Source organism: Abramis brama (genome assembly GCF_963993115.1).
Source record: "Abramis brama genome assembly, chromosome: 23".
NCBI classification, from domain to species: Eukaryota; Metazoa; Chordata; class Actinopteri; order Cypriniformes; family Leuciscidae; genus Abramis; species Abramis brama.
In genome coordinates this window covers 2,344,162-2,488,340 of record NC_139985.1, presented here as the reverse complement: position 1 = coordinate 2,488,340, position 144,179 = coordinate 2,344,162, and the positions used below count along the sequence as shown (strand labels likewise).

General features: G+C 39.1%; 8 protein-coding genes and 1 long non-coding RNA gene across 12 annotated transcripts in view; 5 read left to right on the top strand and 4 right to left on the bottom strand.

The window, feature by feature from the left end:
- il17rd (interleukin 17 receptor D) overlaps nucleotides 1-36,000 on the top strand; it is a 41,362-nt gene extending 5,362 nt beyond the window's left edge. The window contains exons 2-13 of the mRNA XM_084100962.1: nucleotides 17,293-17,356; nucleotides 19,679-19,804; nucleotides 24,522-24,640; nucleotides 24,769-24,889; nucleotides 25,126-25,170; nucleotides 25,305-25,456; nucleotides 29,257-29,322; nucleotides 29,713-29,767; nucleotides 29,845-29,955; nucleotides 31,202-31,386; nucleotides 33,073-33,991; nucleotides 35,159-36,000. Coding sequence (XP_083957088.1) covers nucleotides 17,293-17,356; nucleotides 19,679-19,804; nucleotides 24,522-24,640; nucleotides 24,769-24,889; nucleotides 25,126-25,170; nucleotides 25,305-25,456; nucleotides 29,257-29,322; nucleotides 29,713-29,767; nucleotides 29,845-29,955; nucleotides 31,202-31,386; nucleotides 33,073-33,991; nucleotides 35,159-35,280 — 2,085 coding nt within the window. The 3' untranslated portion in view covers nucleotides 35,281-36,000. The remainder of the gene's footprint in view (nucleotides 1-17,292; nucleotides 17,357-19,678; nucleotides 19,805-24,521; nucleotides 24,641-24,768; nucleotides 24,890-25,125; nucleotides 25,171-25,304; nucleotides 25,457-29,256; nucleotides 29,323-29,712; nucleotides 29,768-29,844; nucleotides 29,956-31,201; nucleotides 31,387-33,072; nucleotides 33,992-35,158) is intronic.
- A 412-nt stretch (nucleotides 36,001-36,412) lies between these two features.
- LOC311074398 (glycine N-acyltransferase-like protein 3) lies at nucleotides 36,413-38,925 on the bottom strand. Its single transcript, XM_084100963.1, has 5 exons — nucleotides 38,798-38,925; nucleotides 38,582-38,689; nucleotides 38,375-38,498; nucleotides 38,162-38,285; nucleotides 36,413-37,274 (listed from the first exon to the last, which is right to left on the bottom strand). The coding sequence occupies exons 1-5, from the start codon at nucleotides 38,870-38,872 to the stop codon at nucleotides 36,848-36,850; spliced, it is 858 nt and encodes a 285-aa protein (XP_083957089.1). The 5' UTR covers nucleotides 38,873-38,925; the 3' UTR covers nucleotides 36,413-36,847.
- Nucleotides 38,926-38,979: 54 nt separating this feature from the next.
- LOC311074399 (cystatin-2) lies at nucleotides 38,980-40,865 on the top strand. 2 transcript variants are annotated; one of them, XM_084100965.1, is made up of 4 exons: nucleotides 38,980-39,456; nucleotides 39,550-39,752; nucleotides 39,831-39,944; nucleotides 40,460-40,726. In XM_084100965.1, the coding sequence occupies exons 2-4, from the start codon at nucleotides 39,567-39,569 to the stop codon at nucleotides 40,535-40,537; spliced, it is 378 nt and encodes a 125-aa protein (XP_083957091.1). In that variant the 5' UTR covers nucleotides 38,980-39,456; nucleotides 39,550-39,566; the 3' UTR covers nucleotides 40,538-40,726. The 2 variants fall into 2 exon arrangements, with proteins under 2 accessions (XP_083957091.1, XP_083957090.1); XM_084100964.1 differs by having other exon boundaries at nucleotides 39,019-39,456; nucleotides 40,429-40,865.
- A 20,369-nt stretch (nucleotides 40,866-61,234) lies between these two features.
- On the bottom strand, nucleotides 61,235-66,003 carry LOC311074867 (uncharacterized protein). 2 transcript variants are annotated; one of them, XM_084101793.1, is made up of 4 exons: nucleotides 65,936-66,003; nucleotides 65,080-65,288; nucleotides 62,117-62,146; nucleotides 61,235-62,023 (listed from the first exon to the last, which is right to left on the bottom strand). In XM_084101793.1, the coding sequence occupies exons 2-4, from the start codon at nucleotides 65,132-65,134 to the stop codon at nucleotides 61,605-61,607; spliced, it is 504 nt and encodes a 167-aa protein (XP_083957919.1). In that variant the 5' UTR covers nucleotides 65,135-65,288; nucleotides 65,936-66,003; the 3' UTR covers nucleotides 61,235-61,604. The 2 variants fall into 2 exon arrangements, with proteins under 2 accessions (XP_083957919.1, XP_083957918.1); XM_084101792.1 differs by lacking the exons at nucleotides 65,080-65,288; nucleotides 65,936-66,003 and adding an exon at nucleotides 63,334-63,795.
- Nucleotides 66,004-66,888: 885 nt separating this feature from the next.
- Nucleotides 66,889-76,472, top strand: LOC311074581 (GTPase IMAP family member 8-like; the record flags this gene model as incomplete). Its single annotated transcript, XM_084101287.1, has 6 exons — nucleotides 66,889-67,052; nucleotides 67,578-68,246; nucleotides 75,020-75,817; nucleotides 75,940-76,056; nucleotides 76,169-76,276; nucleotides 76,393-76,472. Exons 1-6 carry the CDS (start codon nucleotides 67,043-67,045, stop codon nucleotides 76,470-76,472), a joined length of 1,782 nt encoding a protein of 593 aa, XP_083957413.1. The 5' UTR covers nucleotides 66,889-67,042.
- A 10,787-nt stretch (nucleotides 76,473-87,259) lies between these two features.
- LOC311074864 (uncharacterized protein) lies at nucleotides 87,260-99,905 on the bottom strand. 2 transcript variants are annotated; one of them, XR_014604376.1, is made up of 4 exons: nucleotides 99,812-99,905; nucleotides 98,888-98,917; nucleotides 98,127-98,794; nucleotides 87,260-87,378 (listed from the first exon to the last, which is right to left on the bottom strand). XR_014604376.1 is itself a non-coding variant. In XM_084101791.1 (3 exons), exons 1-3 carry the CDS (start codon nucleotides 99,864-99,866, stop codon nucleotides 98,367-98,369), a joined length of 513 nt encoding a protein of 170 aa, XP_083957917.1. In that variant the 5' UTR covers nucleotides 99,867-99,905; the 3' UTR covers nucleotides 98,081-98,366. The 2 variants fall into 2 exon arrangements, 1 of the variants encoding a protein (XP_083957917.1); XM_084101791.1 differs by lacking the exon at nucleotides 87,260-87,378 and having other exon boundaries at nucleotides 98,081-98,794.
- Nucleotides 87,402-88,697, bottom strand: LOC311074861 (uncharacterized protein). The gene is made up of 2 exons (XM_084101788.1): nucleotides 88,584-88,697; nucleotides 87,402-87,958 (listed from the first exon to the last, which is right to left on the bottom strand). The coding sequence occupies exons 1-2, from the start codon at nucleotides 88,687-88,689 to the stop codon at nucleotides 87,420-87,422; spliced, it is 645 nt and encodes a 214-aa protein (XP_083957914.1). The 5' UTR covers nucleotides 88,690-88,697; the 3' UTR covers nucleotides 87,402-87,419.
- Nucleotides 99,906-104,609: 4,704 nt separating the features above from the next.
- On the top strand, nucleotides 104,610-107,186 carry LOC311074865. The gene is made up of 3 exons (XR_014604377.1): nucleotides 104,610-104,694; nucleotides 104,811-105,330; nucleotides 106,304-107,186. It is a non-coding gene; the product is annotated as an uncharacterized lncRNA (long non-coding RNA).
- Nucleotides 107,187-120,716: 13,530 nt separating this feature from the next.
- On the top strand, nucleotides 120,717-138,966 carry LOC311074860 (GTPase IMAP family member 8-like). Its single transcript, XM_084101787.1, has 5 exons — nucleotides 120,717-120,811; nucleotides 132,991-133,659; nucleotides 136,999-137,802; nucleotides 137,925-138,032; nucleotides 138,152-138,966. The coding sequence occupies exons 1-5, from the start codon at nucleotides 120,757-120,759 to the stop codon at nucleotides 138,391-138,393; spliced, it is 1,878 nt and encodes a 625-aa protein (XP_083957913.1). The 5' UTR covers nucleotides 120,717-120,756; the 3' UTR covers nucleotides 138,394-138,966.
- The last annotated feature ends 5,213 nt before the right edge of the window (nucleotides 138,967-144,179 follow it).

Genomic DNA, 144,179 nt, shown 5'->3' with positions numbered 1-144,179 from the left:
CACTAAACATCATTTTAATAATAATACATACAGGGTTGGGAGTAATTTGTGAACTTTTTCTTTAATCGAAAGAAAGTCAAACTGACTCTCTAAAAAATGCTGGGTTGTTTCAACCCAACTTTGGGTCAAATATGGACAAACCCAAACGTTGGGTTAAAAATTGTATTTAAAAATGTTACCCAGCCATTGGGTTTGTCCATATTTGACCCAAAGTTGGGTTGAAACAACCCAGCATTTTTTAGAGTGGACCTTCAGCAATACAATCAACAAGACATGTGATTTAAAACGTGCTTATATGGAAATAATACATTTCTTTTTACATTCCAGTGTTTTCAATAAAAACAAATCTTCTTAACAGTATCAGCGATAGCTGGCTTCGTTGGTTCTCAGTCTTGCAGGTGCTTCATGTACATGTTACTTTTACCCTCAAACGGAAGCAGTCGGATGAGAAATGTTTATAAACCAGATCGACCCTCATTGGTGGTCTTGACAACTGATCTATATCTGGCGTTTAGTTACGGCTCAGAAAAAGGAACGAGGATTTGCCTGAAATCACCCAGATACAGTCTAATATACTCGATCAAACAAAACAAAAGCGTAATGTCTTTGTTTTACTTTACACAAGCCGAATCCCGGCCAAGACCTTGCTTTATTACCGTGGTCCGGGGATCTAATAAGTGCATGAGTGCATATATGGGCCGGCTTTTTCCATTTCTGTGTGTGTTTTTCAAAAGAGCCCTCACACTTTGGGTCCTTGTTCTCGTAACATCTGTTTGAGGATGAATGATGGGGAAGGGGGGGGTGTTTGAGAGAGAATGAAAAGGGGGGGGGGTTCTGAGTTATTTCTGTGCCATCTTAAGGGTGCATTGAAAACCATCCAAGCAGCTCGTCACCTTGGAGGCTGTGTCTTGTGGTGCGCTGGGAAAATCCCTGGTTGGCTAGCTCTGAATCGGCCCGGTTCGCTGAACCGCTTTGAATTCTGGGATGGAGGTCTTTGAGTAGCGACACTTCTTTTGACCGGACGAGTGCTCCTGCCGCTCGGTCTGAATGGCAGGATGTCGCTGGTAAACTAAGGTATGTTAAAAGTGAATTAAGAGTCGGGACACTCTGTTCAGCTCGGTTGGGGGCCTGTGATTGGTCAGTGATTTTTCTGCTCTCAGTGTAAAGAAGTTGGTCAGGCCTGCATGTGTTTTCAGAATTAGTAGTGAAGGGTTTGACTAACTTCTTATATCTGAATAATTTTATGATAAATATCATTATATAGTTACTTAAAAAAATATATATATATATATATATATATATATATGGCTTATTGTTATATATATGGCTTTTTAAATTATTTAAATTATAAAATGTTATTTAATAATAATAATAATTAATATATATATATATATATATATATATATATATATATATATATATATATATATATATATATATATAATGATATATGTATATATAATTTATTTAATGTTATTAATGATATACATATATATATATAATGATATATGTATATATAATTTATTTATTTAATGTTATTAATGATATACTGATATATAGATTAAGAATTATACAATTATTTTGGTCAAACTTTAGATTAGGGTCCAATTCTCTAATAACTACTACTTTTGTCTCAATAAACTCTTAATTACTGCTTATTAATAGTTGGTAAGGTAGTTGTTAAGTTTAAAAATTTAGGATTAAGGGATATAGAATATTGTCATGCAGAAAAAGGCATTAATATGTGCTTTATAAGTAGGCTACTAACAAGCAACTAGTTAATAGTGAGAATTAGACCCTAAACTTATCTTATATAATATTATCTTATTATATATATTAGTCTTCATATATGTGTGTGTGTATATATAATTTTTATTTTTTTATTTTTTATATACTATATAAATGAAAGGTTTGTGTTTTTATATATATATATATACTGTGGTAAACGCTACGATTTCTGCCATTGAGTGTTCTGTCTTACCGCCCACTTCTAGTCATAACTAACCATGAAACAAATAAAATGCTGAAATAAACCATGCAAAATATAATTATTTGTAATATGGCTATAAAATGTCTCCTAAACTTAATACAGAACAAATTTGACCATTTATGTCTGCTATTGGAGCTTGCAGTTTGAGCTGGTACGGTTGTGGATGCTCAGGCGACCCGAGGGCAGTAACTCGAGTCCGTTCGCATTGCAGAGAGACTCGATCTGCGGTCACAGCCAGTTCCTCCTCCTCCGTCTCCCTGCCGCCCCACAGACTGAAGTCATTACAATCAATTAACTGCTCTTTGCTCCGGCCTAATCAAGGATCTGGTCCAGAGAAACTTCCTGCCTGTAGGTTTCAGGCAATGATTTGAGATTATACAGTGTCTGTCCTTTACAGGGTGAAGCATGTGGCGAACTCTGGATGCATCTTTAAGTCCTCTGTTTCAAAACCACAGTTTATATGTGTTATCGCTGATCTTTTTTAAGCTATAATGAAGTCCAGAGTGCCCTGAAGTTTTCAAGTTACAGTAAATCACATTAGACTGACGTAACTATTAGATTCAAAGTCAAAAATGACCCTATTTACTTATTTAATGCACATTTTAGGCCATCATACACTTTTAAAAAAATATAGGCGCTGTTTTCACGGTAGCCATTTTAGGTTTCCCCAAGGAACTTTCTGTGAACAGTTTTTTAAGTAAGTTTTCTAGAACTTTTTAATAATCTAAAGAACCTTTTACTACTAAAAATAACTTTTTGTTCAATGGAAAGGCTTTCACACCGGAGGAACATTTTCATAGTTCCTATAGTAGCGAAAGTATCCGCTTTTTGACGTTTTCACACCGCAGGAACTGGGAACGATTTTAGTTATATGAACGTCTTTTGGGGGACTAAATGAGCTCCTTCTTCAGAGTAGGATCTAACCCAGCACAATAGAAGTTAGCAGTGACGTAAGTGTGCGCTGATTGGCTGAACATACGCGAAATACCGACACCCGCCATTTTTAAAAAGCCATCCAAAACACACAGTTTATATTTACTCCATGAACATGGAAAACGTTATAGATGGACCGATGCCGAAGTCACTTGTCAGTCGTTACGCTAAGTATGAAATCCAAAGTGACTTTAAAGGGACCAAGCGAAACATGATTATGTATTTCTGCTCAGCTGTGCATCAACCACACGGCAAGCGATGTAATAGTTTTTCGTATACAGTTTACTTTGTTTGTTTAACCGTTCTATATAATAACATATTAGATAGGACTTTTAAACAGAATGTAAACTAATGAAGATGGAGAACGTGAGCGCTGTGTGCTCAGGCCTCAGCGCTGTCAAAATAAAACTCAGCCGCGCTGTCAAAATAAAAGTCCCACACAACAAAATAATAAATAAATACATTTATAAATTAAAATAATTATAATTATTATAATAATAGTAAATATTAATTTAGGGCTGTGAAACGATTAATCGCGATTAATCGTGTCCAAAATAAAAGTTTGTGTTTACATAATATGTGTGTGTACTGTGCATAATTATTTTGTATATATAAATACACACACATGCATGTATATATTTTAAGATTTTTGTTATTTATATATATAAAATATTTATTTATAATACAAATTATATATATATACAGTATATATAAGCAACTATTTCTTAAATATATGCATGTGTGTATATTTATATATACAAAATAATTATGCACAGTACACACACATATATTATGTAAACACAAACTTTTATTTTGGATGCGATTTAATCGTTTCACAGCCAAAATAAATATATCTCCTAACTAAAAATACACAATTATAGAGTATAAAATGGAATACATTCTAAGGCGACTTTCTTTTCGGCAGACATAAAAAGGCTTGTGAACTCTGTTTCATGTTGAATTCAAGAGTCACTGTACCTAAGTACAATAAGTCAGATTAAACACATAGGTGTTTTCCAAAACGCGAAAGAAGTAAAACTAAGCCTGTGTAATTGAGCTTGTGCGGCTAAAAGCTCCTGCGTTCACTGCGTTTGGGGCTCTGGTTGATTATGAGGGGCTCTGTGCCTCGGGCTGAGAGGTTATTCAGCATGTGATCTCCTCTCTTGTGTCTCATCCCTCGTTCTTGGCACAGTCTCTGTGTTTTCCATTAGAGCCGCGAGATGATCTTCCCTTCTCTTCCTCTTCTTCATGGTCATGCAGTTCTGGAAGCCTCTGGGCAGCGGTGCATTCTTAACGCATGAAACCCAAAACTTCAAATCCCACAAGCCCTCTGTCCTCCCTGTGAAGACATTCATTGTTTGTTAATGTCATCCGGCAGGTCATTCATGGCCGTGTCTTTTCTCGGTGTGCGTTGTATCGCTGCTTGTTCTCGCAGGGCAGACACACAATGTCTGTTTTATCAGCGCAAACTATTAATCCAGGCCTATAGAAGTGTAAATGAAAGCACTTTTTGAGGATGGGTTTCTCTCATGTTGTTCGGCACGTCTGGGCTTGTGTTTACATCCTTCTTAAGTAATGTGAATTTCAAATGATTATAAAAACAAGATGTGATAACAAAGGAGCAAGAATCCAAACAACAAAGATCTCGAAACTAAAGTGGATGTCTTGCTGACATGAAAATACGTGTTTATTCATTTCTATAATAGAGATTCCCAAACGGATTTGTACAGGCAAAACCTGTTATTTCAATAGTTTAACAACATTCATGGTTCTCTGATGATGGTTAATGGTCACATGATATGCATGTAAACATATAATATTGAATAATTTTTTAGTATGTGTTTTATGTTGATTATTTTAAATTATTTGTTTTAACCTAATATTTGTATGATTTTTTTTTATTTTATTGTTTAAATTTTACATTATGGTTTTGTAAATATTTAGTGGGTGTTTTATTTTATTTTTTCTTTATTTTTTTGTTACATTGTTATGATTTTATTTTTAAGATTTTTATTTTAAAATTGTTATTTTTACATTTATGATTTTATAAATATTTAGTGAGTGTTTTATTTTAATTATTTTTATTTTTGATTATTTATTTTTATTTTACATTGATTTTATAGTGTTTTATAATTATTATTTTTTATTTTGCTTTAAATTTTTTATGATTTAATGAACTATAAGCTTTTCATCATGAACCCAGTTTGAAAAACCCTGATCTATACAGCAAAAAATAAACTCAAAATTGACTTTTATTTTATTTGGATACTTTAAACTATCTTAAGAACATGATATTTTATTACCCCATAAAATGTAAAGCAATAGTTCATTCATAAATTAATATTCTGTCATAAATAATTCACTTGTAGAAGATGTTTAGCAGGATGTTCACGCTGCTTTTTTAACATAAAAGCATACGATGAGCTCCAAAAACAAAAAATAAAAGCATTATAAAAGTCTTGTTATATCCCAAGCCATATATTTCTGTGCAAGAAACAGACCGATAAAACTGAAGACATGATTCTCTCTGAAACTTAATCACAATATGTTGTTTCTCATTATCACGAAGCACGTTTTGTTCATTATGATTGTGAAATCCATGTTTCATTTTTAAGTTTGCTGTATCCCAGCGGATATGAATCCTGCAGATGTTCGGGACCTTTGCCACGTGTTGAACGGCAGTTCAGGTCAACTGTGCACAAGTTCACAAATCAGTTTATGATGGTCCAGAGGCCAGATCTTTCCTGGGAATTGTGTGGTTTTGACCTCTGATCTCAGACATTTATCATGACTTCTTCCTCCAGATTTCGGGTGTTTTTTGATAGAAAAGGCTGGTCCTGGATCAGTGGGTTGAGTTAAGCGCTACCTGTTTTGGGACTGGAAAATCCATTAGCAGTATGGAAGTGCACTGTCTGTTAAACACATGAGCGTGATCTACATGTGCTCATCACACTTTACACACAAGAGCCTGACGCATGAAATAAGTCACAAACAGAACAGAACAACTTATTGAACCTTCACATATGTGTGTTTGTTGAGTATCATAATTGATACATCAGGCTTTTATGGCTCATATAGTATGATATAGTGAGAATATGGAGGGGAAAAAAACTCAATATCATTCAGAGGCCCAAACTGAGCAAAAATATGCATTTTGGTCGAGATGCTGATATTTGTATGGCCAGCAAGTGAGATGAAATTCTGATGCTTGTAATGTAAATCAATGATCTTTATAAAAGTATAACAGACTACTAACATAAAATGCATATATATATATATATATATATGTATCAGTCGTCATTCTATATGTCCCAATCATATGCCTTAGTAAGATGATATTTAAATGCTTATGTAGTTGTAAAACATATTATGCAATGCAATAATAAATGAGAGATGAACAAATAAATGATCCTCAGAATCCTAAAGATCATAATTGAGACTCACATCTGATCATGATATTTCCTAAAATGATATAATGAAGTAAACCTAAGTTGCTTCAGTCCAGTTGGTGTTTACATTGTGTGTATGTGAAGGGAAGTGCACCTCAACTGTGCTCTGTTTACGAAAATGAGCTGCTTAAGTTCCTCAGAGCGAATGTAATGGCATATGGGAGCGTTTTCGGGACCGATTGGGCTGGGAAGACAGGAAAGACATTAAGGGGAGCAGACTGAATATTGCCCTCCAGCTTTTGACCCTTCATCAGATGTTCCCTCTCTGACCTGCCCATCCGGTTCCTCTTTAGCCTGAGAGTGGAAAGTTTTAGGTACTTGATCAGTACCAATTCAGTGCTTCATGTAGTTGTGTTGAATGTATTTGCTATGTCTTTTGTGTTGACTGCAGCACTGAAGCTGATATGATGAAAGCAGTCTGTGCAAAGAGTTACATGACCAGTGTCACTACTCACTTACAAATGTTGGGTAAAAAATAACCCAACTATGGGGTGGGATAGCACCTTCCCAACTGTGGGTTATTTTTACCCAATGCATTGGGTTAAACTCCAGTTGGGTTAAAATAACCCAACAGTTGAGTTAAATATTTATTTTTATTTATGACCTTATTTTAATAAATAAAATACACATTGTTTTCAAATACAGATTGTTTATTTGTATAAAACAATACATATGTTTCAACAAATATATTTTTTAAATTACAAACTATATATTGGGAAACCGTGGGCTATTTAACCCAACAGTCGGGTTATTTCTAGAAATTGCACAACGATTTTAAAAATGACCAAACATATTGACCCAATACGTGTAACCCAACGGTTGGGTTAAACAAATAACCCAACGTTTTTTACTGTGTATATGTCTACATTAATCCGGATACATTTGAAAACAGCATTTTCGTTTAAAAACCCTTTCTGTCCACTAGCGTTTTAAACTTGACTATCTATGGGTTCAATATGCGTCACATGACTAAACTTACATCATCGTTTTTAAATACCGCTTTCAAATTTATCCACTTTGGAAAGCGTTTTCAGAAAGCTTCGTTTTCATGAATAAAAACGCCGTCTCATTGAACGGAAGGCCAAAACAGAGAGAAAAAGATGCATTTTCATACGAAAACGTATTAGTGTGGACAAGGCCTCATTTACTTCGAGTGCAGGATGTTTGCCGTCGTTGAGTTGCAGACGTGCTCCGAGATGACCATAATTACACAGATGAAGAAAGCTGATACCTGCTCATTAATGCCACATGATCACCTGCAGCTTTAGGAAACGCGCCACACAGATGCATGAAACTCAATCTGGATCTGTGTTTGTTTTTGATGTCAAGAAGACAAAAACATGTAGTTTGTATGCAAGTTAGCAATGCAAGATTATACGTCGTGTTACACTATCACTTTACCATGGTACCGGCACAGTAAACACAGACTCCTCAAGACAAACAAAAGTCTTCGCTGAGTCACAAATCCCCAGGTTTCGTGAGACACAAACCCTTTAGAAAGTTGCACATAAAGGTAATTAATAACAACAGGACCTGATAGCAAACACAACGTTCATTGTCCAAGAAAATGACACTTTTTGGAATATGAAACTGGAGACACATGTTGAGGAAATGAGAAACGTGTGTTCGAGCTCTGCTGATCTAGGCTGTGGTCAGATTTGTCAACTCCAATGTAAAAAGGTGCTTGTTTTATTTGTTTGGACATTGGGGAAAGTTTTCCCCAATGACTTTCTTTGTATGTCTACTGAAAAGAAAGTCACCTTAGAAGGTATTCCATTTTATACTCTATGATTGTGTATTTTTAGTTAGGAGATATATTTATTTAATTAATATTTACTATTATTATTATAATTATTTTAATTTATAATTTAATTTATTTATTATTTTGTTGTGCGGGACTTTTATTTTGACAGCATGGCTGAGTTTTTATTCCCCAAGAATCGGATTTCGCTGATTCGAGTGGTTTTGTCAAGGAAGAGATGTGAATTTGTTGTAAATTGAGTTTTATTATTAATGACATTTTAAAGAAATATATATAAATGTACAATAATTAAATGTATAAAATATATTATTAGTTCATATATAATAAAATTTTTTATAATTTTTATAATAATAATAGAATTTAGAACTTCTGTCTCTTTTGAAGAACAAGACTTGAGTTGGATTAGTTGCATTGTTCACAGATGGCAAACTTAAATGTCAGTTTGCTATAAGCGCGCTGCACGATCAATCGTTAAAAGATCGCGATCTCGATTCAAACACCCACGCAATCTTATTCCTAAATGACAACAATTCGTCTGTCTATTAAACCTTTGACAAAATCACACCGGATATTCAGATCTGCGTTTGCGCTGCTGATGATCCAGAGAGAGCCGTTGTCACAGCTTCTCAAACTGTTTTTTTTAACCACACGGTATTGTTAATTCTGTGTTAAACCTACATTAAAATGATCTCATAAGTACTGGGATAAAGTTTATAGTTTGGATATAAACACTGATGTCTACGTTAGAGATCAAAATAGAGCAAATCACCTTTTGAAAGTAACTTGCTGCTTCAAAAAACGATTGTATCAATTACATCGTTACACCAGTAGGTGGCGACAAGTGACACTTAAACAAATGTATTTGTCGTTGAATCATTCACTTAAGAAATTTGTTCAAAAACGCTGATTCATTCAGTAATGAAACAAGTGAAGAATTTACGAGTCAATTAATCATTCATTCAAACCGATTTAAAAAATAATTAAACATTTTTAAATAGATCGCAGCAATTAACATTTTGTCAGAACCTCTAGTAAATTACATGGTATTTTGTTTAAGTTGTCTATTCAAAATCGTGATCTCAATATGATTCTCAGTTTATCCATAATCATGCTCTAATAAAGAGCTATTCGGTTTTTGGTTAATATTGCATAACTCTCTTTCACAGTAAGACCAGTAGCATGTATTAAAGCAAATAAGGTGTATTTTGTAAAATAAAGTCAATTTTGACTTTCTGTTCCCCGTCACAACATTGCAAATCAAGCCAGCGCGGATCTTGCTTTGTTCTTTCTTTTATATCCCAAGTAATTTGTTGGACAAACAGTGAGAAGTGGTCTGTTTGTTTTCACAGCGCTGAGGAACAAGCCCCCCGAGAGCAGCTCTGCGTTCTCAGATCAGCGAGATCTGAAGCTCAATATCATAAGAGCATGTAAGACAAACACAGTGATGGAGAGCGGCTGCTGCAGACTCTGACCCCTTTTAGCTTTACAGCGTTCGACAGCCGCTCTCCTGCGCTGGATTTATCACACCGGACGAGACGTCTTCCTTGAGCCCACGAGGTCTCTCGACCATGCAATTGTTTATGCATGCAAAATAAATGTGCAAAAATATGTCTGGAGTTTTAGTAGGACTGAACGATTAATCAGTACAAAATCAAAATTGCGCAATTTCATTTACACGCTCAACTTTGCAAACGCTGTGAGGTTACGTCGCTTGTAATGAGCATTTGATAACCACTCGTACACATGCATTTTTAATGAGGAAAAGTTTGCAAATCTGTTGCCAACAAAGTATAAGCTTTAACCCTGCAGTTTTCCACTAAGGGGTCGTTTACATGACACCATTTTCAACTAAAAACGTCAAACTAAATGCGTTTTGGCCGTTCATTTACATGACAACGTTTGGGGGTCTGAAAATGTTTTCGAAAATGATAATAAACTACAAAAAAAACGGAATTTGTGAAAACAGTGACATGCATATTACATATTCAGTCTATAGGTGTGTAGTGTTTCTTTACAAAGTGGCATCGCCAACTACTGGCCTGGCTTGAATAATACAGCATTTTTAGTCGTTTTCACAGATATGTGTGAACGGGGATTGCTTTGTCAACGTTGTCGTCCCAAATCATGCAGCAAGTTTTACTCTCAGGTTACACTGAAGCGCTATTTACTTCTGATATTTATTCATGAAGTTTATTCATTCGGGATCCATACGAGGCAGATCGTGGCTTGTAAATGGGTACCAGTCTATTCTGATAAACGGGGGGGAATTTGTAAAGCAAGCACAGAGATGCAGGTCACGCGTAATCCTAACAAATGCCACTGGGTAATTCAGTAAGTTCTCAGAATAGGGAGATTAGTTACCCCCCCCCCCCTTCCTGGTCCCAGACCAAAGAATAGCAGCAGTGTCCCTCTGATTGATCATCGCTGGTCAGATATCCCATCATGCACTATCTACCCTTCAGCAAATAGGAACTGATAGCATGCATGTTAATTTTCCATGCAAGGGGCAAAATCCCAGAGGGATGCGTTTCCTCGAGTCGGGTGGGAGAAGATTCAAGCAGTGAAGGATCAAACAAATAGCTGGCCTTTGAAAAAAGTGTGGTCTGCTGGCTTGTTTGCTGTTGTCTCCATATGGGTTACAGCTAATTGGCTTCTTAAAAAGAACCATCTACACTACACAGTGTTCTCATTAAATCAGCTTCATGTGTGAGGTTAGATGCCAAAGCACAAGTCAAACCAGGTACTTTTTAGGCAAGGAACACTCTGCTTTGATTATGTGTGTGGGGATTGCATTAGATTGTGAAATGGGACAGTGTGCTAACTAGCTGACGATTTATCACGGAATTAATATTAAAAAAAATATAAAAAAATTGGTGTAGAAACGATTTTCACAGCAACACTTTATAATATGGTCTCATTTTTAACATAATGCAGTAACTAACACATATCTTAGCATTTATTAACCTTAGTGTTAGTCAATAAAAACTAATTTGCTCATTACTAACTAATTTGCACGCATTAACTAATGTTAACAGATACAAAGTAAAAAAAAATAAAAAAAAATAAACTTTGAGATACAGCTTTTTATTTTAAAAATGCATTAGTAAAAAAACAAGATTAGATGCTGTAGAAGTATTGTTCATTATGTAACTGTATGTAATGAAATAGTAAAACATACTCCAATAATATTTGTTTTTTATTTACTTCAAAAATTATTTTTGTGTCTTTTTACTTTATGTACAATGCATTTTAAAAATTTAAAAGGCATTATAATATTTGCAGATTCCTTGTCACATCTGAAATTGGTTGTGTGTCATGTTTTAATGCATTGTACTTTCTAAAGGTGTAACATGAATAGTTAAGCGAGTATGTTGTTATTATTCACGAGACCATACAGTGCATTATAAGCTGCATAATTAATGCGTTAAAATACTTTTATAATGCATTATATATAAAGGCTTTAAGTAAATCATAATTTGTTTTACAGTGTACAGTAGATTTAACTAACTTGCTCTGGTGTCGTGACGAGAACTCAGTCTTTTGTGAAAACATAAAAGGTAATGAATGCATAAAAGACGAAGCCCAGCTCCCATGCTGTGAAGTCTTTTCCTCGTTTCGGATGATATAATTACTGTTATTATTCATATGGAAGCTGGAACACCTGGTTGGATCAGCCTTTGGTGTTCAACAGGAAACACGTCCCCCTTCACCTGCCGTCACTGTTCAGACACGCTCGTATCCCTGATCCCGCACAATAGCAGCTAAAGCTCATCTCCATAATGGCTTCTTCTATTGCCCCCGCCAGGTGTGTGTGTGTGTGTGTGTGTGTGTGTGTTTGACCAGAGGACTGATCTTCATTCCTCTTGTTCATCAAACTCTTACTATGGCACTTTTGATATGCATCATGATGTATTAATACTGTTCAAACATTTGGGTTTTTAGTAAGAAATGGATTCAGCAAGGATACATCAAAAGTGCCAGTAAAGACATTTATGACGTTACAAAATATTTTATTTCAAATCAACTTTGTTCTTTAGTACTTTCTATTCAACAAAGAATACTGGAAAATAAAAATGTATCACAGTTTCCACAAAAATATGAAGCAGCACAACTGTTTTCAACACTGATAATAATCATAAATGTTTCTTGAGCATCAAATCATCATATCAGAATGATTTCTGAAGGATCATGTGACACTGAAGACTGGAGTAATGATGCTGAACATTCAGTGAATTACATTTTGACGTATATTCACATAGAAAACAGTTATGTTAAACAACTTTTTACTGTATTTTTAATCAAATTAATTGCTTTTTACTTACCCCAAACTTTTGAACAGTATTATATATACATATACCATGGTATTTGCATTGTACATCAAGATATCATGATATTATCATGATAATACTGACTAAAAACATGTTACTGATGATGTTTTTGGTACTTTATTTTGTTAGTGTTGGGCTGCAAATTCACCTTTAAAAGGATAGCAATGGTGAACAATAATTGTAGAACATGATTAGAAAAACATTGCATTATGGTACATGTCCAGAAAACCACAGTAACACATGCAAAATCGTGCTTTAAGTTTTACCATGGTATTTTTTTGTAATTGTAGATTGGTTTTGACTTGGGTCTTTGTGTGTTCTCTTAATTTCCACGGTGCGTTTAATGACCCCGGTCATTAAACAAAAGGCACACAGTCTTCCCTCTTTTACAATCACTTAATAAGGCCTAATAAAGCGTGGGGACCCGTGTTTGACCGGGGTCTGACCTCCTTGTTTTACCTCACGGGCAACATTTCTGCTCATTTGCCACATGCGATGCAGCAAGTTTACGAGCCCCATCGCAGCACCCCCGGCCCAAACTGTCCATTTGAAGTTTTAGGATGCCAAATGACTGCTAGGGCTATTAGCAGGACGAGGGCCGAGACGTCAGAGCAAACGCTGAAGGTCCTCAAGCCCCGGCTCCTCTCAGCGGGACCAGCGGCCCACGGGGACACAGGGAACGAGAGGAGGAGGAGGAGGTGCTTGTTGAGGAAGGTCGTAAAAGGGTGTCGGGGAGAGTGTGACAGACTTGTTAGGAGGAATGTGTCACATCTTAGACCCCCTTCCTTCATCACAAACACTCATTCGCACATAGAGAGAACTAGACCTGGAAGATGTGCCGTTAAACTTTTGCATGACATTAAATACTTGATTTTGCACTTTCCACTCCTTTCAAAGGAGTGGAAATATCTTGTTCACCTTCTAGTGGACGCTCAAATCACTTGCACACGCGTTGTTGTTAGTGATGCACCGATATGAAAATTTTGACCGATAACCGATAATTCTTTATATTTGAAAGCCGATAACCGATAAATTGGCTGATAAATCTAAATCCAAATTTTTATATAATTTTTGAGAGCCTGTTTTCAAAAACAAAAGTCTCACCATTAAAAGCCATGTCCCAAACACACATTTAATATGATGTTCTCATTATAATTGTATGTAGCCGATATGACAGACTTGTGTTGCACGTTTACTGTATTTTGCTTTTTGAAGTGATTCCAATCAAATTTTAAGCAATTCAAAACCATCATGTTGAACAGTGCGCATCTGAAGTGTCTCAGCTGAAGGAAATAATACATTATTTATCAGCTTTAATATATCGATAACATTAAAAATGAAAATATATCGGCCGATACCGATATGGTGGCTGATAAGTCATGCATCCCTAGCAGTTGACACAAAAATCGGGACGTCCACGGACCCTCCTGATGATGAAAATAATGTCAAGTTGACAGTGCGCTGACCAAAGTATACTTTGGGCTTTAAGTTGGTCCTTTAAAGTAGTCTTTGGGATTTTCCCCTCTCATTTCATCATCTGACGGGCAAAAATTGTACGTCTGACCATTTTTCTGTAACACTGGATCATGGTATGCATGAACTAATAAATTGTATACCTTAAATGCAATATAATATGCTTTGGTAAAAGCATCTGCCAAATGCATAACAATGATTTCATGCATGTCTTGGTTCACATGCGAAAGTTTAAATGGTTTGTTCAAACCACCATCACCCTAACTATGAACATTACTTATGCATGCATTGACTTTTTTTATTTCGATTGTTACAACAGATTGTTACAGTGGTATTTTTTTTAATAAGGATGCACATTAATGGCGTGGCTCTGAGAGCTGCGAGTCTGTGGTCAGAACGGCTCCTCTGATTATCTGCAGGTGTGTAACAGTCCCGCAGCAGATGTGTGTGTGTCTGCCGTGACCCTCGGGACCCCGCTGGGCCCTCGGTGTTAAAACAACCCCAGGACAGCATGGCAGGAGCCATTAGTGCGGCTCGAAAGCTGCTGGCTTTCTCACTTTACTCTGGTGCTAAATGAGGAATCAGCCAGTCTCCCCCTTCTTCTGCACGCAGTAAATGCTTTCTTGCTACCTAAAATCTCGGGCTTTAAAAGCGAGGCCGAGGGCTATGAGCCAAATTAGTTTGTGCTTTCATTCCCCTCAGTTCATTAACTGCAGCATTAAACCTTCAGGAAAGTTTTCCCAGTGTTGTTTTTTTCCACAAATGCTCCTGGACATGATGATCAGGAACTAGGGTTTTTATAGCGTGAAGGAAAACGCTAATACTTAGTGTTAGGGGTTTGTTTAAATCACTAAAATATAATCCATAGAAATCTAGAAAAAGTTTTTGATTGTTTATGCTCTATATATTCGTGGTGTCCTCCATGTGGTCTGTCTGTTTCAGTGTCATTTTACTATTATTTATCCACTATTATTTTTTATTGTTTATTATATTTTCTATCATTTTTGTTTAATTTTAGTAATTTTGGTATGTGCTTTTGTCATTTTTATTATTTTTATTACTATTACTATTTAGGTCTATTTTTTTTAATTTTTTTTCAGTTTTAGTTTTATATTGATTTACAGTTAGTGATTTTAGTGCTTCAACTTAAACTAAACAAAATTAGACGTGTCTTTGACAACTAAATTAAGTAAGTTTAAGATTTATAATATTTATATTTGATTTGATTAATATAATAATAAATAGTATTATTTTTTATATTTATAAGTTTTCCTTTTATTTGTATTTTTTGTTTAATTTTAAGTATTATTTTTGACGTGTTAGTCATTTTGATAAATTATTTGCAATATTACTCTTTAGGCTCCATTTATTTTTATTTTAGCTTTTCTTTTCTTTTTTAATTCAGTTTAAGTTTTTATTTATGTCCAGTTTGTAATTTTAGTCCTTCAACTTCTAATTTTCTTCAGTAAGTTTGATATTTTTTTATTTTTATTTATATTTATTTCATCTTTATTTCAAGTAAAAAACATGTAGTTTTAGTTTTTACTCTAATAACCTTGTTCTGTTTGTCTGGAGTTGTACATCTGGTCCAGGTATGGTGTGAGCGAGACTCCGGGGTCAAGAGGTCACGCCCTCATCAGTGTACATCCTGTGGAAATGGGGCAGAGGATGTCATTAAGACAGATTAGTCAAAGTCTTGAGCATGTGGAGTAGTTTACTCACACCGTTTTAGTTGCAGCTCACAGTTTGCATTAATTGTGAATTAGGTTGTTTTGCTGCATTATTTTTAGTCCATAAATCTGCTCACTTAACATTTCAAACTGCAATTTGGAAGCAGTTTCCCACATATAATTCATGCAAAGCATCCAGTCAACAGTCTACATGCTTAATATCTGCACAGTTTATTCTAATGTAAGCAAAACATCATTGACATTTACTGGATTGGCAGCAGAGAAGTCTTTACATGCATACACAAATCTTCTGTCATGTTTATCTTTGGTAATGTGATTGTTGAGGTTTCCAGTTGAGCGTTTCGGAAATCGATGGATGATTTATGTGTTTGGAGAAAGAAATTAATTGTACGGGGAGTAGAGATGCTCCAACTCGGGATAAAAACAGATCCGCATCGAAAATTGAATTTCCAGAGTGAACTAAACAGGTGCATGGTGTGTCAATCCAATTTATGATCCAACTTTTGAGGTTGTTTTGGCAGTGCTTTCTTTTTACAGGGTAAAAATAAGTAGAAAATCACTGGCCAGCATTATTATTTTCCCATAAAGGTACTCTAAAAAAATGTTGCAATCAGAATTTGCTGTAAATTTCATAATTAATTATAAAGGAACGGCAAGTTACACATTGAATTAAACAAGACATTTGAAGTAAAAAAGACTGAAAGAGTATAACAATCTTTGTTTTATTTACAACTTCGACTCATGGAAAATGTCCCATAAAATTGCAATAGTAAAATGTAAAAAGTCTTATTTTGGGATCCTGTATTGCATCCAAATATAAACTATGTAAAGTACAAATTTTGTGCCCCATGTCAAAATGAAGTATGAAGATCCTTGTTGAAGATCTTAATGTTAAAATTTTAACATTAATGATGATCGATGTGCTTTGTTAAACAGTAAAGAACAACAGACCTTTTAAAGTATTTTAAAGTATGTATGTTAACTCTCATCTCTTGGGTGGGAGTGAATTGTCCCTCGTCCTGCCATGTCAAACAACTTCCTTAATCCCAGATAACGCCAGGAATATGATAAGATCTGTGAAGATACACAGAAGAGCGCCGTGGCCTCGAGAACAAGGCCTCTTTAGTGTCGCTCCACGACTGCGAACACCCTTCATCCCGTGTCTTTATTTGATAATCCATATTTTATGTATCTTCCTTTCTGTTTTTCCACATCCGCCCTGATCTGGCGTGCTGATTACAGAGCTCTCGAGTCTGTCTGGTTCTGTCACGCAAGCGTATTTGTTTTGACTTCTTTTCTTACACACCTTAAAGCGCTGCTCTGGAGTCAGCCGTAACCCCTCATTATCTCACCTGAGTTCAGTGTGTGAGTTTAAACGGCTGATTCTGGGTCAGCCAGTGCTGTATTGTGTTTAAAAGGTTATATTTGTCTTTTGGCAGCGAGCGCTGTGTTGTTGAGTGCCAGGACTCTGATAATTGTGGGATTGTGTGTTGCGGCTGTCACCACATGAAGTGCTGCTGGTTTTGAAGGCTTGAGCGCACATTCCTGTTACACAAGTTACTGTTTGTCTCTCAGACATCTCTAATGCTGCCATTACTGTGAACTTCAGATGGTTGTGTAATAAAACATTTTCTGCTTCTTTTTCCTGTTCTCTCTTTCTCTGCAGGGAACGCAGTCGTCCAGCGCTGATGAGAGCGGTCGCAAACTCGCAGTCACGTTTCGAAATGACAGTAAGACCTCTCTTTAACCGTACTGTTAATGTGTGGATCTAATGAAAACATGTCACATTTTAACCCCTAAATCAACAGATTTAAGAAACTTTAAAGGAACACGCCAACTTTTTGGGACTTTATCTTATTCACCGTATCCCCCAGAGTTAGATAAGTCCACACACACCCTTCTCATCTCCGTGCGTGCCGTAACTCTGTCTGACGCACCCACCGCTAGCCTAGCTTAGCACAAAGACTGGAGGGAAACGGCTCCAGCTAGCATACTGCTCCCAATAAGTGACACAATAATGCCAACATTTTCCTATTTACATGTTGTGATTTGTATAGTCACAGCGTGTACAAATAACAAGGTCACATGAGACACAGCCATCTTCTAACCGTATACACACTGGGAACTATATTCTCAGAAGGCGAAGCACTGCTACTTCTGCGGAGTGATTTACTCCAACTCTGAGCGAACTCTCTGCTCCTCAACACGGGGCTTCTCAGGCGCTGCGAGCAAATCACTCCGCCCAAGTAGCAGTGCTTCGCCTTCTGAGAATATAGTTCCAGTGTGTATACGGTTAGAAGATGGGTGTGTCTCATGTGACCTTGTTATTTGTACACGCTGTGACTATACAAATCACAACATGTAAATAGGAAAATGTTGGCATTATTGTGTCACTTATTGGGAGCAGTATGCTAGCTGGAGCCATTTACCTCCAGTCTTTGTGCTAAGCTAGGCTAGCGGTGGGTGCGTCAGACAGAGTTACGGCACGCACGGAGGTGAGAAGAGTATGTGTGGACTTATCTAACTCTGGGGGATACGGTGAATAAGCTAAAGTCCCAAAAAGTCAGTGTGTTCCTTTAAACACTGTGACATTAATATTAAATTTTCATTACTGTAATAATGCACCTGGACATTTTCCTTTTGTTTTTTTGTTGAATTACAAACCAAACTCTTGCATATATTATAAAAAATAAGAAGAGGAAAAAAAGGTATATACATAAATAAAATGATTTTTTATTTAAATCGGCATAAATAACAAAAAAGGCAGTGCGCATACTACATTATCGCATCAATACTTTGCAATTAAAAAATATATCATTCATTATTTTGCATTGTGAGAATGACAGCTGTTTGGGAAAATTATGCAAATTATGTTTATTTTGATTAAAATTTAAATCAGTGTACACTTAAATAAACAAAACATATGAATGCATTTAAATAATATAACATGATTTATTTTGCATTATGATAATAAGAATAGTTTAAGAATATTACAATTATTTTTATTTAAATCAGTGCAAATTTAAATAAATATAATAAACCAAAAAAGGATGCATTATGATAATGAGAATTGGGTTGGAAATGTGCTTAATTGTCATTAAAATAATGTCACAATTTTTTTATTTTTTTAAATAAGTACTAAATATAAGCATAAGCTTGTGTAATATTTTGCGATGTTACAATACTTCCTCTCAAAACTCGTTGACTCAACCAGTGGCGTGAGTTGGGACAGGATGATCTGTTTGCCAACCAATAGAAGAAGGGAACCTGTTTGAAAACAGTCATTTTTTGATGCTAGTGCCATAAAAATGTCTTTCAAGCAAAATATAATAACATTATATAAAATATAATGTGATTTCTGTGGGGAAATATGACATGTTCTGTGTGAGATTAACTTTAATTGATTCTCTTTGCTTGGCTTAATATAGTATTTATTCTCTTGTTAATGCCTAACGTTGTTTCAGTCAAGCGTCCTGAGCTCTTGTCCGCCCCTTAAGCGATGAAAAGTCAAGTTTCTCATAGCTAATCCTGATTTTTCCTCCGCATTCAATCCCCATTATGTGTGACTACGAACGGGAACGGGCCTCGGCTCAAAGCCAGTCTCATTAGCATCACAACAAGGCTTGCGTAAAGAAGAGCGACGGGGTATGAGGGACACAAGCGACTGCTCCTCTTCCTTTACCTGCTGATCTGTAGTCGCTGAGGAGAAAGAAAGTAGTGAAAGAAAGAAAGAAAGAAAGAAGGAAGGAAGGAAGGGGGTGGGGAAATAGTGTCTCCTCGCATGGCTGCATATTTTCTCTCAGAGCTTGCCAAAGAATCTCACCGATGTTCTCACTGGGAAACACTGTCTGTCTTTCTATTTAACTCTCTCTCTCTCTCTCTCTCTCTCTCTCTCTCTCTCTCTCTCTCGCTCTCTCTCTCTCTCTCTCTCTCTCTCTCTCTCTCTCTCTCTCTCTCTCTCTCTCTCTCTCTCTCTCTCTCTCTCTCTCTCTCTCTCTCTCTCTCTCTCTCTCTCTCTCTCTTTGTGTTCCTGCTCTTTTTATCCCAATTAGATTGCTCTCTCAACTGGAATCTGCTGGGGAAACACGCCATCCATGAAGTGAACAACATCACCTACAGTCACTTGTCATGTGACAGCCAGGCGGCTGTGGTGGTCCACTGGATGGCCAGTCCTCTCGGTAGGTTTCTTCTCAGTAGGGTTGGAGAAACTACTTTGAAATGCCCGACATGTCAACTTCTGTCCCAATTAGGGTGACCAGACATCCCGAAATCTAAGCTGTTGTCCCGAGTCCAGAATCCGGCTCTAATTGTCCCGAAAATTATACTAAAGCAAAATCTTGAGTAGTTATTGTCTGATAAAACATAAAAAAGTGTTCGAGTCGTCATGCGGCCCCCGCCGGCACTGTGTGCAAGAAAATACTTCGGCCTAATGTCTGATGTCGGGTTTCACAAAGCAAATCATCTACACAATTATTTAGTTTTCTTATTTAATGACCGACAATTTAGTCGTAATAATAATTTTGGCATAAGGCTTATTAGCGTTAGACTATAGCCTGAAAGGTCTGATTTACGCACTGTTACAACAGTCATTGTTTTAGTTTTTTTCACAATGACATTTGAGTTCATGATTTTAATGTTGTTTTTTTGTGGCGGACTAAAGACTAATGACAGACTGTTGGTCTTTGAATCAAAATGTTTGGTTCTGGTTTGAAATTCATTATCTTTTATTATAGGCTATGTAGTGTAATATCATAGTAGGCCTAACCCCACCAAAGCAACCTACTTGCAAAAGTTAACAACATTAGTTAACATTAAAGTACAGATTAAATAATTTGTCTCAAAAAGGCATAGCTGTGTTTATCTGATGCGAAACAATCACAAAGAGGTTCTCGATTAGGGTGATGCAAGACGGCAGACTTTATTATCAGACAAATTTACATAAAATGCAACCTTTTTTTATATCAGTTGCATTTGGTGTAAATGGTAATGTGTATAAAAAAGACAAATGCACACATAGTATGTAGTGTTTGTATATACTGTGTGTGTGTATATATATATATATATATATATGCCTTTATTATCACACATATATTTATATATACTCCTCTATATTTATGTTTGCAATATAAAAAACAAGCATCTTTGTCACGAAAAATAGCTTGTTAATAGAAATGCTGAGAAACTGTCAACGTGCTGAAAAATAAAGTTAGTTATGTTGCTGCTTTTACTCCCTCCTCTAAAATCAATAACCAGTATTTGGAAAAATGTGTCCCTGAACAGTCCTACAACAGAGATTTCAGACTGCGTGTCTGCGCTTTCCATTAGCGTGCACGAACCAATAACAAAGTGCATTTTAAAGTGCATGTGTTTTGCATGGGTGGATGCACATGAGGGTGATTTATCTCAGTCTATCTCCAGCCTGGAGAGAATGGAAGAGGAGAAGGAAAGAAAGAAAGAAAGCTCTTCAAAGAGAGTTCCTGCTCGTCCTGATCAAAGCTGCAGGTTCCCTCCTCCCGGCCGTATTATTCTTCGGCCCTGACAGTCCCACGGATCCGTCTAAGAGACGGGAATAGATCGGCACATAGCAGCAGTGCTGTGATTTTTGTCCTCAGAGGAATGTGTGTGTGTGTGTGTGTGTGTGTGTGTGTGTGTGTGTGGTTGAGAGAAAGACGGGGATGTCCCTTGCTTCCGTCTGCCAGGGCGCTATTGAACTTGGTAATGCGAGCTTTCGCCTGCAATGTGGCCTGTTGTTTGCTCCAGGTTAATCCTTTTGACTGGGGCAGGACTTGACACAGCTCAGGTGTATATTAAAGAAACTCAAAGAAGAAAGCCTTGGGTGTGGGGCCTTCTCCTAATGCACTAAGCTTAAAGGGATAGTTCACCCCCCCCAAAAAATGAAAATTCATCATTAGATGCGTTCCCACTGTCAGAGCGGGTGTGTGCCAGATGCGTTTCTACTGTCACTTCCGGGTCTTTTCGGGGGTTCTTTCGGGGCAATCCAGCATCAAATATTGATGTTAAGTAGGGCTGCACAATATATTGAAATTATCGAAATATCTCAAATGTATATATCGCAGTATGCATATTGCAACGGCTTGCAATAACTGGGGTCATGAACAAAAGACAGAGAAAATCTCTCACTGCTCTTGACTGAATAACTTTTGTATCTTTAATAAGAATCAGCATATATTTAATTTATAAGGTGAAAACTAAGCAGTTTTTTTTTTTAACATTTGATTATTCAGTTTCTGTTGTTAAATAACCCTAATGTAGGCCTACCTGAACCCCTGAACCCCACTGATGTTAAAATAACACTTCTTATGCTACAGTAAAACACTGCTGTTCACTTTCAGAAGTTGTAGGGATGCTTTCTCGTCACAAAAAGAATATGAAACACATATGTTGGTTATATCATTTTAAATATATTTTAAAGATAATTGAAGTTTATTTTATACACTTTAAGCACTATCGTATCACATATCGAATATCGCATTATTTAATGAGTTATCGCATATCGCCTTTTTTTTTTTTCAATATCGTGCAGCCCTAAGTCTGTCATGTTCATTTTGCGATCTTGCTAGTTTTCAGTCACCTAGCTTCCCAATGCTAGTGAAATGGTGAGGTTGTGTGACGTTTATTCCAGAGAGGCATGTTTTAGGATAGCGCTCCGGGGCTAATGGCCCGACTGTGGAAACGTAGCTTGATTTTGGCCTTTGCGGCTCCAGGTCCGAGGCTATTGGCCCCGCCCGGCACGCTGTTAGCCCTGCCTCACCCTGGCTCACACTGGCCAGATAGTGGAAAAGCAGCTATTCACTCGCCCTCGTGTTGTCCCAATCTCAGATATGTTTTTTTTTTTTGCATGCAATTAAAGCATATTTTGTCCAGTACACAAAAAACACAAAGTGCCAAAATTTAAGTAATTTTTCACTGTCTATCTTCAGCTTTGCTGTACCTCTCAAATCTCATTTGCACTACAGCATATTCAGAGTTATCGTACAAATATTTCTCTTCGCCATAGTCCTCAAATCTCAAACATGCATGAGTTACGAGAAACAATGGCGTTTGCTTTTTCACTGACGACAGACTTAGAATGATGGAAATGAGATTTGAGATCTGTAGCTGAGGGGAATAATGACTTAATTTTCAGTCATTTTCCCTCACAAAATTGTCATTTGGCTTCAGAAGATTTGGAATATAGCACACAAGGCAAATGCTTCACATTTACAGTACATTTATGATGTTTTTATGTCATTTTTGGAGTTCATGGGTTTGAGTACGACATTTAGGATGAATAAATGATGACAGAATTTTTATTTTTGGTTGACCTATTCCATATTTTATCATGCTGGTATGTCGCACGACCATTAATCAACATTGGAGAACCGTGAACATGCAAATGTGTTAAAATCACAGTGAATAATTAGGTCAAAAAGTTTTCGTTTTCATAAATATAATATTTCACGTTGTTTAAATGTGTTTGCTCATGAAATGTTAAAAATGCATATGTAGAAATTAACATCAACCTAGATTAATAAATGCCGGAAAAAAGTTTTTCATTATTAGGTCATAATGCCCGCCTAATGCATTAGCTAATGTTAACGAATTGAACCGTTACCTTACGACTATTAATATTAAAGGAACCCATTGAGGGAATGATAAAAAGCGAGGAAAATGAGAGCGCACAACCAGTTCCGCAGCTTTTTTTTCACCTTCAGTCGTGTTTTTGAAGGTTGTGTGATGGGACGGCTCTCTCTTGATGCTATCTGTAGGCTGGCGGAGGTGTGGAGTTACACCCCGGCACAAAGACGGATTTCTCTCAGGCTGGTAATCGAAACCACACGGAATGTGTGCGGGAGCCTTTTCTTCTGCCCTCTTCCCTCTGCAACTGATAAGACAGAAATCTAATTAAAAGCGAGGCAGGCTGGCACACTTTGAAGGGCACGGGAACGCTCCGCTGGCACGCATGCTCCCGTCCTCTCGCTGTGCTAAATGCCTCCTCTCTTTCTTCAGGGGTGCTTATAAAAATACAAATAAAAACGGGGAAGAAAAGGAAGAAAAATGATGCATGCCTTTTCCAGTCCTGGAAGTTTATGGCGGGACTAGTTCGAGTTTGCACATCGGATTAATGCTGTAAAGTCAGGACTAGACAGCTGTCTATGGTGTTATGAACTCACATTTTCATTAGAAATTGATTTAATTTTCAAATTTGATTTTCATCAAATTGTAAATTGATAAAAATAAGATGCAAAGGGATATGTTTTGAAATAGTAATTTGTGATGTCACAACCGTGAGCTCATTATCATATGACCGCCCACATTTATATATTCAGTGTTTCACCCTGATGATGAACAACATGATTGCACCAGTTAACTGAGAATCTTAAAGGTACAATAGCAAAAAACAGCCTGTTTATGTCTATCAGAAAAAACGGAAAATGGGCAAAAAAGTTCAATTTACATTTTTGCGGCAATAAACCTTGACTATTAGAAATCAGTTCTAAGAAAAAAAAAAAAAAGCAAAAATATGTCCCTTTTAAATCTTTTTATAAACTCACACCAATTCACACCATTTACCTGAGAATCTTAAAGGTTCAGTAGAAAAAAGCCAATATACAGATAAGAAAGGGTGAAAAATGGCTATAAAAAGCTACATTTGGGGCAATAAACCTTGACTAACATTATAAATCAACAATAAAGTCCCTTTTAATGCTTTTTAGGATGTGATCTGTATTATAAACTTTATTGGCACAATGCAACTATGAATTTCTTAATAATTTATGCATTTTCAAAACTAAACCTGTCAGTTGCACATGTTTGCTGCAGTCATCTGGATTTATACTGTGCTTTTCTATTGTTTAAATCCCTGTATTTCACACAACCTGTTTGATCTGCTAGGTATTGAACATGTGAAAGGATTCAGAGTGTATCTGGAGGACAAGAATCCCGAGGGAAAACAGTGCCAGCACATGATCCTAAAGGATCCACGGCAGCTTAACTTCTCATACAAATCCATTGTAAGTGTTGTGTTCAACGAAACCGAATACATAGTAATATGGTTTATATCATACAAATTATTCACTGGAAAATGAAATTTTATGCTCATATTCATCTGTTTGGCACCATTTTGCATTTTTCCCAACAGAGGATGAGCTCACAGCCCTTCGCCGGTCTGGCTTTCGAGGCCGACTACATGGTCAGAATCGTGCCGTTTCCCACGTTCCTGAACGACAGCTTCTTTCCACCGTCGTTTCTGCGCACTAACAGTGAGTGTTAGCCCTGAAACACACCATGCATACTGGCCTTATTCTGTCCTACTTTTGAAACAATATTTAGTTTGATAAATTTTAAATATTCTGGTACACAAAATGACATTTACTTATTTTTACTGTAGGTTATAGTGTCATATTCTTACTTAATGGTTGTTTAAAATGACTTGACTGGTATGGAAAAGTTCAAAACATGAAGTAATTTCTCTTCCTGGTTCCTTGCGTTCTCACAGCTTGTGAAGTGCTTCTTGGCCCGGATAACCTCGTCTGCAAACCATGTGAGTTCTTTAGACAGAGAGAGAGGAAAAAAGATATCAAATCCAGTTCATCTGTTTTTGTTAACCAAGCTGTGAAACGGCCTGAACAGGGATCTTAAATAAAGCCGAAACTCTTCTTTCTCTTTCCCTGACAGTTTGGAAGCCCAAGATGCTGAATGTTTCTCAACTGGGATCTAATTTGCATGTTGTGTTTGACCACGCCCCTTCCACATTCGGCTTCTCCATCTACTACCTGTATTACAAGCTGCGACAGGAGGGGCCCTTCAGACTGAAGCGCTGCAAACCGGTGAGCGTTTTCACTTTGCATTTTTGCCTAATAGTTGCATTGGAGAATTCTGGCACAAATTCATAAGCATTTGCCTTCGGGTGAATTTTGAGATGCAAATGTTGTTGAAGGAATCGTTCACCCTAAAATGCGCGCTCTCGTGTTTATTACAGGAGTTAAGCAGTTACATCTGTTAGGCTTGCTTTAAAACGGGACTTTACAGCCGTCTGTGGTGTTTCACGATGCTGTATCGCACTTTTAAAACTCACATTTTCATTGGAAAATGTAATCAATCTATGCAAAGGAGTATGTTTTGAAATAGCCATAATTTTATTTTCACAACCATGAGGTCATTATCAAATGACCGCCCACATTTACATATTCAACGCTTCACCCTGATGAGGAACAACTTGAATTGCACCAGTGAACTGAGAGTCTTAAAGGTACAGTAGCAAAAAAAAAGCCAGTTTATTCAGATCAGAAAAGTTGGAAAATGGCCATAAAAACTGCATTTACATTTTTAGGGCAATAAACATTGACTAAAATTCTAAATCAAATCCTAGATTTGTCCCTTTTAATGCCTTTTAGGATGTCATCTATTTTGTAAACTTGAATTGCACCAGTTAACTGACTATCTTAAAGGTACAGTAGCAAAAACAGCCTGTTTATTCAGATCTGAAAGGGTAGAAAATGACCATAAAAAGCTACTTTTTACATTACTGTGGCAATAAACCTTGATGAACATTATAGATAAAATCCAAGATAAAACAATATTCAGCAATTTGTTCCTTTTAATGCTTTTTAAAACGTGATATAAACTTGAATTGCACCTGTGAACTGAGAGTCTTAAAGGTACAGTAGCACAAAAGAAAAGCCTGTTTATTCAGATCAGAAAAGGTGGAAAAATGGCCATTAAAACTACATTTATATTTTTAGGGCAATAAACATTGACAAAAATTCTAAATAAAATCCTAGATTTGTCCCTTTTAGGATGCAATCTATTTTGTAAACTTGAATTGCACCAGTTAACTGACAATCTTAAAGGTACAGTAGTAAAAACAGCCAGTTTATTCAGATCTGAAAGGGTAGAAAATGACCATAAAAAGCTACTTTTTACATTATTGTGTCAATAAACCTTGACGAACACTATAGATAAAATCCAATATTAAACAATATTCAGCAATTTGTTCCTTTTAATGCTTTTTAAAACGTGATATAAACTTGAATTGCACCTGTGAACTGAGAGTCTTAAAGGTACAGTAGCAAAAAAAGCCTGTTTATTCGGATCAGAAAGAATGGAAAATGTCTGTAATTGTGGATAAGAATGGATAACTGTAATTGTCTGCATACTCTGTTAGCGCTGAAGCTTTGCACACACACACACACATGGAGTTCCTCTGGCTGGAAGTGAGATGTTCAGGGTTAACGCTCCCAGCAGCGTGTAATGTTCTTCCCAGACTGCTGGAGTAATATATAGTCGTGTCTGTTGAATGGTCCTGCAGACTTGAACCTCGCAGAGCCGCTCTGAACGCTCGCGCCACACGGGAGACGTACAACTGCTGCTTTCCACGCTTTGGTTGTGATTGAAACGGAAATGCTTTCACAGCCGCACTTCGTCACATAGGAACTGTGCTGGGAGTTAGAGGACGCTATCTGTCTTTCTTTTTGGCTGAAGACGCGTGTTTTTTTGGGTTCAGGAATAACTCTCTTAAAGGGAGAGTTCAGCCAGAAATGGCTCACCATCATGTAATTTCAAACGCATTTGACTTTCCTCTGTGAAACACAACAGGAGAAGTGTGTTCATGCTTTTCCATACGGAGAAATTTAAGCGAATGGGAAATGATGCTGTTAGACTCCAAAAACAAAACAAACAAAAAATTTAAAGAATATCCGTTTATCTATGACAGGAATTTAAAACAGTGATAATAATAATAATAATTATTATTATAAAATAATAAATAAATAAATAATATGTAATAAGTACTACTACTACTAATAGAATATAATAATGATAATTAATAATAATTATTAATATTATTAAATAATAAGAAATAAATGTCACTACTAAAATTAATGATAATAATAATAATAATTATTATTTATTACTTATTTAGTACAACAACAACAACAATAATTGTTATTATTATTAGTTAGATATATTAGTAGTATTAGTAATAGGGGTTGTGGTAGTAGTAGTATTTATTACTGACTATTTAATAATAATAATAATGATAATAATAATAATAATAATAATAATAATACGTAATAAATACTACTACTAAAATTATTATTTATAATACTAATAATAATTGTCATTATTATGAATTATTATTGTTATTATTATATTTATTATTAGTAGTAGAAGTATTTATTATTATTTATTGATTATTTAGTATTTTATTATTAATAACAATAGCAATAAATGTTATTATTAATGATTATATTTATTATTAGTTGTAATAGTGGTAGTAGTAGTAATAGTAGTATTTATTACTTATTATTTAATAATAATGATTATTATTATTTTTAGTAATAAATACTAAGTAATAAATATGACTACTAAAATGATTATTATTAATAATAATTGTTATTATCATATTATATTATTTATTATTATTCATTATTATTTATAAATTTAGTATTTTATTATTAATAATATTTGTTATAATGATCAAATTATAGTATTTATTATTCATTATTATTTATTAATTATTTAGTATTTTATTATTAATAATAACAATAATTGTTATTATTCATTATTATATCTATTATTAGTAGTAGTTGTAGTGGTATTTATTATTTTATTATTATTATGCATTTTACTAACTCAAAGTGATATAAGCACATTAAACACAATGAAGTTCACTTATACACCAAATAATACGATAACAAGAAATGCAAGTTAATTAAGGACAGAAAGAGAAACGATGCGATCGAGTGTGAGGACATGCTGTGCCTCCTGTACACTGTGACTGAAATCACAATGCTGGGCTTTATTATTTCGAGGTGTTTCATGTCCGTGTCACTTTGGAACATGACCTGGTTCTTTTGAAACATATTTCTCACATATTAAAGGGTGTCAAAGCATTGTCCTGGCTCTTTTCAGAAGAGCACAGCGCTCGTATCTGTGGCCGGGCCGTCCGGCATTGTTAGTTCGATAATAGATGGAGGTGAAATCTGAGGTGTGCGACGTCACCGACGGGGGATTCCAGGGTCACACTCTCAGATCACGCTTCCCACCGTCGCTGTCTGAGGAACAATCCCTCTTTATGAATGCATCTGACATTAGAGGTATATTGAGGTGTAAGGTTATATGCATTTGAGTGCATTAGAAGCCTTACGTTAGCGGATAGCATCAGTAAACGTGCAAAAGTTTGCATTCTTGCTTATGCAAGTAATCATGAAGTTTAATGTTAACCTTAGTGAAGTGACTGGGTCAGCGGTTTATCTAGCGTTTTCTGGCTTTGTTCTCAAAGTAATGCATGTTTATTAGAAAGAGAAATCAGTGCCGATGTGTCCGTTTTTCAAAAATACTGTATATAAATCATGATAATTGGATTGATTTTTTTTTTTAAAGATTGCATCTTTTTGCAAAGCTGAATATCAAGTGATGGAAAAATAGTAGGCAAGAGTTTAGAAATGCATTTAAGATATATTTAAAAAAGTTGGTGCCAGTTATTAACTTACACATTTGTTAATGAAGGGCACAAAAGATACTGTATAAATGTGATTCAATACATCATATTTTCATTGCACTGAACATTGCATGTAGTTTTACATAAAATGCATTAGATATTGATGTTAAAAATGTGTTTTTGCAGGAGCAAAATGGCTTCAAAACAACATGTGTTTTACAAGACGTCACTCCAGGAACATATGCAATAGAGGTGAGAGCGTTTATTATATCATATAAAAATAGTTTCATTTAAACACTTTTTTTAAAAGTCGAACTCAGTAGAACAAATTCACTTTCTGGTAACACTTTACAATAAGGTTTATTAGTTAACTACATTAGTTAGCATGAACTAATAATGAACCGCACTTATACAGCATTTATTAATCTTTACTAATGCTTTATTAAAATCTTGTTAGCATTAGTTAATGCACTGTGAACCAACATGAACAATGAACAGCTGAATTTGTATTAACTAACGTTAACAAAGAATAACAAATATAGTAACAAATGTATTGCTCATTGTAAATTAATGTTAGTTAATACATTAACTAATGAACCTCATTGCATATTTAATTAATTACCCACTTTCTTATTCCTGCAGCTTCGTGATGACAACAACACGACCAGAAGACAGACGCAGTATCACGTGAGCCAAGGTAACGGACTCTTGTGAAGAGAAAGGAAGGTCCTGGACTTGTTGGACTCGATCTGATGTTGTGTGTGTTTGTTGCAGTGCATTCCCCGTGGGCCGGCCCGATCCGAGCCATGGCCATCACCGTCCCACTGGTCATCATGTCGGCCTTCGCCACCCTCTTCACCGTCATGTGTCGCAAGAAACAGCAAGGTGTGTGTCCGTCATTAGCCAGTTCTCCGGTTCCTCGCAGACTTGCTTTTGTCCAGTATCTGTAAAGCGATCTCTGTAATCTCACGGCATTCACAAGGATTAATGGATGATGGAATCTAAGCGCTTTCTGTTGCAGCTCAGGTTGATCCAGACAAAAGAAACTCCTGTTAGTAACGCATGTTTGTTTGTAATTACACGTGTGTGTCCTTCAGAATCGCTGAAATAACTCTTCTGATTCTTATGCTTTTAGTTATAGGATGTTTTCTAATAACTATGGCATTTTAACCCTCATCCTTCCCTTTAATTTTATTTATTTATTTTTAAATTGAGTGTTCATCAGAGGGATCCAAGACCTTAGGACTTTTGTTGCACTTGAACCACGAATACACACACAGACATTTTTTTAAATGGTTTCGAGGAGTTTTGTGGTTGAAATGTAAAAAAAGTAACAAATCCTTCGCTCACGGGTCAATTTGACCCCCATAGGAATGAATGTAATGCGAGGAATGCTTCAGTACACAGAAAAAACTACAAATGCTCAAAATTCAAACTAAAAATGCTAAAACTTCTTTTTATAAAGAAAATATTTATAATGTCTACTTTATCTGAATGCATACTGAATAGAAATGACTTTAGGACCCAGCGGAAACAGCTCATTTGCTCCATCTAGTGGCAAGAGTCAAGTTTGTTTTCCACAAGAGCGAGTCGGCAAAGACACTTAATGTAAGATATTTTGAGCTGAATTAAAATGGTTATGCATGAAATTGTGAGTTATTTTGAATTCAAGTTGAAAGAATGTGCTTAAATTACTATTTATTTATTTATTATTTATTGATTAAATCTAGTCATTTAAAGGTAAATAAAATAAAAAGTAACAAAAAAATCTCCCAAAAAAATTGCATTAAAAAAATATTATCAAAATGAAATAAAATAAGCTTTCTGGACAAAAAAACAAATGCAGTGTAATTTTAGGGCTTCGGGTCATTTTGACCCACGAGGGGAAAGATGTGTTACAAAGCGCGAGGGAAGGATGAGGGTACGCTGAAAATTGAGTTGCAAAGGTGGATGAGGACGGATGCAAGACAAAAACACATGTTTCTCTGACATGGACAAATTAGGCTTTACTTTCAGTGCTCTAAGAGGAGTACTCATATGGAAACAATGAATGCACTTTTTTTTCCCACTCGCTTCAAATCTCATTTGATCCCGGTTAGATTCACGTCTCTGATCTGGAATTCCTCTGCAGAAAACATCTACTCCCACCTGGACGAGGAGAGTTCGGAGTCTTCGTCTCTGACCACAGCGCTGAACGCCGACAGGCCCTGGCCGAGACCCAAGATCTTCATCTGTTACTCCAGCAAAGACTGTCCCAAACATCTCGCTGTCATCCAGAGCTTTGCCTTCTTCCTGCAGGACTTCTGCGGGTGTGAGGTGAGGCTTTGCCTTGATGTGTGTTCAAATTCATGTACTGGGAATACTGGGGTCAGTAAAACCACGTCATATAGAGTTGGAGAACAGGTTTGTAATGTGTATGTGTGTGGATGGCGCCACCTAGTGGCAGTTAGTTTGGTTATTCCACAAATAATAATAAATGTATCCTATTTAACTTTATTAATGCATGTTCCTGGTTATGTGCATGATTCATTAGTGTTTGTTTTTTACAATATTAGCTGGTAACACTTTACAGTTAGGTCTACATTAGTGAACATGAGCAATGAAGGTGAAATAAAACTGACAACCATCTTCCCATATTTGTAATGAGAAGTGTTATCGGATAACAAAAGAGGAGCTTTATGGTTATTTTCTGCCAAAATAAAAGCTCTATAGTTTAATGTTTGACAGCAAAGAAATTAAGACCGACATAAATGTGTTGTAATTTTACTGTTTATTATTTATTATAATGATTATTATTATTATTAAATGCGCATTACAATTTACAAAGGTATTATTACAATAATTCTTTATTGATTAGTTTAATTTCTCATTTAAATAATGATAAAATAGTTTGAATATATATATATATATATATATATATATATATATATATATATAAATATTATAGTAAATCTTTTTATTTGACAGTAAAATAGTTATACATTTCTTTATTGATTAGTTTATTATTATTATTAAAAGCTTGTTACAATATTACTTTATTGAATAGTGTTTTTCTTATAATCAAAAATTATGCTAAAATATTATTTTGAATAATAACTAGTAGTAGTATTTATTTTATTTTACAGTTGATTTCTACACTTGATTTTACACATTTCTTTATTGATAAATGTTTTATAAATTAATAATCATTTAAATAATAATAAAAAAAATATTTTTTTACCAGTAGCAGTAGTAGTATTGATGTTATTACTGTTATTAATATATAGTCATATTGAATGGGGAAAACTTTTCTTTTTTTGTCCAGCTGATCACAAAAACGCCTCTCTGTGTGCATTTGTGGGAAACTTGAATGCTTTTAAAGGGATATTTCACAGCTGGAAAGATGAATGTGTATTTAAATTGGGTCATTTATGTAGTAGAAATGTGAAATTATTTTAGAAGTTGGTGCCTTCTAGTCTGAGAAAAGCCAGAAAATGTATTTTTGGCTCATGTTGATGAAAGACAACAACTCCCAGAATGCACTTGCTTCGCTGCCCTACGAGGACACTCCCAAGCCACGCCTACCGGTTACAGAGGGCAGTGTCGGGAGAAATGATACAACTAGGCTACTAGTGACTCGAAACTGAAGAGACGGCGCGTTATCGTGAGATCCCCCTATGGGCGGGTTGAACACATGCGGGACGAGCTCCTCCTACTGGCTGGAGTCTCTCGCCTCTGGACACAAAAGCCTCTGATGATGAAGATAAATGACGATTTTTGCGTCATCTGAGGTTTTTTTCCAGACACACAATACAGAAATCTCTCGTCTCAGGGGGACATGAGGGAGGGAAGCACGGTCACTCGAAAATACTACCGGGTTTCTACTGATACAAAGCTTAATGCTAATCGGTGAAGTATCCCTTTAAGTGAAATTAAAACTTGACACTTAACCTCAAGTCATGGTCTAAAAGTGTGTAAGAGTGCATGATGTACTTCAGATGTGTTGTTGTGTGTGATGTGCAGGTGTCTCTGGATCTGTGGGAGCATCTGGAGATCTGTAAGGAGGGTCAGATGGCCTGGCTGAGCCGGCGCATCGACGAGGCTCACTTCATCATCACCGTCTGCTCCAAAGGTCTGAAGTATTTCGTGGAGAAAAGACACCGCAAGGGCAAGGCCACATCGAAGGAGAACAACCGAGAACCGAGCGCTAGCGGAGACGCCGGGAACAGCAGGGATCTGTTCATCGTAGCCACAGCCATCATCTCAGAGAAGCTCAAAGATGTGCATCAGAAGTCCTCCGATCTCTCGCGCTTCATGGCGGTTTACTTCGACTACTCTCACGAGAGCGACGTGCCGACTTCCCTCAGCCTGGCGCCGAAGTTAAAACTAATGGATCAGCTTCCTCAACTCTTCGCCCGACTTCACTCGCGCCAGCTTAGCCTGACCGACCGCGAGCCACAGCCACCGAACATCAGCAAACGCAACTACTTCCGGAGCAAGTCGGGCCGCTCGCTGTACGTGGCCATCTGTAACATGCACCAGCACATCGATCAGGAGCCCGACTGGTTCGAGAAGCAGCTCATGCCGGCGCCCGCGCCCAATAAACGCGCCGTTCCACTTCCTGAATCCGGGCTGGTCCTGAACGAGGTGAGACTGAAACATCCCTCGGAGAGCGACGTCCCGGTGAGGATCCTCTCGCTGAGTCTGTCTCGGGATGATCTCGGGGAAGGATCGTCGGGTCAGGACGTGGGTTTGTCCGGGCCGGTTCCGGTTCTTCACATGGATGGATCCGCCAGTCCACCGGAGATGCCCAGAGACTCCGGGATCTATGATTCATCCGTGCCCTCGTCCGAACTCTCCATCCCGCTGATGGAGGGACTCTCCCCGGATCACGCCGACACCTCGTCTCTGGCCGACAGCGTGTCCTCCTCCTCGGGACTGGGTAGGAATTTAACATTTATTTGTAGAATAATATTCCCTTTTTTTTTAAATGACACATTTATACAGAATTCTGTATTTTCAAATGCAACATCATTCCAAACTTCTTCCCAGTTTGTTTATAAAGAGGAGCTTTACGGTTTCTCGGAGGTTTCCACCAAAATAAAAGAAATTATTTCAGCCAGAAATATTATCATCATCATTTTACTGCTGTTTTGTAAAATAAAATGACTATTATTTTTTACATTGCAATAGTAATATATTTCTTTATTAATTACTTTGATTTTTCTCATTTAAATAATGAAAAAGTTTTTAATAATAATACTAATATTTATTATTATGATTTAATAAATTTTCTTTTACTTTACAGTAGTATTTTTGCTATAGTATAATTTCTTTGATTCATTTTGTAATTGAAATGCTAAAATAAAATATTTTGAATATTATTGTTTTTAATAATAATAGTTATAATAGTGATTAATAAATGCTAATTTTTATTTTTAAACTGCAATAGTAATATATTTCTTTATTGAATAGTTAAATGATTTAAATAATGATCCAATTAAAATACTATTTTTAATAATAATAATGATATTTATTATAATGACTTTTATTTTTACATTACATTAGTATTATTGCAATGGTAATATTTCTTATATTAATATATTATTAATATTATTACAATGGTAATATTTCTTATAGTAATATTATTTTAATATTATTGATTAGTTACATTTTTAGAATTTTAATAATAAAATTATTTGATATGATATAATGATATTTTGAATATTTTTATTGATATTATTGTTATTATTAAATAGTAAATAGTGAATCTGATAATATTCCTATTCACAGATTCGTCCTGAATTCAAGCGTATGCATTCTGGATATTTAATATTAATATTTGGTAGCGGTTTCAGCAATTAGTTAGATTGTAGTATGCACTGTTTACTACATATTACCACATATATAAGATTCAGACAGTTTTGCTTCAGCATCGAGAGAATGGGGACATATTATGTGACATTTTACAGCACTTTTAAATCCATTCTGCAGATTTTTATCTTGATAAGTAGATATAGATGCACTTTCAGATCGAGGTCTGCTGCACTTTCAGCCTGTTGACGATCGTGTGTGTGTGTGTGTGTGTGTGTGTGTGTGTGTGTGACAGGAGACGAGGAGCCCCCTGCTGTCAGCTCTCTGCACTGCTCAGGACACACCATCTGTAAGGCAGAGCTCCATCACAACATCCATCATCACAGTGAAGGACTCGTGACCACAGCCTCCACCTAGTGGCCGTTCACTGAACTTGCATCGCCACTTTAATTTCTAAACATGCCAAGCTGCCAACATTAAACCCCCTTCATCAGGGAATACCTTTGACGGACTAGATCTTAAGGGATTGGACATTGCAGTGTCTGAAATCTGCAGGTTGTTTGTCGAGGCGCTTTTTAACCAAAGTGGTTGTGTACTAGGTATGCAACTGAGTTTGTGTTTGCATTACAGCTGTGTGTGTTACTACAAAAGAACAGATGTCATTCAGACCTTCTTGCCTTAACTGGGTTTCCGTGAACCTGTGACCGTTTAACATGTCATTTCACTTTAATTTATTGCATTAACAGGCTCCAGTTGTGTGGTGTTCACTGCAGACGTGTGTAGATCAGCACTTTGTGTTCGTCACATTAGCCCTGGTATCGTTTCACTGAAGCTGTTTTGAGGTAACGAGCATATCAAGAGCTTTTTAATGATTTTAGGCCTTTTTTTTTTAAATGGACCTTAAAAAAAAGTTTCAGAAATGCATAAACAGATTAGCGTAGGTTATGGCAAAGGGAAGTACAAGCTAAAAAAAAAAATTGAGATGTGCCATTTCTATTTGTGTACTCTGTTTTATCCAGGTTTTGTACAGTTTTTATTAGAATATTAGAAGTGATTTCTACATTATATAAACTTTGTACTGTTTTATAGTACTCTAATGTAGGAGATACGACTTAATAAAACTAAGATTTATATGCATTGTGACTGTGAGTTATTACTGAAGTGTTTTAGGAAAAATGCTTGAATAATCTCAGGATGCTAAAAGAATATGTAAAAGGTTTTGTTCAAAATAACACACTACCATACTATTCTTACTACGTACACAGTATATACTGCTTTAAACAGTTTGCAGATGTTTGAATGCTAGAAATATGCATAAAAAATTAAATTACATATAATGAAGAGGTGTTTGAAACCTCCAGTAACATTTTAAGTGATTTATATTTGTATATATGCAGATTTTATTTTAAGCTAAGTAAATAAATAATAAAGAGACAATTAAAACCTCCATAGTGACATTTTGAAGTTTGCATTCTCACTTGCATATGTGCATATTTTTATATATTAGAAATATGCATATAAAAATAAAAAAGAATATATATTTTTATTTGCATAAATGCATATTTATTTTCTATGCTACAAATATGCATTAAAAATTAAAGTAATATAATACAAATAATGAAGAGGTGATTTAAACTCCTAAGTGACATTAAATGATTTATATTTATGCTAGAAGTCATGAAATAAATAGAAATATGGATATAAATGATAAAATATAACAAATATTTAAGTGATTAAAAACTTTGAGTGACATTTCAAGTGAATTTGTATTTGCAGATTTGTTGAATTCTATAAATATGCATTTAATGTATTATCTTTTTCGTGTGCGTGCGTGTGTGTGTGTGTGTGTGTGTGTGTGTGTATAAGTGATTAAAAACTCCAGTGATATTTTAAGTGATTTAAATTTGCATATATACAGATTTTTTTTTAACATATAATGAAGGGGATATTAAAAACTTCAGAATGACATTTGAAGTGATGATTTTTATTTCTTGACCTGTCGATTATTGAGCTCAAACCACACAGCCCTGTAATTCAGTGAGCGCTGGAACCCCAGCGATGTGAAAAGCTTGAAGGAAGTGTCGTTCTCCTCTTCCACGAAGCAATACACAGGGTGTCCTCGCTCCAGGAGCGTTCTGGCCATCTTACACACCAGTGACTTGCCGTAGCCTTTACCTCTGTGTTGTGGTAATGTATAAAGTAAACCAAGAGCAGCGTGTTGGTACACGAGGAGCCAAGACACGGGCTCAGTGCCGCCCTCCTCCATCACACAGAGTGAAGGATTATGGGAGATGTAGTTCAGCACTGAGTTATAGCTGTTACGGTCTCCGCCATACTTCCATGTGTTGTTCACCAGATGAGCGTGAGCTGCGCTGAGCGGAAGAAACCTGACTCCAGCCGAACTCAAATCACTGAAGAGAAATGAGAAAATGCCAAATATTAAATCAAGGGAAATTTAAGACAACTCTGTGCAAGAACAAGGTTTTGAAAATGTTCCCATCATCTCCAATTTCCAAAGTTCCCACTTCTAACGTTTAATGTTCCCTTTCCCATTTCTAATGTTCCCATTTCTAACATCCCCAGTTCCCATTTCTAATGTTCCCATTTCTAACGTTCCCACTTGCAATTTGCAAATGTTCCCATTTCCATTTATTGTTCCCATTTTATTGGAAACAATAAAATGTGCTAACTTCATTTAGAGAAACCCTGCAAAAATCGCAAAACTATGAAATTAAGTGATATATGTGAGATAAAAAGTAATTTATGATTTAAAAAGTCATAATTATGACATAAAAAGTCAAAATTATGACATAAAAAGTCAATGACATTAATGATGACAGTCATGATTATATGAAAAGTCGAAATGATGACAGAAATGATGACATGAAGTCGTATTTATGAGAAGAAAATTGAAATTAACATATCAAGTCATATTAATTAATAATGTTTTCATAATTAACATTTTCATTTCATGAAGTTATGAGATGAAAAGTTGAAATTGACATAAAAAGTGAAAATATGACACCATAAATTGATACTTAAGTCATAATTATGACCATCATAATCTCACTTTTAATCTCATAATTTTTACTTTGTATGTCATAATTATGATTCAGTATTTCGACTGTTCACATTTCTTATGTGGCAGAAATGGGCTTCCATAAGAAACAAGCTTCCATACAAAATATAAAATAAATGGAAATTATAACAGCTGATATATAATATTTCTTCAGTGGGTGTATGAACATGTTTTGTGTCAGCCTGTGTTGATAAAGAGGATGATTTGATGGTGATGTACCTGTCTTTACACTGCAGCTGCTCTGCGTCCTGCAACATTAACACATTCATCACTTGAACTTTCCAAGGAAGTCCATGTTGATCCGCAAACTCCTGAGCCGCTTCTGAATGCCGGATGTCTAGCTCTTTATCAGACAACAGGTTAGTGCATGTTTCGTTTAACCACAGTCAACTACAGGAGTTTACTCAGCGAATAGAGTGTGTGTGTGTGTACCTGCCAGTAATGTGAATGAGTCTTTATTGATCACACCAGGTGTGTCTAGAAAGTTCCTCAGGCTGGCTTTGCTCTTTGAGTAGATGCTGTATATGTTGAAATCTCCTTCCCGGTCATTTGTGCCCTGCAACAGTAATGTTTTTACATTTGCTTTGGTTTCATTAAAGTGGAAAATCATAAATGTCTGGATTTGTAAAATGACATTACCTGAACTTTCGGTTTGCAAATAATGACAGTGAAATCTGGCCACTGGTCTGCAATAACCTGCAGATTGTGAGGTTTCCCTCTGTTTATGTTGAATATACAGCCATAAACCTGGAAAACAAGGCATTATCAGCCGCTGCTCTTGAAGAAGTGAAACTAAAAGCATTGTGGGAATATGATTTCAGTATAAAGCAAAATAACTTTCTAGAATCTCCACACCTTGATGGACTCGGGGAAAAACTGCTTTAAAACGCTCTCAGCCTGTGTGAGTTCCTCAGTCCTGAGAACGATCATCCTGTGGCGTTCCGACGATCACGGAAATCACAAGATCCAAAGATGAATCTGCCAAATAATAATAAGGAAGTGTTTTAAAAGTCTCAGCAGCTGCGCGTTTCAGACTCACACATTACAGCAGTTAAATGGTGGATTATACTGTAGAAGTTATCATTTGCATTTCTATCAAATATTAACTTTCATGCTGTTAAACTAAAGTGGTTTGCATGTGTTTATTTGTGCTAAATACGAGCAGCTGGCCGGATTATACTGGTCAGGCTGGTTTGGTTTGATAGTTTTGGGCACTCTGAAACCAGTTTACACCATGAAAACCAGCATAAAGCTGTTTTCCCCAGCAAGAATCGCTCCTTGAGGGTTTTTCAGCAGGAGATCTGCTAGACCGCTGCTAGTCTGATCGGGTCCTGGGCTGGTCACGTGACCTCAGATGACGCGCATCATCAGCTGCAGTGAAGAACAGATTTCTGCGATGGAAAAGCTTTGCATCTCTTCTAGTGTTTGAGTCAGCGAGATGAACTCAAGCATGGGCGTCTCTCATCAGCAGAATGCAGAAACACGAGAAGCTTTTCACTGACGAATAAACAGAGGTGTGTTAAACCGTCTGTGTTTTATGGCCATTAATGTTTCCACCCTCATGCTGACACACACCTAGATGATTTTGACTGCTTTTGTTCCCACAGATTCGGATCCTGCCAGGATGGTTTGCATTCTGATCCTCTTTGCATCCATTTTCTCAGCTCTTATTGTTTCAGGGGAAGGCATGTTAGAAAATTACAACAGTAATGTCATCAGCGTGGCGAACTTTGCCATGAACTTCCACAATCGCAGGAGTAGCTACCCGTACGCGTTTAAAGTGGTGGACATCATATCAGACACGACTCAGGTAAGTGTCGTGTTCATCACGTGACGCACATCTGCTGTACTCTGGTGGATTTGCTAATAGTGTGTGTGTTTGTTGCAGCTGTTTCCTCCTGCACGGGTTAAACACATGTTACAGATCCAGGCTGAAGAGACTGTGTGTGAGAATCAGGCGAGTGTGAATCTGACACACTGTGCTTTACAGGCTAACGCTGAGGTGAGACATTACATCTCATCAGAGTTCAGAGTTTGTATTTTCTGGTGTTTTGTGATGCATTTTAATAAATATAGAATCTTTTTTTGGGACAAGTGAAGAGCACTACTACAGAAATTTAACATTTTCTGGTTATGTACATATATTTGAGGCATATGCAGTTTGAACCCCAGTGTAAATGTTAAACTGTACTATTTGCATTTTGGGCAATGCAATAATGTAAGGTAATGCAAAGCAGTAATGCAAAGCAATAATGCAAATCAATAATTCAATGCAATGCAATAATGAAAATCAATAATTCATTGCAATGCAATAATTTTGCATGTAATTGAATGTGTAATTGAAATTATGTGAACAAATGTATAATAATTTTTGCATGCATTTTGATTGAAATGTGAATATATAAATATACTATATATATATATATATATATATATATATATATATATATATATATATATATATATATATTTCTTGTTTTCCTCAGAACATGACGTGCTCCTTCACTGTCCTTGCAGTGCCAGGAAACGACTACATCCCCAAACGAATGCTGTCAGATCACTGTGCCTGAGGATTATGATGGAGGTGTTTCCTAATGCTGGAGTGTTGTCAGCGGTGCATGCTTTATTAATGTGTGCCTCATATACTTTGTGGTATGTTAACAATACGCATCACTATCAGAATTTTAAAATATGTTTGAAGCATTTCATAAGCTGTCATTTTCAACTTTACTTAAAAGCCTGTATTTCTCTAAAAAAAATAAAATAAAATGCTAATAGTCTCATAGCCTTGAATCTTTTTGTCTGTATTTTAGTGATTTAACATATTTGTAATTTATCAAACTAATAATAGAAATAGTTGAGATTTCAGAAAGACAGTTGTCTATGTTTAATATTTATATAAACTATGAGCATATGGCTTGGGGCGACATGAGGTTGTGGATGTTTTTGAGGCACTTGTCAGCCATTAGTGGAACATTTAAATGTAAATATAAATCTAAACATTGTAAATGTAACATTTAAAACTATCTATTGTAAATATCTGGTGTGATATAAATTCTAAATATAAAATATATCTTCAAATAATAAACCTAAAAAAATAAGTAAGCAATTGTGACCCTTACTTGGTCATAAGCAATACTCTTTTGAGCAACTAGACTAGAGTTACAGTCTCCATCTTCAATTTTCTATAGCAAATTAGCTCTATGAATTATTAATAATCAATAATAACTTGTTATAATTGATTATGAATATTTGGATCAGTTAATATAATTAACTTAATGTCGTAAATTAATATTACAATCAATTAACCTGTTTGTCCCGTGAACACTCAGGGTTAATTGTTTATTAACTCTAAGAAATGTACATTTCCGGGGCATGGGAAATGTCTTTGTTACTGTACAGTACTACTAAGACAAGTAGTCAAAATCAATATGATTAGTGACTCCAGATACGAGCTTGAGACACGGACAACTTTACGTGTGACATGAACAAGACTTTATTAACTAGTCTAAACACTTAAACTACTCTAACATACACACTCATACATGCATACAGTTTACCAAGGGAAAGAGAGCCGAAGCAGAATACAGGAAAGCAAGAAGTTATAGCATTGTTGGAAACTCAGTAGATCAACAGCAAACCATCAGTTTAGTTCTAACACACCCTTCTTTAAAAGGGGTAAGGATACTTAACGTATCAAATAATGAGACTAAGTCTCGCCCATTTGAATTAAACTGTCCTGATGCAATTTGTTGAGGCTCCAGTTGATCTTTGCTGATGTGGTCTTGATGAGAGAGAACCAGTGGGAGTCAGAGGATCTTTGGTGAATGGAAAGACAAGGCCGCAGCCTGGCTCAAGCTTGGTGGTCCTTAGAAACTTCTAGTTCAGCATCATCTTCACATCAGCATTTCAGAAAGGGACTAAGAGAGCTGATCTTGTGATCAATGATTTTTAAAGCGTGAAGATGTCACACCCTCTGGAGGTGTGTGAGCCGATAAGAAGTGTTTTCCTTTGGAGGGAAATTTCTTTACGACCCATTGCTAAAGCAGTCCTTTGAACATGTCATTTGATTGGATGTTTAACACAAGAATCTTCAAGATTCTTATAATAATAATGCGTCACAAAGTTAGCAAAATGTAATGTAAATAAACAAATGAGGGACGAAGATTGCAGTTTATAGAGACCAAACATGGTATAGCTGAGGTTACATTGACCATTGGTTCTATAATAAAATACATAGTATCAAAGAAATAATATATCAAAAGATAATAGTATTAAAAAACACAACACAAGACAGTAAATCATTCACAAAATGTTCTGGGATGCATGTTAATTTCATGTTAATCAGTTCATCGATAATGGGATGTTACATTCCTAAGAATGGGCTTTGAAGCTTATTTGTTAAATGTAACAAAGAGTTATGTGTCTGATTGTCTCAGTTGTTACATTTCTATATTCATCTATTTGTATTAAATTTTTTCTATAAGAACCCCAAAACATTTCCTTGAGACAGACTTATTCTTATATAATTGTTGTGTTAGTTTATTTGTGCATTTTTTTTACTACTAATGTCTGCCCCATTTAGGCTATTAGTTCATGGCTTTTACCACAGAAGAATCACTTATCAAGGGTTATTGAACTATTTTACCTCTTTATATCTTTTGCCATAATGATGAAATAATTAATTGAAACAAAATCAGTTCACCAACTTATGCAATATCATGGACAAAATGAAGACAAAAACAGCTGCTAGAATATTTACACAAAAGAACGCTGCAAAAGTTTTTATTTTTCAGTTTTGCATAAATGGAAACATTGATGTCTCTAGAAAGTTCTGTGGACGTTATAACAGTTCTACACATGGCAATGACAGTACAGAGAAAAGCAATATCATACCTGCATAACCACATACAAACATTTATTCTGAAATGAAAACAAAAGTCTCAACAGTATAAAATGTAAAAGAAAAAAAAAAAAGTTTTATGTTTCCATATTGTTAAAGTTTAATAATGTGGATTTATAGCTCATCAACAACACTAATTCTTTTTTTTTAAAGGTTTAATTTTTTCAGGTTTCTGTTTTTGTGGTTCCGTATAAAATTGTACATGAAAATGCTCACATATAATCAAGATCTGTGTGACTACATGACTGTACAAGACGCTTCTGAACCCAGAAAAGATACACTGGTTTTTGGACCAATTGAGAATCCAGTTCCGAGGAATTTGGCCTCCACCCCACTCAGACCAATGGATACTCCCGTATCGACTCCAAGTCCCAGTTTTCCAACAACTGTATCGGCTAAAGCCGGTCCAGCCTTGGGAATCCTCTTTCCTCCAAATGTTCCAGCTCCAGCGTAGGTGTTTTCTGCATAGGCTTTTCCTGGTCTGTCAAATGTGTCGATCATGTCTATGGGGTTGCCTAATAGATACGGACATTTAGAAAAAAGAAACAGGTTTATATGAATTTATGCTATTTCACACTGAATATTAGAACATTGTGAATGTGACAAGTTGGTTTTACTCCTGCAAGCTGTAAGTTCTGTATTTGGTGTGATTTAGTCTGATATTTGGTTTACCTTCAATCCTTCACACAACAGCACTAAATGTTCAAAAGAACTCTTAAAAGAAAGGAAGTGATCTTCATAATATGTTAATAATGCTATATTTTACATAATATATTTTATTTTAACTCAATATATTTTTTGTTTAATTAAAAATAATATATGACAACAATGAACTATTCCATACAGAGATTGCATTGTCAGAGTGTTTGGGAATTTCTCAGACACAGAAAATATTTACACATATACCACAGTTAGAAAATGAAACATTTTAGAAGTAAATATATACACAAATAAAATAAATTAATTAACAAATGACACTTAAATGTGTGTTTTTTTTTTTTTAGTAGATAGACCAACTATTAAAAAGCACTTACTCTCTTCATCATCTCCATCGTCGAAACTTTCGTCTTCGGACATTTCTGAGTGTCAGAAGTTCTCAGGGCTTTGATGGTCTCGGGTGGAGCGATGTCTCGATCAGATCCGCTGCTCCGTCCTAATATAGGCTCCAACTGAAAGTGAAAGTGTGATGGGTTTTGCCCTGGATGTTTTTGAACTCACTATATGGAGTTATCTATATGTCCTGATCTATATGTCCTGTTATTCATTAAAACAATTCCTTGAGCTTGACATGATGTTCCCTTTGTTGGAGTGTCCAAAAGTACAAGTCTAGTTTGACCATCCCTAAAATGGATATAGCCTCTCTCTATATATATATTAATGATGACTATAAAATCAATCAGGATCTTAGTTTTCAAAAGAGCTGTGTTATGTTCTAACAGGCTATTAATTACTTTTGTATATTTATTAGGTGAAACCATCAAGACAAAAACCTGAAATTAAAACTTTAACCAGTTTACTTATACTTTAACAATATAGTAACATGTTTATTTTATAATTCTACAACTGCTGAGACCCTTTGTTTTAGTTCTCTTATTGTCATTCCTAGTGTATATGGATCCCTGAATATGTGTCTAATTGTGTAATAATGAGCTTAAAAACCATGTATAATATATTTGTTTGCATGCAGTGCAGAGTTGAATTTCAGCAATGAGAGCGAATTAAAACTGCCTGGATCTGAATCTGTTTGTAACGGGGCGAACAAGACGAGACGTGTGGATCCATATATGCAAGGCTTTAATCCAAAAAATGGTCATACTACAGCGGGGTCAATAAACAGCAAACAGCTATGGCAGAGGCATGACACAGAGTAATCCTTAGGGCAAGCGTGGGTAGACGATCGGCCAACAATATCCAACAGGGACAAGGCAAAGAGAGATATAATCCAGATAACCAGCAATAATCCAAACGAGGTGCAAACAGAGTCTAAAGGGCTATAGGCTAAGGGTGAATCCAGGAAACACGAGCAAGAATCAGAACACAGGAAAACACAAAGGACAAGGCAAGACTAAGATCACTGGATGGGCTCTGTACGTTTCCATTACCCTTCATTTGCACAAATTGAAATTGCGAATTGAAAATACACCCAATGGAAACGTCAATTTCGCAAAAACTCCCATTTATCGCAAAAAAGTTCACGCTCGCATGAGGTGTTTTTTCAGGCAATTCAAAAAAGAAATATTTCGCAAAACTGCAATGGAAACAGTGTTTGCGCATTTACGGGTCACCTGACGTAGATGACGCTGTGTGTTTGGACAGAATACGAGACAGAGTTCTTTATTAAATTCATAAAAGACAACAGAATTACAGGAATAATGGATTCCAAACCTCAAATAAATGCCACATTCAAGACCTCGAAGCAGAAATGAGGGAGAAACACCCAGAAACACCTCATATGTGCCGCTCACAAGTATAATAAGGGTCGTTCTTTACCATTAATGCTTGGAAAACACTCATACATCTCCTTCCATTAATAATTATGGCCAGTGCAGTGGCTGGGATATAGTACATAATCCCATAGATATCATATAAAGGGTAGATTTCTCGTGCGCGCTGCTGGCCAATGGAGGTCGATGTCCGCACACGGCGGCCATCTTACCACAGGGTGCTCGCTCACTCGTAACATGGTGCATGTACTTTTAAATAACCATAACTTGCTCAATTTTCTACCGATTTTCAAACTGTTTGGTTTGTTATAAACGTCAGAGATGTAGTTATGAATGCGCCTGTTTCGAATGCGCATGCGTCGCGTCTGAACGCGTTGTTGTCTTTGGAGCTCCATCGATTGATTTATAATTCTTGATTTCTCTTTAAACTCACTTACAACGAACATTTTCTATTTTTCCTCACCTCATAGTTACAACGCGGACTGTTGAGCAGACGCGTCTCAAGCCTATTAGTGATCCAACGTCGGATACTCTTATAGGTTACTCCTGTGGATCACGGCTGAACGCGTCTTCTCCACACTCACTTACAAACAAACATTTTTTTTCGCCTATCGTGCGTCTACTCTACACCTGTACCACTAAAAAGACGGATTATATCCAAGACTTCAGTCATAAATTAGTATTAATATTGATAGCATCACTGGTAGCGTCGTTGCTAACTTAACTTAGGCCTACTGTCCATCTGTTAAAATGGCGAATATATCAGATGCAAGTAGTCTACCTTTTGGTGCAGGTGAGGACACATTTGAGCTACACGCGTTGCAGTCTGAGCTGGAAGCTGTTGAGAAACAGATCCACGACCTTTTAGTGAGAAAAACCGAGCTGATAGACCGGCGGTTAGCTCTTGAAACATCACGCGCCGATGCACACAAATCAGTGATCAACGTTACTAACCCGCTGACTCCGACCTCGTCTACTCCGTGCGTTACTCAGCATCGGTCACGAGCGTCGAGGCCGCGATCAGCTATGGTCTCGTTTACGCCGGCTCCAACATGCCACCACGAAGCCTGGATATTTCCGCAGCGGAAGACGCGAGTCAGGTCTAGACCAAGAAAACTCTCTCCGACCCTCCCGGTTTTCGAGATATCCACACAAAACCGCTTCTCCCCTCTTCGCGAAACAGAACGCGATGCTGTGATCATCGGTGATTCCATCGTTCGACACGTACAAGCTACGTTAAATAAAAGTAAGGTGCATAGTCACTGCTTTCCTGGTGCTCGTGTTTCTGAAATCGCTGCTCACGTTCCCGAGATTCTGAACGAGCGCGTCGTAACTGTGGTCCTGCACGCGGGAGGGGCCGACATCAGGCTGCGACAGACAGAGGTTCTGAAGAAAGACTTCAGGAATCTGGGCCCGTATTCATAAAGAATCTTAATGCAAAGAGTAGCTCCTAGTGACAAAATTCTAAGAAAATTCTTAGAAATGTGGCCGTTTACTCTTAAAATTAAAGAAAAAATCCAAGTAAAGAAAAAAGTAATTCAGAAAGCATCTTAACCCTTAAAAGAGGTCTTAAGGCAAGCCCGTAGGCAGGGGGGGTTCGGGTGGTTCGAACGAACTGCCAAAGGTCCAGAATTTAAGTCGTTTTTTTTTTTTTTTTTTTCATGTGATTATTGTCATCATTGTTTTAATCAATGCTTGTGACAAATATTCTGGGTTGCTATTTCAAATTAATATGATTATTGTAGCTGGACGTGTGTGTGTGCGCGCCGCGCGTGCAGTTCAGAGAGAGTTTTCAAAGCAACGGTGAAGAAGCATCGCCTCTGAATGAGGGGGGGGGTAATTCTCGCTAATTGGGCTTAAGCCCCGAATGTTTTGTCAAAAGCCCCGAATCTTTTAGGTTTTTTAAAATAACTTCAACTTTGTTTCATTTCCTCTCAGTCTTTCTGACTGGAGCGGCAAAAAATGAAACACAAGCTCCATTACCGTGCGTGGTGGCGGACGGTAATGCATCGCGCATCACTCAGCTTGTTATACTGCCATAAAAACTAACGAACGTCGTTGTCATCAGGGGCTGGCGGGCTGTTGTATGTTTCACCGGCGTCGTAGCGAGCTTACTGGCTAACCGGCTGAAGTTAATATGGACATATCAAAGTTTTTTATACGGAACACTAACAGTAAACCTCACCGGCCGGAGAGAGATTCAGAAGCAGCGTCAGACGAACCGCGGACAATGTAATGATATGATGTAATGATGTTTACATTAAATTCCAATTTTACCTATGTAGGCTAACTTAAAAATAGTCAGATAATGGTTGCCTCTTTTTAGTTTCCAGGGGTGAAAATGAGTCATCCTTAACATGTTTGGTGTTTTGGATTCACTACAGCTGGAGAACAAGTAAATACAAAATAGGTTGTAGGCTCTACTGGGTGAAATTATTATTATTATTTTTTTTCACTGAGTAACTATCATCATTTTCCCAGATAGTGTATAGATTTTTAGGCACTCTATTATCTAAAACAGCCTGAAAAATAGTGCATTTAGCTGACGTAAATGGGAAAAAAATCTCCTGGGAATGTCTGTGAATGTTTACATCGTCTGGCTGGCTCCGCCCCTGGGGTTATATATATATAACATATATATATTTTAATTAAAAGGATTTCTATATTTTATCCACTCAATAGTCTACAATATAATAGCCATATAAACGTAGCGTAATTATAATAATAAAACATAGTGGGATATTCAGTGATATTGGCTGTGCAATATGATTGGAACTGACCAGTGTACTAAATCCATAAGTGTCAAGACAAATACAGCAACAAGCAAAGAGGCATTGACAGAGAGTCAAGAAATGATGATGAGAAGAATTATTATTAATATTTCAGTAAAGTTCATTAAATCTATTCTGTTGTTAGTGTGGTCTTTAAACTTATGAACTGTATGGACTGACAAAGGTGTTACATGAGGAAGCAATTTGACAACAATGCAGTAAATATTTTAGGTGCATCAAAAAGCGTGCTCGTTAAAGGAACACTCCACCGTTTTTTGAAATAGGGCTTATTCACCTTCTTTCTCACATTTAGATAGGTGGGCAAATGCATTTTTGTCTCAGTGCATGCATTGTTTTAGTTTGACAGGGTCGGCGATAGCTTAGCTTAGCTTAATGAATGGAATCCTTTGTTGCCAGCTAGCATGTCCTGAGTAAAAGTCATAAAAAAAAAAAAAAATCCACCTAATTACTTCTTGTGGCTTGCGTATTCACAACAGTATTGCAGATTAACACTAGGCAATTTCCTAGGCAGATATTGACTTGGGACTATATTAGGGGGAAGCACAGGCGAAGCACTGCTACTTGGGCGCAGAGATATCACACAACACATGAAATCCCACGACTTCCGTCAACATACCGGCGTGAATAGTAGCTGGCTATTTTTCCTACAGTACATGAATGGCAATGAACATGGCTAACTTTGTGAGAGATGAAGAGGGTGACTTCTCAGACAGTCAAGAGCCAGAGCCAGAACCATACCTGAGTTTTCAGAAGAGGAGCTGCGTGCTTTGGAAATATAATGACAGGAGGAGGAGGAGGTTGCGATCGCTCAACAGCCTGAGGACGTGAGGATGAGAGCCAACACGAACTGGTGGTGTGAATGTGGGGGAATATGCCAATCTATGCTGAAATAGTGTCTGTGCTGTAGAGAGTGGGACAAGTTACTGCCATCGATGACCAGGCTCAGCGCGTCAGATCAAGATGAGCGTGCCCGCAGTTGTGTCACAGCTACCGAGGATTTCACGGCGTTGATCCATCCTGCTGTAACTTTTACTCTTATTTTTTTTCCCGGTGTGATAAAGTGAACTGCAAAAAAAGCCCCATGCCGAATGGACAGCTGTCCACAGAGTAAGTGATTATTTTAAACATGACGTATGTATAGATCGACCCATATTATACCTGTATTCACATTCACATATTATACCACATATTCACATTTCATGTGTTGCGTGATATCTCTGCACCCAAGTAGCAGTGCTTCACCTAAGTAGCTGTGCTTCGCCTGTGCTTCCCCCTAATATAGTCCCAAGTCAATGTCTGCCTAGGAAATCACTGAGTGTTAATCTGCATCGCTATTTGTACTCGTTGTGAATACGCAGGCCACAAGAAGTAATTAGGTGGTTTTTTTTATTTATTTTTTATCACTTTTACTCAGGCCATGCTAGCTGGCAACAAAGGATTCCATTCATTGTGCTAAGCTAAGCTAGCGCCGACCCTGTCAAACTAAAACAACGCATGCACTGAGACAAAAATGCATTTGCCCACCTATCTAAATGTGGGAAAGAAGGTGAATAAGCCCTATTTCAAAAAACGGTGGAGTGTTCCTTTAAAATACCAGCAGACAAGCTAATCCAGCACAAATTAGTGCATAAAAGGTCACCAAAATGAAGTATTTGAACCTCATAATTAAATACAAAAGGAGGAGAAAAACTGCAAAAAGGTCCACTTTTTGAAAAAAAGAACCCCCCCTTTCAATAGGCTGGCTACGGACCTGGTGTGTGTGTGTGTGTGTGTGTGTGTGAGCGCGCGCGCGCGCACGATAGAGAGAAAGCGCTTCTCACGGCATTGTTTTCTTTCGGTTTGATTCATGCGTAATTTACGCACAGACATGAACCTTTGACACGGCTTCGTTTTTTAGCAGTCTATGTTTCAAAGGTAACTAATAATTTCTCACATAGGACAACGTAGGCACAAGCACAACCATGCAGTCAGTCCTTAGACATAACAACTTTCATCTTGCGGCAACACAAAGATCTATCTGCGAGGGATCCAAAACAAAGTCTACCTTTGTTTTGCAATAGTCTAAGTGAGAAATCGGTGTTTATACAAGTGCGGTTGATGCAAAAGTTATAAAGCTGTGCCTTTGGTGCGGCCATTTCACACTCGACAAGATGATAAAAATAAAAGTTCATGTTCATGGTGATCTTGTAGTTTTGCTTTCTTTCTAGAGATTTTGATGTGTAGGGAGACAGACACAGGTTATAGTCACCTAGTAGAAATCAGGAGAATGTTTGCAATACTGCATGATGTTTGTGATATGTCAGCTGTATGAAAATTGGTACCAACTGGTTGAATACAGTAAAAAGTAAATATTTTACCCCAAGGCTTGGTGATGACAGGGTATTTGAATAAAAATTATGATTTTAGAATATTATGACAGTGGGTTCAAAAATGGATATTTTAATGGGTTTCAATGGGGACAATTTTGTCTTTAATGCACTGAATGGGTTTTTTATTTTAATCTGACGTAGCACAAAAAATAAAAATGCACCAACATTTTTTTTGCTGCTAATCTTTTACATATTCAAGACTGTGATAATCCAAAGCCAAGATTTTCAATTTGCATTTACTATATGGAAAATAATTAGATTTTTGTGTTTTTTCCTCTTATAAAATTGAGGGTACCGTCACCAAAACTGGAATTTAAAGGGTTAAAATCCTGAAATTAAATAAATATGTGGTATGTATGATGAGGACTGATGCTGGTTAAAATATTGAACTCAGTCAAAGTGGAAAAAAATAATAATATATAATAGTTTTATGGCAGTGTTTAGAGTGGATATTTTTGTCCCTTAACGCACTCAACGGTGTCAAATATATAATGCAGCCCAAGGGTTAATACTGTGGATTTATAGCTCATCATCAACACTAATTATTTTTTTAAAGGTTTTTATTTTTTCAGGTTTCTGTTTTTGTGGGTCCGTATAAAATTGTACATGAAAATGCTCACATTTAATTAAGATCTGTGTGACTACATGACTACACAAGACACTTCTGAACCTAGAAAAGATACACTGGTTTTTGGACCAATTGAGAATCCAGTTCCCAGGATTTTGGCCTCAAACCCACTCACACCAACAGATGCTCCCGTATCGACTCCAAGTCCCAGTTTTCCAACAACTGGACCGGCTTTAGCTAGTACGCTGCCTATTTCTGCCCGAGCCATTGCTCCGGCTTCAACCACACTGATTTTAGCTCCAACCAAGGCGTTGGGACCTTTGGCTTCGGCCTTGAATACACTGTATTCAGCTCCAGCTCGTCCAAATCCTGCTTTTGCATAGAATCCAGCCTTGGGAATCCTCTTTCCTCCAAATGTTCCAGTTCGAGCGTAGGTGTTTTCTGCATAGGCTTTTCCTGGTCTGTCAAATGTGTCGATCATGTCTATGGGGTTGCCTAATAGATACGGACATTTAGAAAAAAGAAACAGGTTTATATGAATTTATGCTATTTCACACTGAATATTAGAACATTGTGAATGTGACAAGTTGGTTTTACTCCTGCAAGCTGTAAGTTCTGTATTTGGTTCTGAGATTTGGTTTGCCTTCAATCATTCACATAACAGCACTAAATGTTCAAAAGAACTCTTAAATGAAAGGAAGTGATCTTCTGCATCTTCATAATGTTAGTAATGCTATATTTTACATTTTATATATTACATTCTATATTTCATTTTAACTCAATATATTTTTTGTTTAATTAAAAATAATATATAACAACAATGAACTATTCCATACAGAGATTGCATTGTCAGAGTGTTTGGGAATTTCTCAGACACAGAAAATATTTACACATATACCACAGTTAGAAAATGAAACATTTTAGAAGTAAATATATACACAAATAAAATAAATAAACAACACTTAATTTTTTTTTTTTTTTCAATTTTAGTAGATAAAGACCAACTATTAAAAAGCACTTGCTCTCTTCTTCATCTCCATCATCGAAACTTTCATTTTCGGACATTTTGTGAGTGTCAGAAGTTCTCAGGGCTTTGATGGTGTCGGGTGGAGCGATGTCTCGATCAGATCCGCTGCTCCGTCCTAATATAGGCTCCAACTGAAAGTGAAAGTGTGATGGGTTTTGCCCTGGATATCTTTGAACTCACTATATGGAGTTATCTATATGTCCTGATCTATATGTCCTGTTATTCATTAAAACAATTCCTTGAGCTTGACATGATGTTCCCTTTGTTGGAGTGTCCAAAAGTACAAGTCTAGTTTGACCATCCCTAAAAGGGATATAGCCTCTCTCTCTATATATTAACGATGACTATAAAATCAATCAGGATCTTAGTTTTCAAAAGAGCTGTGTTATGTTCTAACAGGCTATTAATTACTTTTGTATATTTATTATATGTGAAATCATCAAGACAAAAACCTGAAATTAAAGCTTTAACCAGTTTACTTATACTTTAACAATATAGTAATGTTATTTTATAATTCTACAACTGCTGAGACCCTTTGTTTTATTTCTCTTATTGTCATTCCTAGTGTATATGGATCCCTGAATGTGTCTATTTGTGTAATAATGAGCTTAAAAACCATGTATAATATATTTGTTTGCATGCAGTGCAGAGTTGAATTTCAGCATGCAATGAGAGCGAATTAAAACTGCCTGGATCTGAATCTGTTTGTAACGGGGCGAACAAGACGAGACGTGTGGATCCATATATGCAAGGCTTTATTCCAAAAAATGGTCATACTACAGCGGGGTCAATAAACAGCAAACAGCTATGGCAGAGGCATGACACAGAGTAATCCTTAAGGCAAGCGTGGGTAGACGATCGGCCAACAATATCCAACAGGGACAAGGCAAAGAGAGATATAATCCAGATAACCAGCAATAATCCAAACGAGGTGCAAACAGAGTCTAAAGGGCTATAGGCTAAGGGTGAATCCAGGAAACACGAGCAAGAATCAGAACACAGGAAAACACAAAGGACAAGGCAAGACTAAGATCACTGGATGGGCTCTGTTGCGTTTCCATTACCCTTCAAATTGTGAGAATTGAAATTGAGAATTGAAAATACGCCCAATGGAAACACGTCTATCAACATGGCCGCCACGCCAAGTATGACGTCACGACGCCCAAGCCCTATTACAGAGGTAAGTGTTGAATACATACAACCGGCGTAGCGTCATAGAACGTCTCTGAAAAGGTTCACGCCCACTTTTAGGGGAAAACAATCCGGCGAGCGCCATACACAGTAACGGATTGAGGACGTGTACTAACCCTTACAAACATGTAATTTGTATTTAAACATTTTTTTTTCACACAGTAGGCTACCCCTATTATGTATTTGTATTTATTTTGTATTTTGTATTTTATTTTAAATACATTTCCATGTATTTATGCCCATCTCTGCCTGCCATCATCATCAATATCTTGCTGTTATGGAAATATCATGAATTACGGGGATGATGCTATCGAAAGCTAAATCAGGCTAGTTGTATGGCTGGACAGAAAAGTGCACTCATAGCTACTCTAAATATAAAGACATAATATTATACATTTAAAGATGTTTACTTCTTAAAACCGTAGTAAAATCATTCACTGGCTACCTGGTGACTCGATGAGGTACGAGTAAATGTCCGGGTAAGACTTCTGGCCACTGGGTGGGGGTTGTTAGACCAATTTGACGCTGGTAGAATGAAACGGGACATGTTTTTAAGTTGCCCAAATTAAGTTTATAAATGTATCGTTCACGCTCTATGGAAGGCAGGGTGGACATATAATTACTCGACATATTTCATCTAAGTGATTTCTTAAGTTATACACGTCTGCCGGCTGTGTACGGACGTTGTTTTGTGCCGCTATTTTGTATTGAAGTCTATGGGAAGTCTGGATAAAACATGTTTTTCTTAAAACAAGGTTGATTTCATACAAACTTATAGCTTCTACAGGAGCAAAAACCTTTGTTTCACAACCTCATAGCTCGTGGTCAGTCTACCTCGGATGGTTTAGACATTATGGCAGATAATCCAAATCCTTATAGAGAAATACTGTTGACCGGAAGTTCTGAATCCCTACTCCGCGTTCCGGAAGCGGGAAGTGTGACATAGGCCTATTAGGCAAAAACTCCCATTTATCGCAAAAAAAAGTTTTTACTCTTGCATGAGGTGGTTTTTCAGGTGGATTTTCACAGCATTTGGCAAAACTGCAATGGAAACAGTCACCTGACGTAGATGACGCGGTGTGTTTGGACAGAATACGAGACAGAGTTCTAGATTCTTAACCTCAAATAAATGCCACAATCAAGACGTCGGAGCAGAAATGAGGGAGAAACACCTCATATGTCACAAGTATAATAAGGGTCGTTCCTTCCATTAATGCTCGGAAAACACTCATACATCTCCTTCGATTAATAATAATGGCTAGTGCAGGCTGGGATATAATACATAAACCTACCAACGTCCGTTGCCATGGTTGGTTTTTGGAATGATTTTACTTAACACGAGAGGAAAAAATGAAGTTTTAGTCGCATAAGATCGGTCAATGGAAACGCTGTCATTTCGCAATAGTTTTTCCATAGTAGGAAAAAAAATACTATGAAAGTCAATGGGGACCAGCAACTGTTTAATTACCAACCTTCTTTAAAATATCTTCTTTTGTGTTCAGGAGAAGAAAGAAAATCATACAGGTTTGGAACAACTTGAGGGTGAGTAAATGATGACAGAATTTTCATTTTTGGGTTAACTATCCCTTTAACATGGTATAGCATTTGCTGTATAATACTACAATTTAAAGCTTTTAACTTACGTGCTCTCAAACCAAACCACATGTACCACTTGTCACCATGATGGTAACTTTATTAAAAATATGCATAAATTAGCATAACAAAACATTAATCACTACTAAATCTCCCACTCAACATTAATCTTGCATAAAAAAGTTAATTTCACTGAACTAGTTTAATTTAAGTTGGTCCTACTCAAACCAATTAATTATTTTGAGCGTTAGGGTTTACAGTGTTCGATTGGAAAGCGATATGCAACTGCAGTCGCTCATGTCTTGGACTGGGCAAATGTCTACTGTCCATTTATGATGTATGAACTGACTGTTTGTTCTTTACTGTTATTGTGAAGTGTCCTTGAGCTTGGCAAAGGCGCTATATAAATTAAACATATTATTAGGGGTTCAAGCGCGTAGCATTGAAACCCTATTGTTATTGTTAGTTTTCCCATGATGCAGGGAAAATTTTCAGGTATTTGGGGTATTTCCAAAAAACTACTTTTGCGAATTAGCCCTAGGTTTTTGGCCCGACCGGATGCAAACCAGTGCTGCAACATTCTCTGGAGTCTGATTGTCAATAGTTATCCAAAAAAAGTGGAAATTTCGGTTCACAGTCCCTAAGGGCTGCCAAAACGTTCCAAGTGGGAGGAGCCCCTTTTACTAAATTGGCTATACTGTAACTCATGAACGGAATGAGATATTTTCACCAAATTCAGCACACTTATGTAAGAGCTCATTCTGTGGTCGCGTGAAAAAGGACACGGCGACTGGCCACTTGGTGGTAGTATAATAAGGGTCGTTCCTTCCATTAATGCTCGGAAAACACTCATACATCTCCTTCGATTAATAATAATGGCTAGTGCAGGCTGGGATATAATACATAAACCTACCAACGTCCGTTGCCATGGTTGGTTTTTGGAATGATTTTACTTAACACGAGAGGAAAAAATGAAGTTTTAGTCGCATAAGATCGGTCAATGGAAACGCTGTCATTTCGCAATAGTTTTTCCATAGTAGGAAAAAAAATACTATGAAAGTCAATGGGGACCAGCAACTGTTTAATTACCAACCTTCTTTAAAATATCTTCTTTTGTGTTCAGGAGAAGAAAGAAAATCATACAGGTTTGGAACAACTTGAGGGTGAGTAAATGATGACAGAATTTTCATTTTTGGGTTAACTATCCCTTTAACATGGTATAGCATTTGCTGTATAATACTACAATTTAAAGCTTTTAACTTACGTGCTCTCAAACCAAACCACATGTACCACTTGTCACCATGATGGTAACTTTATTAAAAATATGCATAAATTAGCATAACAAAACATTAATCACTACTAAATCTCCCACTCAACATTAATCTTGCATAAAAAAGTTAATTTCACTGAACTAGTTTAATTTAAGTTGGTCCTACTCAAACCAATTAATTATTTTGAGCGTTAGGGTTTACAGTGTTCGATTGGAAAGCGATATGCAACTGCAGTCGCTCATGTCTTGGACTGGGCAAATGTCTACTGTCCATTTATGATGTATGAACTGACTGTTTGTTCTTTACTGTTATTGTGAAGTGTCCTTGAGCTTGGCAAAGGCGCTATATAAATTAAACATATTATTAGGGGTTCAAGCGCGTAGCATTGAAACCCTATTGTTATTGTTAGTTTTCCCATGATGCAGGGAAAATTTTCAGGTATTTGGGGTATTTCCAAAAAACTACTTTTGCGAATTAGCCCTAGGTTTTTGGCCCGACCGGATGCAAACCAGTGCTGCAACATTCTCTGGAGTCTGATTGTCAATAGTTATCCAAAAAAAGTGGAAATTTCGGTTCACAGTCCCTAAGGGCTGCCAAAACGTTCCAAGTGGGAGGAGCCCCTTTTACTAAATTGGCTATACTGTAACTCATGAACGGAATGAGATATTTTCACCAAATTCAGCACACTTATGTAAGAGCTCATTCTGTGGTCGCGTGAAAAAGGACACGGCGACTGGCCACTTGGTGGCGCTATAATTGTTAAAAAGGTGTCAAAATTATGTATGGCAAATCCCATAAAATGTCTGAAAGCGGCCCTCTTCCTGCCTGATTTGCATACAACCTCACAAAATCGGGCATGCGCATGCGTCACATGATCCTAAAGAAGCTTGGAAACTTTTATGGACGTCGGGCCATTGGTGGTGCTTTAACTGTTATAAAGGTGAAAAATAGTTTTTTTTTATAGGCCTTTTTTAGGCCCTTTTTATTAGGGGTTCAAGAGCCTAGCACTGAAACCCTGTTGTAATTGTTAATTTTCCCATGATGCAGCATTCTCCATTTCAAACTGATTGGGCAGACCGAACTGTAAGTCGTAGAGACCAGTGTTGGGAACGTTACTTTAAAAAAGTAATTAGTTATAGTTACTCACTACTTGTTCCAAAAAGTAACTGAGTTAGTAACTGAATTACTCTATAATAAAAGTAACTCGTTACCAGGGAAAGTAACTATTTGCGTTACTGTAAAAAAAAAAAAAAAAAAAAAAAGTTGCTATATGTCAAAGAATTTGGATTTTTTTTAACAGTTTTCACAAGTCAGTTGAAATGAGTAGAACAGACAGGTGTTTGTACATAACTTTCGATATTTATTGCACGTTGACAGACAGCAAGAGGTTTATCCTGCACTTCAAGCATTATCTTTGTAAGAAAAGTAAACAGTTACACCGTATAAAGTGCATTTAACTCTGCAAATTAAATCAACCTCTCTCAATTTTTTATTAAAAGTTTTATTAATAAAGTAAAGGCATTGAACCAGTTTATTTGTAGTGCACTGACTGTACACATTATATAACATTATATATGTTTTATATAATTAGTTTATTTATTAAATTAATAAACCTTTGTTTTCCTTAATTTTAATTAGCAGTAACTTAAACACTTTGCAGTTTGAATGTCCTGTATAAACAAAATTACGGATTATGTTTTTATGTTTCCACTGTTCGATCGCGTCCGCGCCACACACACACACACACACACACACACACACACACATGCACGCACACAAATGTAAACACTTTGCGACTTTTCGATCGCGCCCGCGTCTCTCTTTCTCTCTCTCTCTCTCACACACACAAATGTAAACACTTTGCAACTTTTCGATCGCGCCCGCGCCTCTCTCTCTCTCTCTCTCTCTCTCTCTCTCTCTTTCGGTTCAATACGAATACATGTACCGTTCCACCCCTAGTTCTTGCCTTTGACCTCAATGAATTTGAAGTAGTGCTTATATCTCCACCTTAATGCCAACTTTTCATCGGATTGCTCCCGACTCGCCATCTCTGCTGCTGCTTCATCGAATCTCTGTTTAGCTGGTGTGTGTGTGTGTGTGTGTGGCGCGTGTGCTGGCATGTGTGTAAAAACACTGGCTCTGATTGGCTACCATGAAACACATGACTCTGCCTTAGCCAATCATAATCGCTTACCTTGTTATTAACCCACCTCCTCACTCGCTGTGTGAGCCAGGGGTGCGTTCGGATTACACAGTTTATTCAATCAATGCATAGTAACGCACCGCATTTAACGTCCAGTAATGTTAACGGCGTTGTAACGGCGGGAAAAGTAATTAGTTAGATTACCCCGTTACTGAAAAAATAACGTCGTTACCTAACGCCGTTCTTTTAAACGCCGTTATTCCAAACACTGGTAGAGACTGAAACTTTGAGGGCTGGTAGTACTCACACCGCCTACAATGCCACCAAGGCCCGCCCCGATCGGCCTGACGGGGGCGCTACAGCGGTCAAAAGTATGAAATGGCTCATAACATGCCTTGGATTTGCTTGCCCTTTGACGTCATTTTCGAAGTAAATTGAGGTTTTTTGAAAAACCTACTTTTGCAAACTACTGCTAGGTTTTTGGCCTGATCGGAACCAAACCACTGCAGAAATTTTCTCTGGAGAGGGACTATCAATAATCATCAAAAAAAATATCAAAATTTCAATTCACGGTCGCTAAGGGGAAACAAAATGTTCGATGTGACCGGGCCACTTTTACTAAAATGGCTATAACTTGTGAACGGAAAGAGATATTTTCGCTAAACTCAGGACACATGTTTATGAGCTTAATCTGAGGTCACATGAAAAAAATCGCGACGATTGGCCACTTGGTGGCGCTATAACAGAGAAAAAAATCATGAAAATGGCTATAACCGCACACAACCATTAGTTCGATGAAAATTGGCATGCAGTGTCTTTGTCCAGGATGCCATCCCTTACGAAAATCAACCATGGTTTTAATATAGTAAAAGTGTAGTAACCATAGTTTTTTTGGCAGATTGAGTACCATTCGTATAACCACAGTTTTACAACAAATACCATGTTTAAACTATGGTTAGTGTAGCAAAACCGTGGTTAATTTGTAGTTACCATGGTTTAACTATAATAACCATGTTTTTTTGGTTTTATTTGTAGTAAAAACCATGGTTAATTTTCATAAGGGATGATAGTCAATGAGAACATTGGCGTATCTCAAAAAACTCAGTATGTCATCGGCACAATGACCTGAAGGAGCCTCAAAAGTTTCAAACTAGCGTTTTTCACGGAAGTGACCTCCTCAGACTTCTGAATCCTTGCCGAGTCCAACGATACCAAACATGTCAGGTTTTGCCTTATGGTTTGGGTAACGGTGTCATTAAGCACTTAAAAAATTGCGATCGAGACAAAAACCACCACAGGAAATTTGAAAACATAGGTCAATAGCTAAACAATAAGCCCAAATGTCAAAATTATGATAGGAAACGACAAAAAAATCCAATCAATGTCGCCCATGGATCATTTTTATGCGCTCATAAATATAAGTGTCTAAACTTCAAAACGAAATGAGATATTTACAACAAATTTGACACACGTATATGTGGGCACACTTTGAGGACACCTAAAATAAAAGTGGTGGAGATCAGGCAAGACATGGTGCTATAACTGTCAAAAAAAAAAAAAAAAACTTTAAAAAACATATTTTTCCTTAGTAAATTGCCTGTATTGGCTGTAAATGGTCTTTTCTATCTATGATCTAAGTGTAGGCCTATTTGTTTATTTGGATCCCCATTAGCCACTACCTAGGCAGTGGCTACTCTTCCTGGGGTCCCAACAAGAAAACTACATTTAATCAACAACAATAAAAAGTCAAGTCAATGAAACATACTAACCCAACATTCATTCCAAATATCAAAATCAACAATATTGTGCCATTAAATGTTCCCTTAAATATTTTTTTTAAACTAATTTTTCTTGTTAAAAAATATGCAATATCAATGGTAAATAATTATATATTTTAATCCCTCTATACATTACAGTCCGTTGTTTTGCAGTGGTTTTCGAAACAGGAAATAAAAAAACATCCTTTTTTTGCATGCCTGGTGTTAAAATTATGACTAGTACTACTATACAAAAGTTGAGAGTACAGGACATTAGGAACTCAGAAATATTTCTTATTAAACAAAGCAGAGAGACAATGTGTGCCAAGACATTTTAGAAATCTCAAGGTGATATTAAATTACTTAAACAGTGATATAAGATTTTGACCATACAGGTACCACTCTCTTGAGTCATTAATTCCCTGCGTGACTTGCATAGACTTGCGTTTGGTCTGTCACACCACAAGGTGTCACTGTGGGTTTAAATCTTCAGCTCTGCCACTCTGAGCTCGATTGCTGATGTATGAGGTAAAACCCATGGTAAAACCATAGACTGTAAAAAAACACGCACTCATTAACATACAGAGGAAGAAATGTAGAAATATAAATAAATATGGATATTTTTATTTTATTTTTATTTCACATTTTTTTACAGTCTATGTTGCTGATGTATGAGGTAAACACGCACGCACTCATTAACATACAGAGGAAGTAATGTAGAAATATAAATAAATATGGAAATAAATATTTTTTCCACATTTTGTTTTTATTTATTTGTATAGCCTAAATTTATTTATATATTTTTTATTTATTTATTTATAAACCTAAAAAAATAAGCAATTGTGACCCTTACTTGGTCATAAGCAATACACTTTTGAGCAACTAGACTAGACTACAGTCTCCATCTTCAATTTTCTATATTCATCTATTTGTATTAAATTTAAGAACCCCAAAACATTTCATTGAGTCAGACTTATTCTTATATAACTGATGTGTTAGTTTATTTGTGCATTTTTTTTACTACTAATGTCTGCCCCATTTAGGCTATTAGTTCATGGTTCATGGATTTTACCACAGAAGAATCACTTATCAAGGGTTATTGAACTTTTTTACCTCTTTATATCTTTTGCCATTATAATGAAATAATGAATTGATTGAAACAAAATCACAGTTCACCATCTTGAGCAATATCATGGAAAGACAAAAACATTTGCTAGAATATTTACACAAAAAGAGCGCTTCAAAAGTTTTTATTTTTCAGTTTTGCACAAATGGAACCATTGATGTCTCTAGAAAGTTCTGTGGACGTTATAACAGTTCTACACATGGCAATGACAGTACAGAGAAAAACAATATCATACCTGCATAACCACATACAAACATTTATTGTGAAATGAAAACAAAAGCAAAAACAGTTGTAGGATTATAAAAATAAAAAAAACATTTTATGTTTCCATATTGTTAAAGTTTAATACTGTGGATTTACAGCTCATCATCAACACTATTCTGCTTTTTTTAAGTCTTATTTTTTCAGGTTTCTGTTTTTGTGGTTCTGTATATAATTGTGCATGCAAATGTTCAAAATATGAAAAGTTAATTCATATCTACATGACTACACAATTCACAGACGCTTCTGAACCCAGAACAGATACACTGGTTTTTTCACCAATTGTGAATCCAGTTCCCAGGACTTTGACCTCCAACCCATTATCACCAACAGATAATCCCGTATCGACTCCAAGTCCCAGTTTCACACCAACTGGACCGGCTTTAGCCGATGCGCTGGCTAATTCTGCCCGAGCCATTGCTCCGGCTCCAACCTCACTGACTTCAGCTCCAGCCGCGACATTGGGACCTTTGGCTTCGGCCTCAAATATACTGTATTCAGCTCGAGCTCGTCCAACTCCTGCTTTTGCATAGGCTCCATGACCGTTTCCTCCATATTTTCCAGCTCCAGCGTAGGTGCCTTCTGCAAGGGCATCTCCTGGTCTGTCAACTATGTCACTGAGGTGTTTGATGTCGCCTAAATCAGAAAGAAATGCGAGTTTTACATTTGGCTTTTTTGTTTCCGGTTTGTATAATTTCTTATTTATGTCACTTGAAATAGTCAAATTACCTTTTCTATAAAGAATACCACTTTGTTCATCTGCAAATAAAACAAATGAGTGTTAGTGCAGTGCAAATAGATACAGACATTTTTAAAGAAAAAACAACAACAGGTTTATATGAATTTATGCTATTTCACACTGAATATTAGAACATTGTGAATGTGACAAGTTGGTTTTACTCCTGCAAGCTGTAAGTTCTGTATTTGGTTCTGAGATTTGGTTTGCCTTCAATCCTTCACACAACAGCACTAATTGTTCAAAAGAAAGGAAGTGATCTTCTGCATCTTCATAATATGTTAGTAATACTATATTTTACATAATCTATTTTATATTTATTTATTTATTTAAAATGTGACAACAATGAACTTCCATAATTGTCAGAGTGTTTGGGAATATTCAGACACATAATATGTACACATAGACCATCGTTAGAAAATGAAACATTTTAGTAGTGGGAGAGCGGGACACAACCTAACACTTTTTGACTTTCTCAGTTTGGGTAAATTCACTGTATTCATTTTCCCCACATTAATTTCACACATGTCTAGTACAATTATGTAGGTTTTGTTTCATTAATACAGTGTATAATTCTTTCTTGATTTCCCCCGAAAGAATGAAAGTGAAATGTGACAACATGGGTGCGGCACCTGACTACGTCAGACTTCCTACTTCCGCTCAATTTCATTTCGCTTCTGTAGTCAGTCTGAGATAGCAGGGCTGCGTTCAGCACCGACAAAACGTTGCACAACGTTTTTTAAACAGAAACGGTGATGCGTTGAACACACTGTTCTGATGACGCAAGAGTTGCAACTATGGCAGCTGAGAAGGCCATTCTTTGTGTTCTTTGTGAAGAATTTTCGGAGCCTGATGAAGTCGGTATAAATATGTGTTTAATACTACAAAATATGCCCGATGTTACAGTTACTGCACTTGCCACCCAGAACAAAAGAGAACATCCCAATCGAGTGAAGGGATTGCTGAAACTGAAATGGAAGCACACATCTTACCTAATTCAGACTAAAACACATCTATTTAGCCTCACATACTGACTTTATTTGTAGTTCATACTGTTTTAATACCCTGCATTTTCTTTCTCATTTTTAGGAAAAGCACTTAATTACCATTGTTTATTTCTATACCAAATGTCATACACTTGCAATGAAGCTAAAAATATAAACAATTACATCATTATGTTGATATCCTATATTTTTACAATAAAACTTACGACAAACATGTCTTCTAATATACTCAGTTGTTGCGTATACCGAGCTGCATCGAAGACATTTGTAAATTACTTTCCTTGAACCCATTGTGCGAGTTCACTTTAATACTGCGTGCTTTATATACATGTTGCTGCTGATTGGACTGCAGTTCTGACACACCCACCAAACAAGAGAAAACGTATCTCAAACCCCGTTGCACACCGGTGCACGCCGTTTCCAGGAAACATGACGTTCAACCCGGAAACCGTAGCAAAACGTTGCGCACCGTTTTGAACTTGAACGTGCCCCAGCTTATCTTTCAGTTTTCCATCGGCCTTCGGACAGCCGGGCCAATCAGCGAACAGGGCGGGCTGAGAGCCGTGACGTAGACGCTGATTGTACCGTGGATGCGTATATTTTTACTTCACATAATCTGCAAAAGTCGTTCAAAGCCATGTTCACTCCGGTATTTCGCTCGATGGTTTTGTTTTCGCATCATCAGTGTTGCCAACTATTTTCAAAGGAAAGTAGCTAACGCCTCCCCTTAAAGTCGCTAAATGTCGCTAGATTACGTCATACGTCAATTAGCATATTCATGACGTCATCGCGGCGTACTTGCGTTCTGCCTGCCTAATGTTTTTTCTCATTAAAATCATGCTCACATACTGTATTTTAGTATAACATAATAATATAATATAGCCGAATATCCAATAAAGCTGTTCTAATTTACTATATTTTTTTGTCAGACGAGTAGCTGTTGAATGACTATTTTTTATATGTGTAAAATTATCTGAATTGAGAGAGTTCGGGAACTGGGTGAAGTTGTGAACTAAAGCACTGTTAAAGTGAGTATGCAAGTGATAAGCACAAGAAAAGAAAGGAAAATAAAATGGTCAAACTAAATTCTTTAAATATAAAACAAAGTAATAAGTCCGTGAAACAACACTGCTCATTCACGTCTGTAAGCTGCCGTGCTGCTGCTCCTCTCTCAGCCATTCACTGAACAGGGTAGACGCAGAGAGAGGTGTGTGACGGCAGGGAGAAAGCAAAACTCGCGCTCGCAGGACTGTGCTGGCAACATTTAGAGGTTACTGAGGTTTGTCCAAAAAGTAGCTAGATTTGTCGCTAGTCGCTTTTTTGAAAAAATGTCGCTAAGGGGGTCTGAAAAGTCGCTAAAAATAGCGACAAAGGCGCTAAGTTGGCAACACTGCGCATCATACATGTGTTTACAGTGGAAGTTAGATGCGGCTGAGCATGCGCATAACACACGCTATAACCAAACGTTATGTGATTGGCTTACGGGTAACCAATGATTTTAAACTTCAGACAAGCGCCCCCCGCGCGAGAGAAAACACTTCTCTATTATGCCATTCCAGACTCTGTCTACGAAGCAAAGTGAAGTAGCAGAGTTTGGTATTACCAGGCTAGCGGCACACTGTAACAGGACCGATTATAATGTTATCTGATATAATAAAGAAATACAAGACAAACTAAAATATTTTGGCAATTAAATACAATTATTAACTTTTTCATATAAAATAATGGCATTTTTTATAATTAAAAAGAAAGAATTTTTTATTTTGACAACAAACACCACAAAACACAGCTGTCTGAACATTGACTCTCAGTCTTTATCCACATTTTTACATACATTAACAAATAACAATTAGGCTAAATGAGTTTAATTTAAAAAGTTAAGTTTAATTTAAAAAATATATATATTATTATTTATTTTAGGAAATAAAGACCAACTATTAAAAAGCACTTACCACATTTTTCTTCTTCTTCATCTCCATGGTAGGTTAAACTTCGTTTTCCAGACATTTTTAGTGTCAGAAGTTTCTTTCAGGTCTCGGGTGGAGCGGTGTCTCGATCAGATCCGCTGCTCCGTCCTAATATAGGCTCCAACTGAAAGTGAAAGTGCGATGGGTTTTGCCCTGGATTTCTTTGAAATCACTGGAGTTACTGGCACTTAGAACTTAAAAAAAAACATTGAACAGACAATAAGCAAACTACATCCAATAATTGTTTATTAAAACTGAATTTTCTAGAGCATGATATCATATTCCGTTTTTTGCAGTGTCCAAAAATACATGTCTAGTTTGACCATCCTTAAATGCATAGTTCACCCAAAAAAGAAAATGAAATGAAAAGCTTTATGACCCATATAGTCTGCAACATTATTCCAACTTTCAAGGCCCAGAAAGGTAGTAACAGTGTTAATTTTGGCAGCAATTTTTGATTTAGTCTTAGTTTTCATCTTGAGACGAAAATACTTATTGGTCTTATAGTCACATTTTAGTCATTTTGTCTTTCATAGTTTTAGTCTAGTTTTAGTTGACGAAAAGTCATTGCGTTTTTTGTCAACTTTTAGTCAAACTGCAGTTACCGACATTAATTTTGGTAGCTATTTATATGTAGTCTTTAGACAAAAAATGTCCTAATTTTTTATCAATAGGCCAATTCAATTAAGCTTATGAGAAATGTAAAGTAAGGTAACAGGCTGTATTGACATTGCACTCTTTAGCAGAAGAGTAAACGGCTCGTGGCAGAACACAGACCGACTGAAAGACACTTTAATTTAAGTAGAAAATCTCAAATGAAGATCGCTAAACTCCAGTTTACTTGTCTGTGTTGTTTTCAGATCATCCGCGCTTCTTCAGCAGTGTAGAGAGCGCGCGCGCATGGTTGCCATATACTATTGAAAAGACCGGGTAGAAAACATGTTCTTTTAACAGAAAAGCTCTGTCTGGGGATTTTATTAAAATCTGGCAACCGTAAGCATGAACGCTCGTAAAAAACAGTCAATGTGTTGTCGTCTCCTTTATTTGACACAAACAAGTGGTTTTGGTTAAGTTTAAAAATGTTTAAACACATTTCAGTCTCGTCTTTTTTCGTCAACGATATTGCATGTGTTGATATAGTCACAGTTATCGTTTAATGACGTGGGTGTCGTCTCTCATCGTCTTGTCTTAGTCAGGGGAAAAAAGGTCGTCAACGAACATTTTTCGTCATAGTTTTCGTTAACGAAATTAGTGCGAAATTAAGTGCGAAATTAAGGCTCAGTTGTCCACACAGAAGTTACAAAGTACAGTCTGTGAAACAAGTGCGACCAGGAGGGAGGGGCAGAGTAGCTTTTATATAATTTCTCAAGGTTTCTGCTTACAGGCTTCCTTATCCAAAGATGGGAAGGTTCCTGAGCTAGTTATCTCAGTTTGTGCTGAGCTTATGCCTACAAGCTCATGCCTACAAGCTCACAAGTCTTAAATCGGACCACCTCTGACCTTAGGGGTCAGAGGTTCCCTGTCAAGCTGTCTCCCCTGATGTCTCAATTACTCCACTCAGCGTAAAAACACACATCAGTCAGATAAAGTTCCCTGCAGACCATAGACAGTTCAGCATTTCAATGTCTTACTGCAAATAAATGAAAATCAATACTGTAAATCAATGAAAATCAAAATTTTCCATTACAATAACCATAACCATAACCATAACCATCCCTCTTTTATCACCACATGACTGGTCAGACCTGACCGGTTTATGGCGCACTTACTCTTTTGCCTCTATTCTGAGCACCTGAATGTCACGCGCATGTTCTTGTACATTTTATTTGATTTTTCTAGTTCGTAGTTTGAATTTTTGCTCTAGTTTTTTACTTGTATGATTTCCACCGATAGTTTAATGCTAGTTTTATGCAGATTTTTGTTTGGATAAAAAAAGGAGGCAGAGCAGATGGAAGAAGGTAAGAAGTTTAAGATGTCAAACTGTCATTTGCTTTTCCCATATAAATACATTCTGTACTCTAAACAAAACTGTTTAGTTCTTTATCTGTAAACTTACCTAAATGTGTCACGTATAGAATTAACTACATGCCTCCGGAGCATTTATTTTCTAGTTTAACAGTTTTTTTTTGTTTTTTTTTAATGAAAACTTTGTTTGGCATGTTTTAATAAAACCACATGAGCTTAAACTGAAATCAGACATGTTTAGACACGACTGGCAGTTAAAATAAGAAAGAAAAACAACTGGAAATTTGATTTTACTGTTTAGATGCATTTCCAAAATATATTTTTGTGTGTACTATTAATTTACAACAAGAATCAAAACTCAAAATCAAAAAGTTAAGTTGTTTATTTTACTACTAAAAATTTACTTTTTGAATTTTGAGTGTGAATCATCATTTTGATACTCTTTTTCGAGACCTTGTTTTATTAAAATAAACACAATAAAATGTAAAAAAAATTATGTCATGTTTTTTTTCTGACAGAAGTAAGAGCCGTTGTTCTGGGATGGCAGAAATCTGACAAAGCCTCGGTGATAAACAGCGTTTTAGGTGGTGAAGTTGCGTCTGACAAACACTTTGTGAAGTCTGTGAGGAATGACGGAGAAGCGGATGGAAGGAAGATAACTCTGATTAACACTCCATGCTGGTGGGAGAACTTTGGTTTGCAAGATTCCCCAGATGTCGTCAAACAGGAACTGGTTTGCAGTGTCTTCAAGTGTCCACCGGGACCTCATGTGTTTCTGCTGGTCATTAATCTCAGTTTGCCTTTCATTGAAGAAAACAGACTGAGCATTGAGAAGCACTTTAGTCTGTTTGGTGAGAGAATCTGGAGACACACTATAGTGCTCTTCACACGAGCCGATTCACTGAAGGACAAACACAGTGATCAGTGCATGAAGAATCCAGATCTGCAGAAGATCATACAGAGATGTGGAGAAAAATATCACATCTTTGATTTCAAAAACAGAAGTGCTGCCGTTCATGAACTGCTTATCAAGATTAACGATGTTGTGGCAGAAAACAATGGCAAGCATTTTGAAACACATGATGACATGCTTCTAGAAATGAAGAGAAAGAGAAATGAAAATGAAGAAAGAGCAGAAGCCAGACAAAAAACGTTGCAGGATAAAAGAGATCGGCTGAAAAAAATGGGTAAGTATAAAGCACATATATGCACACAAGTCAAAAGTTTGGCTATCTTAAGGGATTTTAACACTGCTTAACCCTGTGTTACCGTCGTTCTAAACCCTCTTTTTTGGACCACATTCGGAGAATTTTGCCCTGCTCGTGCTCGGTCATATAATAAAAAACATGGCGTGAATACACTTTTTCTCCCATTCATAAGCTGCGTCCAAAAAACTTAAAAATGCTGCTTTCGGAGGATGCAATCCAAGGTCGGAAAGCATCACGTCCCAATCCAGTGCCAGCTTCACTTCACGTCTCCTGAGATTCCTTCATCTGAACAGTTTTTGAAGGCAGAATAGACATTTCCCATCGCTGCCTTTCATGTCCCAGAATCCTGTGCTTTCCATTCTGGGACAGCTGAGCTAAAAAAATGGCGTCTGAAAGATGCGGTTGGTAGTTAGTTTGTGTGCAAATATACGTTTTCCACTTCTGTCATTTCTAGTGAGAAGTATGAATTAACTTGAATAAGTAATTACTTCACGGCCACTAAAAAAGTACATTCTATCTAGTATGAGTGTGTGTAGTATGAATGAAATTTGGATGTACTGCATCCGCAATGTTGTCATTATCATGTGATCTACCAGCGCCAGTTGCGTCGCTTCATTGCAATTCCACAACAAATCCTCTCCCGTGGCCTCATGGGATAGTAAAGTGTCCATATGCTCACTTCAGAAGGTTATCCGAGGACTTTTTTTCCAACTCTTTTATGAGTACTGAGAATTCAGACATACTTCTTTTGTCACATACTGTTTTTTGCTTACTATGTAGTATTACTATGATTTCAGCTGTAGCCATGGTAATATGAGTGTGTAGCATATAAACAATGGTCAAAGCCAAAGACAGTGTCAATCCTTTACAGTCCAAAGTCTGTTCAGTATAACTTTATAGTAGGCCTACAGACAGCAATAATATGAGGATGTGCAATGCTACAGCCGTTCATCCAGTCAATGACATTGACACTGTAAATATGCAAATAAGCAGAGGCGGACAGAGTACACAGCTACATTACTTGAGTAAAAGTACAGATACCCCTTGCTAAATTTTACTCAAGTACAAGTAAAAGTACTACAGTCAGATGTCTACTTAAGTAAAAGTACTAAAGTACATGTTTTTAAAAGTACTTGAGTATCAAGAGTACATTTTCTAAATATTGCATTACTACTGCCACAGTGCTTACATTGGTAAACACAGCAAACACAGCAAAGCGAAAACTATCATTAACTTGTTCAGAAAATTGAAATAGTCTGGCGAGGTGGGGGCACGGGCACATTCCCGGGATGTGATATTTTTTTTCCCAGGATGGTAGGGGAAGACTCATGAATATTCATTAGGGAAGTCATCCCTGATTGGTCTGATGACCTACCCCTAACCCCACCCCTAAACCTACCCGTCACTGGGGGTATTATGACCTCCCTAACCCCGCTCCTAAACCTACCCGTCACTGGGGTTAAGACCAATCAGGGATGACTTCCCTAATGAATATTCATCAGTCTTCCCCTACCATCCTGGAAAAAAAATATCGCTCCCGGGATGGACCTGCTGTGTCTTCATCCATTGTTTAGTCCATGGTTTCGTATCTAAATCTGACCATGGAGTTGTCTTTGGCGGAAAGCTGAAGGTGATTGCTGATAGGCTGTCCCAATCAGTGGCGCCTGCACAATCCAAGCACATTTGAGAGGGAAACAACAAATTGAGGGTTTCCGAGATGTTTCTTTTTTCCTTTTTTTTTTTTTTTTTTTTTTTTTTTTTTTTTAGAAGTAGTAACGGGTACTCACAGTTATGGATAGAAATGTAGTGGAGTAAAGAGTACAATATTTGCCTCTCAAATGTACTTGAGTAAAGTCATGAGTACTCCCCAAAAATGATACTCGAGTAAAGTACAGATCCCTCAAAATTGTACTTAAGTACTGTACTCAAGTAAATGTACTCCGTTACTGTCCGGCTCTGCAAATAAGGATGTTTACCCAGGGTTTAGGAATGTAGCGTGAAACAGAATACCTGGGATTAATTGTTAACCCTGGGTAAATTATGAGCAAACATGAAGCAAGATAATCCAGGATTCCGTTTACTGGAGTCTTCAAATGACCCGGGGTTAATTATTTCAAGCGTGAAAAGCCCTAAATATGTTTAACATAAATATTTTGAAATAAAAGCTTCTGCTAATGTGATTCAAATTAGTTCCCCCTCAGTCGAGAATGTCAGACGTAGTCGACGTCGACTGAATGGGATCACGCTAGGGAGCCTATCTTCTTCGAGCATGCTTGAACGAGCCAATGACGACGTGAATTTGCATCACACGCTCCACCCCGCGAGACGGGTATAAATACAGAAGCGGATGCTTCACCAGATGCTACACCATCTGTCTTTCGCTTCGAGTGTTGTTTTCTACAATGAGCGAGTGTGTCGGGGCTTCTTCAGGAAGTCTCTCCCTGGCTGGTGTTTCTACAGCGCGAGCAGCGGTGGTCGCAAGCTCTTTGAGCACTCAACTGCTGTTCTAACAGCATCACATTTCTGTTTTTGTTTGTTTGTCTGACGGCCGGTTGAGGGCGAGAAGAGTGATTGCTTCACTGGTACAGGCTGCACCATCCCTGTCAGTGTTGCAGCGATCATTCCCCTGGGTGCTCCGGCACTGGTGAGAGGTTTCTCACTTCCTGAAAGAGCAACAAGATGTCTTTTTCAAGATGTCATTCCGCTTGTGCGTTTCTGGATGTGGTCGTTCCCCTTCTGACGGTCACGATTGCTGCGTCACGTGTTTGGGTGTTCAAAAGCTGAGGCAGCTTTTGTGGACAGTTCATGTTCCCATTGCGGGAATATGACAGTCTCGGTGTTGAGATCGAGACTCGCCTTCGTCCGCGAAGGTGCAGTCCCCATTACCACGCCCCACCCTAGGGTGCCGTGTGGGATGGGCGATCGGAGATCAGTGATGGAGTTTCCGCCCGGTAACCAATCCCTGTGGGCTCCTCACTCCTCCATCACACCAATGCCGGTGGAGCCCCCTGCTGAGAGTACTAGTCTCTCTGTAATGGACCGACTAGATGTCTCACTCGCGGCTCCCTCAGAGGACAGGATGCCGATCGCAGCATTGGAGGATGAGCTGACCTTTGGAGATGATGACTCGGCTGCGTTATCCCCTTTGGGGAGTGTAACGTTGCCCGAGCCAGATCCTCAGTTGTCAGTTATACTGAAATGGGCCGCCGAGGCTGTCGGGCTCGAGTGGAACCCTCCACCGTGTCCCGTCTCGGTTGGATGATTGGTATCTCGGGGCGGGCCGTGCTGGTTCTCAGCCCGCCGCCCCAGTGACCTTCTATCCCAAAGTGCATGGAGAGCTTACTAGATCGTGGATGGCACCTTTTACTGCCGGAAGCGACCTGGAGAGTTCTTCCACCTCACTACCCTTGACGGAGGAGCGGTGAAGGGTTACGAGGCTATTCCCCCAGTCGAGCGGTCAGTCGCGGCGCACCTGTGCCCGGCGGCCGCTGCGGACTGGGCGGGAGATCCTCGTTTCCCCCCTCAGGCCTGTGGTTGCTCGTCTGTTCTTACGGATAGAGTGTACAGAGCCTGTGGGCAAGCCACTTCCTCTTTGCATGCCCTGGCGTTGCTTCAGGTCTACCAGGCCAAGGCACTCATGGACATGCACAAGGGTAGTCTAGGCCGTGCGCTCACCAGTGAGCTCCACACTGCAACTGACTTGGCTCTTCGGAGCACAAGCATTGTAACCCTAACCCTAACCTGCGCAGTCGGCCTAGGGATGTCCACCCTGGTGGTCCAGGAGCGCCATAGTTGGCTCAACCTGGTTGATTTATCGGATGCGGACAAGGTTCGGTTCCTGGACTCCCCAATTTCCCAGATTGGGCTGTTCAGCGACGCGGTGGAGAGCTGCACCCCTCGGTCCCTTCTTGTGTCGCCAGCTGGTAGCCGGGTACGGTTCAAGGACCCGATTACGCCTGCTTTCTTTCCTGCAAGAGGGGTTGGAGCGTGGGCTGTCTCCCTCCACCCTCAAAGTATATGTTGCCTCTATTGCCGCACATCACGATGCAGTAGATGGGAGATCCGTTGGAAAGCATGACCTGATTGTCAGGTTCCTGAGGGGTGCGAGGAGATTAAATCCCCCTCGTCCCCCCTCTATACCCTCTTGGGACTTGTCTCTGGTGTTAACTGCACTGCAGAGACCTCCCTTTGAGCCACTGCGGGCAGTTGAGTTAAAAGTTCTGTCTTTGAAAACAGTTCTCCTGCTCGCTTTGGCCTCCATCAAGAGGGTAGGGGACCTGCATGCATTTTCGGTTGACGAATCGTGCCTGGAGTTCGGGCCGGCTAACTCTCATGTTGTGTTGAGACCCCGGCCTGGATATGTGCCCAAGGTTCCTACCACTCCCTTTCGGGACCAAGTGGTGAACCTGCAAGCGCTGCCCCCGGAGGAGGCAGACCCAGCCCTAGCTTTTCTCTGTCCAGTCCGTTACCTATGGGTATATGTTGACAGAACGCAAAGCCTCAGGACCTCAGATCAGCTCTTCATCTGTTATGGAGGCCAGCAGAAGGGAAAGGCTGTATCAAAGCAGAGGTTGGCCCACTGGATAGTGGATGCCATCATCTTGGCGTATGAGTCCCAAGGTGTACCTTGTCCCCCGGGTTTGCGAGCTCATTCCCCTCGGAATGTAGCTGCCTCCTGGGCGTTGGCGCAAGGTGCCTCGCTTACAGATGTTTGTAGAGCTGCGGGCTGGGCGACACCTAACACGTTTGCTAGATTCTATAGCCTACGTGTCGAGCCGGTTGCTTCCCGTGTGCTCTCTTCACATAGAAGCCAGCTAACACCGTAGCCCCGCTCGATGTGTCGGCTTGCTGCGCCATTCCCCTCCTATGGACTGGATATGTGCGCCATTTTGCTCCAGTTGAGTTCCCTTTCGGCAGAACCTGTTGAGCTCCTCCATACCCCCTGCGGCCTCGGACGTGACGGAGCGTCTGATGCTAGGCCTACCACTTGTATGCATTTGTGGAACTTGTGTTAGGCTGGGTCCATATGTTGTGATCCCTACGGCGATCCCATATTTGTATTTTCCACAGTACGACTCCCTCCGGTGAGCCCGTGTCTTTCCCTTGGCATTTTTCTGCCGTCACTGTTTTGGTTGATCCTCCCCCCTGTTAGGCTGGAGTCATCCCAGTGACATTCCATATGTTGTGCTGCCCGACATTTCGCCCAGCCCATATGTGTATCTCCCACATTTCCACCCTTCGGGCTGGATGTGGTTTCCGTAGCGTCCCTTCCTTCCATCGACAGGGCATGCTTTCCCAGTGTTATTCAAGTCTACTGAGCGGGTCTTGCAGAACAGCAGTGACTTCCCTGGCCTAAGCCAGACTACGTCTGACGTTCTCGACTGAGGGGGAACATCCTGGTTGTGTATGCAACCCAACGTTCCCTGAGGGAGGGAACGGAGGACGTAGTCCCTTTGCCACTATAGTTGGACCACCGCTGACTTCGAGTTACGCTCTGCTCCTCAACGAAAAACAGATGGTGTATGCATCCGCTTCCGTATTTATACCCGTCTTGCGGGGCGAAGCGTGTGATGCAAATTCACGTCGCCATTGCGTGCATTGGCTCGTTCAAGCATGCTCGAAAAAGATAGGCTCCCTAGCGTGATCTCATTCAGTCGACGTCGACTACGTCCTCCGTTACCTCCTTCAGGGAACGGTGGGTTGCATATGCAACCAGGACGTTTTGTATACAAATATACAGTGAATTGTGTTTTTTTTCTTTTTCTTTTTTTTTTTTACAAAATATATTTCTTTGCATAATTTTTAACTTAAAAGGTTTACTTTTAATTAATAAATAAAAAATGTAAATGGATGAGTTGAAGCATCACAAAGTGCTCATCATATATTCAAAATGAATACCAACATTTTTCTTAAACATCTAATAAAATTAAAGCTTTTTTCTTAAACATCTTAAAAGGTTCTAAAAAAATTAAACATCTAATAAAATTAAAACTTTCTTTAAAGTATTAAAATAAAACTTAAAGGGGTGGTTGATTATGATTTCACTTTTCTAACATTAGTGTGTAATGTTGCTGTCTGAGCATAAACAACATCTGCAAAGTTACAACGTTCAAAGCAAGGGAGATATTTGCTTTTAAAGAAATCGCTTTTTAAGGACAACAACAAACGGCTGGTAGAGACTACATGACATTCCTCCCGGGTTAGTGACATCACCAACCCTAGAATTTACATAAACCCCACCCCCCCGAAACACTATTTATAGATTATCAAGACAGAATATGCTAATCAATGACTAGAACATATAACTACACATAAGCAACATAAATTCATCAACTAACCATTCAGAAATGTCCTGTTGCTTCTACATGTTGTCACTTCTTCTTGAGTCTCTCCATCATTGTCTGACTCCGGTTTGAACATAAAAGGCTAAAAGTTTTTGAAATTTTCAGTCCATGTGTGTGTGAGGTAAAGGGACACAAGTTGTTGAAGCTCCGCCCCTTGTGCCGGGAGCAGCAGCTCATTTGCATTTAAAGGGACAGACACAAAAACAGTACGTTTTTGCTCACCCTCAAAAAGTGACAATGTTAACATGCTATATAAAAATATCTGTGGGGTATTTTGAGCTAAAACTTCGCATACACACTCTGGGGACATCAAATACATTTTTTACATCTTGTGAAAAGGGCCTTTAAACATCTAATAAGATTCTAAAATTCTAATTCTATTTTTTGTTTGTTTGTTTTTTGGAGAAGAAGCTGTGGCTCCGCTCTCTAAACTGAGAATCGTGCTGCTGGGTTGGATTCTGTCTGGGAAGAGTGCAACCGCAAACACCATCTTCAATAACGAAATATCTCAGATAGAAAAATCACAAACGGGCACAAATTATACAGGTGATGTAAATGGCAGAAAAATAACTGTGTTGGACACCCCAAGCTGGTGGAAGTTTTTCCCCTCTAAATTCAACCCGAAGTTTTCTCAGGCTACAATTCTGGATAGCATGGGCCAATCACAACACATGCAATTCCCTCACGCCTTGATCTTGGCGATTCCTATTGATACTTCATTCAAGAATGAACAGAAAAGAATCATTGCAGAGCGCATGGCCATTCTTGGAGAAGACGTCTGGAGACACACTATAGTTCTGTTCACGTGGGGCGACAGGTTTCCAGACATATCGATCGAGCAGCACATCGAGAGTGAAGGTGAAGCACTTCAGTGGCTGATTGAGAAATGCAGGAACAGATATCATGTGTTTGACAACACAGACAAGAATCGAGCTCAAGTCACAGAGCTGCTCCAGAAGATCGATGAGATGGTGGCAGAAAACAGTCTGTTCAGTCTCAAAACTCAACGTGCTGCGGAAGAAAGTGTTCATGTGTCAGAGACACAACACGACGAGGAAATAAGTCTGAACAGTGACCAGTTACTGAAACTGATGTACCAGGAGATGAAAAACTGGCGTGAAGAGATGAAAATGAAGCTAGAAGAATTTGGGTTGGATTTCAGTGGATGTATGTCAGACGATGGGAGCATAGAACATCCTCCATATAGTAAATTGGCAATTCTGTCTAATTTCCATAGACATATTAAGGCAGCAAACAGCAAAGGACTTCTATAAATGTTGTCTTAATGTTGCAATTGAGCACTTTTCTGTGTCATCTTCCTCTTCTAGTGTCGGATAATGATAAACCCAATGAGGAGAGAAGGAGAGAAATGAAGCTAGAGGAATTAGGGATGGATTTCAGTGGATGTATGTCAGAGGACGGGAGCATAGAACATCCTCCAGACGGTAAATTGGCAATTCTGTCTAATTTCCATAGACATATTATAGCTGCAAACAGCAAAGGACTTCTATGTTGTCTTAATGTTGCATTTGAGCACTTTTCTGTTTCATCTTCTAGAGTTGGATAATGATAAACTCAAGAAGAAGATAAGGAGAGAAATAAGAAGGTGGGATGCAATTATAATGGATGTGATGTTGAACGACCTGAATCCTGAAGCATCATATGGTGAGTTATTATAGATTTACATGATGAATCACTATGCTTAAATATTTTTCTTTAAGTTTAACAACATGCCAAAATTCATTCTCTGCCACTTATTTTTTCATATTCATGACATACAGATGAAATGATGGTGACGAGCTGGCTTCAGAAATGTGAGGAATACAGCATATCTAAAACATCAGGATTTGAAACAGAGTAGAAGATCCACAAGATCCATCTAGTAGAAGATCCACAGAATCCAGAGATGTCAGATAATGCATCCAAACTTCAAACAATGCATGCCTAAAAACGTACTAGGTTACTTACGTAACCTCGGTTCCCTTAGAGATAAGGGAACGAGTACTGCGTTGCAAACGCTGTGGGAAAACTCCTTTTCTCGAGAATATTGAAGCCTTTATTTTAAAACGCATTGCAGCTGCACAGCGAGAGCATCATAGCCCGCGAAGCGAGGTGATTGGCTGTGCTGCGGCAACTGCATAAACCTATGGCAAGTGAGCAGGAGCGCACAATCTAATAGGAGCGCTTGGCGCCCTGCCAGACTCGAGCGCGCCAAATTGGATGCGTCAGGAGAGTATAAATATGGAGAAAACTCGCCATATGACAGGTCTATTCGACTGAAGCGAAGCACCTGATATGGGTGAATAGCACGGCAAGGCAACGCAGTACTCGTTCCCTTATCTCTAAGGGAACCGAGGTTACGTAAGTAACCTAGTACGTTCCCTTACGAGAACGTTCTCTCATACTGCGTTGCAAACGCTGTGGGAACCCAATTTAAAACGCTGTGCTATTTGCCTGTGAACATTCTGAGAATCCAGGGAGCCCCGGGACTATAACAGAGCAGTCTGAATATCACAGACCAGAATGTCGGGTCTAAGATGATATGTAAACATGTAGTGAAGCTAGAAGGCCACTAAGTGTGTATAGGCCTGGGTCGAAGAGCCAGGGACCTAGAATATATTCCCACATAAATAGTGAAGTCACAACAAGAGTCTGAGTTATACACTGGCCTGGTTCCATAGAGCCAGGGCCTAGATGGAGAGAACTCGTGCCTGCAGAGCAGGGACCTCAAGATTATAAAACCTTACAAATGTGGACGGAGTGGACCAGCTGGCCGCCGCACAAATGTCTTCGATAGGGACTCCACTGGACCATGCCCAAGAGGAAGCCATGCCTCTTGTGGAGTGAGCTCTTACACCTATGGTACACGAAAGGCCCTGTGAGCTGTATGCCAGAGCAATAGCATCCACTATCCATCTAGATAGCGTGAGTTTCGTAGCCGGCAACCCTTTGGTGCGGCCTCCGAAACAGACGAAGAGCTGTTCTGACTGTCTGAACGAGGCCGAACGCTCCAAATATATTCTCAGAGCTCTGACGGGGCAGAGTGTGAGAGCATCACTATCTTCTCCCGAGACTGGGAGGGCCGATAGAGAAATAACCTGGGCTCTGAATGGTGTTGAGAGCACCTTAGGTGCATATCCATGTCTTGGCCTAAGGAAAACTTTACAATCGTTAGGCCCAAACTCAAGACAGGAAGGGCTTGTGGAGAGCGCTTGTAAGTTGCCTACTCTTTTAACTGATGCCAGTGCCAACAGCAGAGCGGTTTTCAGAGAGAGTGGTCTTAAATCAGCCGACTGAAGTGGCTTGAAAGGGGGTCCTTTAAGAGCCCGTAGAACCAGAGAAAGGTGGTCAAGGCGGGTTAAGCCTTCTGGGTCCTTTAAGGAAGCAAACTATAAGGTCGCTCTTGAGCGTGGAGGGGGAGCGTCCCCAGTCCAGCAGCTCTTGGAGAAAGGAAAGTACCATTGGTACTTCGCAAGTGTGTGGGTCGAGGTCCCGAGCTAAACACCAGCTAGAGGCGCCTCATAGAAGGGGCTCTAGCCTCCGTAATAGTATTCAGGACACCTTCCAGGAGGTCCTGGGGTACCCGTTGATTGGCCACACATGGAGGGCCCACAAGTCGGGACAGGGGTGCCAGATAGTTCTGTTCGCCTGTGCAAGGAGGTCGCTCCTTAGCGGGATTGGCCACGGAGCTATCTCTGACAGCTGCATTAACTCTGGGAACCAAGTCTGGGTTCGCCAGAGGGGGGCTATAAGGAGAACTGCGCAATTCGTATTCCTGATCCGTTCGATGACCTGAGGGAGGATCAAGACCGGGGGAAACGCATAGAGGGGGAGGCTGGGCCACTTGTGAGCCAGCGCATCCCTGCTCTTCGAGAAAAAGATTGGGCAGTGACAGTTGTCTTCTGAGGCGAAGAGATCTGCCTCTGCCTTGCCGAAGACCTCCCATAACAGGAGAACCATCTGGGGATGGAGTGACTATTCTTCTGGGGGAACATTGCCACGAGAAAGCATGTCTGCTCCTACGTTCATCATGCCTGGCATGTGAGCTGCCCTGAGTGAGCGCAGGTTGGTTTGAGCCCATAGCAGTAGCTGTGTGGCTATGGCTAACAGGTTTGGCCGCCCTGGCGATTTATGTAAGACACCACAGACATGTTGTCCGTGCGGACCAAGACGTGGTGTCCCGCCAGATATGGGAGGAAGGTTTTTAGGGCAAGAAAAAACGCTCTCATCTTGAGGCAGTTGATGTGAAGGCATTGCTCCGAGCTCGACCAGAGGCCGGAGGCAGGCCTGCCCTCGTACAGGGCTCCCCAACCGGAGTTGGAGGCGTCTGTTGAAATGACCCTCCTCTCTGAGACCAAGCCCATACTCACACCCTGCTGGTGCCAGCCGGTGTTTTTCCAGGGGTCCAGGGCTTCGATACAGTGCTGATCCACCCTGATATTCATAAGGCCCGAGCGCCATGCATGGGATGGTACTTGAGGTGCTAGCCATAGCTGAAGAGGACGCATATGCAGTAGGCCTAGTTGGAGTACTGATGATGCTGAAGCCATAAGGCCCAAGATCCTCTGAAACGTTCGGAGGGGTACATAGGTGATCTTTGAACGATGCGGCGAGCCGCTGAATTGACAGAGCCCGGACCGTAGTGGGCCATGCTCTCATAAGCACGGAGTCGGAAACCGTTCCCAGGAACGTGATACGTTGGCTGGGGGACAGTATACTCTTGGCAAGATTTACCCTGACCAGCACAGCCAATCACCTCGCTTCACGGGCTATGATGCTCTCGCTGTGCAGCTGCAATGCGTTTTAAAATAAAGGCTTCAATATTCTCGAGAAAAGGAGTTTTCCCACAGCGTTTGCAACGTAGTACGAGAGAACGTTCTCGTAAGGGAACCAGTTTGCATTGGTTTTAAAACCAATTTACTTACTTTACAATATGTGTTTTTCTAGTTATTAATATGTTTGAGTTCCTAGAGCTCTTCCTGTCTGATTTTAGGGAAAAATCGGATCTATTGGAGACGCCAAATAGATTTCTTAGGCGCACCAAAAGAGCACAAACACAGTACAATCAACATGGGAAAATCTCACAATAAAACAAGCAGCTGTGAAAAATATGATACACCAGTGTTTTGCCAGATAAGAAGTTATGTATCATCTTTTTACTCTTTTAATTCCTTTTATAACTGTTTTAATTTTCCTTGCTTTTATTTTGTGATTATTTTAATTCCTTTCTGTGTAAAGCATTTTGAATTACCATAGTGTATGAAATGTACTACATGAATAAACTCGCCTTGCCATGGGCTATTTTTTATTATTAATATCTGATAGTGTTGTATAATATCAAAATATATAGGCTACATATGTTACTTTACATTATAAATTTAATCATAATATAAAGTAAATACTGCTCATGTAATGTATCAGCAAAGTATGGTTTTGATGTCTGTATAATGTATCATGCATTTAACTTTTTACATAATTGCATTTTATCAAGTTAAAAATAAAGAAATTGAGATTTTACAATGACTGTTGTCTATGTTTAATGTAATGTTTTAGTATGTCTTAATTCCTTTTTTAAATTTTTATTCCCTGGTGAAAACAAGCATCCAAAGTTTTGTGATTTTTGCAGGGTTTCTCTAAATGAAGTTGGCACATTTCTTTGTTTGCAATAAAATAGGAACAATAAATGGAAATGGGAACATTTAGAAATTGGAAATGGGAACATTAGAAATGGGAAATGGGAACATTAGAAATGGGAAATGGGAGTGTTGGAAATGGGAACATTGGAAAAAAGAACATTTCCAAAACCTTGTTCTTGCACAGAGTGGACTTTAATGTTCCTTGATTTAATATTTGGCATTTTCTCATTTCTCTTCAGTGATTTGAGTTCGGCTGGAGTCAGGTTTCCTCCGCTCAGCGCAGCTCACGCTCATCTGGTGAACAACACATGGAAGTATGGCGGAGACCGTAACAGCTATAACTCAGTGCTGAACTACATCTCCCATAATCCTTCACTGTGTGTGATGGAGGAGGGCGGCACTGAGCCCGTGGGTGCTTCTCAGTTCTTATTTGTGCATCCTTGTTTCCTTTCCTCTCATCTCATCTCCTCCCCCTGTAGGATGCGAGGGAAGAAAATGAGGACGAAGGAATCGAATGAAAGCTTTTTTTAAACATTGGTTTTGAGTCACACAACAGTTGTGAATCACAAGCTGCTATTGTGAACGCGCCACTCTGCTGTGCGCGTTATTATATATCATATTCTCTGATATCATGCGAAATCCAACTAGCGAATCGGTTTCTAAAATCGTTGTCTCCGTTTCTGAGAAAATAAATTGAATGAAAGTTTTGCCGCTAGTACACTTCGCTATAAAACGCGCTATGCGGAAGTAAAGACACTGGCTGAGATTCTACCGGAAATACGTCAGCAGCGTTCGTGCACTGAGCGCATTGACCAGCATCACACGCATCACACACATGACCAGCGTCAGCCAATAGTGAGCCTACAACCCAGAAGCGCTGCGCTGTTACACTACAGGAACTCACTCAGAGGATCACACAGAAGAAAATGAATAGTTGAATAAAGTCGTTTGGGTTTTTTTGCGCCACTGTAGTCACTTGGACTATTTTAAACATTGTCTTTACTAACTTTTCTGGGCTGGCAAGTTTCAATAACAGAGAAGCCTATGGAGGAGTGAGACAGCTCTCAGATTTCATCAAAAATATCTTAATTTGTGTTCCGAAGATGAACAAAAGTCTTACGGGGTTGGAACAACATGAGGGAGAGTAATTACTGACAGAATTTTCATTTTTGGGTGAACTATCCCTTTAATATTAATCTTGCACACAAAAAAGATCACTCATAAAAGTTAATTTGACTGAACTAATTAGTTTAATTTAAGTTTGTCCTACTCAAACCAATTAATTATTTTGAGCGTTATGGTTTACAGTGTTTGATTGGAAAGCGATATGCAACTGCAATCGCTCATGTCTTGGACTGGGCAAATGTCTACTGTCCATTTATGATGTATGAACTGAGTGTTTGTTCTTTACTGTTATTGTGAAGTGTCCTTGAGCTTGGCAAAGGCGCTATATAAATTAAACTTATTATTATTATTACATGAAGATCTGATCTCACCATCAAGTCTGTCTGTGATTACATGTGGAAAAGAAAAGAAAAGAAAAGAAACAGAAAAAACGGAGACAGACTAAATTCAGAAAAACTGCACCAGCTTACTTCTCTAAGACTCTAGAAGAAACCTGTCTGCAAAGCTACAGCACTGTGAAAAGTTTAAGGTATTTGTGTAAAAATGCTGTAAAGTGACGATGCTTAGAAAGACATTTTAGAAATTCCAACCGGACAATGTTTTACGGCCATATCCAGGATGTCCATGTACAGTTAAGGTGATATTAAATGACTTAAACTGTGATATAAGAGTTTGACCATATTGCCACTCTCTAAGTCATTAATTCCCTGCGTGATTTGCATAGGCTTGCGTTTGGTCTGGTCACACCACAAGGTGTCACTATAGGCTCAAATCTTCAGCTCTGCCACTCTGAGCTCGATTGCTGATGTCTGAGGTAAAACACATTCTCATTAACATACAGAGGAAGAAATGTAGAAATATAAGTAAATATGGAAATAAATATTTTTTTCCACATTAATTTTTTTTCATTTATTTTTATAGCCTACATTTATTTATATCAATTTTTATTTATTTCCACATTTATGTATATTTGTAATTATGTCTACATTTACTTATTATAGATATATATCTTTTTACATCTCTTTGTATATTTTATTAATGTATATATTTATGTATTTTTTTAAATTTTTTATTTAAAATAAATACATTTTTATATATTAATTTATGTATTTATTTATTTATTTAGAATTTTGTCAGCTTTGGAATTGAACAGTGATCCTCCTTCCGTCTACGGTTCCAGTTCTTTCTCATATGTCAAATTCATCCATATTCAACCAAATTGCAACAGTGGCCTGCTGGGAAGAATCATTCATTCGGGTGATGAATGAATATAGGTCTTTGACTAAAATAGAACATGTAGTGAGCTCCTCAACCATAAACAACATTCAGCACTAAAAGAAAGTTACAATAAGTAAGTTTAAATTCAGCAGTTATGAATCTGCTGTTTGATATTACTACATAATATTGAAGTCAATCTTTCTTCATTGACAGAAATTCAGAGATAGCTGTGTATTCTGATCAAATAAATTTGCAAGCAGCACATGAAAGGAAATATAATTTGATTTGAACCAAATCTCTAAATCACACCAAATACAGAACCTACAGCTTGCAGGGTTGAGTAAAACCAACTTGTCACATTCACAATGTTCTAATGTTCAGTGTGAAATAGCATAAATTCATATAAAGCTTGTTGTTTTTCTAAACAGAAAATCCAGAAGCAGGATTTGGACGAGCTTGTGCTGAATTTAGTGAATTCCTGGTTACTAGAGTCTCAATTGGTCCAAAAACCAGTGTATCTGTTCTGGGGTCAGAACTAAAAGTGCCATTTGTAATCATGTTGTCATACACGCATACTTTTTTTCATTTTATACTCTGCACCTGTTGTGAATTTTTTCTAAAAATGTTCCTGCAAAAATCTGTTTGATTTGTAAATCCGTAATTTTTTAAAGGGGTCATATAATGCCATTTTTGTACAAGCTAATATGATTCTTTAGGGTCTAAATGAAAAGTTTGTAATATACTTTAATTAAAAATTCGCATTAGTTTTGTAAGAAAACACTCATTTTACCTGGTCAAAAACAGCTCTGTTTTCAGCACGCCGTTTGTGCATGTGTCTTTAAATGATAATGAGCTTTGCTGACCCCGCCCCTCTGTTCTGTGCGTACACCATTTGTAACACAATAACACAATAACCATAACGCGTTGTTCATTATAAACGTGGGATTATGAATTATATTGATAACGTCGTACATAGAAAACATGCCGTAATGTACCCTGAGTGTAAACAGCCGCATTCATCGTGAAGCGTGCAGCAAGCGATTTGCAAAGATTAATATAAATATTAATATAAAGGTTAATAAAACGTTACACTCACTTCTTCTTCTGGATGTGCAGCAGAAACACGAATAGTTGGTACCGATCCTTTTTTCAGGAACAGCTTCTTAGCAAAACCAGCTTTATACTGACCCTCGTTTGTAAAGCAGTCTGGTGTGTGAAATTATTCACGCAAACATGAAAGCATTGACGTTGATCGTGGGGAATATTCCCTTCGAAAACAAACTGCGTCTTCAGCGGTTCGGATTTAGGAACATCAAAATGATGCTGTGTTCGTTATTACAGCCAAGAACAGAACACCACAATCGCTTAGACGCCATTCTGCTCATAGACAGTGCTCCAGTGTATCAACAATGACGCGCAGACTATGATTGACAGCTCACTCACGAGCGAGGGCGGGTCTGTGTTGAAACGCTGCTGTCAATCAACAATCGTGGGAGGGGCGTCCGACCGTGTGACGTCACACGGTTGAACGGCTTGATTTTAGACAGGGGAAAACATATAAGAAGATAAAAAAAAAACACTGGATTGATTTTTATCATTTTATGATGGTTGTGTACAGGCACTGCCAACACACATTTCAGTACAATCAACTTGTAAAAGTGCATGTACCATTATATGACCCCTTTAAGAATTGTTCAGTCTATTTATTTTTTTCTCCTGAACTAAAAATAAAGACTAAATAAAGACTCATTATCACAAAACCCTATAATTATAACCCAATATTCTAGTCTGTGTACATAAAACACTCAAGGATACTGTTTTAATTTCTGGTCTGTTATCTGTTACTGTTTACAGGAGGGACAAAGAAAGGACAAAAGATCATTTTCAGCATCCATCTTCTTTTGTCTTCAATAGTTATTGATCATTTTAGCTGATATGTAGACATCAGAAGTGACTGGAAGCACAAAGGGACCGTCGTCCTCGAAGCACGTGAGCTTCAGTGATTTGGTCCAAAACAACTCTAGAGTTTATAGTCAGATTCTCTCTGCGGGTTTGTGAACATTGTGTCCACAAGCTGAGGTCAGGATTTTTAAATGGGCCACGAAGAGCAAGCAAATCTTCAAGTACAATGAGGGAATTCAAGACAGCGGGTCAAAGGTAGAGGAAACTCATATTTCTTAAAAGAAAACTGTAAGGAAAAAGGTGTGATTGAATCAGTACATCACATAGTTTAAGACATTTATGGATTCCATTAAAGAGTCTATATATGTAGAATTCAGAAACCCGTGTAATTAGCGACATTAGTGTTAACTGCTCGTGTTCGCACTCGTGAACAGAGACTGAACATGATTCAAAGCCTGATAGGCTACTCATGGAGAAGTTCTTTTTCATTTTTCACTTACAAGTAAAAAGCAGTTAGAATGAGTGATAGCCTATATACTGTTAGTGATCAACCCGACGCCGTCCACTGCTGAGAACGACTTTAGATGAATATGTAAATATGTGCTGCTCTTTCCTCTCTGAAACAAAACAATCACACAGAAATGAGAAAGCATCAGTTTAGAAGCATCTGATCATAGTGATGTGTGTGTTTACATCAGATCTGAGATTCACCTTCATCATGTCGACAGATGAGCTCATTAAAATTACACTGTTATGATCGTCTGATTATAAAGTTGAGTCTATAGACTATCTGGCTATGTGAGACTATAGTTTAAATTAATCTTTTTCTTTGCATGACACATTTACATTACAGTGAAGAATGGCTCTTTTATCCTGAACATTGTATAAGCATTTGTTGGTTTCATGTGTCATTGAACAGAAGAGATGCTCTTGAGCATAAACGTCACATGCTTTTGATTTTCCCTGCAAAAAATGACCCAAGTCCTTTAAATAAATATCAGTCTACAGGCTTTAATTGAAACTTGGAAAGTTGGATTTAGATTTTCATGTTGAAAAATGAAAATGAAAAAAAGAAATGCTGTTATTTAAAATGAGTAAGAAATAAATTGGCAACAGCACCAGAAGGGGGAGACAGAGAGAGTGTTTTAGTCATGTCTTGATAAAGATTATGGGCCCTATCTTACACCCGGCACAATGCAGCGCCAAGCGCGACACAAGTGTTTTTTGCTAGTTTCAGTCCGATGCAGTTATCATTTTCACGTCCTGCTGTTGTTTAAATAGCAAATGCATTTGCGCCCATGGGCTGCTGGTCTGAAAACGAGGTTTGTTGGCGCGTTGCTATTTTGAGGCAACAGAAATAGACTGAGCCATTGACCAACTGAAGCCTGCTCTAAAGTCAATGGCGCAATATATTTTTTTGGTTATTTAATGAGCGCGTTAGTAATGTGCGCCTATAGGCGGGTCCACAACGCGCATAAACTCTGCTTATTAAACACACAGGGACGGACGTACAGCAACACACAAACATGCCAAATATTACAATTAAAAGCATTACAATGTAAAAGATTATTAGTACAGAAATAGTTGAGATTTCAGAAAGACTATTGTCTATGTTTAATATTCATATAAACTACCAGCATATGGCTTGGAGCGACATGACGTTAAGAAATGATGACACCATATTCATTTTTTGATTAACTGTTTCTTTTCAAATGACGCAGAGAGTCGATGCTGCTCTTCTGTGACTTTTATTTTGGAATGACCGAAGTTCGGTTTGATTCTGAAATCAGTTTTTTTGCTGCTATATCATTTGGGCCCAAACATTGAAAGTGCAAAGGCCGCTATTATTATTAATATAATTACTATTATTTACAAGGTTTTGGATGTTTTTGAGGCACTTGTCAGCCATTAGTGGAACATTTAAATGTAAATCTAAACATTGTAGATGCAACATTTAAAAATAATATATATATAAATATCTGGTGTGATTTAAATTCTAAAAATAAAATATATCTTCAAATAATAAACCTAAAAAAAATAAGTAAGCAATTGTGACTCTTACTTGGTCATAAGCAATACTCTTTTGAGCAACTAGACCAGAGTTACAGTCTCCATCTTCAATTTTCTATACTCATCTATTTGTTTTACATTTTTCTCTATAAGAATGTCAGGTATGTGGAGATAGATAGGGACCCAAAGGCGTGAAGCAGATTCAGTTCTCTTTAATAGAAACAAGGCAGGCCGAATAGGCAGACAGAAAACAAGTCTCTTCTTAATATAATGTCCAACAGAAAACGAGTGACAATATAACAGCAGGTCTCTACTTAAATCACAAACAGAAAGCAGCGCATGTAGTAACGGGAGTGGGCGGAAGGGAGTGTGTGTGTGTGTGTGTGTGTGTGTGTGTGTGTGTATGAGGGAAGGAAAAAAACGGAAGGGGGAATAAAGAGAGAGAGAGCCAGGATCATGACAAAGAACCCCCAAAACATTTCCTAAAGTCAGACTTATTCTTATATAATTGATGTTAGTTTATTTGTGCATTTTTTTTACTAATGTCTGCCCCATTTAGGCTATTAGTTCATGGTTCATGGATTTTACCACAGAACAATCATTTATCAAGGGTTATTGAACTTTTTTACCTCTTTATATCTTTTGCCATAATGATGAAATAATTAATTGATTGAAACAAAATCACAGTTCACCATCTTATGGAAAATCATGGAAAGACAAAAACATTTGCTAGAATATTTACACAAAAGAACGCTTCAAAGGTTTTTATTTTTCAGTTTTGCATAAATGGAAACATTGATGACTCTAGAAAGTTCTGTGGACGTTATAACAGTTCTACACATGACAATGACAGTACAGAGAAAAGCAATATCATACCTGCATAACCACATACAAAAATATTAAAAGTTATTTCATATCTACATGACTGCACAAGACAAAGATGCTTCTGAACCCAGAACAGATACACTGGTTTTTCGACCAATTGAAATTCCAGTTCCCAGGACTTTGAGCTCCGCCCCATTCTCACCAACAGATGCTCCCGTATCGAGTCCAAGTCCCAGTTTCACACCAACTGGACCGGCGTTAGCTGATGCGCTGCCTAATTCTGCCCGAGCCATTGCTCCGACTACCTCACCGACTTCAGCTCCAGCCGAGGCGTTGGGACCTTTGGCTTCGGCCTCGAATATACTGTATTCAGCTCGAGCTCGTCCAACTCCTGCTTCTGCATAGGCTCCATGACCGATTCCTCCATATGTTCCAGCTCCAGCGTAGGTGCCTTCTGCATGGGCATCTCCTAGTCTGTCAATTGTGTCACTCATGTCTTTGATGTCACCTAAATCAGATAGAAATGCGAGTTTTACATTTGGCTTTTTTGTTTCCAGTTTGTATAATTTCTTATTTATGTCACTTGAAATAGTCAAATTACTTTTTCTATAAAGAATACCACGTTGTTCATCTGCAAATAAAACAAATGAGTGTTAGTGCAGTGCAAATAGATACAGAAATTTAGAAGAAAACAACAACAGGTTTATATGAATTTATGCTATTTCACACTGAATATTAGAACATTTTGAATGTGACAAGTTGGGTTTACTCCTGCAAGCTGTAAGTTCTGTATTTGGTGTGATTTAGTCTGAGATTTGGTTTGCCTTCAATCCTTCACACAACAGCACTAATTGTTCAAAAGAAAGGAAGTGATCTTCTGCATCTTCATAATATGTTAGTAATATTATATTTTACATAATCTATTTTATATTTATTTATTTTAAATGTGACAACAATGAACTTCTATAATTGTCATAGTGTTTGGGAATATTCAGAAACATAATATGTACACATATACCATCATTAGAAAATGAAACATTTTAGAAGTAGTGGGAGAGCGGGGCACAACCTACATTAATTCCCCACATTAATTTCACAGATGTCTAGTACAATTATTTGGGTTTTGTTTCATTAATACAGTGTATAATTTTTTCTTGATTTCCCCCGAAAGATTGAAAGTGAAATGTGACAACATGGACCGGCTTTAGCTGATGCGCTGGCTAATTCTGCCCGAGCCATTGCTCCGACTACCTCACCGACTTCAGCTCCAGCCTTGGGAAGACCGTTTCCTCCATATTTTCCAGCTCCAGCGTAGGTGCCTTCTGCACAGGCATCTCCTAGTCTGTCAATTGTGTCACTCATGTCTTTGATGTCACCTAAATCAGAAAGAAATGCGAGTTTTACATTTGGCTTTTTTGTTTCCAGTTTGTATAATTTCTTATTTATGTCACTTGAAATAGTCAAATTATTTTTTCTATAAAGAATACCACATTCTTCATCTGCAAATAAAACAAATGAGTGTTAGTGCAGTGCAAATAGATACAGAAATTTAGAAGAAAACAACAACATGTTTATATGAATTTATGCTATTTCACACTGAATATTAGAACATTTTGAATGTGACAAGTTGGTTTTACTCCTGCAAGCTGTAAGTTCTGTATTTGGTTTGATATAGGGGAGAGCGGGGCACAAAGTAATGTTTTTTTGACTTTCTCAATTTGTGTAAATCTACTTATGGTTCAGAGTATTTATTTTTTCCCACATTAATTTCCCACATGTCTAGTACAATTATGTGGTTTTGTTTTATTAATACAGTATATACTTTTTACTTGATATACCACAAAAGAATGGAAGTGAAATGTGACAACATGCCCCATAGGTGGGGCACATTGTAACATGACCATATAGCTTAAAATCTGATCTATCAAAGAAATAAATAAATCTAATAAAAAAAAATATACAAGACAAACTACAATATTTTCTCAATAAAATACAATTATTACCTTTTTCATATAAAATAATGGCATTTTTTAATAATTAAATTAAACTCATTTTTGAGTTTTGACTACGAACACAGGAAAATAATTAAAGCTATACAACATAGTTCAACACAAATAATTAATTAGTAATTTCTGAACATTGACTCTCAGTCTTTATTCACCTTTTTCTCATGTTTTCTCAATAGAATTAATACAAGTATAAAATAGAATATCATATTTCTAATAGGGGCACATTGTAACACAGTGTGACAACATGCCCCACCTGCACAACTGGGATTTAAACCCGGCTAGTGTCTTCTGCTAGTTAGCGAAGCATTAAAGAACTCTCTCAACTGTTAAATAACATATTGGAGATTAAAATAATATCAGATTTGTCTAATTTCAAATAAACCCAAAAAATGGAGATGAAAAATTAACTTAAGTAAGAAATTTACTTTTGATATGGTTTAATAAATGTCTATGGATATCTTCCAAAAAAATAATAATTTTGGTGAATTTTTTTCTCTATATAGTGTTGATATGGCAACTAGTAAATACACCAAGTTTCGTCGTGCTAGCATGTGTGGACGTATTTAAAACAAGTATGTTACAACTAGCCCCGTGTTAGGTTGTGCCCCGCGCTCCCCTAGTCTGAGATTTGGTTTGGCTTCAATCCTTCACACAACAGCACTAATTGTTCAAAAGAAAGGAAGTGATCTTCTGCATCTTCATAATATGTTAGTAATACTATATTTTACATAATACATTTTATATTTATATTTATTTATTTTAAATGTGAAAACAATGAACTTCCATAATTGTCATAGTGTTTGGGAATATTCAGACACATAATATGTACACATATACCATCATTAGAAAATGAAACATTTTAGAAGTAGTGGGAGAGCGGGGCACAACCTAACACTTTTTGACTTTCTCAGTTTGGGTAAATTCACTGTATTAATTTTTCCCCACATTAATTCCCCACATGTCTAGCACAATTATGTGGGTTTTGTTTCATTAATACAGTGTATAATTCTTTCTTGATTTCCCCCAGAAGAATGAAAGTGAAATGTGACAACATGGGTGGGGCACACTGTAACAGGACCGACAGATTATAATGTTATCTGATATAATGAAAAAATAGAAGACAAATTAAAATATTTTGGCAATTAAATACAATTATTAACTTTCATATAAAATAATGGCATTTTTTTATAATTAAAAAGAAAGAATTTTTTAGTTTGACAACAAACACCACAAAACACAGCTGTCTGAACATTGACTCTCAGTCTTTATTCACATTTTTACATACATAAACAAATAACAATTAGGCTAAATATATATATATATATATTTTTTTTAATTATTATTATTTATTTTAGGAAATAAAAACAAACTATTAAAAAGCACTTACCATATTCTACTACTTCTTCATCTCCACGGTAGGTTAAACTTCGGTTTCCACACATTTTTAGTGTCAGAAGTTCTCAGGGCTTTGAGGGTCTCAGGTGGAGCGGTGTCTCGATCAGATCCGCTGCTCCGTCCTAATATAGGCTCCAGCCACTGAGCTATAATGACATCATATACAGTATATCAGTGGCTCCAACTGAAAGAGAAAGTGCGATGGGTTTGGCCCTGGATCTCTTTGAAATCACTATGGAGTTATTGGCACTTAGAACTTAAAACAAAATTGAACAGATGGAAGCAATACAATAAACAAACTACATCCAATAATTGTTTATTAAAAGTGAATTTTCTAGAACATGATATCATATTCCGTTTTTTGCAGTGTCCAAAAATACATGTCTAGTTTGACCATCCTTAAATGGATAGTTCACCCAAAAAAGAAAATGAAATGAAAAGCTTTCTGACCCCCATATAGACTGCAACATTATTCACACTTTCAAGGCCCAGAAAGGTAGTAAAGACATCGTTAAAATAGTCCATGTGACAGTGGTTCAACTTCAACCTTGATTTTATTTTAAGTTACAGTTTTTCTCGATTGCTTAAACACTATAACCAGGCTTTTCAACTAAAATTTCAAAACCATAATGCCATTTATCAAAATCCCTAAACTATAAACACCATTCCCTGGTTTGACACGAGTCAGATTTGTTGAACTGTCACTGCAAAACTCTACACACAAATCCCTTCATTTCTCATTGCCTACACCATGTTGTCCTTTAGAAAGCACTAGCATTCAATGTTGTTCACTCAAGTCAGCACAGCTTCAGCTCAGTTAGACACAATTACACAAGTGAAAACACTAAGAGTCAAAATTGAACATACATCAATCAGATCCTTCAATAGATACCTAGATAAAAGGGCCCAAATCAGATTATTGAGTTTTGGAACAATGGATCCAGAAAGACACGAAAGAAGAGATCGGGGAGGGATAAGGAGGAGTAGGAGGAGGAGGAGGAGGAGGAGGAGGAGGAGGAGGAGGAGGAGGAGGAAGGGCAAGAAGACAAGCACTCTCAGAAGAAATTCAAGCCACTCTAGTTGCCCATGTCTTTGTCCATGTTACAGTTTTTCTCGATTGTTTACACACATTTTCTGAAAGCATGCCTCATATTCTCAGAACTCTACACACAAATCCAAAAACACACACACAATGGGCAAAACCCCTCAATTCTCCTGCAAAATGAAACTTTACATTCAAAACAATGTTATTTCTTCTCAAAATGGTATTTTGTTTTCAAATGACACACACAAACCATCATATGAATAGACATTTATAAGAACCAGTTGAACACTGATGTGCTCAATGTAAAACACTATGATGAATGGAAAACACTTCTTCTCCATTCATCATAATGAATTAGGCCTTTTTTTTGTTCAGTGTTACACTTTCTACAGACAGTACATACATAAGTGTGTTGTAAAATATTTGAGAATATTGTTTTTATACTCAGAACACACAAATACACGGTAACAAATATATTTTATTTTTCCCACAAAAACAATGTACACAGTGTACATCCCAACCAACACAAAGTTGTTCATACAGTGGTCTACATACAAAACAACAGAAGAATTGACTGTATACAGTTACAGTAAAAAAAGAATAATCCAATGTTGGCATCCATTGCTCCATTGAAGAGCTCACCTGTTGAAGAGCTCACCTGTTGCCCTTTTATGCTAAAGCTCTGATTGCTAATTGTAAAACTGTGTGACGGGTGTTTGGCCATGTGATGAGTCAGTGTGCATATTTGAATGGCAGTGTGTTCCTTGTGGAAACAAGAGATTTTCTGCATGAAAATTGTGCCAAAAGCAGATAATTGTGTGTAGTGTTTTGAAAAAAGTGTGTTTTAGAACTGCAATTTGAGTGTAAAGCAGGAATTGTGCTTGTAGTTTAGCAGAATTGGTTCAGGGGGTTGGTGAATGAGTTACATGTTGTGGTCATTGTGTCTCAAGTACCAGAAAATGTGTGTAAACAATTGAGAAAAACTGTAAATGACTATGAGGGAGGCTGGGACAAATTTGAGTCGCTTCACCGTCGCCTCGAGAGCCTTCAGGGAGGAGTGGTGGCAAACAGAATTCTATCACTGAATAAGAGACAAACATTTCCAATAGTCTTTGATGAGGTTTATTTTCTTGCAAGAAAAGGCCAGCAGTTGTACAGTCACAGAGTGATTATATAGTGTGACAGTGAAAGGAGGGCATCCTTTCTCCTTTATAGTCTTGACTCCAGAATGTTATCTTTATAGGCAAATTATGGTATTTCAACCATATGTGGAACATTCTTAGACTTGTTCATCATATTGTCTCCTTGAGTGGAGGCTCTCCTGTCACGACCAACACTCTTTACCATTCCAATACAATTCCATATTAGAATAAGGTTTGTGTGTGCTCTTTTACTGTCATATGTTGGTCACACACATCTTACTGTATGTAAATATAAAAAACCACAAGCAACATAACTTACCAGTTTTGGAAATGTTGTTTTGAATTTATTGGGGGGGGGGGGGTTTGTGAGGACTTGTGTGTCCTGTCTGAGGGCAAAGTTTGGTTTTTCAGCAAGAGTGAATGGTTTTGAGTGTAGAGCTTCATTTTGACCTGAAAATAGGATGTTTGGGGAATTGGGTGAGACATTATGGATTTGTGTTTATAGTTTTGAGAATACGAGGCATAGTTTCAAGAAATGTGTTTAAGCAATTGAGAACAATAAAAAAAAATATATATAAAAAAAAGTCATGTTTTTTTCTGACAGAAGAAAGAGCCGTTGTTCTGGGGTGGCAGAAATCTGACAAAGCCTCAGTTTAATACTTATATTTGAGGCATATGCAGTTTGAACCCCAGTGTAAATGTTAATGTGTACTATTTCCATTTTGGGCAATGGAATAATGTAATGTAATGCAAAGCAATAATTGTGCATGTAATTGAATGTGTAATTGAAATTATTTGAACAAATGTATAATAATTTTTGCATGCATTTTGATTTAAATGTGAATATATAAATATATTATATTATATATATATATATATATATTTCTTGTTTTCCTCAGAACATGACGTGCTCCTTCACTGTCCTTGCAGTGCCAGGAAACGACTACATCCCCAAACGAATGCTGTCAGATCACTGTGCCTGAGAATTATGATGGAGGTGTTTCCTAATGCTGGAGTGTTGTCAGCGGTGCATGCTTTATTAATGTGTGCCTCATATACTTTGTGGTATGTTAATAATTATACGCATCACTATCAGTATTTCAAAATATGTTTGAAGCATTTCATAAGCTGTCATTTTCAACTTTACTTAAAAGCCTGTATTTCTCTTCGAGTAACATCGATTCAGTCTTGTCAAAAAAATAAATAAAATGCAAAGTAATTGTCTCATAGCCTTGAATCTTTTTTGTTGTTGTATTTTTTATATCTTTTTGTCTGTATTTTAGTGATTTAACATATTTGTAACTTATCAAACTAATAATACAGAAATAGTTGAGATTTCAGAAAGACTGTTGTCTATGTTTAATGTTTATATAAACTACCAGCATATGACTTGGGGCGACATGACGTTAAGAAATTACACCATATTAATTTTTTTATTAACTGTTTCTTTTTAAAATGACGCAGAGAGTCGACGCTGCTCTTCTGTGACTTTTATTTTGGAATGACTGAAGTTCAGTTTCAGATATTTATGATGTCAGATATCAAGTGTCTCATGAGCAGAGAGAGGCCTATGAGGCATAAGGCAGTTTTTTTTGCTGCTATATCATTTGGGCCCATACATTGAAAGTGCAAAGGCCGTTATTATTATTAATATTAGGCCTACTATTATTTACAAGGTTTTGGATGTTTTTGAGGCACTTGTCAGCCATTAGTGGAACATTTAAATGTAAATCTAAACATTGTAGATGCAACATTTAAAAATATCTATTGTAAATATCTGGTGTGATATAAATTCTAAAAATAAAATATATCTTCAAATAATAAACCTAAAAAAAATAAGCAATTGTGACTCTTACTTGATCTGCAGCGTCTGGTCAGGTTGGTGAAAGCGGGGATTCTGGCGAGACCACGAACCCACAGCAACTCTCCTCAGCAGGGAAAACTGGCTGAGCACAAAGAGAGAACAAATAACAGGAGGTAGATACCACACAGTGTAACACTCGACAGGACAGGACTGGGGTCAGAACCTCTGTAGATGTAGATGTAGATAGAGATAGAGATAGAGATAGAGATATCAGTAACATACGTGACAGTCAGAAATAATCCGACAGAGGAGAAGAGAAGGAGGGGACTAGAAATAGAGAGACTAATGATAGAAGATGGGAAACAGGTGAGGGGAGAGGAAGATGAGGTGACGAGATACAGCTGGAGAGAATGAACGCGTGTAGTAATGGGTGTGTGCTTAAACGGGAGTGGGCGGAAGGCAGTGTGTGTGTGTGTGTGTGTGTGTGTGTGTGTGTGTGTGTGTGTGTGTACCTGTTTTTCTATCCCGGTGGGGACTTAAACCTGAATGCACACAGACTCATGGGGACTCGTGTCACAGTGGGGACCTAAATTGAGGTCCCCATGGGTAAACAAGCTTATAAATCATACAGAATGAGTTTTTTTGGAAATGTAAAAATGCAGAAAGTTGTGTGTGATGGGTAGGTTTAGGGGTAGGGTTAGTGTAAGGAGATAGAATATACAGTTTGTACAGTATAAAAACCATTAAGTCTATGGAGAGTCCCCACTAGTAAACCAGACAGTGTGTGTGTGTGCGTGTGTGTGTACGTACGTGTGTACGAGGGAAGGAAAAAACCGGAAGGGGGAATAAAGAGAGAGAGAGACAGGATCATGACAAAGAACCCCCAAAAATTTCCTTGACAGACTTATTCTTATATAATTGATGTTAGTTTATTTGTGCTTTTTTTTACTGCTAATGTCTGCCCCATTTAGGCTATTAGTTCATGGTTCATGGCTTTTACCACAGAAGAATCACTTATCAAGGGTTATTGAACTTTTTTACCTCTTTATATCTTTTGCCATAGTGATGAAATAATTAATTGATTGAAACAAAATCACAGTTCACCATCTTATGCAAAATCATGGAAAGACAAAAACATTTGCTAGAATATTTACACAAAAAAACGCTTCAAAAGTTTTTATTTTTCAGTTTTGCATAAATGGAAACATTGATGTCTCTAGAAATGTCTTTAGGCAACAACCTAAATCTAATTCTCAACCTTGGTTAAATGCCTCTACCCGTGTGCTCAGACGGGAGTGCAGAAGGGCTGAACGCAGGTGGAAAAAGGATGGGCTTCAGGTCTCTTATCAAATTTTAAAAGATTGTCTTGCCACCTATGAAAAATCGGTCAGTGATGCAAAATCTCAATACTTTTCAAATTTGATTGCCATGAATGCAAACAGGCCAAAAGTTCTTTTTAAAACTATAAACTCAGTACTTAATCCAGCGACTTGCTCAGCTTCTGTTGGTAATCTCGAGACCTGCATAGAATTTTCAGGTTTCTTTGTAAAGAAGATACTAGATATCAGATCTCACCTTTCTCCTCCTGATATGGCTGTTTCTCCCCCGATCTCTCCTTCTAGCAATTTCACTAGTTTTAAACCAGTGACTCAATCTCAATTAAGTGCATTAATTTCTAAGATGAAATTTACATACTGTCAATCTGATGTACTGCCTGGCCGTTTGCTTAGAGTGGTATTAGACACTATTAGCCCTGCACTTTTAACCATTATAAACAGTTCTTTGTCTAGTGGAGTCTTTTAAACATGCTTCTGTACAGCCCCTGCTAAAAAGATCTCACCTTGATCCATCTGTTCTTAGTAACTACCGGCCAATTTCTAAACTCCCATTTATTTCCAAGGTTTTAGAGAAAGCAGTGCTTTCACAGTTTACTTCTTACCTGGATGCCTTTAACATTTTGGATAAGTTCCAATCTGGTTTTAGAGCACTTCACAGTACAGAGTCAGCCTTGCTTAAAGTTACGAATTATCTTTTGTTGTCTACTGATTCAGGGTCATCTGTCATTCTGTTACTGCTAGATCTGAGTGCAGCCTTCGACACTATTGACCATGACATCCTCTTGAAACGACTTCAATATACAGTAGGGGTTCAAGGCACGGCATTACAATGGTTCCCCTCTTATTTAAAGGGTAGGACGTTTTCAGTAAATATTGGGTTGTTTACCTCACCTACTACACCCGTCCCTTATGGTGTTCCTCAGGGCTCTATTCTTGGCCCTTTATTGTTCTCACTCTACATGCTTCCCCTGGGCTCCATTCTCCAGAAATATAGTATAAACTATCACTGCTACGCCGATGACCTACAACTTTACCTTCCAATCAAACTTGAAAATGACTTCTCTATACAACGTCTTTTCTCATGTTTTGACGAAGTGAAAATTTGGATGGCTAACAATTTCCTGCAACTAAACACTGACAAAACTGAGGTGCTTCTGCTAGGCCCCGCTGCACTAAATACTACTCTGACAAGTAGGTTAGGCTCCCTTAGTGATAGCGTACAACCCTATGTAAAAAATCTAGGGGTCCACTTTGATCCTTTACTACAATTTGACAAGCAGGTAAACACGGTTGTAAAGAGTAGTTTCTTCCACCTCAGATCTGTTGCGAAGATAAAACATTTTCTTTCTCAAAAAGATCTTGAAATTGTCATCCACGCACTAATCTCTTCAAGACTGGACTATTGTAACTCTCTGTATGTCGGCCTTCCTCAAAGCACTCTATCTCGGCTTCAGATGGTTCAAAATGCGGCAGCCAGATTGCTGACAGGAACAAAAAAGCGGGAGCATATTACTCCTGTTCTTGCTTCATTGTACTGGCTCCCTATCAAATTCAGAGTTGATTTTAAGGTCCTTCTTTTTGTATATAAGGCACTGCAAAAATCAGCCCCGGATTATATCTGTGACCTTATCCAGCCATATACAACCTCTAGGTCATTAAGATCTTGTAACCAGCTTCTTTTATCTGTCCCTTGTTCACGTTGCAAATCCAAAGGTGACAGAGCTTTCGCGGTTGCTGCCCCTAAGCTTTGGAACAGCTTACCCTTTAATATCAGGGCCTCTCCATCGCTCAACGTTTTTAAATCTAGCTTAAAGACTCATTTTTATACTCTTGCATTTGAGTGATGCTGTGTATGATTTTTTTTTTTTTTTATATTCTTTTATTATTATTTTTATTTTTTTTCTCTATAAACCTTTTGACCGTCTGTAAAGCACTTTGGATCAACAAACGTTGTGTTAATGTTGTGCTCTATAAATAAATTGACTTGACTTGACTAGAAAGTTCTGTGGACACGATATAACAGTTCTACACATGGCAATGACAGTACAGAGAAAATCAATATCATACCTGCATAACCACATACAAACATTTATTCTGAAACGAAAACAAAAGCAAAAACAGTTGTAGGACTATTAAAAAAAAACATTTTATGTTTCCATATTGTTAAAGTTTAATACTGTGGATTTACAGCTCATCAACAACACTATTCTGCTTTTTTTTAAGTTTTATTTTTTCAGGTTTCTGTTTTTGTGGTTCTGTATATAATTGTGCATGCAAATGTTCAAAATATTAAAAGTTAATTCATATCTACATGACAACACAATTCAAAGACGCTTCTGAACCCAGAACAGATACACTGGTTTTTCGACCAATTGAAATTCCAGTTCCCAGGACTTTGATCTCCGCCCCATTATCACCAACAGATAATCCCGTATCAACTCCAAGTCCCAGTTTCACACCAACTGGACCGGCTTTAGCCGATGCGCTGGCTAATTCTGCCCGAGCCATTGCTCCGGCTCCAACCTCACCGACTTCAGCTCCAGCCGAGGCGTTGGGACCTTTGGCTTCGGCCTCGAATATACTGTATTCAGCTCGAGCTTGTCCAACTCCAGCTTTTGCATAGGCTCCAGCCTTGGAAAGACCAAATCCTCCATATGTTCCAGCTCCAGCGTAGGTGCCTTCTGCATGGGCATCTCCTGGTCTGTCAACTGTGTCACTGAGGTCTTCGACGTCGCCTAAATCAGAAAGAAATGCGAGTTTTACATTTGGCTTTTTTGTTTCCGGTTTGTATAATTTCTTATTTATGTCACTTGAAATAGTCAAATTACTTTTTCTATAAAGAATACCACGTTGTTCATCTGCAAATAAAACAAATGAGCGTTAGTGCAGTGCAAATAGATACAGAAATTTAGAAGAAAACAACAACAGGTTTATATGAATTTATGCTATTTCATACTGAATATTAGAACATTTTGAATGTGACAAGTTGGGTTTACTCCTGCAAGCTGTAAGTTCTGTATTTGGTGTGATTTAGTCTGAGATTTGGTTTGCCTTCAGTCCTTCACACAACAGCACTAATTGTTCAAAAGAAAGGAAGTGATCTTCTGCATCTTCATAATATGTTAGTAATACTATATTTTACATAATCTATTTTATATTTATTTATTTTAAATGTGACAACAATGAACTTCCATAATTGTCATAGTGTTTGGGAATATTCAGACACATAATATGTACACATATACCATCATTAGAAAATGAAACATTTTAGAAGTAGTGGGAGAGCGGGGCACAACCTACATTAATTCCCCACATTAATTTCACACATGTCTAGTACAATTATGTGGGTTTTGTTTCATTAAAACAGTGTATACTTTTTTCTTGATTTCCCCCGAAAGAATGAAAGTGAAATGTGACAACATGGGTGGGGCACACTGTAACAGGACCGATTATAATGTTATCTGATATAATAAAAAAATACAAGACAAACTAAAATATTTTGGCAATTAAATACAATTATTAACTTTTTCATATAAAATAATGGCATTTTTTATAATTAAAAAGAAAGAATTTTTTAGTTTGACAACAAACACCGCAAAACACAGCTGTCTGAACATTGAGTCTTAGTCTTTATTCACATTTTTACATACATTAACAAATAACAATTAGGCTAAATGTAGTTTAATTAAAAAATAAATAAATTATTATTATTTATTTTAGGAAATAAAGACCAACTATTAAAAAGCACTTACCATATTTTTCTTCTTCTTCTTCTCCACGGTAGGTTAAACCTCGGTTTCCAGACATGTTTAGTGTCAGAAGTTCTCAGGGCTTTGAGGGTCTCGGGTGGAGCGGTGTCTCGATCAGATCCGCTGCTCCGTCCTAATATAGGCTCCAGCCACTGAGCTATAATGACATCATATACTGTATATCAGTGGCTCCAACTGAAAGTGAAAGTGCAATGGGTTTTGCCCTGGATCTCTTTGAAATCACTATGGAGTTATTGGCACTTAGAACTTAAAACAAAATTGAACAGATGGAAGCAGTACAATAAACAAACTACATCCAATAATTGTTTATTAAAACTGAATTTTCTAGAGCATGATATCATATTCCGTTTTTTGCAGTGTTCAAAAATACATGTCTAGTTTGAATGGATAGTTCACCCAAAAAAGAAAATGAAATGAAAAGCTTTCTGACCCCCATATAGACTGCAACATTATTCACACTTTCAAGGCCCAGAAAGGTAGTAAAGACATCGTTAAAATAGTCCATGTGATAGTGGTTCAACTTCAACCTTGATTTTATTTTAAGTTACAGTTTTTCTCGATTGCTTAAACACTATAACCAGGCTTTTCAACTAAAATTTCAAAACCATAATGCCATTTATCAAAAATCCCTAAACTATAAACACCATTCCCTGTTTTGACACATGAGTCAGATTTGTTGAAATGTCACTGCAAAACTCTACACACAAATCCCTTCATTTTCATTGGCTAGACCATGTTGTCCTTTAGAAACATGGTGAAGGCGAAGGTCAGACTACAGCGTATTGTGCGCACAGCAGAGAGGCTGACTGGACAGAGGCAGCTGTCACTTAACGACCTATATGAGGCCGGAGTCAGGAAGAGGACAGCTAAAATTGCTGCTGATCAGTCCCATCCAGCAAGTGACATTTTTAGGCTGCTTCCTTCAGGAAGAAGGTACAGAGCAGTGAGGACAAGGACCTCACGCCATCTTAATAGTTTTTTTCCAAGAGCCATTTCCCTTATGAATAACTGATTTAGCACTATTTTTGGACTATTTTATTATTTGATTTGATTTTTTTAGGCATGCTTTTTGCAGCTATTCGCATATATGTTTGTGTGTTGAGTTTGTGTGTTACTGATGGCCATATCAAATTCCTGTGTATCTGCTGATGCATTTGGCGAATAAAGTGATTCTAATCTAATCTAGAAAGCACCAGCATTCAATGTTGTTCACTCAAGTCAGCACAGCTTCAGCTCAGTTAGACACAATTACCCAAGTGGAAACACTAAGAGTCAAAATTTAACACACATCAATCAGATCCTTCAATAGACAGCCTAGATAAAAGGGCCCAAATCAGTTTATTGTGTTTTAGAATAATGGATCCAGAAAGACATGAAGGAAGAGATCGGGGAGGGATAAGGAGGAGGAGGAGGAGGAGGAGGAGGAAGGGCAAGAAGACAAGCAGTCTAAGATGAAATTCAAGCCACTCTAGTTGCCCATGTCTTTGTCCATGGTAAATGACTATGAGGGAGGCTGGGACAAATTGGAGTCGCTTCACCGTCGCCTCGAGAGCCTTCAGGGAGGAGTGGTGGCAAACAGAATTCTATCGCTGAATAGAGACAAACATTTCCAATAGTCTTTGATGAGGTTTATTTTCTTGCAAGAAAAGGCCAGCAGTTGTACAGTCACAGAGTGATTATATAGTGTGACAGTGAAAGGAGGGCATCCTTTCTCCTTTATAGTCTTGACTCCAGAATGTTATCTTTCTAGGCAAATTATGGTATTTCAACCATATGTGGAACATTCTTAGACTTGTTCATCATATTGTATCCTTGAGTGGAGGCTCTCCTGTCACGACCAACACTCTTTACCACAAGCAACATAACTTACCAGTTTTGGAAATGTCGTTTTGAATTTATTGCACCAGTGTGTAAGACTACGTTGTGTAGTGTGTGTGTTTGTGGGGACTTGTGTGTCCTGTCTGAGGGCAAAGTTTGGTTTTTCAGCAAGAGTGAATGGTTTTGAGTGTAGAGCTTCATTTTGACCTGAAAATAGGATGTTTGGGGAATTGGGTGAGACATTATGGATTTGTGTTCACTGTTTTGAGAATACGAGGCATAGTTTCATGAAATGTGTTTAAGTGTTTATGTCAAATGGCCGTCATTCTACTGGGGGACTTCAACGCCCAAGTGGGCAGCGACAGTGACACCTGGAGGGGCGTGATTGGGAGGAATGGCTCCCCTGATCTGAACCCGAGTGGTGTTCTGTTATTGGACTTCTGTGCTAGCTACAGCTTGTCCATAACGAACACCATGTTCAAGCATAAGGGTGTCCATCAGTGCACCAGGACACCCTAGGCCGGAGGTCGATGATCGACTTTGTGGTTGTTTCATCTGACCTGCGGCCGTATGTCTTGGACACTCGGGTGAAGAGAGGGGCGGAGCTGTCAACTGATCACCACCTGGTGGTGAGTTGGATCCGATGGCGGGGGAGGAAGCTGGACCGACTCGGCAGACCCAAACGTACTGTGAGGGTCTGTTGGGAACGTTTGGCCGAATCCCCTGTCAGAGAGATCTTCAACTTCCACCTCCGGCGGAGCTTCGACCGGATCCCGAGGGAGTCTGGAGATATTGAGTCCGAGTGGACCATGTTCTCCACCTCCATTGTCAACGCGGCCACTCGGAGCTGTGGCCGCAAGGTCTCCGGTGCCTGTCGAGGCGGCAATCCCCGAACCCGGTGGTGGACACTGGAAGTAAGGGATGCCGTAAAGCTGAAGAAGGAGTCCTATCGAGCCTGGCTGGCTTGTGGGACTCCTGAGGCAGCTGACGGGTACCGACAGGCCAAGCGGACTGCAGCCCGGGTGGTTGTGGAGGCAAAAAATCGGACTTGGGAGGAGTTCGGCGAGGCCATGGAGAAGGCCTCGAAGAGATTTTGGCAAACCGTCTGGCACCTCAGGAGGGGGAAGCAGTGCCCTACCAATGCTGTTTTCAGTGGAGGTGGGCGGCTGTTGACCTCGACTGGGGATATCACCGGACGGTGGAAGGAATACTTCGAGGATCTCCTCAATCCCACCGACATGTCTTCCTTTGAGGAAGCAGAGGCTGAGGGCTCGGAGGTGGACTCGTCCATCACCTGGGCTGAAGTCACCAAGGTAGTCAAGAAACTCCTCGGTGGCAAGGCACCGGGGGGTGGATGAGATCCACCCTGAGTACCTCAAGTCTCTGGATGTTGTGGGGCTGTCTTGACTGACACACCTCTGCAACATCGCGTGGCGGTCGGGGCAGTACCTTTGGACTGGCAGACCGGGGTGGTGGTCCCTCTTTTTAAGAAGGGGGGCCGGAGGGTGTGCTCCAATTATAGGGGGATCACACTTCTCAGCCTCCCCGGGAAAGTCTATGCCAGGGTACTGGAGAGGAGAATACGGCCGATAGTAGAACCTTGGATTCAGGAGGAACAGTGCGGTTTTCATCCCGGTCGTGGAACACTGGACCAACTCTATACCCTCTACAGGGTGCTGGAGGGTTCATGGGAGTTTGCCCAACCAATCCACATGTGCTTTGTGGATTTGGAGAAGGCATTCGACCGTGTCCCTCGTGGCATCTTGTGGAGGGTGCTCTGTATTGAGTGCTCTATCACTGTATTGAGCTCCAGCGGTCCCTGTACGACCGGAGCAGGAGCCTGGTTCACATTGCCGGCAGTAAGTCAGACTTGTTCCTGGTGCATGTTTGACTCCGGCAGGGCTGCCCTTTGTCGCCGGTTCTGTTCATAATTTTTATGGACAGAATTTCTAGGCGCAGCCAGGGGCCGGAGGGGGTCGGGTTTGAGGACCACACGATTTCATCTCTGCTCTTTGCGGATGATGTTGTCGTGCTGGCCCCATCAGACCAGGACCTTCAGCATGCACTGGGACGGTTTGCAGCCGAGTGTGAAGCTGCTGGGATGAGAATCAGCACCTCCAAATCTGAGGCCATGGTTTTCAGTCGGAAAAGGGTGGCTTGCCCGCTTCAGGTTGGTGGAGAGTTCCTGCCTCAAGTGGAGGAGTTCAAGTATCCCGGGGTTTTGTTCACGAGTGAGGGAAGGATGGAACGGGAGATTGACAGACGGATCGGTGCAGCTTCTGCAGTAATGCGGTCGATGTACCGGTCTGTCGTGGTGAAAAAGGAGCTGAGCCGCAAGGCGAAGCTCTCGATTTACCGGTCAATCTACGTTCCTACTCTCACCTATGAAGAAGGTGAGGAAGAGGAAGAGGAAGAAGAGGAAGAAGAAGAAGAACACAATTATGAAGACATTAGAAAAGAATGTCAGATCTGATGGTGTCGAGCGCCGAAATGCAGATTAGCAGCATTTTCCTTTTGAAAAGGTACCGCCACAGTTACAGCTTTTGTTGTACAGAGTTTCTGTTTTCTTCCACTCAAATAACCATCCCTCTTTTACCACCACATGACTGATCAGACCTGATATTCTGGTTTCACGTTGAAAGACACTGGTTTAAGACGCACTTACTCGTTTGCCTCTATTCTGAGCACCCCATGTCACACGCGTATGCTCTTGTACATTTTTATTTGATTTTTCTAGTTCGTAATTTGAATTTTTGCTATAGTTTTTTACTTGTATGATTTCCATAATTTTATGCAGATTTTTGTTTGGATAAAAAAAGGAGGCAGAGCAGATGGAAGAAGGTAAGAAGTTTAAGATGTCAAATTGTCATTTGCTTTTCAGACATGTTTAGACACGTCAGGCAGTAAAAATAAGAAAGAAAAACAACTGGAAATTTGATTTTACCTACCTAATGATAAACTTGAGAAGATAAGGAGAGAAGTAAGAAGATGGGATGTAATTATATTGGATGGGATGTTGAACGATCTGAATCCTGAAGCATCATATGGTGAGTTATTATAGATTTACATGATGAATCACACTGCTTAAAACATTTTTTTTTTTTAACAACATGCCAAAATTCATTCTCTTCCACTTATTTTTTCATATTCATGACACATACAGGTGAAATGAGTCCAAGCACAAATGCAATGGTGAAGGGCTGGCTTCAGAAATGTGAGGAATACAGCACATCTAAAACATCAGGATATGAAACAGAAGATCCACAGAATCCAGAGATGTCAGATAATGCATTCAAACTTCAAACAATGCATGCCTAAAATCCAGTTTGCATTGGTTTTAAAACCAATTTACTTACTTTACAATATGTGTTTTTCTAGTTATTAATATGTTTGAGTTCCTAGAGCTCTTCCTGTCCGATTTTAGGGAAAAATCGGATCTATTGGAGACGTCAAATAGATTTCTTAGGCGCGCCAAAAGAGCACAGACACAGTACAATCAACATGGGAAAATCTCACAGTAAAACAAGAAGCTGTGAAAAATATGATACACTAGTGTTTTGCCAGATGAGAAGTTAATTTCACATTTTTACTCTTTTAATTCCTTTTATAACTTTTAATTTTCCTTGCTTTTATTTTGTGATTATTTTAATTCCTTTCTGTGTAAAGCATTTTGAATTACCATAGTGCAGGGGTTTTCAAAGTGGGGGCCGCCAGGGGGCGCCAGGGGGGCCGCAGCAAGTTGAAAAAAAAAAAGTTAAAAAACATTAAAAAATAAATATTTGCTAATATGAGTACTGTTATGAAAAAAACATTATAATAATGTGTTGCATAGCCTATCTGATATCTGATTGATCGGCTAGTGACAAGAATTGGCCGATTTTCACATGATTTTCAGTCTGACATGCCGATTCAAATGCACTCGGGCGCCGCATGAATAACATCGCGCAACATCAACATCACACATCACATGCACACAGAACGCACATGTAGGAAACCTTGTGAATTACGGCCGTTTCAGATCGCGAGCGGGAGCAGCGCGTGAGCGTCAAGCAGGAGCGTCGCATGAGCAGCAGTGAAGCGGAGGGTTTCGACGCCGAGTCTATTTTTGTAGCGCTGCTCACGCTCAATTAAAGTGAAAGCACACTTTTGATGGACAAAATAAATATGATTTTACTCAAAAAAATGCACATAATTTGCATGTATAGTGTGTTTTAACAAGAAGTAGGCTATGTCAGAAGAGAAAATGAAGACAAAAATATTTATAGAGAATGTATCCATTTAAACTTGTTTTTATTAACCAGTTTGGGTAAAAGTGGTGTTTTATAATATATATATATAGAAAATAAATATTTGTTTGTGCTGTAAAGTGGTTAGAAAAAATTAAATCAGAATCGGCTTAAATCTGTATCGGCAGGTCAAACTCAATGAAAAATCGGAATCTGCCTTGAAAATTGTAATCGGTGCATCTCATCTTTCTGATTGGCTGGTATCAAACACCATCACATAATCTGATGTTCACCTAGATGTTTTATTTATTTATTTCTACATGTGCCGTGCCGTAGTATTGTCGATGGGTTCAATACGGGGGGCCTTGGCCAGAACCTAGTGGTATTTGGGGGGCCTTGGCATGGAAAAGTTTGGGAACCCCTGCCATAGTGTATGAACTTTACAATATGAATAAACTTGCCTTGCCTAGGCTATTTTTTTTAATTAATATCTGATAGTGTTGTATAATATCAAAATATATAGGCTATATATATTACTTTACGTAATAAATTTCATCATAATATAAAGTAATTACTGCTCATGTAATATATCAGCAAAGTATGGTTTTGATGTCTGTATAATGTATAATTTAAATTTTTACATAATTGCATGTTATCAAGTTAAAAATAAAGAAATTGAGATTTCACAATGACTGTTGTCTATGTTTAATGTAATGTAATAGTATGTTTTAGTATGTCTTAATTTAGATTTTTTTTTTATGTCGTAATTATGATAGATTTTCTCAGAATTGTGTTAGTTATAAACTCGCAATTGTGAGTAATAAACTCAGAATTGCATAATTACCTTTTTTATTTTTTATTCCCTGGTGGAAACAAGCATCCATAGTTTTGTGATTTTTGCAGGGTTTCTCTAAATGAAGTTGGCACATTTCTTTGTTTCCAATAAAAGGGGAACGATAAATGGAAATGGGAACATTTAGAAATTGGAAAGGGGAACATTTAGAAATTGGAAATGGGAACATTAGAAATGGGAACATTAGAAATGGGAAATTACAATATTAGAAATGGGAAATGGGAGTGTTGGAAATGGGAACATTGGAAAAAAGAACATTTTCAAAACCTTGTTCTTGCACAGAGTGGACTTAATTAAATGTTCCTTGATTTAATATTTGGCATTTTCTCATTTCTCTTCAGTGATTTGAGTTCGGCTGGAGTCAGGTTTCCTCCGCTCAGTGCAGCTCACGCTCATCTGGTGAACAACACATGGAAGTATGGCGGAGACCGTAACAGCTATAACTCAGTGCTGAATTACATCTCCCATAATCCTTCACTCTGTGTGATGGAGGAGGGCGGCACTGAGCCCGTGGGTGCTTCTCATTTCTTATTTGTGCATCCTTGTTTCCTTTCCTCACTTCCTTTCCTCTCGTCTCAGCTCCTCCCCCTGTAGGATGCGAGGGAAGGCTGCAAGGAAAGAAAATGAGGACGAAGGAATCGAATGAAAGCTTTTTTTAAACATTGGAATACTTGATCACTCGAGCGTCACTTCACAGCGTCATCAGTTGCGCTCAAAGGATCTGCCCTTGTGTTGTATTAGTTTGGTTATTTAAGAAATGTATAATAAATAATAATAATGCAAGATACCCTGTTGAAATATTTGAGTGTGTCATGTTTAGTCGATAAAACTCTTCCGCATTGGATACACTCGTGCATCCTCGCTCATGACTCCTCAGGAAGCAGGAGAAATGTATAAATAAATAAATAAATAAATATGGAAATATTTTTTTGCACATTTATTTTTTATTTATTTTTATAGCCTACATTTATTTATATCCATTTTTATTTATTTCCACATTTATGTATATTTGTAATTATGTCTACATTTACTTATTATATATACATTTCTTTGTATATTTTATTAATGTATATATTTATGTATTTTTTTAAAAATTATTATTTATTTTTTTATATATATTAATTTATGTATTTCTTTATTTATCATTTTGTCAGCTTTGGAATTAAAAACAGTATGCAACATGTAGTGAGCTCCTCAACCATAAACAACATTCAGCACTAAAAGAAAGTTACAATAAGTAAGTTTAAATTCAGCAGTTATGAATCTGCTGTTTGACATTACTGCATAATATTGAAGTCAATCTTTCTTCATTGACAGAAATTCAGAGATAGCTGTGTATTCTGATCAAATAAATTTGCTAGCAACACATGAAAGGAAATATAATTTGATTTGAACCAAATCTCAGACTAAATCACACCAAATACAGAACTTACAGCTTGCATTCACAATGTTCTAATGTTCAGTGTGAAATATCATATAAAGCTTGTTGTTTTTCTAAACAGAAAATCCAGAAGCTGGATTTGGACGAGCTTGTGCAGAATTTAGTGAAATCCTGGGTACTAGAGTCTCAATTGGTCCAAAAACCAGTGCATCTGTTCTGGGCTCAGAATTAAAAGTGCCATTTGTAATCATGTTGTCACTTTTTTAATTGTAGGCTACTCTGCACCTGTTGTAATTTTTTTCTAAAAATGTTCCTGCAAAAATTTGTTTGATTTGTAAATCCTTAATTTTTTAAGAATTATTATTGTTCAGTCTATTTATTTTTTTCTCCTGAACTAAAAATAAAGACTAAATAAAGACTCATTATCACATAATAACCCTATAATTATAAACCGAAATTCTAGTCTGTGTACATAAAACACTCAAGGATGCTGTTTTAATTTCTGGTCTGTTATCTGTTACTGTTTACAGGAGGGACAAAGAAAGGACAAAAGATCATTTTCAGCATCCATCTTCTTTTGTCTTCAATAGTTATTGATCATTTTCGCTGATATGTAGACATCAGAAGTGACTGGAAGCTCAAAGGGACCGTTGTCCTCGAAGCACGTGAGCTTCAGTGATTTGGTCCAGAGCAACTCTAGAGTTTATAGTCAGATTCTCTCTGCCGGTTTGTGAACATTGTGTCCACAAGCTGAGGACAGAATTTTTAAATGGGCCACGAAGAGCAAGCAAATCTTACAATGAGGAAATTCAAGACAGCGGGTCAAAGGTAGAGGAAAATTATATTTCTTAAAGAAAAATATAGGGAAAAGGGTGTGATTGAATCAGTACATCACATAGTTTAAGACATTTATGGATTCCATTAAAGAGTCTATATATGTAGAATTCAGAAACCCGTGTAATTAGCGACATTAGTGTTAACTGCTCGTGTTCGCACTCGTGAACAGAGACTGAACATGATTCAAAGCCTGATATAGGCTATATGAAGTTATTTTTCATTTTTCACTTACAAGTAAAGCACTTAGAATGAGTGATAGCCTAGCCTATATACTGTTAGTGAACATCCCGACGCCGTCCACTACTGAGAGCGACATTAGATGAATATGTAAATATGTGCTGCTCTTTCCTTTCAATAACAAAATAAACACACAGAAATGAGAAAGCATCAGTTTAGAAGCATCTGATCATAGTGATGTGTGTGTTTACATCAGATCTGAGATTCACCGGCATCATGTCGACAGATGAACTCATTAAAATTACACTGTTATGATCGTCTGATTATAAAGTTGAGCCTATAGACTATGTGAGACTATAGTTTAAATTAATCTTTTTCTTTGCATGACACATTGACATTACAGTGAAGAACGGCTCTTTTATCCTGAACATTGTATAAGCATTTGTTGGTTTCATGTGTCATTGAACAGAAGAGATGCTCTTGGGTGTAAACGTCACATGCTTTTGATTTTCCCTGTAAAAAACGACCCAAGTCCTTTAAATAAATATCAGTCTACAGGCTTTAATTGAAACTTGGAAATAAATTAAAGTTGGATGATGTTGAAAAATTAAAATAAAAAAAAGAAATGCTGTTATTTAAAATGAGTAAGAAATAAATCGGCAACAGCACCAGAAGGGGGAGACAGAGAGAGTGTTTTGGTCATGTCTTGATCATAGACTGTAAAAAAATATGGATGACGCCCCTTCGCTCTCTTCCATTGGTGAGAAGTGAAGCCGCCAGTGTCCCGATATGGCGCTGACATCTTGGGGCTTGAGTCTGCGCAGTAGCGATTTCGGGACCAGACCTGCGCAGTAGTGATCAGGAAGTAAAGCCACGAAATCAAGGCCCCGCCCTCACTCTCTGTGTGAAATAATTAATTATAGAAATTTAGATATTAAATTTAAAGCTCCAATCTCCTCAGTCCTCCGAAGATCCCGAAAAAAGTCTGTTGGTGCTTTAGTGACTACTTCGCTCAGAAAACCTGTCACCGTTTTTATAGCATCAAATAGCTTACTAAAAACAAACTTACTTTAAAAACGAACACTTGAATTTACATCAGCGTGATAAAAACTACAGTAAATGACAGAAACCACCTTAGGAAAAAAGATATTTGAATTGTAATTAAATTGTTTAGTTGGTCTCAAGTCCCGTTGAATAGCCTAACATGGGGAGGCGAGGCTTATGACCTATACTAGGATCAGCCACCGGGGGGCGATCGAGACGTTTTGTCTTCACTTTTCAGGGCTTGTGCGACACGCTTGGTCTTGATAAAGATTATGGGCCCTATCTTACACCCGGCGCAATGCCGTGTTTTTTGCTAGTTTCAGCCTGACGCAGTTATCATTTTCACATCCTGCTGTTGGTTAAATAGCAATAGTTGGTTGTGCGCCCATTTGTGCGCCCATGGGCATGCTGGTCTGAGCCATTGACCAACTGAAGCCTGCTCTAAAGTCAATGGCGCAATATTTTTTTATTTATATAATGAGCGCGTTAGTAATGCCACGTTCCAGGCAACCTGTAACCCGTGTTTTTCCAACGTTATACCTGTGAAAGTGCACTGGAACGGCAGTCAAACCTGTGACTTCCCACCCGTGAACTCGTACTAGATCGATGTACTCCTAGTTACGAGTTCACTCTGCTTATTAAACATACAGGGACGTACGTACAGCAGCACACAAACATGCCAAATATTAAAATTAAAAGGATTACAATGTAAAAGATTATTAATACAGAAATAGTTGAGATTTCAGAAAGACTATTGTCTATGTTTAATATTCATATAAACTACCAGCATATGGCTTGGGGTGACATGACGTTAAGAAATGATGACACCATATTCATTTTTTGATTAACTGTTTCTTTTCAAATGACGCAGAGAGTCGACGCTGCTCTTCTGTGACTTTTATTTTGGAATGACCGAAGTTCGGTTTGATTCTGAAATCAGTTTTTTTGCTGCTATTTTCATTTGGACCCAAACATTGAAAGTGCAAAGGCCGCTATTATTATTAATATTCCTAGTATTACTATTATTTCCAAGGTTGTGGATGTTTTTGAGGCACTTGTCAGCCATTAGTGGAACATTTAAATGTAAATATAAATCTAAACATTGTAAATGTAACATATAAAACTATCTATTGTAAATATCTGGTGTGATATAAATTCTAAATATAAAATATATCTTCACATAATAAACCTAAAAAAATAAGTAAGCAATTGTGACCCTTACTTGGTAAGCAATACTCTTTTGAGCAACTAGACTAGAGTTACAGTATCCATCTTCAGTTTTCTATATTCATCTATTATAAATTACACATTGCTGGGTGTTAGATTTTTTAGAGTCACTTATTTGCTTTAAAAAGTCTTTTAAAGTGTCAATGACGTCATACACATCGTACGACCAGAGATACTGCTTTACGGCAATCCTTCAGTCGCTTTGGTGCTTTCGCGCTCTGCACTTTCCTTTCTCTCGAGGCATCGACAACACAGCTGACACAGGTAAACACACGTGCTAGACGAGTTTTAGTTTTGTTTGTTTCTGGTCCCGCTTCGGATGCCACGATGCCATTAAGCGGGATCTCTGGTCGTAATCAGTCCTTCACTGACCAATCAGCATTCATTAGCAGAATGCTAGCGTGTTATGGGCAACAACAACTCAACCTGTAAAAAAATCGAAAGGACATAAGTACTCGTTCATTCAACTTTCGACCTATAACCCATGTTGAACTTGCAAAACCTACAATCAAATCTTAGATTTCTCAACGGCAATCGGGTGAAAGAGACAAATTTAGCCGTCTAGCCTCATAGACTCCCATTCATTCTGCACTCATGGGCGATCGCTCCCAGTGGAACTCTGGTGGAACTACAACCAAAATTAGGTACAATAGGACTTAAAGGCCGTGTTGCAGGGTTAATTTTTCAACGAATTTGTGCAATTTACTTGTTGGTAATAAACATTTAAACTGTTATCCATTGTATTTTATGTTGTTGGGTATCACAAAACGGAATATAATACGAAAAAGTAGGTACTATCTTACAGCGGTTTGCAATTCTCCTTTCCACCACAATGCATTGCATTACGTCACGTTGGGGAGAGAATTTAATAAAGCCCGCCTTGAGAGCATTGAGAGTGACTAGAGACGAGTAACTTAGTAGACGAGACGAGAGTATTCAGATAGCGCAGATCATAGATAAATAGATAAATACATAGACATAGATAGACAGATAGACAGATAGACAGACAGATATAGATAGATAGGCTAGTATAGAGAGAGATAGGCAGACAGCCAGATAGCATAACGTTAGCATAGATAGCTAGCAGCTAGATAGATAAATATATAGAAATATATAGTAGGTAGATTGACAATGGTGAACTACTGTGTTTGTGCTGAGTGTAAAAACTCTGGATGCTGAGTGAGGCACGTCACATCTGGTCGCTGGGTGAGCTCCTCGACCAGCGACCAAAACGCACTCACTTCCCTACAGCACAAGCTTTCCAATGCAGTTTCCATGGGACGGCACCGCCCACACAAGCACCTGCCAAACACATCGACAGACACACGGCGGATACGTTTGCAACAACATTTTCACCGGAGGAAGATATAAACGCTAAGAAACGCCCATATAGCTAGCATGATGCCTTCTATTTCTAGATGACAGTGTTGCCAGATTGGGCGGGTTCCCGCCCTATTGGGCGGTTTTGAATTTGATTGTGCGGGTAAAAAAGGGTTTGGGCGGGTGGACAAAATTTGGGCTGGTTTGGGGTCAGTTCGGCGGTTTTCAAACATCTACATTTTAAAGTCTAATTGGTTAAAAAACTTAAGTGTGCATGTAGTCCATAAAATCAGTCATCATGACATTACTGTACACACACACCCATGCAGAGTCAGCTGACATTAGTGTTGACATCACCGACGAGCACGCACTTTTAGCCAATCAGCGATCAGCAGGCAGATGCGATTGAGCGCGATAAGTTGTAGCTGTATAGTCAAGTGATCGCTAATGCCAAAGTGATATATAGCCTACTAAACAGTAAGTTGTATCTACACAGTAAAGAGTGAGATAGTGAGCAACTCTAATAACGTACATGTTGTGGGAGATATCGATGGTGACTATAACTCTGAGGAGAGTTACGCCCAGGCATAAACTCCAGACTGAAGTTATACTGGTTTAGCCTTTCAGCCCACCTTAGCAGTCTCATGGGCCTGTGCCCCGAGTCTTGAGCCGCCAGCAGTGCCGTCTGCGCTTGGTGGTCTGTGTGGATGGTAAAAGGCCTCCCATATAGGTAAACATGCCAGCGTTCGCATGCCCACAGGCAGGCCAGGGCCTCCCTCTCCCCCACCGAATACTTCTGCTCAGCTGTAGTAAGTGCCCGTGTGTCGAAAGCCAGGGGACGTTCCACCCCCTCTTGAGTCTGGGTGAGCACAGCGCCTAGCGCCACCCCGGAGGCGTCGCAGGTGACCATGGTGGGGACGGTCAAGCTGAAATGGGTCAGTGTGGGTGGGGACGTGAGCTGCCGTTTCCTGAGCAGCTGGCACAGGGGGGCCGTTGAGTCAGAGTAGTGTGGCATGAATCTGAGGTAGTAGGCGGCCATCCCCAGGAAGGAAGACAGCTGGGATGGTGACTGCGGGTCTGGTAGGGACAGAATGGCCTCAGTGTGTGACATAATCGGGGCGATGCCCTCCTTCGAGAGCCTGAAGCCCAGGAACTCGACCTCCTCAACCCCGAACATGCATTTCTCAGAGTTCAGTGTGACCCCATGCTGTTCGAAACGCTGAAAGACCTGCTCCAGGCGTTCATCATGCAGTGCGGTGGAGGGCGCATGCACCACCACGTCATCTAGGTAGATGGAGACACCCCAATATGAGTGACATTATCTTCTGAAAAGGGGCTGATTACAGTCCAAATGCCATGCGTTTAAATCTGAAAACCCCCACGTGCGTGACAAACGCTGTAAGGTCCATTCTGGCCGGTGCTAGAGGAACCTGCAGGTAGCCGTTACGTAAGTCCATCTTACTGAAAACAATGGAGCAGTGGAAATGGCTAGTGAGCTCCTCAGCCGTAGGTAGGGGGTACTTATCAGGAATGATGGCTTTGTTAACGTCTATGAGGTCGACACAGAGTCGCAGTCCGCCCCCTCTTCTCTTGGCTATCACCAGGTTAGACACCCACGGCGAGGCTTCGACGGGCTCTATGACATCCGCCTCCACCGCGTCACGGAGAGCCAGGGGAATGTGCCGTAGGGGCTGGATAACAGGGCAGACTGCCAGGTCAACAGTGGGCTGGTGTACAAATCCAGTCATGTGGCCCAGCCCGTTGAATAGTTGTGGGTAGCGGTCAGACCAGGAGGCAGCGACCTGCAGGACATGCAGGCCCCTAGCATCACTCACAGTAAAACCCAGGGCAAGGAACAAGTCTAGGCCCATAATGTTATCTCCCTTCCGGGTGATACAGAACTTGGTGGCAGGCGCACATTGTTGATCATATCTGACGGGGAGGCAGGCCACACCCAGAGTGGAGATGGGAAAATGGCAGTAGCCTAACAGGGGTTTAGCTGCTGCTTCCAGAGGCACGTGACTGAAGAAGCGGTCATATGTGCATTTGTTCAGGATTGACACTTTAGCCCCTGTGTCCACGAGGAGTGGAATGAGAGCTGTGCCCACATGGCATGTGCAGAGCTTGAACGAAGGCTGTGAGGTCTGTACAGTGTTTATGGGAACAGCAGCAGTATCATAGCAAGCAGGAGAGGAGCGACAGCAGCGTGCAAAATGGTTCAACTTGTGGCAGTTACGACAACGTTTTCCCTGGGCAGGGCATGACTGATCTCTGGTTGCATGTTTAGGGGAGCCACGGTTGCTACAGCTTTTGTGCCCACTCTCCCTGGGCCCCCTGTCCACTCTCTGTACGTCCAAACTGTCACTCACCCTATCAGCCGCCGCTGCAGTCCCTGTGTGCTGAACTGACGGTGGTGATGACGTCACAGGCTCGTGCACAGCGCGGCCGAACTTGCACTCCTCCATTAGGGCCGTTTCCAACTGCTTCCCAATTACTAAAGCGTCCGCTAGTGTTGTGGAGTCTGGCTCTAGTAAAAGTCTCTCCCTCAGTTGGTTACATGACGTTTTCTCTATTAACTGGTCAACTATAAGTCCATCCTCCAAAGCCCCAAACTCTAGCCAGCTCACGTAATGCTGATACATAGTGGGCAACGGTCTCACCCGGCTTTTGGGTCCTCTGGCGAAACTCAAAACGGTGCATCCGCCGGCTTCTTCCGGAGCTGAAGTGAGCCTTCAAGGCGGCCGTGGCTGTGACGTGAGCGTGGCGAAGATTCGCTGTCCTTCCTGCCCGAGACAATGGCGCAGAAGCGCGCACTTCCTCGCCTCCGCTAGATCCGAGTGTCCCAAAGCCAGCAAATAATCCTCAAACGACGTCAGCCAGCGATCCCAGGGAACAGCTGGATCACCAGGAACAGGTAGGAAAGGTGGCGGTGGTGGTAAGACAAGTTCAGACATCCTCGTTCGCCAATTATTGTGTTTGCGAAGGACTCAATAATCACACCGTGTAGCTTCGTTTATGTTGCACTTTATCAACTGACGTGAAACTTACATTATACGTCCATTGCCGTAAATCAATGCAATAAGCTTTAAAGGCACAGTAACCTGTCACTCGCAGTGCATAACAAAACATAGTCCAACGGGACCCAATGCTGAACATTTTCAGACATAACACAGCATTTTAACACAAGTGCCTAAAACTTCTCAGATACTGTAGCTTTGCAGGAAGGTTTCTTCAAGCATCTTGGAGACGTTGACACAGTTCTTCTGGATTCAGTCTGTCTCAGTTTCTTCTGTTTCTATAATATATCTCTCTCTGCTCATGAGACACTTGATATCTGACATCATAAATATCTGAAACTGAACTTCAGTCATTCCAAAATAAAAGTCACAGAAGAGCAGCGTCGACTCTCTGCGTCATTTGAAAAGAAACAGTTAATCAATAAATTAACATGGTGTCATAATTTCTTAACGTCATGTCGCCCCAAGCCATATGCTGGTATTTATGACCGCCGCTAGCGTAGCTAGCGAAAGCGGTCATATAGGGATTGTCAAAGTTTTTTTTTTTTTTTTTTTCGTCATCTACTGAATTTTTTCGTCAACGATACCAGGGACACCGAAACACCGGGGAACATGAAATTTGGTGGGCATGTAGCCCCACTAGACTTTTACGGAAAAATTTCGTTTGGTCCCCGGGGGCCACTCCCCCCCCGCGCTGGGCCCCCCCAAACCCAAAAAATGCAGTTTTTCCTAAATAACTACCTGAACCGTGGCACCGAGGATGAAGAATTTTTTATGGTATGTTGGTCTACTAGACTTTTACGGAAAAATTTCGTTTGGTCCCCGGGGGCCACTCCCCCCCCGCGCTGGGCCCCCCGTGAATTTTTCGTCAACGATACCAGGGACACCGAAACACCGGGGAACATGAAATTTGGTGGGCATGTAGCCCCACTAGACTTTTACGGAAAAATTTCGTTTGGTCCCCGGGGGCCACTCCCCCCCCCCCCGCGCTGGGCCCCCCCAAACCCAAAAAATGCAGTTTTTCCTAAATAACTACCTGAACCGTGGCACCGAGGATGAAGACATTTTTATGGTATGTTGGTCTTAAGGGCCCACATCAACCTAGCCCATAATCGATTGTCAAAGTTTTTTTTGTTGTTTTTTTTCGTCATCTGAATTTTTCGTCAACGATACCAGGGACACCGAAACACCGGGGAACATGAAATTTGGTGAGCATGTAGCCCCGCTAGACTTTTACGGAAAAATTTCGTTTGGTCCCCGGGGGCCCCTCCCCCCCCGCGCTGGGCCCCCCCAAACCCCAAAAATGCAGTTTTTCCTAAATAACTACCTGAACCGTGGCACCGAGGATGAAGAAATTTGCAAAGTATGTTGGTCTTAAGGGCCCACATCAACCTAGCCCATAATCGATTGTCAAAGTTTTTTAGTTTTTTTTCCCCGTCAATCTACTGAATTTTCCGTCAACGATACCAGGGACACCGAAACACCGGGGAACATGAAATTTGGTGGGCATGTAGCCCCACTAGACTTTTACGGAAAAATTTCGTTTGGTCCCCGGGGGCCACTCCCCCCCCGCGCTGGGCCCCCCCAAACCCAAAAAATGCAGTTTTTCCTAAATAACTACTTGAACCGTGGAACCGAGGATAAAGAAATTTTTATGGTATGTTGGTCTTAAGGGCCCACATCAACCTATCCCATAATCACTCATTTGTGATTTGCGCCCCTCCCATAAAAAATTAAAATGCAATATTATTCTGCTTTAATCGCCCCTATCTTCAGTGGAGATGTTCAGAACTGCACCATATTTCATGTGTATGATTAACTTGACATCCTCTGGGGGTATGCTAAGTTTCGTAGAATTTCATCCATGGGGGGGTATAAAATAAATTAATTTATGTGCACATTTAGTGACTGTACACTCATCGGCCTGTAGATGGTGCTGTTGAGCGAAGGGTTGCTGGTTTAGGATGATACTGTGACACACACACATGCAGGAATACAAACAAACGCAAGCATGCACACACACTGACATCCACAGGCACAGACACACACCCATACACACACATACAAATCCACATGCACAGACACACACACACAAACACACACGCGCACACACATGTACGCACGCACACATACACGCACAGACACACACAGACACACACATACACAAACACACACACATACACACACACACACAGACAGACATGCACATACTACTACTTTTTTTAGGTATCAGCCATATACCCGATTTATCAATACCCAATGTGTTATGCTTGGGCAGTATACTAATGACGTGGGTGGGACATGTTTCATGCCATGTTAGATCACATCCTGAGAGTCTACGCTTTCAGAAAATATATAGTTTATATAGTTGAACCAGTTTTCTATTCATGGTACAGACCAAAATGTATTATGTGTACACTTTCTTCACCTAAATCCATAAAATCCCATTAATTTCAATGGGACATTTACTTAAGTGTTCTACTAGGTACAGTGGGAATGAGTTTAATTTTGTTAACATTGTTTTTTTAAAACTCTGGGACCAGGGCTACAAGATAAAACCACTTTTTTGGGGAATTTTTTTTTTTTATTTCAGTAAAACACAACAAACCCATGCCAAAGTCAGATAACAGACTTTTACCATCAACAGGCACCTCAACCGTTTGGTAGAGGTTTGTATAAATTGAATGGGAGGGTCCTTTGAAAAAAAAACACACAGATTTTTCATACTTAGTATGTATAAGTATAAGTATATATATTTTGATCCCGTGAGGGAAATTTGGTCTCTGCATTTATCCCAATCCGTGAATTAGTGAAACACACTCAGCACACAGTGAACACACAGTGAGGTGAAGCACACACTAATCTCGGCGCAGTGAGCTGCCTGCAACAACAGCGGCGCTCGGGGAGCAGTGAGGGGTTAGGTGCCTTGCTCAAGGGCACTTCAGTCGCTTTTTACTGTTAACCACTGTTATGGATGTGACGTTTTCACATTATGGATGTTAAGTGTCTAAACTAATGACTTTTGATATAAAACTTAAATAGTAATGGCAAATAATTACAAAACTCTAAATTATCCATGATCCACAGGAATACTCCAGACAGTCTTTTAAAATATACAACTTATATACATAAACACGCAATACAGCCAAATTGCTCCACGTCATTTATTTTTGTGGAAAGCCAGTGCAGGCCTGAGCGGGGGTCATATTTTGTACCGCCATGCGGTACATCTAGTTATATAAATATTAAACATAGACAATAGTCTTTCTGAAATCTCAACTATTTCTATTATTATCCTGATAAATTACAAATATGTTAAATCACTAAAATACAGACAAAAATATTTAAAAATACAAAAAAATGATTCAAGGCTATGAGATAATTAATTTGCATTTTATTTAATTTTTTTTACAAGACTGAATCGATGTTACTCGAAGAGAAATACAGGCTTTTAAGTCAAGTTGAAAATGACAGCTTATGAAATGCTTCAAACATATTTTAAAATTCTGATAGTGATGCGTATTGTTAACATACCACAGAGTATATGAGGCACACATTAATAAAGCATGCACTGCTGACAACACTCCACCATTAGGAAACACCTCCATCATAATTCTCAGGCACAGTGATCTGACAGCAGTCGTTTGGGGATGTAGTCGTTTCCTGGCACTGCAAGGACAGTGAAGGAGCACGTCATGTTCTGAGGAAAACAAGAAATATATATGTAGTATATTGATATATTTACATTTCAATCAAAATGCATGCAAAAATGATTATACATTTGTTCACATAATTTCAATTACACATTCAATTACATGCAAAATTATTGCTTTGCATTACATTACATTACATTAAACCTCATCAAAGACTATTGGAAATGTTTGTCTTTTATTCAGTGATAGAATCTTGTTTGCCACCACTCCTCCCTGAAGGTTCTCGAGGCGACGGTAAAGCGACTCCAATTTGGCCTTACTCGTAGCCCAGCCTCCCTCATAGTCATATACCATGAACAAAGACATGGGCAATTAGAGTGGCTTGAATTTCATCTGAGACTGCTTGTCTTCTTGCCCTTCCTCCTCCTCCTCCTCCTCCTCCTCCTCCTCCTCCTTCTCCTTCTTATCCCTCCTCCTTCTCTTCTTTCAGTGCTTTCTGGATCATTATTCATAACTCAATAAACTGATTTGGGCCCTTTTATCTAGCCTATCTATTGAAGGATCTGATTGATGTGTGTTCAATTTTGACTCTTAGTGTTTCCACTTGTGTAATTGTGTCTAACTGAGCTGAAGCTGTGCTGACTTGAGTGAACAATATTGAATGCTAGTGCTTTCTAAAGGACAACATGGTCTAGGCAATGAGAAATGAAGGGATTTGTGTGTAGAGTTTTGCAGTGACATTTCAACAAATCTGACTCATGTGTTAAAACAGGGAATAGTGTTTATAGTTTAGGGATTTTTGATAAATGGTGTTATGGTTTTGAAATTTTAGTTCAAAAGCCTGGTTCTAGTGTTCAAGCAATCGAGAAAAACTGTAACTTAAAATAAAATCAAGGTTGAACCACTGTCACATGGACTATTTTAACGATGTCTTTACTTTCTGGGCCTTGAAAGTGTGAATAATGTTGCAGTCTATATGGGGGTCAGAAAGCTTTTCATTTCATTTTCTTTTTTGGGTGAACTATTACGGGATGGAGACATGTATTTTTGAACACTGCAAAAAACAAAATATGATATCATGCTCTAGAAAATTTAGTTTTAATAAACAATTATTGGATGTAGTTTGTTTATTGTACTGCCTCCGTCTGTTAATTTTTTTTTAAGTTCTAAGTGCCAGTAACTCCATAGAGATTTCAAAGAGATCCAGGGCAAAACCCATTGCACTTTCACTTTCAGTTGGAGCCACTGATATACAGTATATGATGTCATTATAGCTCAGTGGCTGGAGCCTATATTAGGACGGAGCAGCGGATCTGATCGAGACACCGCTCCACCCGAGACCCTCAAAGCCCTGAGAACTTCTGACACTACGAAATGTGTGGAAATCGACGTTTAACCAACCGTGGAGAAGAAGAAGAAGAAAAATATGGTAAGTGCTTTTTAAAAGTTGGTCTTTATTTCCTAAAATAAATAATAATAATTAAAAATAAATAAAAATGAAACTATATTTAGCCTAATTGTTATTTGTTAATGTATGTAAAAATATGAATAAAGACTGTGAGTCAATGTTCAGACAGCTGTGTTTTGCAGTGTTTGTTGTCAAACTAAAAAATTCTTTCTTTTTAATTATAAAAAAATGCCATTATTTTATATGAAAAAATGAATAATTGTATTTAATTGCAAAAATATTTTAGTTTGTCTTGTATTTTTTTATTATATCAGATAACATTATAATCTGTCGGTCCTGTCACAGTGTGCCCCACCCATGTTGTCACATTTCACTTTCAATCTTTCGGGGAAAATCAAGAAAAAAATATACTCTGTATTAATGAAACAAAACCCACATAATTGTACTAGACATGTGGGGAATTAATGTGGGTTGTGCCCCGCTCTCCCACTTCTTCTAAAATGTTTCATTTTCTAACGATGGTATATGTGTACATATTATGTGTCTGAATATTCCCAAACACTATGACAATTATGGAAGCTCATTGTTTTCACATTTAAAATAAATAAATATAAAATGTATTATGTAAAATATAGTATTACTAACATATTATGAAGATGCAGAAGATCACTTCCTTTCTTTTAAGAGTTCTTTTGAACAATTAGTGCTGTTGTGTGCAGGATTAGGCAAACCAAATCTCAGACTAGGGGAGCGCGGGGCACAACCTAACGCGGGGCTAGTTGTAACACACTTGTTTAAAATACTTCCACACATGCTAGCATGACGAAACTTGGTGTATTTACTAGTTGCCATATCAACACTATATAGAGAAAAAAATTGCACCAAAATTATTATTTTTTTGGAAGATATCCATAGACATTTATTAAACCATAGCAAAAGTAAATTTTTTACTGAAGTTAAAGGTATAGCTGAGGATTTTCCCCGAATTTTAGAAAAGAACCGCCCTCTCCACTTTTTGAAAAAAATACACATGCGCAACACTCTACCTGCTCCCAAGAGGGAACGCCTATTAAACGTGTGCACGACGCGAGAGAGCATGCATGAGCCTAGTTCTCCTTGTGCACGCTCTGTTTACAAGTTGCAAGATCGCTAATCATAGCTTACATTAAAGGGACACTCCACCCATTTGCATTAAGCTTTGCATTGTTAGAAACCCAGTCATACTATTGAATGGTCGTGCAACACTCTCTCATTTTCCCCTAAGATGGGAGAAATCTGTTATTTACCTCTTACACTTCCTCCTACAATGACGCAAAAATCGTCATTTTGCGTCATTGTAGGAGGAAGTGTAAGAGGGGGGGATTTCTGTTGAGACTACAGACACTCGTTCCTCATCTTTCCCGGGGGCGGGACCCGCTCACGCTACAGACCTATTACAGATCAGTGGGTGGGACTTTACTCTCTGAAACTGAAAGCAATATCCTCCATCTTGTTTGAAGCTAAGCTAACAGGCGCTGTGGAGACAGATGTACAGTTATGACAATAGCGGAGGAGAGTGCTCAATATGATATAGAAGAAGAGGATTTCGGAAGCTTGAATCAAGCTTGATGCTTGAATCAGGTGTTTGTGGCTACCATTATAGCGAAGAGCAGCCGAGGCAGAAGACCTGCCTGCCGCGGACGAGGAGCCCGGACTGGCTCGAGTTAGGGCGGACTGGTGGCGCCGGTGATCTCACTATGCAACTACGAACCGCTACGAACACAGAGATAGAGTCCGTCTGCGGCAAAGAATTTCAACGATGACAATTTCTCCTGGACGAAATCTCTGAATCAGACGAGGACACGGACGTTTGTGTTGTGAACTATCCTAGTTTCGCACCGCATATGTTCTGACTGAACATCCAGGTACCATGCAATAATTCACCTTTTCGAAAGAAATACAAACAAGGAGTAATGCACTAATGAGTTCGCCAACTAACTAGACATTTTGTGTGAAATGAATTTCAAGCTCTGGTGGTAGCTAGCCTTGTAGACGGAAGAGTGATTTCTCTTATATGCAGATATGCGCTTTCTGGATTAGTGGGAGTGGCTTGCGGAGCTGTGCAATGTGGTGCATTGTGGGAGTTGTTGTCTTTCATACAAATGCGTCCTGAAGTTATTTTTTGTCTTTCCTCGGTCACGAAGGCACCAAATTCAAAATTAATTTTACATTTCGACTACATATATGACCCACTTTAAATAAAAAACAATATTCAAATGGGTGGAATGCCCCTTTAACTTTTACTAGCAGTGATTTTAAATGGATTTCTCCAAATTGCATGCCAAACTTTACCTGTCGAGTAGAAGCTTCACGACTGAGGCATCAGTGGGAAGCACAACCTGTGCTTTTAGCGCACGCCAGCGTGTGAAATATTCTCCCAAAAACACTCTGGTCTTGTTTCTTTCTTCAGAGGCCTTTATCTTCTTGTCATACAATTCGTAGACACTTTTTCTCTTACGACCCTCAGACATTTTGAAAAAATAAAAAACGGTGAGAACGGCGAGCTTCAATGAATGGCTGAAACCATAGCTCACCCATAGACAGCTCACCACACATAATACACCTGAAAGTAGTGATGTGACGTTCGGCACCGAGGCTTCGAAGCTTGTATCAAAAAAACAAAACATCACACACTGAAGCAGTGTATCGGAGCTTGATTCGTTTTGCCATAACCACGTGAACTGTGACGTCCGAAGCTTCGTTTCCACACACAGTCACGTGACTGCTTCGTATTCAGATTCAAAAATAGCGCAAACCCCTTGAGCAGGTTTGGAGTGTCATGCCATTCGGTAGTAGCAGAGCCCGTCTACGGAGAGCCTGCCCACTCCCTATTAAAGCCCATGTTGCAGGTTAACCACCACTGTCGATTAATGGGTACATAAATCACTCAAGATATGTATATCATTTTTAAAATGTCATAAAAATGGTCTTAAAGACCAGTTTTTTACGTTTTTGGTATTAACGTTTTTTTTTACGCAATTCGGTGATGACGTCATGTTGGGGAGAAGTGGAGGAAAGGTAGCCTCAGCCTAGTATTATGGAGCGTTCAAGTCATCTCATATTTACGAGTTAAACGCACTTGAACGCCACCACAATGTCGTAAATACTTAATAATTAAATGCATGGTCCGAGGAGAATGAGTGGAGAGTTGGTGCAAGTGTCCTGGTGAGTTCATTTAGCAACGCAGCAATGAGCACTGGAGCTAGTCTACGAGCAGCAGTGCACAATAACGACACTTTTTTTTTTTTTTTTTACTGTCATTGAATAGCACCGAGTGAAAAATCAACGTTTTCTTTATATCTAGTAGAAGTGATCATGACTCTCTGTCATGACGTTAGTTCAGATAAGTACCGCTAACCTTTGTCATAGTGTCGTAGTACTGGTAAAATTACATAACCCATAGAGATCGCACTGAGATAGTTTGGGAATATTACCACATAACGTATACACATAAAACATGATATCAGAGTTTTAAAATCAAACATTTTAAAAGAGAACAATACATCACGGTTGTTTAAACCAATGAACATCAAGCTGTGTCGTCAGTCGTTTCCCATCATGCTTTTGATCAGCGCAGTCAGTGGAGAGCAACTGCGCTCGACTGCAGAATCCGACACATCCGCCTTGCGATCGCGAGAGATTTTTGACATACGTCAGCATGACATCAGAGCAAGGCGGACCGCACTCGGACACATTTCTAACCGGCATGCATCTCGCGCTGATCACCGGTGATCGATTCTGCGCAGATTTTGCTCATCTCAAACAAGCCTATACGTACCATCGCGTCACATATGCAAATATGGTCTCAAATACAGCAATTTCATTGGCTGCTGTGCGTGTTGTCGCGTTAACGCGGACAAACGGTGCGTGTTGACGCGTTAACGCGAACAAACAGTGCGTGTTGATGCGGTCAAAATTCACGCGTTTCGTTTAAAGACTTTTGTCCCCGATCGCCTGCCATAGCTGCTTGGCGTGAGCGTGTCGTTTCTGTTGCGTGTCAGCTGCGTGGCGTTTGATTGAGCTTGAGCCGTGCGGTATGGAAAGCCATGAGGGCCAAAAACGTGTGAATTTTATACGCGCTAAATACGTGTTGTTTACACGTGACAAATTAGCGCGTTAAATACACGTAAATTACGCGTGAAATACACGTTAAAAATCAGTTTGAACGGGTATCAATAGGCTTGTTTGAGATGCACCTTGCCTCGCCTGAAATGTAGTCGAGAGTAGGCGGCTGCAGTGAGAGGAGGAGTGAAAAAAGCGCAGGCAAGCCGGACAGATCTCTCTTCTCGTAGTGGATCTGACACCTGCAAGATCAAAGATGGATATCGTGGGATTCACGCTCGTGCACAGTGTTGCTAATAAACTGGATGTAATTCAAGTTCTGTTGCTTTTATATGAAAATAAATCAAATGAACAAGACACCCAAAGTACTTGTTATTTAATTCCATTCCAAATACATGTTTATCAATATTTTTTTCTTTACAGATATGCGTTTTTATTTATTTAATTTTTTTATAAAAATTAAATTGCATAACCTAAAGAGATCGCACTGTCAGATAGTGTGGGAATATTCACACATAACATATACACATAAAACATGATATTAGAGTTTTAAAATCAAACATTTTAAAAGAGAACATTACATGTTTAAACCAATGAGCATCAAGCTGTGTCGTCAGCAAGTCGTTTCCCATCATGCTTTTGATCAGCGCAGTCAGTGGAGAGCAACTGCGCTTGCCTGCAGAATCCGACAGGTGCGCCTTGCGCTCGCGAGAGATTTTTGACATACGTCAGCATGACATCAGAGCAAGGCGGATAATACAGTTATGAAGACATTAGAAAAGAACGTCAGATCTGATGGTGTCGAGCGCCGAAATGCAGATTAGCATTCATAACCTGTCACATGTGATTCTGTGTTGTGATTGGCTGCTGCATGAATGTAAATGACCCATAGTATCATGTTAACATGTAAAATATCCAAGGGTTAACTCACTTTAAACTTTAAATAAAAGGATAATGTCAACAGACTGAACTAAAAATGATTTAGCTGTCAGTTAAATCGAAGAAAAGTTCCGTCAATACCATCAGTATTGTACATGTTCTGTGAACCTGCTCTCATTTATTGCTATTAGAGTCAATATTATTATTATTATTATTATTATACCTGTCATATAGATACAGCATCTGCTGGTTTGATGTTCATTTCTGAGATTTATTTGGGGAATGAACATGCAGTTCTAGTCGTCAGGGAGTTTCTGTTCTCTTACGAGAGGTTCTCTCGTATTGCGTAAGTAGCTTACGCTGCGGGAAAGTTATCTTTCTTCGAGATCTGAAGCCAAAAAATTATCCTTGAATTTTGTATTCATTGTCAACGCAGTGCGGCAGCAGGCAGACCATGGCAAGCTGTATAAGCGTGCTCATTGGTTGCCCGGCGGCAACTGCTTAAGCCTACCAGTGAGCCCTGTGTGACGTCACACCCTATCAGGGCGCTTCGCGCCCTCCACACCCTTCTAACCGTCAAGGTGGGTGTGGCCAGTGTGTATAAAAGCAGGGATCGTAGGCTAAAATTCTGATTTTCTTGTCTTCAGCGAAGCTCTTCGCATCGCTGGATCTTGAGAGCCGCCGCCGTTGAAACCAGCGACCAGCAAGCCTAGGACAGCGCCTGAAGAAGCCGGCCGCCTTCGCTGCCTTCGCCGCCTTCAGCCATCCGTGCCTGCTACGCTATCCGGCGACATATCCTTTTACTGCTGTGTGTGTTCGCCTACTGCGACACATACTTTCTCTCATTCTAAAAGAGCACGAGGCGTTTTTCTAAAAATGCCTCGTTTTTCCTGCGGCTCGTGCCGCGCCCCGCTCAGCAACGGAGACCGCCACCTCATCTGCGCTCTCTGCCTGGGCCGCGAGCACGCCGCCACCGCACTCTCTACGGGCGGCTGCCCCGAGTGCGAAGAACTTTCAATGTCGACCCTGCGAGCTCGACTTGAAGTTTTCGACCAAGCTGTCGCTCCGCCTGTCCCTGCCGGGCCGCGCAATAAGAAGCGCCGCTCGCAGAGACCACCGGAGACTGATGTGACTGAGGAGCTCGCCGGAACTTCTCCCTCGAGCTTCTCTCTCGCCCTCTCCGTCCCCCCTCCCGGCCGCTCAACCGCCGGCTCTCGCCCGCGCCGCCGCCGCGTCAGGGGATGAGGCGAATGAGATAGATACACTCCCTCTGTTCGAGCCGCGCTACTGCGCCGCTCACAAGGGATGGCAGAAGTGGACGGTCTCGGAGCGAGCTTCCTCTCCTTCTGTTCGAGCCGCGCTACTGCGCCGCTCACAAGGGATGGCAGAAGCGGACGGTCCTGGAGCTCTCTTTACGTTACAAGAAAGCTACTCCGTCCTCGCGCGTCACTCACCGGCGAAAGGAGAACAGAGTGTTTTCGTCCCGCCCTGGCCGGACCTACCTCCATTCCTCACACATTTCTCAGTCCCCTCTTAAGTTCAGGCGACTGGAATTGTTCATATTGCAGTATACGAGCCTGTTATAAATACACGCACGCCTGCAAGCAAATGCCGTCACTCCCCTGTGGCTCAGTGGCAGAATCTTAGGCTTTTGCGCCAGAGACCCGTGTTCGATCCCGGCTCTCGCAGCAGATAAAAATTTATGCTGTTCGCTTCTCCGAGCTCGCGGCCAGCTTTTCTTACATACAGAAAGCGAACCCGCCTCTCGCACCCCTCCTACTCATGGTGCTCGATTATTATTGAGCCTCTATACACGAGGGAAGAAAAGACGGTTAAGTCCCGCTGCGGTTGGACCACCGTCAAAGCTTCACGCTCTGTCAGTCCCCGTTGCCACGGCTATTGCAGATGTTTACCTCGCAGCCAACGAGCCGGTATATCTATCCGCTCGCCTGCACGCAACCACCGTTCTCACAGCGACCCAGAGAAATCTCAAATGAGCATAATGTCTGGTTGCACGGCTCACGTCGTATGTGTTTCAAATGCAGTGAATGTGCCCACGTTTCCATGTTCACCCCTGCACACAAGCACTATAAATCCCGTGTCTCTCACAGAGCCCACTCTCATAAAGCAGGCAGAAGCCGCTCGAGTGTTAAAAGTAGGTCACGTGTCCACCTCCCCGTGCCCACACCTACTCACTGCCCGCTCTGTCACACGGCCTCTCACGACCGGTCATGTTTTAAATGTAAGTCCTGTGCCCGCCCTCGAGCACTCACACATACTAACAAACATTTCGCCCCGACACCGCCCTCGCGCGTCGCGCCTCATACTGTATGTTCCCCGTCCAAAGCCACCGGGACACTGTGTGTAAAACGGCCAGCTATCGCTGCATGCAAGCCGCCGTATCTAAGCACCAAGAGTGCGCCCGCGCTGCGCCCGCGCCTCCGTTTCGAGCTCTCGAGCCCGCGACGCGCGGCAATCAGAGCTCGGAGGCCATTCTGCCCCTGGCTGCACACGCGAAAGCGTGGGAAGCTATTCCAGGCGCGTCAGAATGGGTGCTAAGCACAGTAAAAGAGGGCTATACTCTGCAGTTCGCTCGCCGCCCCCCGCGCTTTCATACGCGAACCGAGACGAGAGTGAATGGGGAAGTAGCACATCTACTTCGAGCAGAAATGGCGACACTCCTGTGCAAAGGGGCTATAGAACCGGTACCCCCTTCTATGAGCGAGACGGGCTTTTACAGCCATTATTTCCTCGTTCCCAAGAAGGATGGAGCTTTCAGACCGATTTTGGATCTGAGACATTTGAACAAGGCTCTTATGAGAAGACCGTTCAAAATGCTCACAACCAGGCAGATCCTCGCGCAGATTCTCCCGAGGGACTGGTTTATCTCTCTCTATCTAAAGACGCGTACTTTCAGATCCAGATAATACCCTGTCACAGGCCATTCTTGAGATTTGCCTTCGACGGTCAGGTATATCAATTCACCGTCCTGCCGTTCGGCCTGTCTTTGGCACCCCGTACTTTCACGAAGTGCATGGACACGGCTCTCGCTCCCCTGAGAGCTCAGGGAATGCGGATTTTGAACTATCTGGACGATTGACTAATTCTAGCACAGTCAGAGGCAGAGCTTATCGCCCACCGAACAGTGCTTCTCAGCCATCTGGAAAGCCTGGGGCTCACGGTCAACTGGACCAAGAGCGCCTTAGTGCCCAGTCAGTCAACCTCTTTCCTGGGTTTGGATCTGGACTCTGTGGCAATGACGACCCGCCTGTCGATACAGCGCACGCGCTGTATTCGACGCCTGGCCGTGTCTTTCCAGCCGGGCAGCACCGCACCTCTCAAGACATTTCAGAGGATGCTGGGTTGTATGGCTTCAGCTGCAGCAGTGCTTCAGCTGGGTCTATTGCGTATGCGCCCGCTACAACGCTGGTTGAACGCCCGAGTGCCTCACAGAGCATGGGCTTCCGGCCGCATCCGGATCAGAGTGACTCAGAGCTGCGTTTCAGCACTGAAGCCCTGGTTAGCGGCCGACTGGTACCAGCGGGGAGTGACAATGGAGACCGTCTCGCACCGCAAAGTTATCTCGACAGACGCTTCCACCTCAGGCTGGGGCGCTCTGTTCGAAGGCATACCGGTCTTTGGCCTTTGGTCAGACCAGGAGAAATCACTCCACTTAAATTGTTTGGAGATGATAGCGGTCGAGAACGCGCTCAAGCGCTTCCTCCCACTCATACGGGACCACCATGTGCTAGTCCGCTCGGACAACATGTCCGTGGTGTCCTATGTGAACCGACAGGGCAGTGTCAGATCCAGGAACCTGTGCAAACTGACAGAACGCCTTCTCGTATGGGCTTATCGCTCGTTGCGCTCGCTGAGAGCCGCGCACGTGCCGGGCCACCTGAATGTCGGCCCAGACAGACTGTCCAGGGACATCATTCCCCCGGGAGAATGGTCCCTGCACCCCCAGACAGTCCAGATATTTTTTTCGAGGAGCGAGGACGCGCTGGCCCGGACCTGGCCCAGCCTCCCGCTGTACGCTTTTCCCCCGATCTCCCTGTTACCACAGGTCATTGCGAGAATCAGGGAAACGCACCACCCAGTGCTTCTCATAGCCCCGCGTTCGCTGAGACGACGCGCATCCGTGCAATAGAAAGGAATGAGCTTATTATCCGTTTCCTCAGAGGAGCTAGACGGATGAATCCCCCGCGGCCCCCCTCGGTTCCTATTTGGGATCTGTCCTTGGTCCTGGAGGCCCTGAAGACTTTTCCCTTTGAACCACTTGAATCTGTGGATTTGAAATACCTTTCGCTCAAAACCGTTTTTCTGATAGCTCTGTCTTCAGTAAAACGCGTGGGGGATCTGCACGCGCTATCCGTTAGCCCTGCATGTCTCGAGTTCGGACCTAATGACTCTAAAGTCATTCTCAGACCGAGGCACGGTTGTATCCCTAAAGCGATCGGTACCCCCTTTAGGGCGCAAATCATCTCCCTTTCGGCTCTGCCAGCATCCGATAGCGGGGACAGTAATAACCTCCTATGCCCCGTTAGGGCGCTGAGAGTTTACATTATGCGCTCCGCCGCTTTCAGGCGGTCCGAGCAGCTCTTTGTTTCTTTCGGTGGGCGCACCAAAGGTCTCGCCGCCTCGAAACAGAGCCTGTCCAGGTGGATAGTGGACGCGATCGCAGCAGCTTACGCCTCCAAACACCTGCAGTGCCCTTTGGGTATCAGAGCCCACTCTACTAGAGGCATGGCCTCCTCGTGGGCCTGGTCCAGCGGAATTTCTATCCACGATATTTGTATGGCGGTGGGCTGGGCCTCCCCATCAACATTCGTGAGGTTTTATAACCTGGAAGTTCCCGCCTTGCAGGCTAAACTGTTGTCAGTATAAGTGGCATGTATGTTCTGCCCAGTCGCTCATGCGCAGACCACCTTCACGTACTGGCAAATATTTCTGGTATGGCACTAGGGAAGAGTGTTTTTGTACACAGACCGGCTATGCCGCTCTGTTCCTCACCACGCGCCTGTGTACCAGTGCTGGCCCGCGCTGCTGGCCACCTGTCCTACACTCGGTTGCGCTGAGGCTATTATCTCCACATATAGACCGGTGTGTCCGCTCTATTTTTCCCCTTTATGTGCTTATGTACTATGCGGGCCCGTGCTACTGGCCGCATCGTTCACATTGATATATATGGACCGGCTGTGCCGCTCTATTTACATATGAAGTGAAGTGCTTTGTACATGGATTGGCCCGTTTCTTGACCGGCCACCTGTTCAGTATGCTGTTTTCCCCGGTCTCCCTGGGACTCATGCACTGGATGCTCGGCGCACACGGCGTTGACAATGGGTTCCCGCAGCGTAAGCTACTTACGCAATACGAGAGAACCTCTCGTAAGAGAACGTACTTGGTTACCTAATGTAACCTCGGTTCTCTCTAGAAGAGGGAACGAGTATTGCGTAACCGGCCGTGTCGCGCCACGAGCTTTTGCGCTTCAGACTGTGAAAATCAGAATTTTAGCCTACGATCCCTGCTTTTATACACACTGGCCACACCCACCTTGACGGTTAGAAGGGTGTGGAGGGCGCGAAGCGCCCTGATAGGGTGTGACGTCACACAGGGCTCACTGGTAGGCTTAAGCAGTTGCCGCCGGGCAACCAATGAGCACGCTTATACAGCTTGCCATGGTCTGCCTGCTGCCGCACTGCGTTGACAATGAATACAAAATTAAAGGATAATTTTTTGGCTTCAGATCTCGAAGAAAGATAACTTTCCCGCAGCGTAAGCTACTTACGCAATACTCATTCCCTCTTCTAGAGAGAACCGAGGTTACATTAGGTAACCGAGTACGTTTTCTTCCACTCAACCATAACCATAACCATAACCATAATGTTGTGGCAAAAAATTCTCATTAAACAATCTTCACTGCGTAAGAGACATTCTGAGTCAAATTGTCTTTTAAAAGGTATTTATTCTTGCAAGAAGGCGCAGTTGTCCACACAGAAGTTACAAAGTACAGTCTGTGAAACCGGGAGCGACCAGGAGGGAGGGGCAGAGTAGCTTTTATATAATTTCTCAAGGTTTCTGCTTACAGGCTTCCTTATCCAAAGATGGGAAGGTTCCTGAGCTAGTTATCTCAGTTTGTGCTGAGCTTATGCCTACAAGCTCATGCCTACAAGCTCACAAGTCTTAAATTGGACCACCTCTGACCTTAGGGGTCAGGGGTTCCCTGTCAAGCTGTCTGCCCTGATGTCTCAATTACTCCACTCAGCGTAAAAACACACATCAGTCAGATAAAGTTCCCTGCAGACCATAGACAGTTCAGCATTTCAATGTCTTACTGCAAATAAATGAAAATCAATACTGTAAATCAATGAAAATAAAAATTTTCCATTACAATAACCATAACCATAACCATCCCTCTTTTATCACCACATGACTGGTCAGACCTGACCGGTTTATGGCGCACTTACTCTTTTGCCTCTATTCTGAGCACCTGAATGTCACGCGCATGTTCTTGTACATTTTATTAGATTTTTCTAGTTCGTAGTTTGAATTTTTGCTCTAGTTTTTTACTTGATTTCCACTGATTGTTCAATGCTAGTTTTATGCAGATTTTTGTTTGGATAAAAAAAGGAGGCAGAGCAGATGGAAGAAGGTAAGAAGTTTAAGATGTCAAACTGTCATTTGCTTTTCCCATATAAATACATTCTGTACTCCAAACAAAACTGTTTAGTTCTTTATCTGTAAACTTACCTAAATGTGTCACGTATAGAATTAACTACATGCCTCCGGAGCATTTATTTTCTAGTTTAACAGTTTTTTTTATTTATTTTTTTAATGAAAACTTTGTTTGGCATGTTTTAATAAAACCACATGAGCTTAAACTGAAATCAGACATGTTTAGACACGACTGACAGTTAAAATAAGAAAGAAAAACAACTGGAAATTTGATTTTACTGTTTAGATGCATTTCCAAAAATCCGATTTAATTCGGATAGATTGATGTTTTCTAACATATTTTTGTGTGTAGGCTACTATTAATTTACAACAAGAATCAAAACTCAAAATCAAAAAGTTAAGTTGTTTATTTTACTACTAAAAATTAACTTTTTGAATTTTGAGTGTGAATCATCATTTTGATACTCTTTTTCGAGACTTTGCTTTATTAAAATAAACACAATAAAATGTAAAAAAAATTATGTCATGTTTTTTTTTTCTGACAGAAGTAAGAGCCGTTGTTCTGGGATGGCAGAAATCTGACAAAGCCTCAGTGATAAACAGCGTTTTAGGTGGTGAAGTTGCGTCTGACAAACACTTTGTGAAGTCTGTGAGGAATGACGGAGAAGCGGATGGAAGGAAGATAACTCTGATTAACACTCCATGCTGGTGGGAGAACTTTGGTTTGCAAGATTCCCCAGAAGTCGTCAAACAGGAACTGGTTTGCAGTGTCTTCAAGTGTCCACCGGGACCTCATGTGTTTCTGCTGGTCATTAATCTCAGTTTGCCTTTCATTGAAGAAAACAGACTCAGCATTGAGAAGCACTTTAGTCTGTTTGGTGAGAGAATCTGGAGACACACTATAGTGCTCTTCACACGAGCCGATTCACTGAAGGACAAATACAGTGATCAGTGCATGAAGAATCAAGATCTGCAGAAGATCATACAGAGATGTAGAGACAAATATCACATCTTTGATTTCAAAAACAGAAGTGCTGGAGTTCATGAACTGCTTATCAAGATTAACGATGTTGTGGCAGAAAACAATGGCATGCATTTTGAAACACATGATGACATGCTTCTAGAGATGAAGAGAAAGAGAAATGAAAATGAAGAAAGAGCAAAAGCCAGACAAAAAACGTTGCAGGATAAAAGAGATCGGCTGAAAAAAATGGGTAAGTATAAACCACATATATGTACACAAGTCAAAAGTTTGGCTATCTTAAGGGCTTTTAACACTGCTTAACCCTGTGTTATCGTCATTCTAAACCCTCTTTTTTGGACCACATTCGGAGAATTTTGCCCTGCTCGTGCTCGGTCATATAATAAAAAACATGGCGTGAATACACTTTTTCTCCCATTCATAAGCTGCGTCCAAAAAACTTAAAAATGCTGCTTTCGGAGGATGCAGTCCAAGGTCGGAAAGCATCACGTCCCAATCCAGTGCCAGCTTCACTTCACGTCTCCTGAGATTCCTTCATCTGAACAGTTTTTGAAGGCAGAATAGACATTTCCCATCGCTGCCTTTCATGTCCCAGAATCCTGTGCTTTCCATTCTGGGACAGCTGAGCTAAAAAAATGGCGTCTGAAAGATGCGGTTGGTAGTCAGTTTGTGTGCAAATATGCAAATATGCAAATAAGGATGTTTACCCAGGGTTTAGGAATGTAGCGTGAAACAGAATACCCGGGATTAATTGTTAACCCTGGGTAAATTTCTGTATCAATACAATACAATCTGTATTGTGAAAAGCGCTATACAAATATACTTGATATTAAATTATGAGCAAACATGAAGCAAGATAATCCAGGATTCTGTTTACTGGAGTCTTGAAATGACCCGGGGTTAATTATTTCAAGTGTGAAAAGCCCTAAATATGTTTAACATAAATATTTTGAAATAAAAGCTTCTGCTAATGTGATTCAAATTAGTTCCCCCTCAGTCGAGAACGTCAGACGTAGTCGACGTCGACTGAATGGGATCACGCTAGGGAGCCTATCTTCTTCGAGCATGCTTCAACGAGCCAACGCGCGCAATGGCGACGTGAATTTGCATCACGCGCTCCGCCCCGCGAGACGGGTATAAATACGGAAGCGGATGCATACACCATCTGTCTTTCGCTTTGAGTGTTGTTTTCTACAATGAGCGAGTGTGTCGGTGCTTCTTCAGGAAGTCTCTCCCTGGCTGGTGTTTCTACAGCGCGAGCAGCGGTGGTCGCGAGCTCTTTGAGCACTCAACTGCTGTTCTAACAGCATCACATTTCTGTTTTTGTTTGTTTGTCTGACGGCCGGTTGAGGGCGAGAAGAGTGATTGCTTCACTGGTACAGGCTGCACCATCCCTGTCAGTGTTGCAGCGATCATGCTCCGGCACTGGTGAGAGGTTTCTCACTTCCTGAAAGAGCAACAAGATGTCTTTTTCAAGATGTCATTCCGCTTGTGCGTTTCTGGATGTGGTCGTTCCCCTTCTGACGGTCACGATTGCTGCGTCACGTTGTGGACAGTTCATGTTCCCATTGCGGGAATATGACAGTCTCGGTGTTGAGATCGAGACTCGCCTTCGTCCGCGAAGGTGCAGTCCCCATTACCACGCCCCACCCTAGGGTGCCGTGTGGGATGGGCGATCGGAGATCAGTGATGGAGTTTCCGCCTGGTAACCAATCCCTGTGGGCTCCTCACTCCTCCATCACACCGATGCCGGTGGAGCCCCCTGCTGAGAGTACTAGTCTCTCTGTAATGGACCGACTAGATGTCTCACTCGCGGCTCCCTCAGAGGACAGGATGCCGATCGCAGCATTGGAGGATGAGCTGACCTTTGGAGATGATGACTCGGCTGCGTTATCCCCTTTGGGGAGTGTAACGTTGCCCGAGCCAGATCCTCAGTTGTCAGTTATACTGAAACGGGCCGCCGAGGCTGTCGGGCTCAAGTGGAACCCTCCACCGTGTCCCGCTCAATCTCGGTTGGATGATTGGTATCTCGGGGTGGGCCGTGCTGGTTCTCAGCCCGCCGCCCCAGTGCCCTTCTATCCCAAAGTGCATGGAGAGCTTACTAGATCGTGGATGGCACCTTTTACTGCCGGAAGCGACCTGGAGAGTTCTTCCCCCTCACTACTCTTGACGGAGGAGCGGTGAAGGGTTTCGAGGCTATTCCCCCAGTCGAGCGGTCTGTCTCGATGATAGGACAGGGCTACGTCTGACGTTCTCGACTGAGGGGGAATGTCCTGGTTGCGTATGCAACCCACCGTTCCCTGAAGGAGGGAACGGAGGACGTAGTCCCTTTGCCACTATAGTTGGACCATTGCTGGCTCCGAGTTACGCTCTGCTCCTCAACGAAAAACAGATGGTGTATGCATCCGCGTGTGATGCAAATTCACGTCGCCATTGTGCGCATTGGCTTGTTCAAGCATGCTCGAAGAAGATAGGCTCCCTAGCGTGATCCCATTCAGTCGACTACGTCCTCTGTTCCCTCCTTCAGGGAATGGTGGGTTGCAAACGCAACCAGGACGTTTTGTATACAAATATACAGTGAATTGTGTTTTTTTCCTTTTTTTTTTACAAAATATATTTCTTTGCATAATTTTTAACTTAAAAGGTTTACTTTTAATTAATAAATAAAAAATTTAAATGTTTGAGTTGAAGCATCACAAAGTGCTCATCATATATTCAAAATGAATACCAACATTTTTCTTAAACATCTAATAAAATTAAAGCTTTTTTCTTAAAAAAATTAAACATCTAATAAAATTAAAACTTTCTTTAAAGTATTAAAATAAAACTTAAAGGGGTGGTTGATTATGATTTCACTTTTCTAACATTAGTTAGTGTGTAATGTTGCTGTTTGAGCATAAACAACATCTGCAAAGTTACAACGCTCAAAGTTCAAAGCAAAGGGAGATATTTGCTTTTAAAGAAATCGCTTTTTAAGGACTACAACAAACGGCTGGTAGAGACTACACCACATTCCTCCCGGGTTAGTGACATCACCAACCCTAGAATTTACAAAAACCCCGCCCCCTGAACACGATTTATAGATTATCAAGACAGAATATGCTAATCAATGACTAGAAGATATAACTACACATAAGCGACATAAATTCATCAACTAACCATTCAGAAATGTCTTGTTGCATCCAACATGTTGTCACTTCTTCTTGAGTCTCTCCATCATTGTCTGACTCCGGTTTGAACATAAAAGGCTAAAAGTTTGTGAAATTTTCAGTGCATGTGTGTGTGAGGTAAAAGGACACAAGTTGTTGAAGCTCCGCCCCTTGTGCCGGGAGCAGCAGCTCATTTGCATTTAAAGGGACAGACACAAAAACAGTACGTTTTTGCTCACCCTCAAAAAGTGACAATATTAACATGCTATATAAAAATATCTGTGGGGTATTTTGAGCTAAAACTTCACATACACACTCTGGGGACATCAAATACATTTTTTACGTCTTGTGAAAAGGGCCTTTAAACATCTAATACAATTCTAAAATTCTAATTCTATTTTTTGTTTGTTTGTTTTTTGGAGAAGAAGCTGTGGCTCCGCTCTGTAAACTGAGAATCGTGCTGCTGGGTTGGATTCTGTCTGGGAAGAGTGCAACCGCAAACACCATCTTCAATAACGAAATATCTCAGATTGAAAAATCACAAACGGGCACAAATTATACAGGTGATGTAAATGGCAGAAAAATAACTGTGTTGGACACCCCAAGCTGGTGGAAGTTTTTCCCCCCTAAATTCAACCCGAAGTTTTCTCAGGCTACAACCCTGGAGAGCATGAGCCAATCACAACACATGCAATTCCCTCACGCCTTGATCTTGGCGATTCCTATTGATACTTCATTCAAGAATGAACAGAAAAGAATCATTGCAGAGCGCATGGCCATTCTTGGAGAAGACGTCTGGAGACACACTATAGTTCTGTTCACGTGGGGCGACAGGTTTCCAGACATATCGATCAAGCAGCACATCGAGAGTGAAGGTGAAGCACTTCAGTGGCTGATTGAGAAATGCAGGAACAGATATCATGTGTTTGACAACACAGACAAGAATAATCGAGCTCAAGTCACAGAGCTGCTCCAGAAGATCGATGAGATGGTGGCAGAAAACAGTCTGTTCAGTCTCAAAACTCAACGTGCTGCGGAAGAAAGTGTTCATGTGTCTGACACACCAGACGACGAGGAAATAAGTCTGAACAGTGACCAGTTACTGAAACTGATGTACCAGGAGATGAAAAACAAGCGTAAAGTGATCAAAATGAAGCTAGAAGAATTAGGGATGGATTTCAGTGGATGTATAGCAGACGACTGGAGCATAGAACCGCCTCCAGACAGTAAATTGGCAATTCTGTTTAATTTCCATAGACATTTTATGGCTGCAAACAGCAAAGGACTTCTATAAATGTTGTCTTAATGTTGCATTTGAGCACTTTTCTGTGTCATCTTCCTCTTCTAGTGTTGGATAATGATAAACTCAAGGAGAAGATAAGGAGAGAAGTAAGAAGATGGGAAGCAATTATATTGGATGGGATGTTGAACGTTCTGAATCCTGAAGCATCAAATGGCGAGTTATTATAGATTTACACTGCTTAAAGGAAAATATTTTCTTCATTTTGTTTTAGTTTAACAACATGCCAAAATTCATTCTCTGCCACTTTCTTTTCATATTCATGACACATACAGGTGAAATGATTCCAAGTAGAAATGCAATGGTGACAAGCTGGCTTCAGAAATGTGAGGAATACAGCACATCTAAAACATCAGGATTTGAAACAATCTCAGAACCCAGAGATCTAGTAGAAGATCCACAGAATCCAGAGATGTCAGATAATGCATCCAAACTTCAAACAATGCCTAAAAACCAGTTTGCATTGGTTTTAAAACCAATTTACTTACTTTACAATATGTGTTTTTCTAGTTATTAATATGTTTGAGTTCCTAGAGCTCTTCCTGTCCGATTTTAGGGAAAAATCTGATCTATTGGAGACGTCAAATATTTCTTAGGCGTGCCAAAAGAGCACAGACGCAGTACAATCAACATGGGAAAATCTCACAGTAAAACAAGCAGCTGTGAAAAATATGATACACCAGTGTTTTGCCAGATGAGAAGTTTATGTTTAATCTTTTTACTCTTTTAATTCCTTTTATAACTGTTTTAATTTTCCTTGCTTTTATTTTGTGATTATTTTAATTCCTTTCTGTGTAAAGCATTTTGAATTACCATATGAACTGTACTATATGAATAAACTCGCCTTGCCTTGCCTTGCCTAGGCTATTTTTTAAATTAATATATGATATTGTTGTATAATATCAAAATATATAGGCTATATATATTACTTTACGTTATAAATTTAATCATAATATAAAGTAATTACTGCTTATGTAATGTATCAGCAAAGTATGGTTTTGATGTCTGTATAATGTATCATGCATTTAACTTTTTACATAATTGCATTTTATCAATTTAAAAATAAAAAAATTGTTGAGATTTCACAATGACTGTTGTCTGTTTAATGTAATGTAATATGTTTTAGTATATCTTAATTTCGATTTTTTCATGTCATAATTATGATTACTTTTTTTCAGAATTGTGTTAGTAATAAACTCAGAATTGCATAATTACTTTTTTTTATTTTTTATTCCCTGGTGGAAACAAGCATCCATAGTTTTAAGATTTTTGCAGGGTTTCTCTAAATGAAGTTGGCACATTTCTTTGTTTCCAATAAAATGGGAACAATAAATGGAAATGGGAACATTTAGAAATTGGAAATGGGAACATTGGAAATGGGAACATTATAAATGGGAAATGACAACGTTGGAAATGACAATATTGGAAATGGGAACATTAGAAATGGGAAATGGGAGTCTTGGAAATGGGAAAATTTGAAAACGTTGCACACTGTGCAAATAAACTGTGCAAAAAAAAATCCTTCACTCTGTGTGATGGAGGAGGGCGGCACTGAGCCCGTGGGTGCTTCTCAGTTCGTATTTGTGCATCCTTGTTTCCTTTCCTCTCATCTCAGCTCCTCCCCCTGTAGGATGCGAGGGAAGGCTGCAAGGAAAGAAAATGAGGACGAAGGAATCGATTGAAAGCTTTTTTTAAACATTGGAATACTTGATCACTCGAGCGTCACTTCACAGCGGCATCAGTTGCGCTCAGAGGATCTGTCCTTATGTTGTATTAGTTTGGTTATTTAAGAAATTTATAATAAATAATAATAAAGCAAGATACCTTGTTGAAATATGTGAGATGTGTGGTGTATATAAACTGCAAAGGTAAAGTATAAATTAAAATCATTGTGACCGATGTGAAGGGGGAGGAGAATTTATACGTGCGTCACGTTTAGTCAATAAAACTTTTCCGCATTGGATACACCCGTGCATCCTCGCTCATGACGAAAGGGGTAATCCATCAGCCGGAAACTGAAGCTTCCCTGCGGGCCGCCATTGATTAGCAGACCATCACCTGCTGTTAGCATCCCATTGACTCCCATTCATTTTGGCGTCACTTTGACAGTGAATAACTTTACATCTGAGGCGTTTAAACACTCCATTTGTCCATTATTTATTTCTAAAGAAACACAAAAATGTATAAAAGGCTCCATTACCTTGTATCTTACGTTTTGGCCCCGTAGAAGCAGTTTTTGTAAAAATAGGCTAACGATTGCGTCATAACCACGCGACTCTCTGTCGCACAGTAGAGAGATTACCGTATGGACAGGAGGAGAAGCTCGCGGGCAATCGGGGGGACGTGGAGGCAAAATGACAAAGTAATTAATCAGAATACTTAGCAAAAGTCTCTCCTGCTCCTAGCTCATGGACAGCTCCTACTCACACTCTCCGTCTCTGCAAGTTTCGGAAGGGAATGATTCAGGTTTCTCTTGACACAGCTACTAGAAGACAGACGGGTTGCTCACGTCACATCTACGTCGTCAAGCTCAGTTTGAGTCTGCGCAGTACGCTCGACCATCAGGAAGTGAGAGCTTCTAATTGACTTCACTTGTCTCCGTTGAATCCAATGGGGTCGCTGTGTCCAGTTTATATACTGTCTATGCTCTATGCACGATCGCTTCTGCGTTTTGTCTCAGCCCGCCCAGTTACATCCGGTGCTGTGTCGGAAGCCGTTTTTGCATTCGGTGGAGATAATGGTAAATTACACTTGCTGTTTACAAGAACTTCCAGCAGTTAACGTGAATGATGTTAACAATATTGTGAGGCAGTTAGCTGTCACACCTAAGAGTAAGGAAGAGAAGGGTTATAAATTATAAATTTCGAGCTACATCGACAACTTTGAGGGTGAGTATTCTCTCATATCATGCGAAATCCGACTAGCGAATCGGTTTCTAAAATTGTTGTCTCCGTTTCTGAGAAAATAAATTTTATGAAAGTTTTGCCATTAGTTCACGTGACTTCGCTATAAAACGCGCTATGCGGAAGTAAAGACACTGGCTGAGATTCTACCGGAAATACGTCAGCAGCGTTCGTGCATTGAGCGTATTGGGCAGCATCACACGCATCACACACATGACCAGCGTCGGCCAATAGTGAGCCTACGTTCTGACGTACAACCCAGAAGCGCTGCGCTGTTAGACTACAGGAAATCACTCAGAGAAGCACAGAAGAAAATGAATAGTTGAATAAAGTCGTTATTTTTATTTTTTTATTTTTTGTGCACAAAAAGTATTCTCGTCGCTTGATAAACTTAAGGTTGAGCCACTGTAGTCACTTGGACTATTTTAAACATTGTCTTTACTAACTTTTCTGGGCCGGCAAGTTTCAATTACAGAGAAGCCTATGGAGGAGTGAGACAGCTCTCAGATTTAATCAAAAATATCTTAATTTGTGTTCCGAAGATGAACGAAAGTCTTACGGGGTTGAACAACATGAGAGAGAGTAATTACTGACAGAATTTTCATTTTTGGGTGAACTAACCCTTTAACATTAATCTTGCACACAAAAAAGATCACTCATAAAAGTTAATTTGACTGAACTAATTAGTTTAATTTAAGTTTGTCCTACTCAAACCAATTAATTATTTTGAGTGTTATGGTTTACAGTGTTTGATTGGAAAGCGATATGCAACTGCAATCGCTCATGTCTTGGACTGGGCAAATGTCTACTGTCCATTTATGATGTATGAACTGAGTGTTTGTTCTTTACTGTTATTGTGAAGCGTCCTTGAGCTTGGCAAAGGCGCTATATAAATTAAACTTATTATTATTATTATTATTATTACATGAAGATCTGATCTCACCATCAAGTCTGTCTGTGATTACATGTGGAAAAGAAAAGAAAAGAAACAGAAAAAACGGAGACAGACTAAATCCAGAAAAACTGCACCAGCTTACTTCTCTAAGACTCTAGAAGAAACCTGTCTGCAAAGCTACAGCACTGTGAAAAGTTTAAGGTATTTGTGTAAAAATGCTGTAAAGTGACGATGCTTAGAAAGACATTTTAGAAATTCCAACCGGACAATGTTTTACGGCCATGTCCAGGATGTCCATGTACAGTTAAGGTGATATTAAATGACTTAAACTGTGATATAAGAGTTTGACCATATTGCCACTCTCTAAGTCATTAATTCCCTGCGTGATTTGCATAGGCTTGCGTTTGGTCTGGTCACACCACAAGGTGTCACTGTAGGCTCAAATCTTCAGCTCTGCCACTCTGAGCTCGATTGCTGATGTCTGAGGTAAAACACATTCTCATTAACATACAGAGGAAGAAATGTAGAAATATAAGTAAATATGGAAATAAATATTTTTTTCCACATTAATTTTTTTTCATTTATTTTTATAGCCTACATTTATTTATATCAATTTTTATTTATTTCCACATTTATGTATATTTGTAATTATGTCTACATTTACTTATTATAGATATATATCTTTTTACATCTCTTTGTATATTTTATTAATGTATATATTTATGTATTTTTTTAAATTTTTTATTTAAAATAAATACATTTTTATATATTAATTTATGTATTTATTTATTTATTTAGAATTTTGTCAGCTTTGGAATTGAACAGTGATCCTCCTTCCGTCTACGGTTCCAGTTCTTTCTCATATGTCAAATTCATCCATATTCAACCAAATTGCAACAGTGGCCTGCTGGGAAGAATCATTCATTCGGGTGATGAATGAATATAGGTCTTTGACTAAAATAGAACATGTAGTGAGCTCCTCAACCATAAACAACATTCAGCACTAAAAGAAAGTTACAATAAGTAAGTTTAAATTCAGCAGTTATGAATCTGCTGTTTGATATTACTACATAATATTGAAGTCAATCTTTCTTCATTGACAGAAATTCAGAGATAGCTGTGTATTCTGATCAAATAAATTTGCAAGCAGCACATGAAAGGAAATATAATTTGATTTGAACCAAATCTCTAAATCACACCAAATACAGAACCTACAGCTTGCAGGGTTGAGTAAAACCAACTTGTCACATTCACAATGTTCTAATGTTCAGTGTGAAATAGCATAAATTCATATAAAGCTTGTTGTTTTTCTAAACAGAAAATCCAGAAGCAGGATTTGGACGAGCTTGTGCTGAATTTAGTGAATTCCTGGTTACTAGAGTCTCAATTGGTCCAAAAACCAGTGTATCTGTTCTGGGGTCAGAACTAAAAGTGCCATTTGTAATCATGTTGTCATACACGCATACTTTTTTTCATTTTATACTCTGCACCTGTTGTGAATTTTTTCTAAAAATGTTCCTGCAAAAATCTGTTTGATTTGTAAATCCGTAATTTTTTAAAGGGGTCATATAATGCCATTTTTGTACAAGCTAATATGATTCTTTAGGGTCTAAATGAAAAGTTTGTAATATACTTTAATTAAAAATTCGCATTAGTTTTGTAAGAAAACACTCATTTTACCTGGTCAAAAACAGCTCTGTTTTCAGCACGCCGTTTGTGCATGTGTCTTTAAATGATAATGAGCTTTGCTGACCCCGCCCCTCTGTTCTGTGCGTACACCATTTGTAACACAATAACACAATAACCATAACGCGTTGTTCATTATAAACGTGGGATTATGAATTATATTGATAACGTCGTACATAGAAAACATGCCGTAATGTACCCTGAGTGTAAACAGCCGCATTCATCGTGAAGCGTGCAGCAAGCGATTTGCAAAGATTAATATAAATATTAATATAAAGGTTAATAAAACGTTACACTCACTTCTTCTTCTGGATGTGCAGCAGAAACACGAATAGTTGGTACCGATCCTTTTTTCAGGAACAGCTTCTTAGCAAAACCAGCTTTATACTGACCCTCGTTTGTAAAGCAGTCTGGTGTGTGAAATTATTCACGCAAACATGAAAGCATTGACGTTGATCGTGGGGAATATTCCCTTCGAAAACAAACTGCGTCTTCAGCGGTTCGGATTTAGGAACATCAAAATGATGCTGTGTTCGTTATTACAGCCAAGAACAGAACACCACAATCGCTTAGACGCCATTCTGCTCATAGACAGTGCTCCAGTGTATCAACAATGACGCGCAGACTATGATTGACAGCTCACTCACGAGCGAGGGCGGGTCTGTGTTGAAACGCTGCTGTCAATCAACAATCGTGGGAGGGGCGTCCGACCGTGTGACGTCACACGGTTGAACGGCTTGATTTTAGACAGGGGAAAACATATAAGAAGATAAAAAAAAAACACTGGATTGATTTTTATCATTTTATGATGGTTGTGTA

Coding starts and splice junctions, on each gene's coding strand:
- LOC311074398 (XM_084100963.1), bottom strand. CDS start 38,872: ATGATCGTTCTCAGGACTGAGGAACTCACACAGGCTGAGAGCGTTTTA. Junction 38,690..38,797: donor TTTTCCCCGAGTCCATCAAG/GTGTGGAGATTC, acceptor CTTGTTTTCCAG/GTTTATGGCTGTATATTCAA. Junction 38,286..38,374: donor CTCATTCACATTACTGGCAG/GTACACACACAC, acceptor TGTCTGATAAAG/AGCTAGACATCCGGCATTCA.
- LOC311074399 (XM_084100964.1), top strand. CDS start 39,567: ATGGTTTGCATTCTGATCCTCTTTGCATCCATTTTCTCAGCTCTTATT. Junction 39,753..39,830: donor TCATATCAGACACGACTCAG/GTAAGTGTCGTG, acceptor TGTTTGTTGCAG/CTGTTTCCTCCTGCACGGGT. Junction 39,945..40,428: donor CTTTACAGGCTAACGCTGAG/GTGAGACATTAC, acceptor TGTTTTCCTCAG/AACATGACGTGCTCCTTCAC.
- LOC311074867 (XM_084101792.1), bottom strand. CDS start 63,418: ATGGGTTCAAGGAAAGTAATTTACAAATGTCTTCGATGCAGCTCGGTA. Junction 62,147..63,333: donor TATTAGAAGACATGTTTGTC/GTAAGTTTTATT, acceptor TTTTATTTGCAG/ATGAACAAAGTGGTATTCTT. Junction 62,024..62,116: donor TGGTATTCTTTATAGAAAAG/GTAATTTGACTA, acceptor TTTCTGATTTAG/GCGACATCAAACACCTCAGT.
- LOC311074861 (XM_084101788.1), bottom strand. CDS start 88,689: ATGAGTGACACAATTGACAGACTAGGAGATGCCTGTGCAGAAGGCACC. Junction 87,959..88,583: donor CAAGGCTGGAGCTGAAGTCG/GTGAGGTAGTCG, acceptor TTTTATTTGCAG/ATGAACAACGTGGTATTCTT.
- LOC311074864 (XM_084101791.1), bottom strand. CDS start 99,866: ATGTCTGGAAACCGAGGTTTAACCTACCGTGGAGAAGAAGAAGAAGAA. Junction 98,918..99,811: donor AGAAGAAGAAGAAAAATATG/GTAAGTGCTTTT, acceptor TTTTATTTGCAG/ATGAACAACGTGGTATTCTT. Junction 98,795..98,887: donor TGGTATTCTTTATAGAAAAA/GTAATTTGACTA, acceptor TTTCTGATTTAG/GCGACGTCGAAGACCTCAGT.
- LOC311074860 (XM_084101787.1), top strand. CDS start 120,757: ATGTGTGGAAATCGACGTTTAACCAACCGTGGAGAAGAAGAAGAAGAA. Junction 133,660..136,998: donor AGATCGGCTGAAAAAAATGG/GTAAGTATAAAC, acceptor TGTTTTTTGGAG/AAGAAGCTGTGGCTCCGCTC. Junction 138,033..138,151: donor GAATCCTGAAGCATCAAATG/GCGAGTTATTAT, acceptor TGACACATACAG/GTGAAATGATTCCAAGTAGA.